At 40.7% G+C, this 144179-nt stretch overlaps 2 protein-coding genes across 3 annotated transcripts in view; both read right to left on the reverse strand.

Annotated features, from left to right (window-relative positions):
- Window positions 1-25163: 25163 nt before the first annotated feature.
- CDH17 (cadherin 17) lies at window positions 25164-88002 on the reverse strand. Of its 2 annotated transcripts, none has more exons than XM_023648693.2 (18): window positions 87800-88002; window positions 80123-80193; window positions 74871-74969; window positions 63935-64069; window positions 62886-63024; window positions 60779-60937; window positions 60472-60671; window positions 58007-58138; window positions 57516-57666; window positions 53009-53224; window positions 49131-49207; window positions 47015-47206; window positions 37906-38150; window positions 34770-34900; window positions 32170-32409; window positions 28282-28398; window positions 28032-28145; window positions 25164-26054 (listed from the first exon to the last, which is right to left on the reverse strand). In XM_023648693.2, the coding sequence occupies exons 2-18, from the start codon at window positions 80165-80167 to the stop codon at window positions 25957-25959; spliced, it is 2490 nt and encodes an 829-aa protein (XP_023504461.1). In that variant the 5' UTR covers window positions 80168-80193; window positions 87800-88002; the 3' UTR covers window positions 25164-25956. The 2 variants fall into 2 exon arrangements, with proteins under 2 accessions (XP_023504461.1, XP_070078401.1); XM_070222300.1 differs by lacking the exon at window positions 87800-88002 and adding an exon at window positions 86892-87405.
- A 55455-nt stretch (window positions 88003-143457) lies between these two features.
- Window positions 143458-144179, reverse strand: part of GEM (GTP binding protein overexpressed in skeletal muscle) — a 12339-nt gene continuing 11617 nt past the window's right edge. The window contains exon 5 of the mRNA XM_001487880.6: window positions 143458-144179. This exon is cut by the window's right edge and continues 519 nt beyond it. The gene's annotated coding sequence lies outside the window, so the exon portion shown is untranslated.

The following is a 144179-nucleotide window of genomic DNA, read 5'->3' on the forward strand; positions in this document are numbered from 1 at the left end:
GAGTGAAGGAACCGAGTGTGGGTGGAGACATGGACCCTCATCAGGGAGTTATTACGTGACACTTTTTTCCTTTACCCCCAACTGGGAAACATGAGGAATATATCTTCTTAAGAGAAGCCATTTGATCCAGATAGCTTTGTTAAAAACTAACCCATTCCATGCTTTGGAATGTTCTAATGTGGAAACCCATATCCAAGAATGGACTATGAAAAACAGTATCTTTGCTATTTTTAGAAACAATCACCCTCTTTCTCTGAGTAATAAGCCTAATGCTCAGACTTATGACTCAAGCACTACAGGCGAATGAAAACTATATCAGATTATCATTTTCAAAATATTATCCCTTTTGCACTCACAGTTTTGTTTAGGACAGCTCTGCCCAAAGGATATTGAGGATCACCAGCACACGGTCTCATTTGCTGGAGAGCATTAGCAAATGAAGAGGAATGAGGGCCTTGGGGTCGTGATGAAGACAGAGAGCTTGGTGGCTGCTGGGGCAAGTTCTTACAGCTAGAGACTAACCTCGGAGGACTTGTGCCAGGCCCTCTGCTCCCCAAACACAGCCATCACAGCAAGAGGCCCACAGGGCTGCTCCAAGGACACCTGTGACCAATGTTGGTCTTAAGGAGAATTCTGCACAGTTAGGATTTGAAGGATTTTTTTGTCCCCTCTGCTTAAAAGACTTGTCCCCATCTTTCTCCTTGATACCAGAAACTGCCACATTTTTGGAATGTCTATATGATCACACATCTGGATCTTGAAGCAACCAGATCCAGGATAGAAAGAGTTTGACAGGAGAAGGAAGAAAGAGAACAATAATACTAATGGGTACCATTTATTAAACGCTCACTACCTGTAATATTGTGATATAATAAGAAATATATATTTGGTCTTTGTCTCCATTCCTGGCACAAAGCTCCTAACATCCTTTAATTTCCTAAGTTATAAGTGCTATAAAGGCTAAGGTAATGTCTTTTGTTATTCATAACAAGCTCCTTTTAACCACATCTGAGTTTACGTTAATGAGGTGACTTTTGGAAAGGCCCTATGGATGGGGGCTGGTTGCCAGGGAAACCAATCATGCAATTAGAGCGTTGAAACTTTCAGCCCCACACCCCCACTTTCTGGTAGGGGAAGGAGGGTGGAGATTGAGTTCAATCACCAATGGGCAATGATTTCATCAAGCATGCCTGTGTAATGAAGCCTCCATAAAAATCTCTAAAGGACAGAGTTCCGAGAGCTTACAGGCTGCTAAGCAGATGAAGGGACTGGAAGGGTGGTAAGCCCTGAGAGGGCATGGAAGCTCCACACCCCTTCCCTCATACCTTAACCTAGGCATCTCTTCCATATGGCTATTCCTGAGTTGTATCCTTTTATAATAAGTCAAGAATTGAGTAAGTAAACTCTTTTTCCTGACTTCTGTGAACCACTCAGCAAACCCAAGGAGAAGCTCTGATTTATAGCCCATCAGTCAGTGGCATAGGTGGTAACCTGGACTTGAGATTGGCATCTGAAATGGGGTAGGGGCAGTCTTGTGGGACTGAGCCCTTAACCTGTTGGATCTGATTCTGTCTCCAGGTACGTAGTGTTGGAATTGAGTTAAATTTGTAGGGCCCCCTGTCAGTGTCTGCTGAGAACTGAAGAATTGCTTGATATGGGAAAACCACTCCCACACTCACCCCCATGGAGTACAGAAGTATTCGGTGAATACTGAGTAAAGGGAATAAGTGTTGTCCTTTTCATCACCTTATTTCCTTTAACCCTCTCATAAGCTTGATGGAGTCCTGGCAGAGGAAACTCTTGGTTGCCCACCCAGCATCCATTTTTCCCTTTCTTCTAACTGAATCACAGTTTTGTTCTTCCTCAGTGCAGCTTCAGGAAAACCAAATACACTCTCGCTCCAATGATGGGCCTGATTCATCTCAGGGTAGTCCCATCCCTTTCCCAGTGGTTGGTTCAGAAATGGCCAGGTGCACCTCTCATCTAGAAAGTGAGTTGTGATGAGAATGATCCTGGGGGACTTCTTGGAAAAGGCTCCTTAATCTTTGATGCTTAGATCAGCTGCAGCCATATAGCTAACAGTTTGGGCAGAGCCAGAATGAAGATGGCAGAGCCAGGAGAGAGAAAGACCAGACTCCTTGATGGCACAATTGAGCCACTGAATCAAACAGCCCTGAAACTTGAATTCTTCTGGACGTCCTGTTATGTAAGAAAATCAATGTCCTTACTGCTTAAGGCAACTTGAGTTGGATTGTTTTGCTACTTACAGTCAAAAGGATTCTAACTGATACACTGCTATTATTTTTCCCATACGGAGATCAAAAGTCAGACAGCTAAGTAACTCACTGAAGAGTTGGAGAGCAGAATTCAAAGCAAGGTCTCTCTGATCTGCAAACCAGTCTGAGAATGGACTGATGAGGATTTTAGGCTGGTTACTTTTAAAAACTGCACATGAGAAGGAGGCTCTGAGGAGTGGAATTTGCTTGCCCTTTAATGAGAGACATTTGCATTTGTGAAGGAAGTCTCCATGGCGGGGGGGGGGGGGGGGGGGGGGGGGGGGGGGGGGGGGGGGTCTCCCTCTCTGCACCAGGAGGAAGGAGGGATGGCCTTATCTCTGGAAACTCTTAATGGGGAAGGCAAGGACTTAAGTTGTTTACTGTCTGGCAACCTCATGTAACTGACCCCCCCAACATCCTCCTTTGTCTTTAGCTGAAGATAACATTTAAGCGGTGGCTTCTGCCATTTACTTAATCAGGTTTGATTCTTATCTAAAAGTTATAGGACCACCCAATAACCAGACCCTACAGGCACTGATACCATTTTAACAACTTTTTTAAAAACATTCTTTCTTTTGTCTTATAAAGAGATAACTCAAGTATCTATGCCTCAAATTTAGCCCTATCCTGAACCCATGTTTGCAGCAGTGGCAGCAGCAGCTTCTCCTGCCCATGGGTCCTGTCCCCATGCCAGTGGCAGCAGCAGCTCTGACTGCCCATGGTTCCTGTCTCCATGCAGCAGCAGCAGCTCCTCCTGCCCGTGGGTCCTGTCCCCATGCTATTCCATACTATTCTCTAAATAAAAGAGCACTACTGCCAGACCTTGAGAGTCCAAGAAATCTTTCTTTCGACTCCTCACCTCACCAACCCAGCATCATGGACCACACATAGCAGGGGGGAGAGCCACAGAAACAATGATCCAGACTCATGTGGGGGCTGCAACAACAGAAGGAAGCTAGTGTAATTTTGAATGTTCTTCCTCAGATGTGAGAGAGGTCTCCAAAGCAGCCAGGCCAGCACAATATCCTGGCCTTTGGATGAGGGGCAAGGAGTGTGCATAGAAAAGGCCCCAGGAGGTCCCTTTGGATGCACTAAAAGCAACTTGACCAATTTCACAATAGTAAAAATAACATTTTCACAGAGTTTTTCCGTATCCAAGGTGCTTTTCTGATACATGGTTTTAGTTGATCTGATTTTTTAAGTATCCTGTTGAGGCATGCATTTACCTCCATTTTACAGATGGACATGAAAGAAACTGAGGCTCTGTGAAGTTACAGGACTTGCCCCAAGTCTCTCATTAAGTGGTGGAACTTAGGCTTGAACCAAAGTCTGTCTGATTCTAAATCCATGCTCTTCCCATGTCACTGTGTTTGTCAATATGACTCTTGTTCCTGCAGGTGACATGCTTGAGGCCACGTCTTTTAAAAACATTTGGCAACACTTTGGGGAATGGTAGCTTGCATGTGATGCAATGACTAAGTGATTTAGAGGGAGGTCTATACTCCCACCCTTCTAGACGGGAAGAAAGGAGCCAACTGCCTTGAGAGGTTCCAAGTAAAGTTCAGCCCTGGAGCCAGGAATTCTTATTGTCTGAAAACAGGAGAAGCCTTTTAGGGTAAGCTGGAAAGCCTCAGGCAAGGAGCCCCTTAGCCAAACCTCCCACAGGATTAGAATTCTGCAGTGCATGGACCTTTAAGTGAAAAGCTCTTTGCTCCCCACTAGTACCCTTAGGTCAAGAGGGAGGACGTTCCCAATATCTCTGTTTGTACCTGGCAAAGGAGCCACGCTGAGAAAAACTGTGCCATAAATCAGTGGAGAAATTCAAGCTGTTAGTCTCCTAATGTTACTTGCTGAGGTTTCTCTTTGGTTGTTTATAAAGAAGATTATAAATTGAGTTTCCTCAAGCAAGCACGCACTCACTCAGAATATTCTGCCGTCCTCACCAGCAGCTGTGTACACTGAGGGATTCTCTGTGGCACCCCTCCCTGACATTGCCTTGGGATGGTCTGCTTGTGATTCTAGTTTCATAAAACACTTATTGAGCAGGGACTGAGTACCAGACACTAAATATAGCTTTAGTCCTTACAACCCTGTGACAGCAGGTATTATTATCCCCGCTGAGCAGATGAAGAGACTCAGGTCCACGTTGACTTGCTCAAAGATGCACAGCTAGAAAATGGTAGAAAAGACATCAATTCTGTGAGGGTCTGCTTCCTTTGCAGGTACACGCCCTAATTCTGTGACTAGCCCATAGTGATTACGGTGGCAAAAGCAGATTTCTAAGAAGTTCTAGTTTATGAGCCATCAACTCTGCATACATATTCTGCTAGTACTTGGTGGAATCAGGGTTGCCAAAGACCAGGTCTTCAATGAGTTTCAAGTCTAGTGGAGACTGCTGTTGTAGAAGAGACTTCTGGTTGAAATCCAATATTCATTCTCCTTTTCCTCTGGAGAGAGACAATTTTTCAGTGGGTGCATGATTACCAAGCCAAACAATGTATTTCCCAGCCTCCTTTGTGGCTGGGGTGGCCCTACAACAAAGTTCTGGCAGATGTGATAGAAGAAGAAGTGATCTGTGCAACTTCTCTCTTGGGCCTTTAAAGAGTAGCAATGTCCTTACCCTTTCTCCTTCTTTTCTTTCCTGCCGCTTGGAACGCAGACATGATGGCAGGAGCAGGAGGCACCATCTAGAACCATCAAGTGGAAGCCACATATTAAGTATGGCAGAGCAGCAACATAGGAAGAGTGGGGGCCCTGATGATTATAGAGCTGACATGGCAGCCCTGGACCATCTCCCTGGATTTTTACCTGAGAGAGAAATCAACTTTTCATTTAAATAACTGTTATTTATGTCTCTTTGTTAAAGGGGCCAATTTTACATCCCAATAAATAGAAATGTGAACATAAATACCTATAAATCAATGTCTAATAACTTGGCAGCTCCTGTCTGTGTAATGGTAGCACCCAAGCAAGATGTCCCCCATTTACTCCTGGGAGCCCCCAGAAGGACCTTCCCGAGTGAACAAGTGCTTCACAGTTTGTTAACATATGTGCATACTTGCTCCATTCCTCCTTTTCTGCTCCCGGCCATCCACAACACCTTCACTATGACAAGCCTTGCCATAGTCATGGCCCATCATGAGAAGGCCACCACCCAAGCCAAGTACCATCTCCCCCTCTTCCAAACTTCTAGGTTTCTGGTGAAGGGAGGTGCAGAAGTTCTTTGGAAAGACTAGAATTGACTCTCTTGCAACTCTGGTCACTCTCTGTCTCCTGGAGCATCTGGGCAGCTCTACACCGGTGTCAGCTTTAGGCTCTCCCTCTTCACCATGGGCACACTCAGTCCATAAGGCCACCACTAGGGGAGCAGACACCAAATCATCCCTTCCAACCTCCTCCTCCTCCTCTTCTCCCTGCCCCCACCAAGGCTTCTCCTCCTTCACTGCTCACCAACCAAAAGCTCACACACATATGAATAAAGGCATTGAGGGTGTGTGTAGGGGGATCACTGACAGGAGACAACCAAAGTTAAACTATATATATAGCCCAAGGTGACTAGTGTGTGTTGGGGTTGGGGGTCCTGTATTAGAGGAGCAACCACAGAAGGCTTCATGGAGGAAGCATTATCTCCAGATCCAGGCCAGTTACCAAGAGCTTGGAGAGACTTCTAATTTTCCATTCCTCCAAATTCTTAACAGGTAGCTAGATGACAGAGCTGACAGGAAAGCTGGTAGACAAACTGAAGAGTCCATCCTTCCTTAATCCAATTGTTTTGGTTCATTTATCAAGGTTCGTAAACAAAAGTACTTAGCGGGACCATAAGGGAAATGTCAATGATTGAAGCGGAAAACTGGGGACACAAAACTCACCCCGGGGACAGTAGATGTTCAGATCCTGCTAACTGTTGCCATGTAGGAATAAGGACCCAGAGCAGATTAAATCAGATTTGTCAAAGAAAATGACCAAGACATCTGAATTTTTTATGTGAAATATCCCAATTTTTAAATGCTGATCATTAACTCAAATCTTTTTAAATCACTAAGTGAGCCAAATTAAATTCATCTTCAGGCCACATTCTGCCATTTTGAGCTTATGTTTATATCTGTACTCAATGTTTGCTAAATACTTGCTTTGAGCACGGCACTATATTTACCCCAGGTTGTACATATATATATGTGTGTGTGGAGAGGTGTAAAAATAAGGTCACTGCCCTCAAGGAATTTATAATGTAGGAGGACAGCTATGACATAGACATGTGCAACTGCAGGGAGGAGGAAGTCACATCTTATTTGGGGGAAATCAGAGATAGCTGCCTGGAGGAAGCACCTCTTCCAGGAAGAGGAGCCAGAGGAGAGAAATTTCAGGAAGGGTGAGATGGCTCAACAGCACCAAATGCTACCCAGACAGTACGGAGGACAAAACCAGGGAAAGGTTATTGACTTTGACAAATAGGAGGTCATAGGTCACTGAGGAGAGGGTATTTTTAGAGGGTAATATGACTGAGGCAGTGGCAAAGCTGAAACTACAAGAAACAGCACTTGTTGGAGAGAATTGACCACTGTGGGAAGGAAATAGGAAGACAGTTGGAGGGACTAGCAAACTAGAAGAGACAGAGAGTCAGTGAGACTGTAGGAAAAAGGGACGTAAGAGAGGGAGAGGTGGATGACGGTGGAAAAGAAAACTCAAGGGGGAAGAAGGAGAGGATGGAGCCAGCGATATGAGTAGGGGGTTAACCTTGGTCAGAGGAGGAAAGGTGCTGTGAAAGGAAGGAGTCGTCTCTCTGAGGATGTCAAAACTCATAAGGCAATCCCCACAGGTCCGATTTCTAAACAACATCAGAGAGAAAGCTGTGCTGGAGAGTTGTAAAAAAAAAAAAAAAAACCTTAAAATTATTTCCATGGAGGTTCAATCAAAGAATAAATCTTTTTGATTGTAGGAAACATCTTTGAGAAAATAGGAACTCAATGAAAAGTTTCAAACAGAGTTGGAGGCAATACAAGTAAAGATGCATAAAATTCAGCTTGGCTAAAGATGAAATCAAGAATGGGATTAGCATTAAGTATATCATGGAGAATGGAAAAAATGTTCCAAGAGTCTATATTAATAGAGTGGGGTTATCTGTGGAGCAGAAAGATAGCCAATGACTCCCTTGTTATGAAACAGAAAACAAGAGGATTAGACTGCTGTAGGTTGTTTTGGAAAGGAGTGGGAAAGTGTCTGTTGCAGGGCCACTGCCTTTCCATTCTCTCATAACTGCCTCTGCCATTGCGAGAAGTCAGCATTGTTCCTCTCCTGAGCTTGATTTTAGTTCTCCATTGACACTAGCTCCATATCTGACTTGTGCCAGCTACCTCTCCTCAATGGCTTCCCAGAAAACGCCTATAACTGCCTTGCCCTGGCATGTTACTATCCCGCTAGTTTGATTTTCGATAGAAAGATTCAGTGTTTTTATTTGTGCTGCTTGCCCAACTCGTGACCTCCAATAGATTTCTGTAATTGTTACTAAGGTGACATCATGGGCAGAAGATGACCTAGAAATAACAACTAGCATTTATTATGGAACATACCTACTATGTGCCAGGTAGGGTTTTAGATACATACATTATGGCATTCAATCCTAGCAGTCAGCCTCTATATAATCTCTGCCATTTATCAGCTGTGTAACCTCAGGAAAGGCTCTTACTCTTTCTTCAATTTCTGCATCTTAAAATGCAATCATAATAATAGAATCTATGTCATAAAGTTGTGAGAGTTAAATGAGTTTAACATATTTAATGTGCTTAAAATAGTGTTCCGTATGCAGTAAGGTCTCAATAAATGTTTACTATTGTTATTATTATTATTAAGGAGGAGCCATTATTATCTTTATTTTACATATGAGGAAATTGAGGCACTCTTGTTTAAGTTATTTCCCCAATGTCAACACAGCCAGCTGGTAAGTGGTGGAACTGGGTGATGCCAAAGCCCTTCTTTGTATACAAGAAACCAGTTAGAATAGTGAGCTAATAGAGCTCCATTTTTCTAGAAAGAAAGGAAAGCCATCATGGTTGTGTGGGTTCTAACCTCAATGCCCCTCTTTTTCAACTGGAAGTGGCATATGACTCTGTCTTACTTCATTTGCATACATGCCCAGCTGGTTTGCATGGTTTTGCCTGGGCTTCAGTTGTCTTGTGAAATTCTGTGAGCTCCCTTTCTTCCAAATGGTTAGAGCACAAGCCATTTATGGGAAAAAATTTCTCTGAACCTTGACCACAAATATCTGCTAAACAAGGAGTTCTTCTGGGGAACTCTGGTGGTTTGTCATGTGGAAAGAAACACGGGTCATGGGAATTTCAAAGTAAATCACAGAAGCAAAGATTCCTTCATGTGAAATACTGCCACAGTCTTCTGTTGGAGAAATATTGAATGTGCTTAATTTACTTTTCCTTGTCCTCTTAGGAGTTGACACCTTCTCAGTCTATATAACTCTAAAATGTTTCAAGACTCCTTAATTCGTGCTAAAACTGGTGCTTAACAAAGTTTTATTATGACGCATGGAGAATCACAGCCTAGATTTAACCATCCTGATGTGTAAGAATTCCTGTATTGGCATGCTGTCTTTCTTTCCAGTGGCCAAAATGGATTCTGAAGCCTGTTATTTGTTCCTCCTCTGAGTCTTCACTAGATAGCTATTATTGTTATTATTATTATTAATCTATTGATGTCAAAACTCAGGTTCACTGATGCTGAGGAATGGTTCTAGGATTTTATAGCCAGTGGAGGGAAGAGCTGAATCAACATCTCTCTTTTTGTCTTTTTTTTTTTCTGCTTTTTCTCTCCAAATCCCCCCAGTATACAGTTGTGTATTTTAGTTGTGGGTCCTCCGAGTTGTGGCATGTGGGATGCCACCTCAGCATGGCCTGACGAGTGGTGCCATGTCTGCACCCAGGGCCCGAACCGGGGAAACCCTGGGACGCCGAACTTAACCACTCGGCCTGTGGGCTGGCCCCTCTCTTTTTGTCTTAGTTGCTGCCTTGGTTATGGAAGTATATAAATGTGTCCTAGACTTCTTCTGTTACGATCACGTTTGCTCAAAAGTAAATAAAAACTCAACCTCAAATGTTTAAATAAATAGGAATTTTTCTCACATAACAATCAACAGAGGGCATTACTGATTCAACAGTTCAATAATGCTAGGACTACTGTCTCATTTGCAGAATGGCTGCTGAACATTTGTCTCCTTTTATCAAGGTGTTTCCCCCACCCTTAGCAGACATCTGCTTATAAATCGTTTACCGGAATGGTGGCCTATGGCCACCCTAATCTAGCTGCAAGGGAGGCTTAGAAAATAAGCAAGAGAGAAGGGCACTGGGAATGGATGTTGGGTGTTGGGTAAGCCAACCCACAGTGCCTTCACATCTGAGTCTTGAAGGCTATGTTTATAAAACTCTTATATAACTGACTCAAGTCGTTTAATCAAGTCAATGAAAAAATATTTGGAGATTTGCTTGGTGATGTAGCCATCAACTGCAATTGTATATTTTATTGTTCAGTGGGTTGTTTGGCTTTATTTGGACAGTCTAATCCAGCTCAAATCTTCTGTAATTTTGGTCCACTGATATATTTAGGTAAAATCTGATCCAAATCAATGGTTTTCAATAGGACACAGTGGCTCAGCTATGTTGACTGCATATGAATCACCTGTTTATTCCTGAGACAGTTTTGGTAATTTGAGACTTTCAAAGAGGTTTTCCATTTCATCTAAATTTTTTAATTTGTTAGTATAAAGTTGTCCGTCATATTACCTTATTGTCATTTTAATGTCTGTAAGCTCTGTAGTGATATCCCTTCTTTCATTTCTGATACTGGAAATTTGTGTCTTCTCTCTCTTTTTTTTCCATTTACTTTGGGTTTAATTTACTCTTCTTGTTTTTTAAGGTTAAAGTTTAGATCATTGATTTTAGGCCCTGCTCTTGTCTAATATAAACATGTAAAATTATAAAATGTCCTGTAAGAACTGCCTTGGCTACATCTCACACATTTTAATATGTTGTATTTTAATTTCCATTTAATTCAAAACATTTTGTTTCTTTTTTGTAGTAGTGTCTCATTGCTGTTTTAATTTGGAATTTGCTGATGACATATGGTGTTAAGCACGTTTTCATATGCTTATTTGTCTTCCATATATCTTCTTTGGTGGGGTGTCTGTTCAGATCTTTTCCTGTTTTTTAATCAGTTTGTCATTTTCTTATTGTTAAATTTTATGAATTCTTTATGTATTTTGTAAAACAATCCCTTATCAGTTATATCTTTTGTAAATATTTTTTCCTAGTCTGTGACTTGTCTTTTTATTTTCTTGAGCTGCTCATTTTTTGAAGTTTTTTTCTCTGTGCTTCAGTTTTGATAAATTCTATTGTTATGTCTTCAAGTTCACTCATCTTTTCTTCTATAATGGCTAATTGGCTATTAATACTGTCCAATGAACTTTTAAAAATTTCACATATTATGTTTTCATCTCTAGAGTTTCTGCTTGGGTTCTTATTTATATTTTCTATTGATCTCCTCACTATATTTTTTCCTTTAAATACTTGAATATAGTTATAATAGCTGTTTTAACATCCTTGTCTGCTAGTTTCTTTATCAATGTCATTTCCAGATCTGTTTCTATTGACTCCTACTCATGCACCACATTTTTCTCCTTCTTATTACGTCTAGTAAATTTTTATTGGATGTTGGATATTTGTGAATGTTACTTTGTTGAGTGCCTGGATTTTATTGTATTTTTTTAAAGAGTGTTAGGTTTTACATTGCAACCAGTTAACTTATTTGTTTACCTCTTCAAAGCCAGTTTTTAAGCTTTGCTAGGGTGGGCCTAGAGTATTTTTCACTCCAAAAATGGTAGGGCCCTATTATTATGATGTGACTCCTCTGGGTTCTCCACTGAATGTCGTGGGTGATCAAAGGGGATTCACCAATCTGGTTGGTCGGAGCTCAAATCTCTCCCTTCCCTGTGTAAGCTTTGGGAATTATTCAGCTTATAACTCTGTGGTCCTTCAGTGCCCAGCCTTGTGGAATTTCAGACTCTGTGCACACACACCATAGTACTCAGCAAAGACTCGAGGGAAGAGCTACACAATTTTTTCTAGTTCTTTTTCTCTGTTACTCTCTCCTTTCTGGAACTCTTTCTCACAAGTTCAGCTGCCTCAGCCTCCCCAAACTCTTATCTTCACCCTTCAATTCAGGAAGTCTGCCACACTCTCTTTGGATTCCCCCTTGCTGTGTCAGTGGTCCATAAATTGCCTTTGGGCAGAAGCCTGGGGCATTCACAAGATTCACAGGGCTCACTTTGTCTCTTTCCCTTCTCTCAAGAATCACAGTCATGTGCTGCCTGTTCTCCAATGCACAAAAACAATTATTTCATCTACTTTGTCCAATTTTCCAGATGTTTACAGTCTGAAGTTAAGTCCAGACATCTTGCTCCATCTTCACAGGAAGGTGAAGTTTCTCCAGATGATTTTTAATATGTAGCCATGGTTGGGAACCACTGATATTAATAAATCTGACATAATTCTTATCTATATTTTATCAACATTATGATGTTATTAACAGAATCACTAGGTCCAATTTAAAAATATCTATTTCTGATAACATTACTAACAATACATAATATACTGTACCAAGCAGCCTGCTAAGGGTTTCATTTACATCAATTCATTTAATCTATATAAATACTATTATTAAACCCATTCTCCAAAAGAAAAGCCTGACATTCAAAGATATTAATAGTTTTCCCTGTGTTATATTGCTAGTCAATGGTACAGTAGTCTCCCCTTATCCACAGTTTCACTTTCCACAGTTTCAGTTACCCCCAGTCAACCCCAGTCAAAAAATATTAAATGGAAAATTACAGAAATAAATAATTCATAAGTTTTAAATTGTGCACCATTCTGAATAGTGTGATGAAATCTTGTGCTGTCCCACTCCATCCTGCCCAGGATGTGAATCACCCCTTTATCCAGTGTATCCATGTTGCATACACTACCTGCTACCCACCCCCCCTTAGTCATTTAGTAGCTATGAGATCTACTATTGTGGTATCACAGTGCTTGTGTTCAAGTAACCCTTATTTTACTGGCCCTAAAGCACAAGAGTAGTGATGCTGCTGTGGGTGCCTGGAATTGGCCACTCCCAGATATGTCTCTTTGGCATGAGGATTGTTTGGGGCTGGTTGCTTTTAAGAAACTGCAGACAGGAAGGCAACTCTGAGGGGTGGAATTTGCTTGCCCTTTATTGGGAGACATTTACATTGTAAGGGAAATCTCGATCTGTAAAGGTGTCTCCCTCTCTGTACCAGGAAGAAGGGGGGATGACCTTCTCTCTAGCAACTCTTATCAATGCCAAAGGCAAGGACTTAAATCTGCATCTTTTTTTCTGTACTTGTCTGATAACCTCCTGTAACTGACTTCCCCCACCGCCAACATCCTCCTTTGTCTTTAGCTGAAGAGGATATTTAAGGTGGTGGCTTCAGACATTTTGGTGAGTTGCTCAGCTTGCCTGAGCCTCTCCCATGTATACATGTTATAAAGCCTTGTTTAATTTTCTCCTGTTATTCTGTCTCATGTGAATTTAATTCGTTCTCCAGCCAGAAGAACACACAGTGGGTAGAGGAAATGTCTTCCTCCCCTACACTGGCAATTTGGATATACCAAAGAGGAGCTGTAAAGTGCTTCCTTTAAATGAAAAGGTGAAAGTTCTTGACTTAAGAAAAAAAAGAAAAAATCATAAGCTGAGATTGTTAACATCTACAGTAAGCTTTATTACTATATATATATACATATATATATATATATATATATATGTTTTTTTTTTAAAGATTGGCACCTGGGCTAACAACTGCTGCCAATCTTCTTTTTTTTTTTTTCTGCTTTTTTATCTCCCCAAACCCACCCCCCGCATACATAGTTGTATATCTTAGTTGCAGGTCCTTCTAGTTGTGGGATTATTACTATATATTGTTATAAATGTTCTATTTTATTGTTAGTTATTGTTAATTTCTTACTATGCCTAACTTATAAAATAAACTTTATCATAGGTACTTATTATAAGAAAAAACGTTATATATAGGATTTGGTACTACGCACAATTTCAGGAAAGACAGTGGGAGTCTTGGAACATACCCACCATGGAGAAGGGGGGACTATTGCATTCTAAACCAGGTCTTGTACTCTTAAACACTATAATATAATGCATTCCAGGGAGCTCATTTGATGGCACATAGATTACAGAACCACTGCCCATCCACATTTAAAGCTGGAAAACCACATTTGAGTAGAGGTATGTTAGTGGACACTGCTCATTTAGTAATGATCACAAAGACAAAAGGATATTAGGAAAAATAGTATGCCTTGATATTTTGAAATGGCCATATTGATAATCAGATTATTTTAACGGCCCCCCCAAAATTATCCCACTAAAATTTTTAAACATCATTCTGCAATACAGTGAAGTTGTCATCCTTACCCCATCCTGAAATTTCATTCCATCATCAACTCCTACCTGAAAATTAAGATCCACAGGGTCTAGGATAGTAGAGGATCAGAAAAGAGAGATCCACTAATCTGTTGGGTACATCATTTGGTAATTTAAAAAAAGAAACAGAAATTTTTCATTTTGATGAAGCATCAGAACACTGAGGTCAAAATGGTTACCTCAAAATATTTCCTATATCAAAAACCACATCCAAGTGGCTGTGTTAGTCAATCTTGTTGAACGTTTTTCTTCAGGTATCTTTCGTTAAAAGAGAAAGTGACTTTAAAATAATTCTCGGGGCCAGCCTTGTGGCGCAGTGGTTAAGCGCACATGTTCCACTTCAGCGACCTAGGGTTCACTGTTTCGGATCCCCAGTGCGGACATGGCACTGGTTGACAAGCCATGCTTGGTAGGCATCCCACATATAAAGTAGAGGAAGATGGGCACAGATGTTAGCTCAGGGCTAATCTTCCTCAAAAACAAAGAAAACAATTCCCATTTTAAAAGATCACAATTTCTGGAATATTTTGTTTTGGCTCTTAGTCATCTATTTCACACCTTTAGTCAAATCAGATTGAAATTTTCTAAATAGATCTTGAAGCAATAGAAGTCATGAATTAGGAGACCAAAGAGTAAATGGAGTGTGAGAAAACATCCACCTTCTCAGCCTAGTCATTTAGGAAGGATGTCTTCTGTGTCCATCCATAAGTCCATAGGGCCAACACTCTTTTCTGCTAGGTGAGAAAATGACTACAATGCGATCTTGAGCAATGACATAGCAGTATTTCCTGAGGTAAATGAAAGAAATCTCTATGTAGTAATACATATTCCTAACACAGCAAATGATTGCAGGAATGTGCTTGTATACGCATGACTGCTGGAGGCCTCGGGTCCATGCTGGCTATTGGCAAGAAATGTCAGGGTTTTTTGTCATGTGACTCTGTCCTTAGGGCAGCTCACAACGTGGCAGCTGGCTTCCTCCAAAAAAAAGTAAATGAGAGAGCCAGAGTGAGCCAGAGCCCAAGAGAGAAGCCACAGACTTTTTGTTACCTCATATCAGAAGTGATGTCCATCACTTATGCCAGATACTCAATGCAGCCCGTACTCATGGTAGGGAATTATATAAGGGTGTGAATGCCAGGAGTTGGGGGCAATTTTAAAGGCTGCCTACTGAATTAATCTCGTATGCATATTGCAACTATTATCATCCAGCTTACCACTTTGTTGTTAAATCCACTTGACACTTATCAGTCCTGTTTTCCACGCATCTTATTTCATTTGACCTTGTCAGCCACTCGCTCTTTTTTTACAACTTTCTTCTCTAATTTTTGTCAACATTTTAGTCTGAAGTTTTTGTCTTACTTTTTTTGGCCACTGTTTTTATTCTCTCTTTTAGGGCCATCTTACTCTGCCAAACTTTAAGAGTTTTCACCTTATTCTTGTCATCAAATGTCATTTATCCATGTATTTATGTATCAATGAAAGGAACATTTAGTGAGCATCTGCCATGTATTAGGTGTCCTGACATTAACTACCAATTGGCAGAACCATTTAAATATTAAACTCCTTTGAATCAATCAGTGGTCCAAGGTTTCTATATTCACCTGATTGGCTCTGAGGGCAGACGTACTGGAGATTTCTTTTAACTCCACTTTCCTTGTGTTAAATCTGAAATCACCTGCACAAGCAGCATGGTAAGAACAGACCATCCTTCTTTATTGTTTTCCATTTTGCTTTGGAACATACTACGTGGCTTAAAAAGTTGGCGATGTTTGTCCTGAATTCGCTCATCTGAAAGTGATTTCTGTTGAGTAATTTAATGACTGGAACATTTCAGAGCCTTCGCCAGGGTGCCAAAACTTTTAGCATAGTTTGTGAATCCTGCATCACTCTCTGGCTGACTGTCCCCAGCTGTTGGGGAGCCTTTACCAAGTCTCTTTGTGACTCCACGGTTCTGGTCTCACAAAAAGGTTTTCATACCTTTCGTTTCCTTAAAATATTTTCCAGTTGATCTTAGGATCAGGCTCTAATCGTGGTGAAATACCAGAGACAAAATGATCCAAGGTGGGTAAAAAGCATTGTAAACTTTTACTTAATAATCTTTTGGTGGAAGAGTCCCTGAAGCTGGAGTCTGGGAAAATTCAAAATTCCTTCTGAAGACCTGACAGGGTTCTGTTGAGTGAGACAATTAATCTGCATGAAAAAGGAAAGGAATTTGGATGAACAAAGTGGTTGTTACCACTACTTTCTGCCTGCTTCTTAGGAATAAAAAAGCAATAAATAGTAATTTGTGGATTAAGTAAATAAAGCATGAATCCAAAGAAGATGACCTTAGCTAAATTCAGTGTCCTGATCCAGGGAGCAGATATCAAGTCAGCTATTGAGCTGACTCCAGATAAGGCTCTCACTGACAGAGCAGGCCTCGCCCTACACCTTCAGGGTGAATACTCCTCACCCTCAACAAATGCTTTATTCCTTACTTCTCTCTCCTTTCCTTCACTGTGAGCATTTTTCCATGCTTTCTTTATATTCTAAAGATGATTTAATAAAAAGGCAGTGAGCATTACTAATGTTAAGCTGTATTAAAGAGCTGGGCATATGTCAAGAAAACTATTCAGGGCAGGATTCCAGAAAACACATACCCAAATGATTTCATTCCTAACTCCATTGCATGGTGTTGTCCTTGGCTGAAATGTGGCAATTAATATTCCCTTCAAATTTTGAAATAGCCAGAAACTTCTTAAAGGATTGAGGTTTGTGGCAAAGACATTTGCTTAGATTTTTGAATTGTTGTTCCATTATAGCAGAGAATTATTTTTAGTTCATTCTTCCATATTCTTGTTCAACAATGTCTAATCTAGGGTAAGGAGAGGCTTCCCAAATTAAGTCACAGATCAGTTAAGGCTAAAACGAGATTTCTGCTCTTTAATAGTCTTTGACAAGGAGGACTTGGATTTCGGTTTATATGATTAACAGGCAACAAATTTGGGCTCAGGTGAATTGAGGCAACTTGCTCTGCTAAAAAGAGCAGAGAACTGAACTTGTAGAAAGTCTTGGAATGCTTCAATTTAATTCAACATTTACCAAGAAGCTGTTTTATTGAAGATTCTTTGCTGGCGACAGATTTACAATAATAATAAGACATGGTTTCCTGCCCTCAAGGAGCTCGTTGTGTGTTCTTGATGGGGATGGGGTGGGAGGAGGCAAACACATGAATAAATAACAAAAACAAGACTTGATACTCTATAGAGAGATGTCCTTCTAGACAAGTAAAATAGATAAATGCATATTGAATATCAGGCAGAACACATATAAAATGGTAACAAGTCTTGACTTTCAAAATGTATAGTATGGAAATTTATGAAATTCAAAGTTGTGCAAGTACATAATTCAGTGAGTGAATCAAATGATCTGTTCTATTATATTTCTGTGTGGTTAAAAAAAGAAAGGGGGCCGACCCGGTGGCATAGCAGTTAAGTTCGCGCACTTTCTGCTTTGGCAGCCCAGGGTTCACTGGTTCGGATCCCGGGTGTGAACCTCTGCACTGCCTGTCAAGCCATCCTGGGGCAGGCATCCCACATATAAAGTAGAGGAAGATGGGCATGGATGTTCACTCAGGGCCAGTCTTCCTCAGCAAAACGAGGAGGATTTGGGGCAGATGTTAGCTCAGGACTAATCGTCCTAAAAAAACCAAACAAAAAAAGGAACAGCTGACTGAAGACACTATAACTGGTGAGATCTATGTCTACTTCTAAAATCTTTGAGGGGATTCTAAAATTTGGCCATCTGAGGTCCTTTCTGGACATTGGGAATTGCTTTGTCCATGACACCCAGTGAAAATGAGGACAGCATCCATAATGGTTTCCCCAAAACATCCTCATTCCTAGGCTGAGGAGCTGTATGAGAGTTCAGTCTCATTATTGTGTCCAGTCCCCCAAGCGAGCCCACCAAAGCACCTTAGGAAAAGAAGGCTGGACAACTGGCCATCATGGCCTTAGGCCATTGTCCAATAAGTACAAGGGGAACTCTGGAGGTGAGGAAAACTGGGATGATTCCAGATACTGAAAAGGAAGATGCTTCAAACCTGCATGGAAGAGAAAGCTATTTTTTGTCCTCTCACAGACTGCATTTTCTTCCCCAGCTGGTTTTTCCTCCCTGTCCATCCCTAAGTCTCTGAATTCTGCCCACCTGGTTCAATGCTTACGTCTCCTTGACAGTTTCTGCACACATCAACCTCACCATTCTTTGAGCAGTTCAGCAGCTAAGTATTTTCTGTGTCACAGATGTACATCTTGGCTCCATAATTAGATTCTAAGATAAGCCATTTGTCCGTTCAAATATGGAACATCTGCTATATGCTGGGCACCATGCTCAGTGTTGGGACACAATGGTGAACAAGTTCTCTCCCCTAAAGATACAAACTAACAAAGGACAGAATTACACACTATGAAAAGTGCTAGCAAGGAAATTAATAGGCCCTGTGTTGTAAAATAACAGGCAGGGCATCTCAGAGGAGGTAACTTTTATATTGGGACATAAAGCAAGAGAAAAGGACAGCCACACGACAGGGGCTGGGGTAGAAGAATGTTCCAGGCAGAGGCACGTGTAAAGGAAGAGAAGTGGAAGGGGTTCGACCTCCTCAAGGAAGTGGCAGATGGTCAGTGTGACTAAAGCATGGTGAGCAATGGGCAGGAGGCAGGAGATGGTGTCAGCAGTGGGCATTCATTCATTCATTCAACATTTGGTGCTCAGCTCAGGACTTCCTTCAATTGTCCCCTCGATGCACAGCACAGACCTTTGCTCAGACTCTGAGCAAATACTCAACAGTTGAAATAGCTGAGAGGTCCTAGTTTTGCACCAACACTTCCAGAATCTCCTGCCCATCAATCATCATCTGCCCAATGTCAGTCTGGACTCCCAAAGGTCTCTCTTCGGTCCTTGTGTTTGACAATGTCCAACCCTAATTCATGCTTCCCTAAGGAAATGGAGAGCTCAGTGAATAAGAATGACTTTCGTGAGTGCATCTCATCACTAATTTGCTTCTCTTTTTTTCAACTTTATTGAGGTATAATTGACAAGTAAAACGGCAAGATATTTAAAGCATAGTATGTGATGATTTGATATACGTAGACACTGTGAAAGGACTCTCCCTATGGAGTTAATTAACCCATCCATCACCTCACGTATTTACTTTTTTTTTTGGTGAGAACATTTAAGTTTTACTCCCCCAGCAAATTTCAATTATATACTACAGTGTTATCAAATTAACTCACTTCTGAGAGGTGGTCCAGCAATGTGGTTAAAACTGAAATTTGGGAGCTGGGCTGCCAGAGATTCTTATCCTGCCTCTGTCCACTAGCTGTGCACTGCAGGGTAAATCAGTTCACCTCCTGAGCCTCAGGTTCCTTTCCTGTAAAATGGGCCTAATAAGAATGCTTTCTCATAGGGTTTCCGTGAGGATTAAATGGGATGATGCATGAAAAGCCTTTAACATAGCACTTGACACATGGCGAGCATTTAATAAATGATTAGCTATTGTTACAATATTATTAGTATTATCAGCCATGGCCCTTAAATATCCAAAATTTCCCAATTCCACCCTTCCTTCTTCTATTTGGAGAATCCCTAAGGCGCACTGGGTGCCGCCCATTCTATGAGGGGTTCACAGAGGACCTCAGGCCGAAATGATGAGTGCTCCTCTCTCTGCCACTGTAGCAATTCGAGTGCTCCATCTGGTGATGCTTGCTACTCTCTGCTTTGCATGACAATTGTTTAGGTCTGTCTTCCTTGTGCAATTGTGAAGTCCTAGAGAACAGAGACAGTGCCTTTGTGTAACAACTCTTGACTCTAGAATTCACATTTTAACATCTCTGAAAGTAAGGATGCACCTTACTAACAATGGCATGGCAAAGTTAATTGACAGTGCTATGTTCTTTCTTAGCATCACATAAGATTACAATGCATCTTACAATTGATGGCACCTTAGATTAGATGAAATATTGTAGATTTGGGCCTGGGCCTTAAAGTAAGGTTGCTGGGGTCACTTATTCCGTATGTGACCTTGAGCAAGTTACTTAACCTTTATCACAGTTTCTGATCTGTAAAATAGGCATAATAATTGCATCTCCCTCATACAGTTGTTGCAAGGAGTCAATGACAATATGTTGTAAGGCATTTAGAATAATGCCTGACACATTGTAAACCTTGTAGAATTGATTACTGTGATCTGTATTCCCAGTGACCAACTCAGTATCTGGCCATAGTGGGAGTCGATAAATGTTTGACAAATAAGTAAAACAGCAAAAGAGCAACTGACAGCCATGAGAGCACAGGCTCAGATCTTCCTTCAAGGGCCCTGCTGCAGGAACTAGCTGATCGCCACTCCCACCCTCAGGATCACACCACCAATCAGCGACTGGGCACCATAGGGGTATTAAGCTGGCGGGTTTCATCCAAATCTCTGTTTGGGCCCTTGGCATCTTCCCAGACCAGATTTTCTCAGAGTTGTGTGATGGCCTGAGACTGTTCTAACAATCTGCCTTCCTTGCTTCTTTGACAGCTATCAAATTTCCATCATGGTTCGGGGCTCCCTTTGCCTTCTCCTGTTCCTCCTCTTTATCCCTTACAGGCCTTTCCTCCCATAAATCTTTTCCTTGTCTAATTCTATCTTGGCCTCAGCTTATTGGAGGCCCCTCCTTGAGAACACACTGGTACCTACCTGGACCCAAGCAAGTTCCCTGCCTGGACAAGTGTGGTACTGCCAGGAGAAGCTAAGTTGAGAGGATGGAGAATAGCCCAGGAAGAACTCAAACCCTGTGGAAGTCTTACCCCAATGCCAACATTTGGCACAAACTATGGCAGGACTTCGGCAAGCATGCACCAGGCCACATTTGCTTACAAAGGGAAATCACTCCCCCTTGTAGGCCCCAGGAAGGCTGTCTGAGATCCCACTTTGAAAGGCAAAACTCAGCAGGAAACCTCAGCCAGGGTCTCTCCTGTCCTGCCCCAAAGCCAACCTGGCAACTTTAAGAAACTTTCCCTGGTTGTTTGTGTCTGCTACCAACCATGGCCATGCCTGGCTTTGATTAAGCCTGAACAGAACCACAGGAAATTCTGCCTTTGGGATCTTTTCTTGGCCAGGAGTCAAAGAGGCCCAGTTTTATCTTCTGTTTTCAAAAAGACATTCATTTCCTCCCAGTCCTGTGCTTAATTCAAGAAAGTAACTAAAATTGCTAGGTAAACACATGTGCTATTTTTATTCCCACCTCCCATGTGCACACCCTCTTCTCTTCCAAATGTAGCCTTTCAAATCCTGGACTTACACAACAGCCCAACTGTTGCAATGGGAAAAATGAAAATAGTTTCTCTCAATCAGATGATCGCTTGTTTCTTATACCTGCCCCTTCTCCGCCTGTCCTTCCTGTCTCACTGCCCACTCAGCTGGCTCTCCCAGGGTCAGGATCACATGAGAAAGGGGGGCTTTGGTTTCTGTCCAAAGAAACCATTGACTATTGGAGACAAATAGTTCATGGAGGCCTCAAGTGTGACTTGAGGTTTAGCCATCAGCATTATTAGACCTGGATTCCAGGCAGCCCCTTACCTTTTAGAGTTATCTACCATCTCAGGAAACTATCCTCCTTGTCTTAAGGGTCCAGATGGCTTACAAATGACTAACACATAGCACATACTCAGGAAATCATTTTGAAATGTCAAATGGAGTATCACGCTAGTATGTAAAAATGGAAAGCCAATAAAATGGGAAGTAATTGTGTTATAAAAAAGTAGGCTTTGTTTTTTACATTGTCCATAATATTTCTTTAAACAGCTAACTCTCCAAGCACAAGTGAGTCACCTTATACAAACCCGTACTTTTAGAATAATTTTTGAGAGATGCATCTATGGTGAAGAGGGAAGCATTGCTGCTCATTGCTCAGCTCTGACCTACAAAGGGGCTGCTCTCCTGCAGGTGAAACCAGCTGCTTTCTTCTTGGCTTCATAGTTGGAGCTCGCAGGTTCCAACGTGACGGCAGAGAGACCTGGGTCTGGCCCCACCAGGCTGCTGTCTGAAGGATCTCTGTATGGCCTCTTGCCAGTAGCCCCTGCTACCTTCCCTGAGGTCTGGATCACTCATGGTCCGTGTTTGCTTCTGGGCAAGGGTCTGGGAAGGACTGGTTTGGGTTAAGGGTGCCCAGAAAGTTGAGAGAATTAGGGAGCTGATGTTGTTCTGAAGAAGGACACTGATTCAGAACCTGAAAAGAATCGTATTCCACACCAGCCTGGTACTAACTTGATCCTACAGGGATTGTTTGGGATGAGGGTTCTCAGCTGTGGTTGCACATTAGAATCACTTGGGGAGCTTTTTTAAAATGCTAAAGTGAGGGCCCCCTGCCCAGAGATGCTAATTCAGTTTGGGATGACACCCTGGAATGAGTATTTTTGAAACACTCCCCCAGGTGATTCCAACATGCATCCATTGGGAACCCCTGTAGTAGACAGCTGGTCATCCAACGGCTGATCGCACTTCTTGGGACTCAGCCAGAATGAGACAGGCTTTTGTCAGGAGAAAAGTGGGAGCAATGCAAGTGTCTTGGTTTCCTCACCACAGGAAACTCATATGCATTGTGTATACGTTGTGTAGTTATCTTTGCATGTGTGTAAAAATGTACATTTATGTGTGTGACTCACATGAATTCAGACAAAATAAAGAATAGCATTAGCCTTGAGATAGTCTCCTCATGAGGTAACTTCTAGGTTTGAATGCTACTTTCTGTTTTTCTCTCAGTTATTATTTTAAAACTTGTTTTAAAACATTGATATTATGGACAAATATCGGATGATTCCATTTATAGGAGATACCTAGAATAGTCAAATTTCTAGAGACAGAAAAATTAGAATAGTGGCTGCCAGGGACTGGGGAAAGGATTGGTAAGGGGAGTTGTTGTTTAGTGGTCAGAGTTCCGTTTAGGAAGATGAGAAAGTTCTGGAAATGGATAGTGGTGATGATTGTACAACAACGCGAACGTATTTAAATCCACTGACCTATACACTTAAAATGATTTTTTTTAAGTTGAATTGTAAGATATTGTATCTTTTCGGGTAACTTTTAAGGTTAACAAGCTCCCATGGTGCACATAGCATTGTACAGAATCCTGGAAGCAAATCGTTTCCTTCTTGCATTAGGTACTTCCAAGGTAATCTCAGCTTCTCGCCTGAGGGTTAGCTAGACCATAGACTGACACCCTGAGACCTCCACTCAATTTACCGCTCCCAGAAACCCCTGAGACTTGCTACATAGCCATCCACAAGAGTTGCCACCTATACCTCCCACACCCACCCCTGAGACCTTCTCAGTCTCACAGTTGTTTCTTAACCAGTCAGAAATTCTTAGGGATCTTTGTCACTCACATGCCTCATTTACCACTATAGCCAGCTCTGAAGATGTTTGAGTGGAGTATCAGGTTTTGTATGTAGGAGAAAGGAATGTGGTGAAGTGGGAGTTTAAGGAGTCTTTGAGGATACTTTAAGTGAACATAAAGAATGAGTTAGTACTAATTTTGTCAAACAGGTGGCACTTAAATGACAACAGCATAAATAGCCAAAACAAATTCACTATTTCATTTATTCATTCTTCAAAAAATTATTAGGGAGCCACTATGAGCCAAAACTTGTCATAGTGGCGTGGAGAGGATTCTGAGAAGTCCCAGACTAATTGGGGAGATAAACGGGCACTAATTGTAGAGCATGAGAAAGGCCGTAAGCGAGGTGCAAATATCCACTCTTTTGGTTGCAAGGAGCAGAAATCCATTGAGCTTTAAGTGAAAAAGCAATGACCTGGCTCACAGGATGGAAAAGTTCAGGGCAAATTTGGCTTCAGACACAGCTGGATCCAGGTACTCAATATTCCCCCAATTTTCTCCTCTCATCTCTTGACTCTGTGGTCCTTATTCTGGGGCAGGCTCACCTCTTGTGGTGACTGGAATGCTCTAAAATTACTTCCTACTGCTTTAGCAAATTCATATAAAGAGAGCTCTTTTCCTAAAGTTTCTGTAAAATTCTAGAAATGAGTCTCACTGAGATAAAGTGCCCATCTCTAGAGCTGGGGTATGGGGATAAACAAACTATATAGACTGATTGGGGTTGAGGGAGATGTTTCCCATGGGAAATGGAGCTGCTCTTACCAGAAGAGGGAATGGATCCTGGCCAGACAATTTTTCTCATTGCAGTGTAGAAGTTTAGATGAGGCAGCGGCCTGGTCTTCTGTAGGAAATCAGAGAAGACTTCCCAGAGGCAACAGTATTTAAACTGATCTTTAAGCCCTTAAGAAAGGGTGAGATCTGGTCGTGGAAGATAGAGAAGGTTGAGAGGGAGGGCCCACCCAGGGAAAAATCAACACAAGAAGTATGAATACGAATCAATGATCTCAGATGAGAAGAATTGCTGTATAATCTGCCTACTATTAGGTGATACAAGTTGGTCCAAAGAGGATAACACCGAATTGAGACAAGAGAGACGCCTGCGCTCACCTCAGCAGACCTGTTTCGGGACTGCCTCAGTCTTCAGTAACGATAAGATTTTTTGAAAATAAGGAGGTCAAGCAATAATAAAATTTTAAATAACTTAAATGTCGTGTTGCAAACTCTCAAAAATACGCAAGTAAAGTACCTAAACAAGCTGCTGAGAAATTTAGACTCTTCCTTAGGTTGGGGGATAATTTGTAAAGTAAATTTGCTTTTGCCACTCTTGGATTTTTGTTTTCTTTTGATGTATCTTTTAAAGTGTGGTGAGACAGGAGAGAACCTTACTCATTAGGAGACTTCCAATGAACCGTGTGTGAAGAAAGAGGTAAAAAGAGTTTGAAGCACAGGATAATATAAGAGAAAGCAATTCTGAGGTCTTAGAAACAGTTTGGATTTTTTTTGTTTTACTTTTTTGACTTTAAAAAATATAATAGAAGCCCACAAAGAGGATTATTTATGAAAAGCACAACTCTGTGGCCTGCTTTAGCCATCATTGTAAGAGCACCTTTTTGGACTTGAGTTATTTTCCAGAAAATTCTTGAAAATTCGAAGAGGTTGTGTAATGTTGAATGCTTTCAAAGCTCAAATCAGGAGCCAAACAACAACCATGGGCCTAGAAATGCTTTCAAATCTCTAAAGTTCTCTTGTTTAAATTTTTAAAATTCCTGGCGTATCTGCCTTGAACCCCTCAAGCCACAGTCATGAGAGGAGTGAATTTTTATTTCATTGTAGACACCTCCTTTCCAGCTAATTCTACATGGGAGACAATTTTGATAGATGATAGGTAACCATTGTTATCCAGTCCTTCCCTCAACAAATGCAAAGAACCAGGAAGCGGCACCAAAGAGATTTGGAAAACAAAAACAACCACAGCCAACGTTTATTCTTGATCTTTGACACTACTTCTTTCATGCTTCCTTATTTTCCTCCACATGTTAAATATACAATAACCAAAACTTTATTAATATACACATGCGCAGCATGTAAGCGTGGTAGGTCGTGAGTAAACCCGGTCCACGGTTGGTTTCTGCACCAAGGTTTATGAAGTAGGCCTCTGTGTGGCCTGTGGCCTTGTGCCATTCCAAAGTGGAAAAACCTTAAATGAAGAGCAACATAAGCCACACGGGACTAAAGAAGGCTCATAACACTGAAGAGTTTCTGTTCAAACTAAGGGACAAGTCTGCTTTTATTTTTTCCTTGAGACTTCACTTTGTTCGTTTCTCCAGCAAATGTTTTAAAATTAGTAAAATACCAAAGGAGACATGAGCAAAGAGACATGGAATGGAATCAGATAAAGCATAAATGGAATCCAGGAAGTGCTGTGTTGGACAACTGATAAAGTTCCTTGATGAAGAAAAAGGAGCAGAATATTTCATCAGCCCATATTTCCCTAGAGGGGCAAAACACTTACATTTTGTTTTTGGATAAATAGCTAAGGCTTTTACAGAGGGGAAAAGAGTCATGGGAAAATGGAAAATATCTCTAATGTCTATAGCACACAAAATAACTAAGAGTAATAAAATATTAAAGAGCAAAAGGGTATCTGTAAAAAAAATTACAGTGCACATGTTGGATGAAATGTAAAATTATGGGATTAAATGGTTGTGTTACTGAAACAGCACTTGGTACATAAACTCAAACATTCCTTTTCAAATTCACTTTCTCAGAGGTTTGACTTCAGATGCCTGAGCACTTTCGACATTGTCTTTGCCTTTATTCTTCATTCGGATAAACACCACTGCTAAAATTATACCTAAAAGAGAAAACCCAGGGTCAAATGGATGGAATCTTAAAATGAACTGTCACATTCATTTAGAAAGTAGGATCCTGGTAGGAAAAAATGACTCATGTAACTTCATTTTTGTTTGTGGGTCAACAAAGTTTCATTGTCCTAGTGAATAAGGGATTCTAGACACTGGCTTTCTTGGATAAGTAAGTTTATCGCTTATCTTGTTGTTAATAAGTATGAATCAAGTCCCAAATCATTTCTGAGCTGGTGCCTATTGCTGGGTCTCTATCAAGGAATATAGGACCTAATGCCTGCACTGCTCTGAAAACTAAGTGAATAAGCATCTGATAGAGTTCCTGAGCTTTGCATATATTCAATAAATGCTGATGCTAGTCCTTCTTCCCCTTCCCTAGGGGAAAAAGTCCAATCAGAACAACCAGAAAGCTGTTCTTTGACCTGCTCACCTACCTAAAGCTTACTTTCACTGTGTCCATGCCAAATATCGCATTTTCTTTGGCTTTTTCCACATGGCTCCAGCTTGAGTAGACTACCTAATCTTTCTGGTTTCTCCCATCTCTGAACTCCTACAAAATTACGTTGTGCATTCTAACACTAAACATGTACTATTCATCAGAGACCAATATGGGAAAGGGAGTTGTTTAAGGAAATTAACCTGGCAGTAAGTTTACAGGAGGAATCATCACAGAAAGACTGGATGTTCAGAGACCCATTAAGAATCTTGCAATAATCTCAACCTTATTTTGAAAAATGTAAGAATATGAAACTGTAAGATCCTATTACTTCTATCTCTAGATATCCCCAAACTCATCCAATCCCTAAATTGTGGTAAAATTATGCGATTAAATGGTCATGTTAGAAAATTGATATTTGATGCATAAACTCAAAAATCCTTACAAGATGGGAGGGCACATAGAATAAGAAAAGGCATAGAGGTAGTGGGGATCTTGGTGAGTGGACCTCAAAAAGCCAGCTTAATTAATATGAAAGGTGTGCACCAGACTGCAGTCCTCAGGTAGAAATGATGGTCACCATGCATATGTTAGGATGGGTAATGGCCACATCATAAAGGCCCTTGCATGTCATAATAATGATCAATTTGGACGGAAGGGTATAAGGAAATGAAATCCCTTTTAGAGCTGTGAATTAGAGTCCAATGTGACAGATTGGGTCATGGCAGAAAAGACCAGATGCTGAGAGAACAATTAAGAATACTTAGAATAATCCCAGTCCTTCTTTTGAAAGAGAAAGGATGTGAAATGTGTAAACGCCTTCACTCAGGTGCACATGAATTGATGAAGAATCTATTTCTAACACTTAACTTGTGATGAGGACAAGAATTGAAAGAGGGTTATCGTATAGAGGCACTGAGCTGTTCACAAAAATGAAGACAGCTAGAATAGGGGACTCTGCTGTCCAGCCAGGCCACAGGCCAAGCCAGAGTGGAATTATTCTGGGGCAATAAAGAATCAGGGTCCACAGTCACACAAATATACAGAGGAAAGTTCTGCAAAATTTCAGGTATGTCAGCATCTCCACTGGAAGGCTAACTTCTACCTATTCCAATAATAGCAGACTAGACCATAAGGCTCCGGGAGTGCAGCATCTGTGTATGTCTTACCCATCACTGTATCCCCCACATCAAACACAGAGCCTAGGGCACAGAAATGCTCTTGCATTTCTTTCTCTTTCATTATAAAAGTTTGGTAAACAGCGCAAAATATAACAATTTGTGCTTTAAAACCTCTCATGTTATATTTCCCAAAATAACCAACAAGGCAATGACAGGTAGAGGGTGGTCCTAAGGCAGTGTCTCCCAACCAGGAAAGTTTGATATAGTTGACAGGTGATCCATATTCTTGGGTGTTGTCTAGGTTGCCATCTGAGCAGCCACCAGACTAGCCCATGAAGACAGACCTTGAGGTGAGCTCATATTTCTGAGGCCCAGGACAGAAACCCTTGGATCTGAGAAATCATACTCACCAATGACCAAAATGGTAGTCAGGAGTACACCAACTGCCATGCCCACAGTGGGTATCCCAGCCTGCTGACCTGCTGGCCGGAAACACCTTCCTTCCACACACGTGCAGAAAGTAACTGAAAAGCAGAACAGTATTTGGTGGGACAAATTTTCAAGCGAACAGTTGCAGAATCCCAAATCAAAGACAAGAATTCCCTCAAACTACCCATGGTGACAGACATTACCCTAAGTTTCCTGCAGCAAAATACACACCTGGTAAAGAGACAGCCCCTTCCAAGGGTGGCCGACCACCATCATTGATGAGGATTGGGATGTTGTAAATTTCCTCCTCAAAGTCCGTGTGCTTGGTGGAGAGTCTGGCATGCGTTCCTGTCAGAATAGGGAAAAAAATGAATGACATGAAAACACAACTTCAGACCCCTGGGTCAGCAACAATAAGGCTCATCTTTGTGGACTGGGAAATGGCTCGATGTAAGTATGGGTCAAACTACCAAAATATCACCACTCCACATGCGCCTACCATAATGTCAAAAAGGCTAAAGTGTCCTTTAAGTTCTCAATCCATGATTTCTCTGTAGAAATGAATACTAAATCCAGTCAGTTATCATCATTCCCTGTAGTTATATTCTATCAAGTTGCCGCACACACTGAATTAGAAAGAGAAAAAATACTTGAAGAAATAATTGGTAATTTTTTTTCCAAATTTGATGAAAACTAAATCCTCAGATCCAAGAAGGTCAGCAAATCTCAGGAAAAAGAAAAAGAAACAAAACTATGGCACATAATAATCAAATTACTTAAAACTAGTGATCAAGAGAAAATTTTAAAAGCATCCACAGAAAAAAGGACACATTACATTCAAGGGAACAAAGAGACAAAGCAATCCAGAACACAGTGGAGAAATATCCTCAAAGGACTGAAAGAAAAGTCTCAATACATTTAAAAGTATTCCAGTCAAATTTCTCTGGGTGACTATGGAATTAAGTTCAAAATCAGTAATCAGAAAGATGCAGGAAATTCTCAAACATTTGGAAATGAAATAACATGCTTCTAAATAACCCATGAGCCACAGAAGAAATATAAAGAGAAATTAGAAAATATTTTGAACTAAATGAATATGAAAACACAATACATCATCCTGTGTGGAAGGCAGCTAAAGTGACACAAAGATAAATTTATAACACCAAACACCTATATTAACAAAGAAAAAAGTTCTCAAGAATTGCCTCAGCTTCTGCAGTAATAAAAATAGAACAAGAACAACAAATTAAATACAACATAAGAAGAAGAAAACAAATAATAAAGATCTGAGCAATGAAATACACAACAGAAAAAAAGAGAAAAATCAATGAAACCAAAAGCTGGTTTTTTGAGAATATGAATAAAATTAACAACCTCTAGCCAGATTAATCAGCAAAAAAAGAGACATAATTTTCCAACATCAGAATAAGGTGATATCACTACATGGTCGGCAGATATGAAGAGAATAATAAAATAATATCATGAATAACTTTGTGCCAATAAATTAGACAAATCAAATGAAATCAACAGATTACTTGAAAGATACAAAATAACAAGGTCAACCAAGAAGAGTGTAATTTGCATAGCCCTATATCTGTTAAAGAAATTTAATTTGTAGTTAAAACTTCCTACAAAGAAAACTCCGGACACAGATGGCTTCACTGGTGAATTCTGTTAAATTTTAATGAAGAAATAAAAAACAATTTTACACAAACTCTTCCAGATAATTGAAAAAGTAGAACATTTCCTATCTTGTTCTATGAGGCCAGCATTACTCTAATACCAAAACCAGACAAAAACCCTACAATAAAAGAAAAATACCACCAATATCCTTCATGAATATAGATGGAAAAATCCTTAAAATTTTAGCAAATCATATGCAACAATATATAAAAATGCTAATATCTCACTACCAAGTAGGCTTTATCCCAGGAACAGAAGACTGGTTTTAGGTCCAAAAGTTGATCAATAACCAATTAACATACCAAAAAAAATCGACCATTTAGGCATCTCAGTAGATACAGAAAAAGCACTTGAAAATTCTAGTATCCATTCTTAAAAAAAAAAACCAACTCTCAGAAAGTTAGGAACAAAAGATAAAGTCCTTAATCTGCTAAAGGCATCTATATAAAAACTAAAACTACCATCACATTTAATGGTGAAAGACTGAATGCTTTCTCCCTAGGATCAAGAACAAGCCAAGTGCTTTCTTCTCTTACTGCTTTCATTCACCATTGTCCTGAAGGCTTTAGCCAGAGATAAAGCAAGATAAAGAAATAAAAGGCATCCAGATTGGAAAGGAAATAAAACTCTTATTATTCACAGACAATATGATTGTCTATGTAGAAAATCTATGGAATCTCAGGAAAAAAGAGAGAGGGAACCAATAAGCGAGGTCAACAATGTTACAGGATATAAGAGCAAGACATAAAAATTAATTATATTCCCCTATCCTGGAATTACTTAAAAATTAAAAATTTTTAAATAGCACCAAAAATATGAAATGCTTAGGGGAAATTTTGCAAGAATTATACCCTGAAAATTAAAACACACAGCTCAGAGAAATTAAGGAAGACCTAAATGAATGGAGACGTATATCGTGTTCATGAATTTGTTCCATCCCCCAATTTCAGCTATAGAGTCACACGATCCCAATCATAATCTCCAGAGACGTTTTTGGTAGAAATGTACAAGCTAAATTCTAAAATGTATATTGAAATGCAAAAGACCTAGAATAGACAAAATAACCTCGAAAAAGAACAAAGTTGGAAAACTTATACTACCTGACTTCAAGTCTTATCATAGAACTACAGTAGCCAAAACAGTATAGCTTTGGTGTAAAACATACACAAACAGATCAAGAACACAGAAAAGAAAGTCCAGAAATAGGTCCATATACATGTGGTCACTTGATTTTTGACAAAGCTGCCAAGACAATTCAATGTGAAAAGGATATTTTCAACAAATAGAGTTAGAACAATTAGACAGATACATTAAAAGCAATGAACCTTGACCTTTACCATGCACCATATACAAAAATTAACTTGAAATGGACTGAGTTAAACATAAAAGCTAAAACTATAAAACTTTTGGGAAAAAAATAGACAATTTTAGTGACCTTGGGTTTGGCAAAAATTTCTTAAACATCATCCCCTAAAAAGTCACACAAATTATACAAGAAAAAAGATCAATAAGTCAGACATCATCAAAAACTTTAAATTTGCCCTTCAAAAGACACTGTTACAAAATGAAAATGCAAGCCACAGCCTGGGAGAAGATATTTGTAAACATACACCTGACAAAGAACTTGTATCTAGACTATGTAAAGAATGCTATGACTCAACGAGAGAAGCCACACAGCCAAATAGCCAAATTTTTTAAATGGGCACAATATTTGACCAGACACTTCACTAATGAACATAAATGGATGGCAAAAAAAGCACATGAAAAGATGCCCAACACCATTAGTCATTAGGGAAATACAATTTAAAACCATAATGAAATACTATCACATTCCCACTAGAATAGCTAAAATTAAAAAGACCAAGCATAGCAACTATTGAGGAGAATGTTGAGCAACTAGAACTCTCTTATACTGGTGGGAATGTAAAATGGTACAAACTATTGAGAAACAATTTGACGTTTTCTTAAAAACTCAACCATACAGCTACCACATGACTCAGCCATTCCACTTCTGGGTATTTAACTAAGAAAATGAAAGCATCTGCTCCTACAAAATACTTGTTCACAAATTTTCATAGCAGCTTTATTTGTAATATCAAAAGTTGGAAGCAACCTAAATGACAATCAATAAGTGAATGAATAACACATTGTGAATATCGCTCTACAATGAAAAGGAATGAAGTACAGTCAGCCCTTAGTGTCTGCAGGGGATTGGTTCCAGAGCCCCCGGGGACACCAAAACCTGTGGATGCTCAAGTCCCTTCTATAAAATGATTCCCCTCTGGAGAGCTTCCCTGAGCAAGTTTCCAAAGCGTGAACTTCCTTCCTGGAGCATGGAAGAAAGCTCTGTGTTGAGTGCTGTGCGCATACCAAGGCAAACAAAAACCAACTTCGTCACCCATTGGTGTTTTTCTCAATGTACTTTTGACAACTCACCGTTGATTTTGGAAACTTCCCAGTCATTTTGTAAGCTTTCACTGCCAAGGGAAAATGTAAACTGTGGACCTCGAAATGACTGCTGATCATCATCAGTAGCCTCAAAAATGAGACTTCCAGGGGCTTTGAGGGGATAGCAGAAGAATAAGCCTGTGTATTCCTTGACCAGCCGCGGAGGGTTGTCATTCACATCCGTAAGGGTCAGGTGGAAATTCGCTGTGGAGCTCAAGGAGGATCCACCTAAAGAGTGAGTGGTTGAAACATGGTATCAACTCTCTCATTTTCCTCTTAATAAAAAGGGGTATTTCCTTTTCTTTCAAAAATGAAGCAATTACAGTTGAAACAATTGGTAGTAGAAAGGAAGGTAATAGAAAGGCAGTAGAGGTAGTGGAAAGAAAACAGGTTTTTAGAATCAGACCTGGTTTCACTCTGGTTAAAAAGTCTTAATGATAATAACAATAACTAAGATTTACATACTAATAGTTTATATACATTACTTCAAAACAGCTCTGCTGTACATTTACAGATGAGAAGACTGAGGCTCAGAGAAGTTGTGTGACTTGCCCAAGGTTGCACAGCAGTAGAGAGGCTTCCAACCCAGCCAGTCTTACTGAAGAGCCCACACCCTCAACTGCTGCTCAGCACTGAGTTGGACGTGTTCTTTAAGTTTTCTAAGCCTCATTTCTTGAGCTGTAAAACATGTGGCTTTGTGAGGATCCCACAGTAGTGTTGTCAGAAAATAGTACAGGGGTGCACAAACATTATTCACTACAGTGTAGGAGTGAAAAATTTGGACTCTGGAGCCTGCTGGTTGGTAGCTGTGTGATGATTGGCAAGATACTTAACTTACCAGTGCCTTGGTTTCCTCAGCCATAAACTGTGGTCAATAATAGTAGCTACCCCATAGTGTCACATGAGGAGTAAGTTATTACACTGAGTGCTTAAAACAGGGCTGTCAGCACCACGTCAACACTGACTGTTCTCATTCTCCCTGACATCAACCGCAGGTCCTGCTTCCACAGGTTCTCACTCTGACCTGCCCGGACTCCAGTAAACTCATTTTCTTCTCACTTTCTTCTATTCCCCTGACTACACTTAACCCAAGGAGGAAAAGCCACTGTGCTCTTGAAGTCATTTCATGTATCTGCGTCATTTCAGGGCCAACAACTGCAAATGGAGCCAGGCTTTGGACACTGGTTTTGATCCGTGAAGTTTCTAAAACGTGAGAGGCCTTGAGGACACAACCAAAGTGAAGCGTTGATCCCCACGGTATGTCGCAGGAGAGTGCACAGCACAAAGCTCAGGCAGAAACTTTCTGCTGATTCCTCAGGAGCTTTCAAATCAACAGTTAAATGGATACAATATGATAGCAGAGTGTGCTTAACTAACAGCAAGCAAGGCAGACAGAGCTGGACCCTGACCGGCGCCAGCACGGCCCGGCCCTCAAGCAACCATTCCACATTGAGCACACATTTCTGCGTTTCTACCCCCGTTGGTTTAACTTGACTGCAGTACTTTTGTTTTTCTTCATCTTTTCACATGCAGGGACCATTTTTATGATTCCTATCTACTGGAATGTTCCCCATTCCAACTTCCAACCCTGGGCCTCACATTTTGAAAGTTTATTTTTGGTCTAAAATGAGATTTATTTAGTCGTAATTTGTTCAATTCTCTCTTTTGCTAATCCAGGCAGATATACTTACCATCGAATTAGAGGCTCTGATCAGTATAAGATCTACAGAATTTCTACTCTAAGTTGGAAAATTCCATTTACACAAAGAAACTGACTGTTTTAATTGCCAGCTTTATCACTGGTAAGCATACTATTCCTGTGAGTTTATTTTTATTTTTATTTTTTTAATTCCCTGGAATTCCACATTCAGAACCAGTGGGCAATATATAGCACCATAACCGAATTAAATGGGATGCAAAGATTATATAAGGACGACTCAAACCTCCTTGGCTTATCTATATAATAAGTCTTTCCTTTCAAAAGTTCACACTATTTCATCAAAACACAGATACCCAGGGCCACCCAAACCTGCTGACTCAGAAACTCCGGGAGTGAACTCCCAGTATCTATATTGAACAAGCTTCCTGGTGATCTGGCACATACCAAAGTTAACAGCATTGCATGAAACATTTTCTGTCTCAAAAAGGATATGACCTGAGTCACTGGAATTTAAGGCTGAAAAAGCAAGTAATGGTCTAGGCCAACAGGGCAGTGGTCTGCCCTTGCTCCCAGGAGAAACCCACAACCACTCTAGAGGAACAGGGGTAGTTCAGCAGGGACACAGGAAACTTCCTAGAAGCTGGAGCCCCTGCAGGAAACCACAGAGTGAGCAGCACCCCTGAAGCCGAGCCAGCATCCAGGTACAACCCTGCCTGCAAGAGCCCTGCTCAGGGTCGCAGGTGGTTCTCATCTTGAACAAGTCCAGGAAGACATGAGCATTTTCATGCACTTTGGTATCCTTCTCGTCCTTCCACTGTGAGATATTCTCACAATTTGACCCAGTAGAGTTCCCCATCTACCTCACCTTCTCTCCAATTTCCATTCATGTATCCTCTAATAATTTGTTACTTTTTTTCTTTTTGCTCACCTACTTCAGTTGCCAACACTTGTACCCGATACAGACTTGCAGCTTCCCTGTCCAGCCGAGCCGCACTAAAGATCTCACCAGTGACGTGGTTAATTTTCAGCCAACCTCTCGTGTCGCCTCTCAGTGAATAACTTCATAAAGTGAAAGAGCAAAAGAAAGCCCACATCACTGTGTGTGAAAATGTGAGGATAGATTATGCATCAGTATGCTACCATAACAGCACTATCCCTTGCGTATTATTTACAACATATTTAAAGAATCATTATCTAATATTATTAGTGCTTTATTTGTATACCATCTATCTTCAAAAGGAAGATTTACTCATCCTTACAAAGTGGTAGTTGTACTTGTTTTATTAGAAAAGGTATAGTCACAAACTCTAGCGGAAAAAAATTTAAACTTTTCTGACAATCAAAGAATTCCAGTTAAATGGGTGGATACTCAGGCTGCTGGTGGCACAGTGAATTCCCTCATTCAACAAACATCCATTGAGTGCTTAGCAAATATCAGGCAGTGGACCAAGAGAGGAGATTACAAAAAGGGGCTCTTAGGCCAGTGGAGGAGATAGATGCAGAAATAAAGAATTCTAATAAAGTGAGGTAAATACAATGGAAGGGGCCCTATGGAATCCCAGAGGAGTTCGTGGGAATCACAGAAGTCTTTCTGAAGGAGTAGATGTTAATTTAACTAAGGCAAGAAAAAGGAGGATGCTTCAAGTAGAAGGGATTGCATGAGCTAACACAAAGAAGCCAAGGAATAGCTTGGTGGGTGTGGGGGAGTCAGACATTCCAGCAGTGTTGGGATAAAAATGGGAAGCAGTGGATTGCAAAAGATGAAGCCAGGGAGACTAGAAAGAGCCAGATCCTGGGAAGCAATGGGCAGCCTTGGAATGGTGTTAAGCAGGAAGGTGACCTAGTCATATTTATGTTTTCAATGGAACTCATTGGTAGCTGTGTGAAAGATGAATTTGAGAGAGAAAAGACTGGAACCACAGGAAAATCAACTAGCACAACCCTTTGAGAAGCAGCACATCATACTCATAAGGATGTCCAAATCTTTAGACCAAAGAATCCCACTTCCGGAAATTTTCCCCAAGTAAAAAACAGTTTAATAGAAGTTAAAAAAGAATTATATGCATATATATAAATTCGAAAAATTTTCTACAGTAAAAAAATACTGGAAACAACCTCCACGTCCAAGAATAAAAGGGTGATTGAAAAGTTATGATGTGTTAGTTCATCAAATTAATTTGTTTCCCAATGTTAATATATTCTATATGCTAAGCACTGTGTTAGGCTGTGTGTAAAGGTGATGAGCAAGAAATCCTATGTCCTCAGGATTTCATCCTGAGGGAGATGGGAACCCTTTGGAGGGTTTGCAGAAGAGTCACATGACCTAATTTACTTTTTCAAAGAACCACTCTGATTGCAGCGCATAGACTCAGGATAGGGTGGAGGAGTGGCAGGGGCAAGGATAGAGCCAGAAAAGAGACGATGGTGACCTGAACTGTGGTGGAAGTGGTGGGAAGCAATTAGATTCTGGATATATTTCATTGAAAAGAATCTCTAATATTTGTTGGTGGATTGGATTAGGATTCCTTGGGTGCTGATGGATTCTAAGTTTGTGGAGCTGAGAGAAAGAGAAGAATTAACTTGCTCAGGCCAAAAACTTTGGAGTCATCCTTAAATTCTTAACTGGCTCATTACTAGCATCTGAACTATTGATTATTCCTCATTCTTGAAAGACTTCATTTGTCTTCCAGGCCTGTCTCTTAAAGGGCACTCTCCTTCTCAGTCTTCTTCCTCATCTTTCTGATCTCAACTTAATAGCATATAGACTATATCTTTCTTTGATCCATTGAGACATTTTCTTAAATGACTTTGTTATCTCCACTCATAAACTGAAATTTTTATTCACTTGTCTTTAATGATTTTTAGCATTCTCATGAAGGAAGCAGACGGATTTGTTAAACAATAAATGGTTGTAAAATGGTAAACCTTTTGTGCCCCATCATAATCTGTGGCTCTGATGTATAGAGTACTACCTACACTAAGCCATACAGTATGACCCGCACTGTTTGCTCCTCTGTTATGTGTGTCTTTGTGAATCTAGAGAAGGGGGTGGAGCGTAAACAGTGGGTAGGACCTTTACTCCTTGACAGACAATCAGAAAAAGGTCTTAGAAGTGATTCCAAGTGCCTAAATGACAGCTTACAGAGAGGCAAGACTCCACCCAAATGTTTAGAGAAACTTAAGGAATTGTCATTCATAACCACATGTATTGGTTTAAGTCATGCTGAAATATTTGTCATGCCCTAGACAGCAGAACTAATGTTATACAATAGAAGCAAAAGGGTTCAAGTCCTATCTATGTGCTTATTAACTACATGATCTTAAAATGGCTATAGATATTGATACAGATATGGATACATACACATACATATATATCTTGGGCAAATTAGCATTGTACATTTTTAAGGCAAATCTGTGTGCCTTAAAAATGCATACTGAAAAATTAATTGCTAGGGTGGTAAGATTTACACGTTTTGTTTAACCGCCTCAGCCTGAGCACTAGCCTTTCCAGGGTGAGCTCTGGAATGAATCTTGTTGCCCCAGACCTCCTCTCTGGAGAGCCAAGGAACCTATGCACTCTCCATCCAGAAGATTCCCTTAACCCTGTCAGGTGGCTGAGTCTGTCCAGTTGGGATTTGCTCCATTCTTTTGGTCTAGAACTCCAGTACACCTTAGGGGCTGGGCTAGAACTCTTCCCCAAACCCTGGCCCCCATGACTGGTTCAGACACAGGGCCCAGCTTTGGGCAGCCCAGTCTCTGGATTCCCATTTCTTGAACTCACCGGCTGTTAGCTGGGACCTGTGGCGCATGGGCTGGGATGGAACCTGACATGCTTCACACTTGCCTGAGCCTAGATTTTCATTGATGACCCCAAGGGAACTGATGCCTGCTGGAACTAAGGTTAAGGTGAACACATGCACTGGGATATGGCTTCAGATTGCTGGCTGCTCCCTTAGAGGAGAAGCTGGAGTCAGGCCAGCTTCTCTGCCCCTCCCAGCCTTTCCTCCTCCCCACTGGTCTTGGTCACAGCACAGCCAAGCTTGCCAAGCACTGCTCTCCTCTACCTTATGTCCAGACCTTCCGGATCCTTGGCAGTCACATTGCCCACTTTAGTGCCTATAGCCACATCTTCACTGACTTTTGCTTGGAATACTTGTTGGGAAAATTGGGGTGCTTCATTCACATCTGTCACAATAAGTGTGAATTTGGCAGAAGAGCTAGAGTTGCATTTTACACCAGGAACCAAAGGCTCAGGATTTTCCGCGTGGAACACAATGTTGTGAACAGCTGCTGTTTCAAAATCAAGAGGCTGTATAGGGAAAAAAGAAGGAAAATTAATTTTGGATGATGAGCTCTCTTAAAAGATTCATTCTCTACACTCCTTTAAAAACTCTCTTACAGACAGCAGCTCTGAATTGAAGTCAGCAAAAACTTACTTCTCAGAATAATAATAGAGCCATGAAACAGTCTTTCCTGCAGGACTTATCAGACCTTATAATATGCTAATATGCATTGTGACTTTCCTAGAAGAGGAAATCAAGGCAGTACTCCTCAAGTTTATTTAACCCTGAGATACTTCATTCATAACAGAAACTTACTGATTCTCTCAAGAGAGTTCGCAGAAGACATCTTGGAAAATGTTATATAGCAATTTCCACATTGTATGGAGATGACTTCCCAGGCATCTCAGGAGCCGAACCTCAAAAAAAAGGACTTTAAACTCATGGAGGGTGGGAGAGGTTCGTAGAGATGATTGAAAGAGAGATATCACCTCTTGTTCTAGGCTATGTGGACAAGACCAGGAATGAATAACAAAGAAACCAATTTTGCTTTAGTGGAAGATTTAACAATTAGGGCTACCTAAGACAGAAAGAACTGCTTCAAAAAACAGTTAAGTTCCCATCTCTGGAAGCTTCCAAGAGTAGGCTTAAATAACATGTGAGAGGTTAGCATAGAAAGGACTTAAATATCATCATTTAAGCAATTAGTTGTATGTGACTTTTAAGTTCCCTCTCAAGGCATAGATGAAACTGGCTCAACACAAGGTTGACATAAAGGAAGCCATATTGTACAAAAGAGACCATGTCGTGACTTTGAATGACTTCTGACTAACAACCCAGCTGGATTTGCACCCTCTAGGAGATCCACCCATTCTGTAGATTTTATGACCCCTGCTAGTGCATATCCCAGCTGCGATAAGATGATAACTTCATTATTTTGAGTTCCTTAGGAATGTGATGACCCCTGCCGCCCCAAACAGAGAGTCTGTGCTGATAGCCATCATCAGTGGAAACTGAAAGATCTGGTGTGGTGACTCCCAGTCTGTAACACCAGAGGGTCGACATTCCTAACCTCCTCCCTATAACCCACTGGCCTATATAACTGCTTCAAGATTCTGTGCCCCCTTAAGATAGTTCTTTTGGACATTAGTCAGCCATCTTCCCTCTTGCTAGCAAGCTGTAATAAAATGCCCTTTCTCTGCCGCCATCTTGCCTCTTGATGATTGGCTTTGTTTCACAGAGCTGATCGTGCTTTTGTGCAGTAACATAGAGTCCATGATTCTACAGGGAAAAATTTTCTAAACATAGAGACCTGCTGAAGAGTGGAACAGCCCTAAAGTCAGGCTTCTTGACTGGGATTAAAAGGCTTCCAGAGATCTGTGAATACCTAGAAACCAAAATCTGAATATTATATATATGTGCACGTGTGAATTTTTTTCTAGGAAGAAAATGTATAGCTTTTGTCAGAGTCTCAATGGTACCCAGGACCTCAAAAAGTTGAAGGAACCAAAGCAAAACCCACAAGATACCTTATGGATTATGGAAACTGCACTATTTTATTCACTCTTCCAGGTCTGGAGGACACAGGACCTGATGGTGAGCTGTCAGTCCTTTCACTTTAGTTTATATCAGTTTCTCATTGGTTACACAGAAAAGCTAATATCTGTTGTGAAGAGACAACCTCAAGGAGGGTTTGACGTATGGTTGTACTAGCTCATCCTGCCCTTCTCTAACATCTGAAAAAATGCCCTCCCTTGTCAACAATTGGCTCAGTGCTGTCCTTTCCATATTTTCTTCCCTGATCACCACTCTCTATTCCCAAATGGACGAGCTGCATATCCTCTATAATCTCATTGTACCTGACCCAGGATGCTAACTCTTTGGTTATTTATTTTAGATATTTATTTTAGATCTTTACTGACCATAACATCTCTGAGAGGAAAAATTGTGTTATATTCACTTTTGCTTCTCATCTCTTCCTTGACACACAGAACTTATAGTGTATCAGTCAGGAAATATAAAGATGAGAAAGCCTTGGTCCTTCTTGAGTCCTTGAGGGCTCCAGTGGCAAAGAGGTTCCAAAGAAAATCTCCACTCTCTAGAAACTCCTCTCCTCCATGCATACACAACATCATAACCCATTTTTTAATTCTACAGAGAGTACAACAGAAAGATTGCTCATATGGAAGAGAAAGAATTACATGTGAAGACTCAAGATCATTTGAGATAGAAAATAAGAAGAAACTGACAGGATACAATATACAGGATATAAAATTTTATAAGCCAGCTAAGAAGTAAAAAGAGAGGTTGTCCACAGAGATAAGTACCCACTGTCTGCAGGACATGGCCCCAGTGATCGAGATGATCTCTTGATCACTACTATGTAGTCTGATAGTGCTCCTCACCTGGGGCAGGATGGGGCGGGTGCAAGCTGGAGCTCCTGACTCCAGGGACCCACTCCTCATCTCAGGAGATGAAGGTGAGGGCGTCAACTGAGACAGGCTGGTAGATGGAGCAGAAAGACAGCAGCCCCCAGAGCAAGTCTGCAAGGTGGACAAAGGCCTCAGTCTCTGTTCCTTGCTGGTCTAACCAAGCCCAGGCTCAGGCAGGTAGCACAGCCGTCTGTGTGCTCAGGCAGAGGAGGCACATCCCATCCTCACCACCAAACAGGTCCTAAGTCCCCTCCTTTGCTTTCCCATCTCTTTATGTGGCCCCCAGAGGTGAGGGGTAAAGAAATGAGATGGTATGTCTGCAAATGAGAAACAGCCTGTGTTACCAGAACAGAACCTATGAATCTAGGAGGAGAGATGGCAGAGAAGACTGTGTATGTCAAGCTAAGGAGCTGGAACTTTATCCTTGAGGAGCAGAAAGAGGTGTTAAGCACAAGACTGACAAGGTAGGATTTGTGTTGTAGAAAGGTAACTCTGGGAGCAGCCACATGTGGGATGGAGCTGAGTTGATCCAGATCCGGACAGGCAGACCAGTTAGGAGAGGATGTCAGTGCTTCTTAAACATTACTAAATGGAAGAACAATGAGAAAAGGAGCAGTCTGCTTAACCTTGACATCAGAAAAACACTGAACCAAATCCAGAAAAAAATAGAAATAAAAGATACTAAATTAGCAAATGATAATCAGTGGAGCTTAATCAAAGCCAAGCCTTGTTAAATCATTTGTATCACCTTTCATAACAGGGGGATGTGCCTGCAAAGCCACGTCAAGAGACCCATCCTGGCCTCTTGGGCTGGCCTCAGTTCCAGTCTAGGGAGACGCCTTCATCAAGACAGCTGAGAAAATATGTTCATGCCACAGTTCCTCTTCTGCACACAACTGCTTAAAGGGTCAAACCCAGTGATTTAGATTGAACCTGGAGGCAGAGATAAAAGTGCTGAGGGAGAGGGGTTGTTATTTAACATTTTCACCAAGGATCAGGGATGAGCAAAAAGTGTGTGCATTCATCTTCCAGATGACACTTGGGCTGGTTAAAAATAGGTCATGTACCAAGAATTTGAAAGGACCAGTCATAATGGAGAAGCGATAAAATTTGCATTTTTAGAAAATTAAAGCTAAAACAAAACTCTGATCCTCAAGAAAGGGGGTCCCAAGAGAGTTATTGATGAATCAGGCAGGGCTCAAAAGAATAACCTTCCCGCTCCTGACACTCGCTTGGCCCCAAGATTATCATGATCTACAACACGACAGGCCAGAGCTTTGGGTGGCAGTAAATATTGCGTAGGACAGTATTTCTAAAACTTGTTTAATCCTAAGCAGGACTTGGGGCATGTGAAATAATAGAAAATATATATATTGGTCTCTGCCCCTGGTTCCTGACACAGTGCTCCTGAAACCTTGTAATTTCCTGGGAGATAAGACTGTCTTTTGTTCTTTTGTTTGTTTGTTTTTTAAGATCTATAGTAACGTTAATTATAGTATATTGTTTTATTATAGCATATTCTTATAGTTGTTCTATTTTATTGTTGGTTATGGTGTGCCTTTAGTTCTAATGAGGCAACTCTGGGTGATCTACTGGATTGCTTCAGGATGGGGACTGGTCACCAGAAAGACCAAAGCATGATAAGAAGTTTGGAACTTTCAGTGCCTCCCTCCACCCCCTCAACTCTGTCTTCCCCACTCCTCCCTAGGAAGGGGAGAGAAGCTGGAGATTGAGTTAATGATCAACCTTGCCTGTGTGATGAAGCCTCCGTAAAAATCCCACAAGAACAGAGTTGGGAAAGCTTCTGGGTTGGTGAACACATCCATGTGCTAGGAGAGTAGGGCACCCCAGTTCCATGGGGACAGAAGCTCCTGAACTCAGGACCCTTCCGGACCTCACCCCATGTATCTCTTCATCTGGCTGTTCTCCTGTATCCTTCATCCTATCCTTATATAATAAACTAGCAAATGTAAGTGTTTCTCTGAGTTCTGTGAGCTGTCTAGCAAGTGATCTGAGGAAGGAATCATGGGAACCTCCAATTTATAGCCAGTCGGTCAGAAGCACAGGTGACAACCTGGACTTGCCATTGGCATCTGAAGTTTGGGGGGCAGTCTTGTGGGACTGAGTCCTTAACCTGTGGGATCTGATGCTGTGTTCAGGTAGATAGTGTCAGAATTGAGCTAAATTGTAGGACATCAGGCTGGTGTTGGAGAATTGCTTTATGTGTGGACAACCACATCTCTGGTGTCAGAAGTGAAGTGTGGTAGGAGTATGAGAGCAAAGCCGAAAAATAGGAGTGTTCCTCCCCTTCACAGGGCACTTGTTAAAATTACTGGCTTCTCCCCTGGAGAGACAGAGTCAGCAGTCCCCCGTATGCACCATTTGACTCTTGGATTAGGCAAGTTTGACTCTCTTGGCAAGAGATGAAAGCACATCTGCCCACAGGCAGAATCCTGGCTTCCGCCCTAGCTCTAAATAATCAGAATTAAGATAATGCCAGACATTTATTAAGTTTACTATCTGCTGGGTGCTACGTTAAGAGCTATATATGTATTCTCGCGTTTAATCCTCCAATATCCTTATAATGAACGTGCTATCATTTTACCCATTTTTACAGATCAGGAAACTGAAGCATGAGAGGTCAAGGTCACGGAGCTAGTAAGTAACAGCAACAGAAATCATTTTCTGAGAGGAGCCAGAAGCCTGGGGTCACATTCCCAGCTCTGCCGTCAGTGGAGGACCTGAGCAAATCTTGCTGTTGGCCTGAATCTCATGTGTACAGTGGGGCTTCTTTCCTCTCCCTTAGAGTCAGGGTAAGAAGCAAAGGAGAGTGTACGTGGCAGTGCTTCAGAAAGTGAAACAGACTACCGTGAGTTGTAGAGGATGGGCTCCTCGGTGAATTTTACCTGCAATTAGCACATTTTGTGATTCAGACAAACAGTTGCTGACAGAATGGTAATTAAGAAACAATTTCTGGATGTGATACGAAAAGCACAGGCAACAAAATCAAAAATACACCAGCAGGACTACCTCAAACTAAAAAGCTTCTGCACAGCAAAGGAAATAATCAGCAGTGTAAAAAGGCAACCTACAGAATGGGAGAAAATATTTTCAAACCATCTATCTAGTAAGGGGTTTATATGCAAAATATATTAAAAATTCCTACAATTCAATAGCAAAAAAAACCCCAAATAATCTGATTTTAAAATGGGCAAAGGGTTTGAATAGACATTTCTCCAAAGAAGACATACAGCTAGCCAACAGGCATATTAAAAGATGCTCAACATCACTAATCACCAGGAAAATGCAAATCAAAACCATACCTGTTAGGGTAGCTATTATAAATTTTTTTTAAAAAAGGAAAATAACAAGTGTTGGTGAGGACAGGGAGAAATTGGAACTCTTGTGCTCTGTTGATGGGAATGTAAGATGGTGCAACTGGAAAACAGCATGGAGGTTCTTCAAAAAGTAAAACTAGAACTACCATATGATCCAGCAATCTCACTGCTGGGTATCCATCCAAAAGAATTGAAAACAGAATATTTTCATTCCCATGTTCATTGCAGCATTATTGACAACAGCCAAGAGGTGGACACAACTAAAATGTCCATTGAGAGATATATGGATAAAGAAAATGTGGTATATACATACAATGGAAAATAATGCAGCCTTTAAAAAAAAGGAATGAAATCCTGTCATATGCTACGGCATGGAAGAACCTTGAGGATATTATGCAAAGTGAAATATGCCAGTCACAGAGGACAAATGTTGTATGATTCCACTTACACAAGCACCTAGAGTAGTAAAAGGTAGAAACGAAAAATAGAACGGTGGTTGCCAGGGGCTGGAGGGAGGCGGCACTGAGGAGTTGTTGTTCAAAGGGTATAAAGTTTCACTCGTGCAAGATAAAAACATTCTAGAGATCAGCTGTACAGCAATGTGCATACGGTTAACGGTGCTGCACTGCACACTATAAATTTAAGAGGGTAGGTTTCATGTTATGCGTTTTTTACCATAGCTTTTTTAAAAATTTAGTTTAAAGACTTAAAATGATTAACACAATCTGAAGCAATCATTGTCCCCTGATGGCTTAATGGGTAAGCAATTAGAAGTAAGACTAAGCCATACACAGAAAATCACATTATAGAGTCTAATTTACTTACAATACTAATAAGAGTAGAAACACATATATCTGTCATTGTAAATAAATACATTCGAGGGCAGTTGGCTAACATGTGCTGTATCTTAATCAAGAATCTACACCTCAGGTTGGTTGTTGCTTAGCATTTGAGAGATCCTAATCGGAGATCCACACTCCAGAGGCAGTTGCTAAAGGCCTTGAGCTAGCGCTATCTCAAGCAGCACTAGGTTTGTTAATTAGCAAAGAGATCTTACAAAGAGATTTTGTGACATTAGTGGTATTTAAGACATGCAGTTTGATTAAAATATATCTCTCAGTCATCACATGGACAAGAGTGTAAGCATCTGGCTAGTCCAGCAGCTTATACTCTTCCAAGTTCCAGAACTCCAGTTCCATTCTGTTTAGGATCACCTTTCCATGGACTGTCAGATGAATCTTTTCACTAGAGTACTGTTATCACAGTGCCTGAGGGAGAGACAGCTGGGAATTCACAGACCTAAAGCACAAGTTAGATGAGCATTTATTGTACCTAGTCGTTAATAACTGAATATGGGACAGAATTCAATTATTTATTCAGTCAATCAATATTTATCAAACCTCTACTATGTGCCAGGCAATATTCTCGACACTTGGAATGCAACCACAAACAAAATAAGGATGTGAAAAAGCTTTTGGTCAGAGGCCTGCTCTGTTGCAACCTATCTCCTCCTGTCAACATTGTGTGGCGGATACTTACAACTCTCACCTACCTCTAGTTATCAGGGTTACCAACATCTCCATAAAGGTGCCCATTAGCCACAAATTGTCAAATTAACTTAAGTTGGTTCACAATAAGCCACCACAAAAAAGTGTTGACATGTGAGAATCATTCATACTGAGATGGACAGGTGTCTCTCTTCCCTTAGATCCCTAGAGATTCTGGTCCTGGGGAAGGATGGGAGATGCCTGCCCCCACCTCCTGCAAAAGGATCAAGGATGCTGCCTGGACCATCCACTGGGAACTCTGAAAACTGCCCTTTCCTTCATCGTTTCCTTCTGGGGTTCTTTCTCTCCGTGTAGACAGTTACAAACAGGAGGAAGTTGTAAGGGCACCTTTTCCAAATGTCAGATCACACAGCATGCTGATAGTTTAAGTTGGTCCACACACAAACCTCGGTGCTAAAACCAGGTGAGGACATTTGTCAGAGGTGGAGTATATGGTAATAATGGGATCGGAATTCCCACACTCTGCCCCAGGGCTTGCTTCAGCACCAGCACTTTTCTTCCTGTCCTTCTATCCATTTTCTGCGAAGTTATTCTATTTTATCTTCATTTTTAGCCTCTACTTCAGCTTCCCTTTATTCAGGTTCAAAGCTCTCCTCCACAACCTTCTTTTGCAGCCTCCAGCACACTGTACTGCAAACCTTCAGCATTCAATCACACTTGCAGAGTCTCTATTGCTGTAAGTCTGACCTTTTAATTTTAAATATATTGGATGCTAAATATATTGAGTGCTGCTTCTTATTGAGGCATCTGGTAAACCATTTACAAGCTCTAAAGCATGGATGAGACAGCCACATAGAAAAGGGTCAAGATTTAGGTGGACACAGTAGGGGATGAGAGTAGATTGATGGAGGGATGGGAAGATCCTGTACAAAGAAACGGGTACTACAGTAATGGAGACTTTGGCTCCAGACTACCCAGTCCTTACAGAGGGAGAGACAAAGCAAGGGCCAGTGGGCTTAGCAATACCATAAAAGATGAAAGTAAGAGGTGGGAAGGGAGGAAGGGATGAAAGGATAAACTTGTCTATTAAACCTTGAAAAGAGATCTACCAAGATACCAGTCATTATTAAAGATAAGTCTGTGGCTGGCGTATTAGAATAAAGGGTCTATAGCCTAAAGCTCGTACCACTCAACCAGTCCACCAACCCCATATTCACAAAGGGAGAAGTAAAGCCCTGAGTACCACCTTCCCCTATTTATCAAATAAAAATATAGAACACCTAAATTTGAATTTCAGATAAACAACAAACAATTTTTTAGTTTGAGTATATCCCAAATATTGCATGGGACATACTTATACAAAAAATTGTTTATCTTGTATTTTATATGGCAACCCTACCTCCCTCCCCAAAAGTTACTTGGTCAGTTAGTTACAGACCCAGAACTAGAAACCTGGCTTTTTATCTTTCAGGACAGGAATGACTGAGAGTGCCCAGGAGTCCATCGCCATGCCTGAGAGGTCACTACTAACACATCACGTCTGCCTATAGGTCCTCATGTGGTCATAAGTAAATCAAGCTATGAGAAAGACAAATTCCGTAAAGGGACGATTTACCTTTTTAACCATGACATATCCAGCATTAGTTTGGGGATCTGTGTCAATCCCCAGTCGTCCCTCACTGTCTCCCTCTGTAATACGATACAGGATTTTAGAACTGCCAGTAAATGGCTCATCAGCATCTGTGGCCTGGATGGTTAAGATGATGGACCCAACAGCTATGTCTTCAGCGAGAGTTAGGTTTCCATACTAAGAAGGAAACAGGAAAAGGAAACAATGAGAATGTCCATTGTCATAAGCATAATTGTCAAAGGGCAAACTGGTCTCTTTGGTTTCAGAATGGACACAAATCGCGGTTTGCATCAATACTTACCAAGCATGTTTATCTTATTGACGAATATGCTGCAGTTGATTTTGACATCAGTCATTCTCATAGACTGATATCCATTGTACAAAGAAACACAACTTCTCAGAGAGCTACTGGTAGGATTCTAAAACAGATTCCCCCTCCCACACGCAATATGTTTAATAACTATAATTATTATTATAGTAGTAATGATATAAATAAACAGCTACTATGTATTGAGTACCTACAATGTGGCAGGTACTTTATATACATTATTTTAATTAATTCTTAAACCAAGGAATGGTAGTTAACTATCTGAACTTTGGAGGCAAACAGCCTGTGTCTGAATCCTAGGCTTGCCACTTATTAGCCAGGAGACTTGAAGTTATATACTTGATTTCTTTAAGTCTCACTTTTTCATCATCTGTCTAGTGGAGATAATAATAATAGAACCTTCTTCATGTCTGCTGTGGGAATTAAGAAAAAGAATGCATATAAAGCCCCTGAATACCTAGAGATAGTAAGTGCTCAGAAAAGACAAGCAACAAGACACCCTACTGAGTAGCTATATTATCGTCTCCACTTGACAGAGGACAAAGGATTGGAGAGGCAAAACTCACCCAAGACCACACAGTTAGTAAGTCTCAGAATTGGGATTCAAAGTCCTGCTTGTCCAACTCCAAAGCCAGTGCTCTTCATCACTGGCCTAGACCGTCTCCTACTCCTCCACTCAAAATCCCCCAGATCATGTCTCTTAGTATCATGATCTTAAAGATGGTAACAGGCAGGGTCCAGGAGAGGGCCACACCAATGAAAAAAGCAGACTCGCTCTCTCTAGAGCTTAGACTTGCTTTTCCAAGTCTGAGACTCCCAAAGTGGAGTCCTCGTCCTTAATCTAGAACCACTGTCTAGATATAACCCAAGGAAATCGCTACACAAGCAAAGCATCACGAGGCTGAGAAGAAACAGGCTCTTTATCTCACACTTGCTTAGCCTCAGTGCCTGTTACACAAGTCACTTCAGTCACACCTCTTACTGCCCCAAACCCTCATAAATGAATTCCCTTTCTTTGTCACAGCCTGTCAATATTTTGATTTAATATCATCACAGGGCTCTGGGCTGCCTCATAACTGACTTCAAACATAACACGACAATCTAGTCAAATGGACTTCTCTCTGCTCCAGAATAACTAGAGACATCCTTTTAAGGGAAGCAGTGATAAAAACCACCCCCAAGTCTAAAGCCCACACCAACAGTAAGTAAACATTTTTCTTGATATTCTCAATTGATCTTTTTTCTCCTGCTCTTTCTGCTGAATTCTCCTAATTCTTGCAAATGTCTTGAGCGTGTTTTTCTTTGGCGTAAGCCAAAGGTTAGTTTTTTTCTTTTCCTTTTCTCTTACCCAATTACTGCAAAATGAGTTTAAATTACCAATATTCCAAATTTTAATTTTTGACTAAAAATGCTTGTTTGAGACCTAGCAGTAATCTTTTTATTGTCCTACTACACACAACATATATAATGATGAACTACAAGTAGCCATTCAACTTCTCCAATTTGACAAAGATTGCGGTTGTAGCTTTTAAGCGGCCCTGGGAATAAATGTCACTGGCAGAAGTTTATAAACAGATGTTCCCAGATACTGTAACAGTGGATGTTATTGTTCCCTGAAGATTTCCACTGAAGACGACGTCTGGGTTTGTTACCAGTGCACTGACTGAGACATTAAGTCTGGCATTCTTCCTAACTACCATTTGTGTCTTTATTTCAGGAGTAGAAGTCAAGTGATATGAACAAACTAGAGGCAAAACAGTGACATCTACTCACATCTGATTTTTCAAAGATGGGGATCTGGTCATTGATATCAACAACGTTGATTTGCACATGACAGAGAGTCTTGAAATCTGAAAATCAAAGTCATATCACAAAAATTTTTACTGAAAATCATGCATTAAAATCGGCAATCTGCAAGAAAAAAAATTGGCAAGTGAAGTAACAGCCATGGTCACAATTTCCCTATTGATATGCAATTTATATGGCAAGGGGACTCTCTGCCCCCACCTGCACCCACAAGCAGGACACAAAGTGGAGGCTGAAAAAGGCCCTGAGAGAAGCTGCCCTGGGCTTCCTGCTGCCCTCCACCTACCCCGTCTGAGGTAAGGCTTGTCCCTGAGCAAGATAGTTCCTTTTCTGGAAAGCAGCCTCTCTTTTCTGACTAGTGAAACTTAGGGAGAGACATCAAAGCCCAGGGTAAAGCTATCCTTCCAGAAAGCCTTCCTTGAGCATCCCGAACAGCTGTCTTTCCTTCTCCGAACACTTCCAGCACTTACCGTTCTACATCTCCTCTGCCCTCTATGGTGGGAAGGTGCAGGGGCACCTGCGCCCTCGCTTCCAAGTGAGGGAGGACGTGGTACAATTAGCCCCCTTCAAAGGACCTGGCTGCCCAGCCTACATGGGAAGAGGTAGCTCATGGAACCCTAGGGAAATGGCACAGGTTGATGGGTGGGTTTGACTGTTCAGAGACCTTGTCAGAGACAGCATGTTCCACCCAGGTCCAAGATAAGCATGGAGTGTGGGTGGGGCAGGGTGTCTGGAGAGATACCCTGAATGAGAAACAAAATGGCAGGTTCTTTGTTGCGGTTGCCATTATTCTAACCATGGCTTATTGTATTGTATAATGGTTAAGATTGTGGGCTCTAGAATCCCATTGTTCCAATTTTGGCTCTGTCTCTTAGCAGATGTGTGAGAGCTTGGTGCATCACTCAAGGTCTCTGTGTCTCAGTCAGTTTATCTACAAAATGTAGATAACATCAGGACCAGATTCTCATCATGATACAAGTTGTTAGTTATCTCTGCATACCAGGCACCGTATTAAGTGCTTTACCTGCAATACTCATTCTATCTTCATGACATAGGTACTATTATCATTCTCATTTCGTTCACAAATGAGGAAGCCAAGGGATAGAAAAGTTAGGTAACCTGACCAAAGTCACACAACCACTAGTGGTTGAGCCAGAATTCAAGTCCATGTGCTCCTTTGCCCTCTCTGTCCACTCTCCACCCTTCACCCTGCTTTGTGTCCCAGGAGGCTGACTTCATGAACTGCATCAGTAGGCCCTGGCCCTGTGGGTATCAACTGGGTTCTACCAGTGGGAGGAAGGGCAGGAGGAAAGAGGTCAGGGCATAGTCCCCCATGGCCAGCAGCCTCTTCTATAGCCACAGGCATAGGTCTTGCTCCCTTCCTTCACCCCTTCACATCGTAGGGTAGGAAAGGCTGCCTACTGCGTTTCATATCTTCTGTTGGTTTCTCCTAACCCTGCACACAACCTGTATAAATAATCCCTTCTTAACTCTTTTTGGTTATCCCTTAGAGGGTGCCATCTGTTGCCTGCTGGAACCCTGACAAATAGAATCAGGCAGTCTAACTCCAGAGCTTGTGCTCAATGTACTGGACACAAGGCAAGGCATATCATCTAATAATAATCAAATTATAAATTAAGTGGATGTTAATTAAAGCTGGTGCCAGTCCCCAGAACATTGTAGGCAACAAAAATGGCTGAAGATTGGAGGGTCCTGGGGCCTGAACTCACTGGCTTCCTGTTCTGCACAAACCTCAATTGGGACAGCGATGGGCCTCCTGGCTAACAGGCCCTCCCTGATTTATGTAAAACTATATTAGTTATAGCCTTGTCTCTAATTTTCTGTAGTGTACAATTGAATGTTTAATTCCATCAACACATATACATACATATATTTATGGATAAATATATTTTATAATCGGGTCCATATTTTCTATACAGGTACACATGCACATAGACAATTTGTAGTCTGATTTTCACTTTATGCTCTTACAGATTCAAACTACTTCAGGTCCCTGTGCATTTGCACATGGGATTTCTTCTCCTCCATAAGCCCTTCACTATTTTGTAATTTGTCCTATTCATCCTTCAAAACTCAGATCAATGACACCTCTTCCAGAAAACCTTACCTACTCTCTCTCTCCACTGAGTCATCCATTGCCTTCGTGGGCTACCTTGTACATGTTTCTTGTAATTTATTTATTTACATGTCCATCTCCTCTACCAGGAGCACTCCTTGAAGACAGACACTGGGTCTTACTCATTTGTGTATCCCTAATTCCTTGAATGGTGCCTCAAACAAGATAAATGCTCAATACCTGCTGATAGAATGGATGGCTGTTGAGCGAAATTGTTAATTCATCATGGATGGGGATGATTTATTATACTCATTTCTGTTGTACCTCTTAACATAATGCTGAACATTAGGCCCTCAATATTTGCCAAATTACTAGGTTTCAAACATTTTGCATTGGGGACCTGCAAACCCCAGTTCTCTTTAGTATGTCAACATCTGTGTAAAGGAAAAAACTGTGAAGCACAGTATGAAATGATGCTCTTCTCTTCTCCACACCTATATACAGTCATGTGTCGCTTAACGACAGAAATGGATCCTGAGAAATGCATTGTCAGGTGATTTCGTCGTTGTATGAACATCATGGAGAATACTTACACGAACCCACATCGTATAGCCTACCACACACCTAGGCTCTATGATGCTAATCTTATGGGACCACTGTCATATATGTGGTCTCTCATTGACTGAAATGTCATTATGTGGCACATGACTATAATCTGTGCCTCCTAGCATAAGAATTACTGAACTTTTTGGTAATCTAGGATTCAGTACCAATTAACTCAAAGAAATATTCTTAACTTAGGAGTGTGCATTCCCCTAAAATAAGTCTGTCTCTGAGTACATGTATGTTTGCGTGTCCGTGCACACTTGTGTGAAAACGTGTGCAATTTAGGAAATCACAGTTTTCATCAGATTCTCAAAGGGTCTTGTGACTCAACTAAGATTAAGAACCACTTGCTTTGAAATTGTATAAGGAGCAGAGAAGAATATCTCCTGATACTGTCAAATGGACAACTAGAAGCTGATAGGAGATGATAAAACTTCCCAAAAGGTGCATTTTTCTTCTATTTTCATACAGTAGAATCCTTTGAGTCTGAAAGGGAGAATTGAGAAATACAATTAAGTTTCTTGTTTGTGATCACGGTGGCTGCAAGCATGTGCCTTGCCGACCTTCACCAACAGGGATCTTCATTGACGATGTGCTGTTGTGCTCTGAAATCCATCACCACATTTGCACCAGGGCCTTGCTTCCCATGGCTGCCCCCAGCCAGTAAACGAGCAAGGCAGGCAGGCTATTGCAGGCCCATTCTTAGAGATCACAGACTCCATCAACAGCCAACTTTGGACTCCCCAATGACCTTGCTGAATCTTCCTTTGCCTGCTCAGTGGTCTCTCCAGCCTTCCTTCCCTCTCTCCTTTGCTCAGAGTGAGGCTTTATTGAAGTCTGATTGCTCTGCCAGCCTTCTCTGTACCCCTTCTCATTTTTTCCTCACAGCCATTTCCTCTATTAAAACCCTTGTATGTTTAATCCTCTCTTGGCATTTGCTTCTCAGAAGACTGGAACCAGCACAGTAATTTCACCTGAGCTGTAACTCCGGCCTTTACGATGTTGGAGCAGCTGCCTCCGTGCTGCATGTGTGTTTTACATAGGAAGCAAGAACTCTTAACGGCATCCTTCTATAAAACACTCAGGCATTAGAGCAACCTAACAAATCGCAACTAGAAGGAAAGCAAGTATTTTCATTCTTGACAGCAAATGTGATACTGACCTTTGTCAGATACCTCTACTGTCAAGTGGTACTGAGGAGCATCTTGCTTTTTCAATGACTGCTTAGCTAACTGGAACATTCCTGTGTACCTTTCAACCAGAAAGAGTCCTTCTGTGGGAGACTTGGGAGACTGGTCCACAATTCTGTATACCAAAACACTGTTCATAGTATTTTCTTCATCCATATCACGGGCAACAAGAGTCCCAATACTGCTCCCTGTGGAGAAGGAAAGAAGAAAATCCATCTATTACAGGTTCCATTTAATCTATTAAAAAATTGTTTCACTGGATAAGCGGTTCTTAGAAAGCACTATAAATAACTCTGAGTAGCAGACTAAAGTTCTTAGATGTTTTGTGGTTCTTCTAACCCTTTCCACAGTGTAGTGTGTCAAATAGTGTATTTGTTGGGGCCACCATAACAAAGTACCATAGACTGGGCAGCTTTAACAATAGACATTTATTTTCTCACAGTTTCTGGAGGCTTGAGGTCTGAGATCAAGGTGTTGGCAGGGTTGGTTTCTTCTGAGACCCTTCTCCTTGGGTTGTAGATGGCTGTCTTCTCCATGTGTCTTCACATGGTCATTCCTCTGTACAGGTCTGTGTCCAGATTTCCTATTCTTAGAAGGACACCAGTCATATTGGATTAAGACCCACACTAATGACATCATTTTAATTTAATTACTTCTTTAAAGACCCTATCTCTAAATAATGGTCACCTTTGAGGTACCAGGGATTAGGACTTCACCATATGAATTTGGGGAGGACACATTATAGCCCAAAACAATTTAGCCCAAAACAAATAGTGTCCCACAAAAACTCAAGCCCACCAGCAACCCCAAATGTGACCTTGTTTGGAAGTAGGGTCTTTGCAGATGTAATCAGTTAAGGAACTTGAGATGACATCATCCTGGATTTAGAGTGGGCCCTAAATCCAGTGACTGGTGCTCTTATAAGAAAAAGAGAAGACACAGAGACACACACAGAGAAGGAGGCCATGTGAAGTAGGAGGCAGAGACTGGAGAGATGCTGCCACATGCAGCCAAGGAATGCCAGGAGCCACCAGAAGTCAGAAGAGGCAAGGAAGAATTCTCCTCTAGCTGGCACCTTGGTTTTAGACTTCTGGCCTCCAGAACTGTGAGAGAATACATTTCTGTTGTTTTAAGCCACTAAGTTTGTGGTAATTTGTTATGACCATCCTCAGACACTAATACACAAGGCTTATGGTATAAGTAATAAGGATAAGACAACTGTAGTTTGCTTCTAAGCAACTTTGTAGAACAATTGCAGAGACTGACTCACCCCAAAAAGAACACAGGGCAAAGAACAGGCATGTATTCTTTCTGCCTTGCTGTGGCTTATGCCCCTAAGTGTTTGATTCCTGTGAATGTTTCAGTCCAGGGAGTTCCAGAAGTCAGAGGCTATCACTCAGTGCTCCACTCAGGTCTGGGTGAGTTCTGATAGGTTCTGGATCCTCTTGCTCTGTGAAATGGGAACTGTGGGTTTCTCTACATGCAGCAAGAATCCCATCTTGAGGCTACAACTTGAATACACCCATTTGTGGAGTTAGATGTCACCCCTCCCCCAAATCAACTTGCATCTGCTGACTTACATGGGAATTTGGAAGGTTTTTTCTAGGGGTGGAAGGGAAGTACCTACGTTATGTCTATACTGAAGTTGGATATGTCTCATGGGTTGGGGGGGTGGGGTGCATCACGAGCAATAAGGCAGAGGAGAGTATGTATCTAGTATAGTAGGAGCTATTTCTTAATCCATCACAACCAAGTCACCTTTGTGGCACTATGTGTCTTTGTAAGAAAAGTACTTGTGTGCTGGAATGAAAGAGTGTGTTCCTAAATTCTGTGATCCTTCGGTGTCTAAGCAGCCCTACTTTGGACCTTTCCCATTAGCAAGTGAGCATAACAAAGAAGACACTTCTTCTCTCATTCCATAGGAAACGTTAGCTGTCAGAGGCACCATAAGAATGGTTAACATCAATGACCAGGGGATTTCCAGTAGAGGATGTCGCTCAGTGGGAGCAGAGAACTTTGTGGATGAGCCACAAGTGAAAGGAATGCCATGTTCCCGAGTGACGGAGGCTAGGAACAAGTGGCAGCCCAAATTGATTCAGGGGTATATACGTGAACTCTAGGGGCACTCAGAAATACTTTAGGGCTGTGGGAGTTTTATGAGAGGGTAAACTTCCTGTATGAACTTGTAGGACTTGGTAGAAAGTGGGATTTCAAAGTTAATGTTGACATTGCTAAGACTTGGGGACAAGTCCCACAAGGTTCTGGTTAATACAAGACACAAAATAGGAGAATATAAACATACTTAGAAATAATTTAGCATTTTACTGAGCTGGATAATAAGCTCCCAAAGGTTAGAGGCATTGTTTTGCACCTCTTTTAGGCTGCCTTTATGGACCAGACTCAATTAACCTGTGTTGATTTATAACAATTCCTGGTCCATTCCTGCTCCATGAAGCCCACCATTCAAGACTTTGCAAAATATAGTTAGAAAATAAATTCTCACTTTTAGAGAGGCAAATAGCATACTAAGCCCCTGAACAATTTATCCTATCAAAAATGACTTCCTAACCAGTCTCAGAAAACTAGTACTGTCCTCTTCCCAAATGATGTAAGCAGCCTCTAAAATGGCTCCCACAATCCCCCACCTCCTGATAGTGATGCCTTGGTGTAACCCCATCCTTTGGAGTGTGGGCTGAGCCTAGTGACTTGCTTCCGACAGAATACGGCAAAAGTGATGAGATGTCAGTTCCAAGATTATGTTGTAGAAAGACTCACTTCCATCGTGCTCACCATTTTTCAATCTCTCTCTCTCTCTGAATCAAAGGTACCCAGCTGAGCTGCACTCAGATTCCTGACTCACAGAAACTGCGAGATAATAAATGTTTGTTGCTTTAAGCTGCTAAGTTTAGAGGCAGTTTGTTATGTAGCAATAGATAACTAACACATTAAATGTTAGGCCCTATACAAAGAGACTTGAGGTAGCATCTAGAAATGTCTTCAAAGTTTTTTGCCTTCATTTCCATCACAGACCATCCCAGATTTTCAAAAACGATGATGCCACAAGTGTTGCTTGGCTATTGTCACACATTCCATTGTTAGGCAACTGTCACTGTTAAAAGATTCTTCCTTATAATTAACTAAAATCCTTCAAGTTGTCATTTAACACTTCTTGCTGCAGCAAGAATTGGAATAAATGAAAAAGAGAGGACCTACGCAGAACACACTGACAGTGGGCAGCCTGCATATGACTCCTGACAGCAAGAAATTAAAAAAAGAGCATTGAACAAGCAAGCCAGGCAGGCAGTGTCCACCAAGCCTCCAGGAGAGCACCCACTGTGTCAAAAGTGTGGCAAGGGGCTGGCCCCATGGCATAGTGGTTAAGTTCGGCATGCTTGCTTCGGCAGCCCAGATTTGCAGGTTCAGATCCCAGGCACAGGCCTACACCACTAGTCAGCCATGCTGTGCTGGCAACTCACACATAAAGTAGATGAAGATTGGCACAGATGTTAGCTCAGGGCTAATCTTCCTCAGGAAAAAAAAAAAAAGTGTGGCAGGAAGAGTAGAGAGATCAAAAGAAAATGAAGAGAATGCCCACAACTCACGTGAAGATCTGCCTTTGTGGGCAGCAAAGCCTTAGGAATGGCCGTCATAAAAGGTTGCTCACCTTGTAAGCCTCTGAAACTTACATAATACTACAGACAAAAGCATTTCAAGAAATGCCAGCCCACTCAGCCAATGGGCTCAACATCAAGGAGTAATAGACAAGAGTTGTCCCAAATCCAGGGAAGTCATAAAACTCCCAGAATTCATAATGTTCTCATAGTAGTTGTCCCTATACAAAACTAAAGCTATTATGAGACACAGTGAAAGGAAACAAAGCAAGTCAAGAACAAATGGGCAAAAACAGGTAGGACTTGAACTTCAACTACCAGTCCCCTGAACTATTGTCAGCTTCCTAGGGAGAGAGGATCAAAGATCAAAAGTCTTCTAATTGTAGTGCTTGCTTACTGCAGGGTATCTGACATTGGGTATAAATGTTTATTTAAATTATTCAGCAAATTTGATGAGATTTTATCTATTGCTGAGTTTATTAGAGGGCAAATAATCTATGGGAAAACCTTTCAAATGAGACAACCTTATATCTGTATACAGAATGCTGATGTACGTGGTTATGGTGTTAGTGGTAGTGGTAAGGATGGTTGTAGTAACAGTAATGGTAGTAACAGTAATAGTAGTGGTAGTGGCAGTGGTAGTCATAAAAGCTCCAGTTTAAGAACACTACCAGATATTGTCTGAGCTGAAATACTGTACCTATGTGAGTCCCGAGGTGCCTTCCAGCTCTATGCCAAACTAGACCTGAATAACTGATTCCCGATCAAGTCTACTTGCCCACCTTTTACTAGACAGAGAAGAGAAAGGGATTACAGAGCTAACATAGGAAGGACAGTTACAAGGCTTTGAACAGGTCTTATTTCTTACCTATTTTTTCATTCTCCTGGACCTCAAACACAGTCACTGGAGATGGACACATAGGTGGATTATCATTAATGTCTTTAACTTTCACATCAATTTGCAGTGGGTATGAAAGGGGTTTTCCATGTTCATCCTTTGCAACCGCATAAAAAACATACTACAACAGGAAGATCAGAGTTAAGATGCGATCCCTCATCATCCCTTTTGTCAGATACGACTCTCATCATCCCCTTCAAAAGGCAAACAAAACAGCTGTTTCATTTGCCCTCTTATTTTCAATTCACTTAGAACTGAGAAATGAGAAAAAATCAAGTGGGATGATTTGTGGGGAAATTATCACGTCTTTGAGAGCAATAATTTGCTAGGGTGCAGAACACAGTTTCAGGGTACTTGGTTGTGGTCGTCGTTGTTTAAGTAAAATCAATTCTGCTCTTAGCTGTCCATGGGCATTTGGACTTTGTCCTGTCATCTGTGAAACTTCTCCCAGTTTTACTCACTGAATCCTTTTCTTCTCGGTCCAATGGGTGAGTCACATAAATATCTCCTTCCTGGTCAATTGAAAATGGGAATCTTGGCAGCTTCTCCTTGTCAGCTAAGGAGTATTGTGCACCTGGCTCATTCCACCGCACCTACAGGGCCCAAAGTGAGTTGTGAGGAAAGATAAATCTAGACTAAGAACTGGAAAGGAAATAAACAATTTTCTCGTTCTCCATTTGAAATTTCTGACAACCTTGTTTGCACATCTGTGGTTTCTTACAACTGCTAAATTATGTTTCATTTTCAACTTAAAATAAGTTTTTTTTCTTTTTTACCAAGTTTTACTGTTCAATAAAAGCACATAGGGGTATTTTTCTTCTCCAAAGCAATTCTTTGTAAACTCTCTAAAGAGTTTGTGGGTTGTTCTTTTGGAAGTCTGATTGTGAAGGCATCATATCCATGAAACATTAACTTAAGAAACAAATGTACTTTGTAGCTGGCATTACCTGAGGACTAAGCCATGATGTCTGATGAGCTCCTAAAACTCACCAATGAAGGTGATAACAGCAATAGGAGAGACTTCAAACTTTTCTTCATGCCCTTATTAAGCAAGACAAATGATACACAAATAAGGCACATTCCTCCCTTTAGCCTTAAAGACTTCAGGTATAAGAATAATTGCCAACTCCTAGCATTGTTTTTTAAACAACTTGTCAAAAAATAAATAAATAAACTCAATAGTAAGACCAGTCTACTTGCTACAGAGAGACCCTGGCCTCTCTGACATTCCAATACTAATAATAACACTTATTGGAGGTTACCATACTCCAGATAAAATTCTAAACACTTTTAAGTATCATCTCATTATATCCTCAAACAGCCCCATGAGGTAGAGACTATGCTATCCCCACTTTATAAATGAGGAAACTAAGACACAGAAAGTTTAAAGGACTTGCCCAAGGTCCTCAGGCTATTTGAAACTTCCACACTAACCTACTCTCTCAGACCAGCCTGGGAAGGGTCTCAAGTACACCACTTAGTTATTTTAGCACCACCACACTCTGTCCGAGCCAAAGATCACGCTCTGGGTTGTAAGCAAGCTCCCCTTGTGCCCTAAAAATTCAGTCCAAGTTCTCCTCTCTTGAGCCAACCCTCTCCACTCTTTTTCCTGGGTTTCAAGACACCCAAAGCACTTTCCCTAGGCCTGGATATTGGGTGTCGCACCCCAAAATTCCTTTTCTTTGACAGCCCTGAGAGCCAACAAGCATATGCATTCTTTTTAGCATTTACAAGTCCCTTTTGGGATAACTTAAATAATAAATAAGACTTCAGTAAAGGCCCCAAGTCTGAAATTCTCACAGTAGTAAGCCCTAACACACTTTCTTAGCAGGTACAGCAGAATACCTCTTGCTTTTATTCTTTTTTTTCCTGAAAGTGACATTCATTAACTCAGCATTCAATAAATAAAAATCCTTTTAGGTTAGACAATAGATATGATGGGATGGTCCACTCCACGGCCCCTTAACAACAGCAGTGTCATTTAAAAAAAATCTTAGGGGAACTACTGAGACTTTCTCATAATAGAACTACCTTTTATCTACTTTCACAGACATTACCTCTCAGTTAATCTTCACAACTCAAAGAAGTATTATTATCTCCATTTTATTGATGATAAGTTGGGGCTCAGAATAGTTAAATGACATATTCGTGATCAGTCATTAAAGTAGTAGAACAAGGGTGTTTGGGTTATCTGCTTCCAAATCCAGTGCTCTCTCACTAACCCACAGATTTCATGTCAAGGAGCCTCCTGATCTTTCAGAATAGATCAGACCTGTGTGGAGTCCAGAGCGGATTTCCAGGAGCTAAGAAGGAAGGGACCCAGGGTGAGAACACCAGCCATGGGGGTGGGAAGGTGGGAGCATTTGAATGGAGAGGAGAAGTACACACAGGAGATGGAGTTGGGGGAAGGGTGGTCTCCGAGGGCCAAGGTTGCCTACTCGACTCTCACTTTTGCCAGTCCTGTCTCTGTCCCTAGCTGTGATAGGATGAATCTATTGAAGAGAGATTTTTCCCAGGAAAATAAGAAGCAGCCTTTTAAAAATGTTTACAACAACATATTCAAATCATGTCCATGTACATGATGCATGCACCATATACAACCCACTCTTCTGCAACCACATCGCAGACTCCTGACGGGGAACAACAAACGTCAGTGGTATCTACTTGGACGGTGAAGGTGAGCGAAGTTCTGTTTTAAAGATCAAATATACATATGAATCCAAGTTGGTAAAGTCCAGAGTTTAGCCATAATGGTAAACTCCAGAGACAGGGCCAGAGACTTTGTCTATTTAGTTTGCTTTATAATTATGCTATGCAAAAACAGACCTAAGAAATTTATCAGTGAAGACCATGAGGGTGGGCCTCTACAAAGTGAGGCCACTTATCTTTAGTAGTAGGCTCTAAACATTCGCTCCTTGGACACTACCTGAGTGATTTTGATGGGGTGAGGATCAGTTGAGTTTTCTACAATCTCCACAGTCTCTGGCGCTTTCCAAATATTCTCCTTCACCATAATATCCACAGATGTGCTGTCACTGAAGGAATTCTCAATCTGACCTCCCATGTCCTTCACTGAGACCACCAAATTGTAGGAAGGATTCTTAACAGGATCCAATTCCCGAGATCCTATGGGAAGTAGGAGAAAAGAGAAAAGGAAATGTCTCTGAAGGTGACACAGATCTAGGTCCCTTTTTCTGACTCAGACAGTCCTACGAATGCATCACTTGACTTACCTTCTACGGTAAGTGAAATCCCCCCTGTTTTGTTGTTGATCTGAAAGTACATGACATTGTTGATCTTGGGAAGCTGAAGGACAATTTGATAAATCAGCTGGCCATTGGGAGTGGCTGGATCATCCAGGTCTGTAGCATTGACATACATAAAGGGCTTTCCTGTTTAACAAAACATACCCAGAAAAAATGAAAAAGATATTAATTGAAACCCAAATCAACTATAGCCATTTTTGCCTTCTAAAAGGCAGAGATAGAATGGGGGAAGGTGCCATAATTCACACCACTGGGGAAATAAATCTTTATCATGCTCCCTTCCCCAAGGATGGGGTTTCTCAAAGTATGGTTCAGGGACCTCTAGCGGTCTTTGAGACTGTTTTTAGGGTTGATGCTGTCAAAATTCATATGTGTGTAAAAGAGTCACTCAAAGCACAAGATAATTCAATGGATTTTAGCATGAAGGAGTATCAAAGAAAGCATTGATGTGGTTTCAGATTCACATTGCAACCAGCCTTTAAGAAACCACTACTTGTTGAGTTTTGGTATACTACCAAAGCATATCCACAGTTATCTGAAAATGCTATCACAACACTTTCCCTTACCAACTACATATCTGTGTGAGGCGAGTTTTTCTTTATACGCTTCAACCAAAAGAGCACATGACAACAGAACAAATGCAGAAACAGACATGAGAATCCAACTGTTTTCAATTAATCCAAACATTAAAGACATTTGCAAAGATTAAAACAATGCCGTTCTTTTTAATAACTCTTTTTGTCTTTGAAAATACAGCTATTTTTCATTAAAATATATTTATTATTATGTAAAGTGAAATAATAAATATTTTAATGTCTCAGTTTTAATTTCTAATATGATAAATATTGATGGATATAACCTGTGATGTACAAGGGCCGACTCATGAGAGCCAATTGCTAAATTTCAAGAAATTTTGTAAGCCAATTATTAACACCACTGGTAGCTTAAAATAGGCCATGGAAGGAGCATTTATACCACAGAAATTGGCAAATACTACAAATCAGGGCTTTTTCCTCTGGAGAGACAGCTGTTAAACATTCACCAGCACACCACTGGATATAATCCACAAATCCAAAAGTTTTTTGGAGTCTTTAAAATTTTTAAGAGAATATAGCCCTGAGACCAAAAACTTTGAGAAGCACTGGTCTAGAAGATCCTATTGGTGAAGAGAGAAAAAGTAAGACCTGGAATATTCTTATTTAGCAGAGTTTATTAGTGACAGAGTTGGTGAAATCGCTCCACGTAATAAAGCAAAAGAAATATTTTTCCTGAGTTACTGGAAGTTGGCATTGAAGAATGAGAGGTAGAGAAGATCAAGTAACATAGAGGGAAACTTAACAGTGCATTAATGGAAATGGCCAAGAGTCTTTCTGAGAACTTGGAAGTCTAATAGTCATGTTTATTTTGTGCACTGTTATGACGTGATGCTCCTTCATCTCCCCAAATCTCCAGCAAAGTTTGCAGCACACCCCTATGTCTTGATGAGAGGCTTGTGTAGAAATGAAAGGTAGAAGAATAGTGCAGTGATGAGCCACAGCTAGGAGATAGAAGAGAAGAAAACAAACTAGGAGCCAGCAGTGACCACGAGAATGTAGATTTCTGGGAGAACGTACGAGAATGAGCTCACCTTTCCAGCCTATTCTAGAGAGTTCTAGAGCTCTAAGGTATTCTAAAGCTCATCCTAGAATAGTGGCTCTCAACCGGGAGTGATTTTTCCCCCAGGTGACATTTAGCAGTGTCTGAAGACATCTTTTTTGTCACAACTTGGGGGGGAGGTATTGCTACTGGCATCTAGTGAGATGTCATGGATGCTGCTAAACATCCTATGATGCACAGAACAGACCCTGACAAAGAAAGAGTTATCATGTCCCAGATGCCAACAGTGCCAAGGTTGAGAAACCATGCCCTAGAGCAATGGGGATAATAAAACAACTCCTAGAGATTGCTGTGAAATTTAAGGAAGATAGTAAGTCCTTAATGAGTGATAGCTGCAGCAGTTAGCCACACAAATCTGCCCCTTCTGCCTGATACTCCGCCATCTTTCCGAAAATATCTCCAGGCTCCTGCCTATTACCTGGGCGAGAATTCTGCCTTACAGAGCCTTCATACTTTGACTGGAGAAACATGGGTCGATTGTCATTGATGTCCTTCACTTCTACGGTGATGTGGACGGGGCCATCCACTGTAGCTCCATGAGCATCCAAGGCTGAAACCTGATGGCAAAAGGAAAGGGAAACTACCTTGGTGAGTCTGGAATTCATACCACACACCCAAAAGTCACTTGAAAGAAATTAGAGTTCAAAAGAACCAATAAGCTAGTGACTGTAGGGGAGAAAAACACTCATAAATGCCCAGATTTGGAGCTGCTAAAACAGGGGCCCTATCAGCTAAATCTGGTTAATCATGACTTCATTTTTCTAGCAGTGGGGTATGCTGGACACTGGACATGCTTCTTTTCTAAACAGTGGAAGTCAGTGAAATAAGAACACTTTGATCCTTGAGGTTATGGAAGTGCCATGTCCTCTTACAGAGCCACTTTAGTGATCAACCTGCAGAGCCAATAGCAGAAGGTACTAGACAGAAAGCATCTGGCTTGCCCTTTTCTTCCCACAATTAGCTCTCGTCCATTCCTGGGTATTCAGATACCAATCACGAAAACTAAGAGAAGAGAGGCAGAAGGATATCTTTAGTCTGCCTCTGACTGCTGGTTACTTCTGCTTCTTGAAGGCCCAAAGGAGTTCCATTCCAGCACTTATGCTGCCTTCTTTGTTGGTCCAGAGCCTGAACACTAGCCATTGGGAGATAATAGTAAAATATCAGAGAAGTGTTGGCTTGGCGTTGATCCAGTTGCCTGAGTATAACCATACTTGATGAGTAATGCCATCTGAAAGCCTGGCAATGTAAATTGGGTTACTCTGGTCAAAAATCCTAAGGAAGAAGGCATCTTTGCCGTACCCCTCTGTAGTTGGTGAAAATGGACAAATGAGGTTTGGAAAGCATGTCATTAATGTCAGGAGAGCTTTTACAGGATTCTACGCAAAGGATGAACATGTCAGTCATAATTCCAGGACAAGGGTGCTCAGAGAGGTTTGAGTTAGAACCCTTTGTCTGGTCTCAATTCACCTCAAGCTTGTGAACAGCTCTTGTTTCCCTGTCCAGGGTTCCGTTGTGATATAGAAGTCCATCTGGTTGTATATGAAATATGCCATCTGTCTCCCCAGTTAGTTTGAAAGTCACAGCAGGAGGATTGGCCTTAAACTAGAAAAAGCAAAAATCAGATTAGGTTGTAAAGAAAAACAATGTTGTGGGATTTATAGAAAGTTACCAATTTCAGGCAACATTTTCTTTTGTACAACCACTAAATAAATTCTTAGCTTTTAAAGTAATATATTCTAAAAGTTTGCTTGCACATTAACTAGTTAACATTCAAAATACATTTCCCTCAAGAAACAATATATGATATAATTCAATACATTGACAAAAGCCAATTGATTATTTAAATTGCAGCTGGAGTTAGATTAGATTTTTCTGGGAATATCTAAAAGCTATAACATTACTAGCTTCTAAGAAACATTAAAAAGGGTAGCTTTATTGCTAAGATAAAAAAGATGTAATTTAGTACTTCCAAAATGGTGACAAAAATTGCAACATTTTAATATTAAGGGAAAAAGTTTTAAAGTGGCCTTAACTTGATAAGGTTCTATATGACAACCTCTTAATCATTTTTTCAGAAGTGAAGAAAATATCAATGATTGTTCATGGAATAGCTACAGCACTTTTAAGACTACAAGTATAAAAAATTCACAAAAAGTTAAGTAGACATAAAAGTTATTCCAGCTCATTAATCATTTTTAATATATTTTTGTTAACAAATTAAAAATCAATCAATGTTGTAAAGGATGTAAAGAAACACAAATATTATTGCTGGAAATGTAAATCAGTAAAATTCTTTTGGAAATAACTTGAGGCATAAAATGTTTGTAGCCTTTGATAGCAGCTATTACTACACAGAATTTATCCCAAGGAAATATTTTTTAAATAGTAAGCTACATGCTTGTAGTATAAACAGCCTTACTTATAAAACTGGTAAAGTTGAAAATTCCTAAATGGTCAAAAAAGAAAGATGATGAAATTATTATAGCACATAAACTTGATAGAATTTTAATCATTAAAATGTTCATTCTAGGGGGCCAGCCCCACAGCCGAGTGGTTAAGTTCGTATGCTCTGCTTCGGTGGCCCAGGGTTTCACCAGTTCAGATTCTGGGCACAGACCTAGCACCACTCATCAAGCCATGCTGTGGCGGTGTCCCACATAGCACAACCAGAAGGACCTACAGCTAGAATATACAACTATGTAATTGGGGGGCTTTTGGGGAGATGAAAAAGAAAAAAAAGATTGGCAACAGATGTTAGCTCAGGTGACATCTTCAAAAAAAAACTTCATTCTATAAAATATGAAGTAGCATTAAAAAAATGATATGATGCAAAGTCACAAAAGGAGAATATGGGAGTATATAAGAATGTAAAAGAATACAAGAGTGAATCCAGACTATGATTGTAACAGTACCAAAGGTATTCACATCAGTGGGCAAGAAATAGAATTTTTTAAAAAGTTGATACGTTAAGTAGGTAGGACTGTAGGTGGATAATTTTTTATGAGTGTTTTCTTGTTGATATTGTGTTGTTTATAGAATAAAGTGTCATCATTTTGTGTTTTACTTTAAAGTCCTGGACATCAGTGGGAAAGGGGGAGTAAACATCTGCAAAAAACTTTCCCTCCATAAAAGCAATGAGAAACTGGAAAAATTGCAAATATCAACTTTTTCAGGACCTTGGAAATTAGGCAAATGCTTGCAAAATCCAAGGAGTGTTTACTTAAGAAAACTACTGACTATCAGTAAGAACAAAGCTTTGTGGTTACTTTGACTTGCCCTAATTCCATTGTCCTTTCTCAAGAAATTCAATAGCTTTAAAACCAACAACCTCACAATCACAGTACTATGGAGGGGGCAGAAGGGGTTTGCAGTGTCCCAAAGGCCCCATCCCAAGAGAACTGTTATTATCTGACCTATCTGGAAGTTCCCTGGAAATACCTACTCACAGGGCTTGTCCGTATTTGACCTAACTCAGAGCTCACTCACTGCAAACAATTTTTCTCCTGGGGAATTTGTTGAAAATAATCATCAGAAATCGGTTAACATTGCAGCTGCCTGAGGCAGCGATAACAGTTGATGCAAACAAGAAGATGATAAAAAAACTTAAAAGGTAAATCTTGGGAACGAGATGTCCCCAGGAGGAACTGAAAATCTCTAATATGGAGATTTTCCTGGAAGTATAGAAGGCCACATTCATGAGTAGTGCTGTGCACATGCCCAGGAAAGATATGAAAAGGCCCTAATCTCTCGCCTCTGGCTGACCTTGAGGCTCTGCACAGGCAGGAAATGATGGCTAAGGCAGAGTTGTAGACTGCCTACCATATTCTTGAAGGTGTGCCCCAATATGCACACAGAGCCCCTTGGCAAATGCTGGAATACTTATTGGTTCAAGACTTTTAAGGAAATCTCAGTTCAGTCATTAGCCAACTGGGCAGAGACTTCAATGGCCACACATGACAAAGAATACAGGCTTTATAGAATTAGTTTGGGAAAATCTTCGAACAAACAAACAGCAACAACAACAAACCCTGGGAAGAGGAAGGGATATCATTTCTAGAGTTGCCACATCACATTATTTAAAATGCCCAGCTTTCAAGAAATGATTATGAGACATGCAAATGAAAAGAAAGTAAGGTCCATATACGGGAAAAAAAGCAATCAATAGAAATTGTCCTCAAGGAAGCCCAGAAGTTAGACTTAATAGATAAGGACTTTATCTATTTTAAATGGGTTTAAAAACTACAGAAACCATCTCTAAAGAACTAATGCAAACTATGAGAATAATGTCTCACCAAATAAAGAATATCCATAAAGACACAGAAATTGTTTTTTTTAAAAAACAAATAAGAATTCTGGAGTTGATAAATATAACTGAAATGAAAAATTCATTAGAAAGGGCTCAACGGTAGATCTGAGCTAACAGAAGAAAGAATCAATGAACATGATAATAGATCAATTGAGAATATCCACTCTGAAGAACAGAAAGAAAAAAGAATGAAGAAAGATTAACAGAACCCTAGAGACCAATGGAACACCATCAAGCAAACACATCCATAATGGGAGTCATAGAAGGAAAGGAAAGGAAAGAAAAGGGCAGAAAGATTATTTGAAGAAAGAATGACTAAAAACTTTCCATATTTGAGAAAAACATTAATCTACACATCAAAGTTCAATGAACTCCAAATATGGTAAACTTAAAGAGACCCAAACTTAGACACAACATAATCATAATCTTTGTCTTTCAAAGAGAGAATCTTGAAAGTGCAGACACTCATCACATACAAGGGATCCTCAATAAAATGAACAGCTGGTTTCTCACAGAGGCCTGAAGGCAATGGAATGATGTCTTCACTGTGCTGGGGAAAAAAAGACTGACAACTAAGAATTGTATATCTAACAAAACTATCCTTCAAAATGAGGGTGAAATTAAACTATACTACTATTTTAAGTACGCTTCTTTTTTTGGTGAGGAAAATTGGCCCTGAGCTAACATCTGTTGCCTATTTTCCTCTATTTCCTTTCTCCCCAAAGCCCCAGCACACAGTTGTACATCCTACTTGTAAGTCATTCTAGTTCTGCCATGTGGGATGCCACCACAGCATGGCTTGGTGAGAGGTGTGTAGGTCCACACCCAGGATCTGAACCAGTGAACCCCAGGCCACTGAAGTGGAGCACATGAACTTAACCACTTAGCCACAGGGCCAGCCCTGACTATATACTACTATTTTAAAACACAGACTTTAAGACAAATTGTTACTAGAGACAAAAAAGGACATTGTATAATGATACAAGGGTCAATCCATCAAGAGACTATAGCAATTATAAACATATATGCACCTAACAACAGATCCCAAGATACATGAAGTAAAAAATGACAAAGGAAAAATAGACAATTCAACAAGAATAGTTGGTGACTTCAAAACTTCATTTCAATAATAGATGTAACAAATAGAAAATCAAAAAGGGAACAGAAGACTTGAATAACACTATAAACCAACTAGAAGCTAACAGACATTTAAAGAACACTCCATCCAACAAAAGCCTAATTCTTCTCAAATGTAGGTGGAACATTTTCCAGGATACATCATATTAGGCCATAAAACAAGTCTCAATAAATTTTAAAGAACTGGAATCATACAAAATATGTTCTCTTTTCACAATGCAATGAAATTAGAAACCAATAACAGCAGGAAATTTGGGAAAATCAAGTATGAGGAAATAGCAAGACACTCTAATAACCAACAGGTTAAAGAGGAAATTAAAAGAGAAATTAGAAAATAATTTTTGATGAGTGAAAATGAAAACACAGGATACCAAACCTTATGGGATGCACATTAAACAGTACTTAGAAGGAAATCTATAGCTGTAAATTCCTTTAAAAGAAAAGTCTCAAATCAATAATCTTCCACCTTTAGAAACTATAAAAAGGTGAATAAACTAACTCCAAAGCAAGTAGAAAGAAGTAAAGGTTAGAGAGGAATTTAATGAAATAGAGAATACAAAAGCAATGGAGAAAATTAACAAAACCAAAAGTGGGTTTTTTGAAAAGATCAACAAAATTAACAAATCTTCAGCTGGACTTACCAAGAGAAAAAAAGAGACAGGATTCAGGTAGCTATAATCAGGAAGGTACAAGGGGACATCACTACCAACCTTACAGAGGTTAAAAAGGATTAAAGAGAATACTATAAGAAATTGTTTTTCCACAAATTAGACAACCTAGATGAAATGGATGAATTCTTAGACATACAAAAACTGCCAAACTTGACCAAAGAATAAACAGAAAATATGAATAGAACTATAACAACTAAAGAGATTTAGTCAGTAATCAAAAGTTTCCTGCTAAGGAAAGCCCAAGACCAGATGACTTCACTGGTAAATTCTACCTAACATGTAAAGAAGAATTAACACCAAACCTTCACAAATCCTTCCAAAGAATAGAAGAGCAAGGAACACTTTCCAACTCATTCTATGAGGCCAACATCATCCTCACATGCAAACCAGAAAACACAGCACAATAAAAATACAGCCCAATATCTCTTATGAATATAGACACAAAAGTCTTCAACAAAATACTAGCAACCTGAATCCAGCAACACATGGAAAGGATTATATACCATGACCAAGTGGAATTTATCCCAGAATACAAGGCTGGTTCAACATATAAAAATCAATTAATTTAATACCCAATATCTCAATAGAGCCAGAAAATCATTTGACATAATCCAACATCCTTTCATGATAAAAAAAAAAAAAAATACTCCACAAACTAGGAATAGAAGCTAACTTCCTCAAGCTGATAAAGGGCATCTAAGAAAACCCCACAGCTAACGTTATACTTAAAGGTGAAAAACTGAAAGCTTTCCCCTTAAAATCGGGAATAAGAAAAGGAAGTCCAATCTTGCCACTTCCATATAACATTGCACTGATTGTCCTATAAAGAACAATTAGTCAAGAAAAAGAAATAAAAGGCATCCAGATCAGAAAGAAAGAAGTAAAATTCTCTCAGATGACGTGAACTTATATATGGAAAATCCTAAGGAATCTAAAAGAAACTTTTATTACAGTTAATAAATGAGTCCACTAAGGTTGTAGGATAAAAGATCAATATACAAAATCAATTATATTTCTATACACTAACAAAGAACAATCTGAAAATGATATTAAGAAAACAATTCCATTTATAATAGGATCGAAAAGAATAACATACTTCAGAGTAAATTTAACCAAAGAAATAAAAGATATGTAAACTGAAAACTATAAAACATTGTTGAAAGAAATTAAAGAAAATCTAAATAAATGGAAAAATATCCCATGTTCAAGGACTGAAAAATTTAATATTGTTGAGATGATAATATTTCCCAAGTTAAAATACTGATTCAACAAAATTCCTATCAAAATTACAGTTGTCCTGTTCGTAGGATTGACAGGCTGATCCTAAAATTCACGTGGAAATGTAAGAGACCCAGAACAGCCAAAACAATCTCGAAGAAGAAGAACAAAATCGGAGGACTTAACACTGCAGGATTTCAAAACTTACTACAAAGCTGCAGTATTCAAGAGAGCACGGCACTGGCAGAAGAACAGACATTTAGATCAACGGAATCAAATCAGGAGTCAGAAAACAAACTTTTACATTCATAGTCGATTAATTTCTGACGAAATGCTAAGATAATTCAATGGGGAAAGAATAATGTTTTCAACAATTGGTGCTGAAGCCACTGGATGTCCACATACAAAGAAATGAAGTTAGACGCCTCTCTCACGCCACACACAAAAATTAACTAAAAATAGATTAAAGGTCTAAGTGTAAGAGCTAAAACTATAAAACTCTAAGAAAAAACACAGGTATAAATCTTCATGACTCTGGTTAGGCAATAGCTTCTTAGATGTGACTTCAAAAGCACACTCAACAAAAAGTAATAATTTGGACTTCATCAACATTAAAAGCTTTTGCGCTTCAAATGGCACTATCAAGAAAGTGAAAAGATAACTTATAGAGTGTGAGAAAATATTTGCAAATTATCTATCCAATAAGGAACTGTATGCAGAAAATATAAAGAACTCTTACAATAAAGACAAATAACCCAATTTAAAAATAGGCAAAAGATTTGAATAGACATTTCTCCGAAGAAGATATACCAATAACCAATAGGCACATGAAAAGATACTCAACATCATTAGCCATTAGGGAAAGGCAAGCCCAAACCACAAAGAAATAGCACTTCAAACCTACTAGGATAGTTATAACAAAAAACACAGATAATAACAAGCATTGGCAAGGAGGTGGAGAAATTGGAACTCTTAAACAATGCTAGCAGGAATATAAAATGGTTCAGTCACCTTGGAGAACAGTTTCACAGTCCCTAAAAGGTTAAACATTGGATTAACTATGACCCAGCAATTCCACTCCTAGGTATATATCCAAGAGAATTGAAAACATATGTCCTCAAAAAAAGCTGTACATGAATGTCCATAATAGATTATTCGTAACAGCCATAAACATCCATCAATTGATAAATGGATATTCAAAATATGGCATATCCATATAATAGAATATTATTCAGCCATAAAAAAGGAGTGAAGTACTAATATATGCTACAACATGGGTGAACCTTGAAAATATTATGCTAAGTAAAAGAAACCATACAAAAATGGCCACACATTGCACGATTCCATTTATATGAAATGTCTAAATAGGCAAATCTATAGAGACTTAAAGTAGATTAGTGCTTGCCAGGGGCTGGGAGGAGAGGAGAATGGGGAGTGACTGCTAATGGGAATAAGATTTCTTTTGAGGCTGATGAAAATGTTCTGGAATTAGATAGTGGTGTTGATTGCGCATCTTCCTGATACATTAAAAATCACTGAATTATACATTTTTAAAGTGTGGACTTTACAGTATATGAGTTATAGCTTATTACAAAGAAAAAAGATGAAAACGACCTATGTCAGATTTGTATCACACTATCTTATGACCTGGAAGCCCCTGAGCTGGGGCTAGTTGAAAATCCTCAGTGAAAGAAGTTTGTGGTGGTTTAGTTCTCTTGTTTTTTCCTTTTTTTTTTTTTTTTTTTTTTGGAGGATATGTTAATAACCCAAGGATCAACCTCATGGAGCAATGAGCTCACTTTGTGCCTCCCTCACTCCAGGTAAGAATATTTCAAGTGGTACGGATGAGGGGATTGGTACAACTCCTCCCCACCATTGTAATAAGAGCTCCAAGCACATCTTATCAAGGCTGGGTTTGCTGCATCAGCTCCACACACACAGACAGGGAGAGTATGGTCTGCTCCACTAGAATTCTGGAGACCTGTGTTCTAGTCTCAGTTCTGCCATTAACTTAAGCCTCAGTTTCCCTATCTGTAAAACAAGAAGTTAGTATCAAAGTTCTCTAAGATCTTTTCTAGCACAAAGATTCTGTGATGCTAGGGAGGAAATCTCCTTTCTCTCCTACTCCTCCACCCCAACACACACAAACACCCATAAAAAAGAAACATTCATCCGTGACAACTGGGCTATCATTTCCTGCCAAGAAGAGATAAGTTTTGTAGTGTGGCTAGTGGACAAAGGACACAAAAAGTTAAACAGCCCAAGAAATGGTTTTACTGTCTGGGATCCTCAGAGACTGTGGAATGATCCTATCAAGGAGTTCCTAGGTCTGTTTGTTTTTAAGTTGGCGAGCTTGTAAATGGGGGATTGTCTCAATGTACAGTCCTAATTCCACTCAGTGGAACGTGGGCCTGTACTCACAGAACACCTACTCTATTCTGCGCTTGACTTTCCTCATACAGAGGTTGCAGAAATAACCACAGACTCTCTAGCCCACAAATATGTTTTTTTTTAGCTTATGTGATGATTTTTTTTAAAACTGTGCCAATATTCTTGTCAGGAAATTTTACACAAGTCTCTCCCCTTTTGACACAGTCCCCTGTACTCCGTAGTGTCCCATATGCTGAAGTCAAGTTTCAGAAGTCTTTTGATTTCACATTTTCACAGTTGGGTTTTTTTCTTTCATCTGTTTTTTGCTATTGTTTTTCTTATACTCAGATAGCTTCCTTAATCACTTGCCTGGCCCTTGTGGGCAGTCGAGATAACTAGCTACAGCTGGGCATTCACGTCACACCCAAGCACTGAATCAGCACCTGTATAACGAAGACTCCCAAGTCGGTGTCTCTTTTGTCCTCTCACCACACTCATCCAGTAACCAATTCCAGGAAGTGTGACTTCCTCACACCGCTCCTCATCTCCCTCCCTTCATTTCCCCTTTGTACTTCCTTAAACCAGGTCTCCATCACTTCCCGCTGGTCTATGGCAAACAGTCTCCCAAGAGCCTTCCCACGTCTAGCCTCACCCCCTCAACCCACACTAACAGTGACCACAGAGCAGATCTGTAGAAGCACAAATCTAATTCCTGCACTCCTTGCTTAACCCCTCTAAAGGCACCCTGCGGCCTACCGCAGGTTAAAGGGCCAGTCCAGCTCCCACTGACCTCGGCAGCCTCACCTTTGACTACACATGGTCTGCCACGCTAAACCCCAGACCACCTGCCATCTTTCATTTTCTTACCAAATGCACACCCTCCTGCTTTTTCCTGTGCTGTACTCAGGGCCTGCTTTCTATTTGTGAGGGCCTGCTCATCTCTGAATATTCAATTTAGGGGTCAATGAAACTGTTTCTGTTCACACACTACCATCCTCATTTAAAATCTTCACCTGCCCTTTGACCCCTCTGCATCCCGCCAGACTCCAATCAGAACCCTTCATTGCATGTGTTTACTTGCTTGTTAATTTCCCTCCACTGCCCTGTGAGCTCACCAGGGGCAGGGGTGGTGATGAGGCCATCTCATATCCCCGGTACCCAGCATAGCACCTGTACACAGTAGGCGCTTCATACATGGTTAATAAAAGAAAATGAATGTGTGCCTGGCCCACGAAGTTCTCACTAGCTTGTAAAGCATAAAAACACATAGATGAAAGGAATAAAAAAATTCAAGAGAGGATCTACAGCTAAGTGCTCCCTGGCAAGGCAGAAAAAGTAAGTAAACAAGAAGATCATCTCTTGTGTGAGCCGCTGCCATAGATTCCTAACAGTTCCCTGCATCCTCCTTTTCCCCCTCCAGTTTGTAGCCAGAGCAATCTTTCCTGAATGCAAACTTGATTCACGCCCATTGCTTTTAGGAGAAAACATAAGAGTCCTAGGAGTGAGGGCTCTTCCTGTCTCTGCATCCTCCTCTCCCACCTTCCACTCCAGGCTCTGCTTCCCAGATGCACTGGCCTTCTGCCAGTCCTTGGTACACGCGCTGCCCTCCCCCAGCACAGGGCAGATGTCCATGCTGTGCCTTTGCTAGAAAACTCTTCTCTCCTTTCCTTACCAAGGGAATTCCTATCAGCCTCCAGCTCGAAAGCATTTGCTGCTCCCTCAGTGCCTGACTTCCCCAATGAGAGGTCAAGGAGATGTCAAGGCCTCTATAACACCCTATTTGGCAGGGGGGACAGAGATACATGTGCGCCCCCACCATCTCATCCTCTTGGGCCCCTTTGCACTAATCTGGTATCAAATGAAAGAAGGGGGGGTGAGGCAGCTTTCAGTCTCTTCCCTGTGGACAGGAACTGTCCAATAAAACAATTGCTCAGCAGTTAATGGAAGGCATCCACCTTAGAAGGTAATTTAGCAACCCTCCATTGCTCCCCCAGTGCATTGCATGGGGGATCATGGGCATCCCCCCACCCCAGAGACTCATCAAAGAATCCCCAACCCCTCCAAGGACAAGCAGGCTTCCCCAGGGAATTTCTGGTGAATTCAGTAGTATGCTTTTCTCCCTCTCCGTTACATTTCCAGGATAATTTCAGTGCCCTTTATAGCTGAAATCTCTTACCCCCACCAGCACGATATCCTGCAATTAAATGCTTTTCTCAGCTCTCTAACTAAAGGAGATGACTGCCTCCCAGCGTGCCTTGGCTGACCCAGAGGTGAGGGCCCAGAGATGGGCTCAGAGAAGGCGGTGAGGAAAAGCAGGCTATTCCAGCACTACTCCAAAGAACCTGCATCTTCAAATGCTTCACTCAGCAGGCTCATGGAACAGACAGATGGTCAGATGGCCATCCCACCCCAGAGACTGTTTCCCTTCCCACCCTCGAGGAGAGGCAGAGCCTATAGGCCCCAAGTTCCCCACCCCAGGGTGGGAGCGCTGGCCCCAGACACAGTTGAAGAAGTCTGAATTAGGATGTCAGGTACAACGCCCTACATTACTGAGGCCACCCATCTCTCTGTTTAACATAGCTTTGATAAAGAGACTTGACATGCCTCTATTTTGTTTCCTGCTATACAGCTGATAAGGGAGTAAAAGTCCACTTAGAGAGCCTGTGAAATCAAGATGACAATGATCAAGAGTACCCATTACCTGGAATATGATTTGACTTGGTTCTTGACCTTCAAAAACAGAAAATTTCATGGGTTTCAGGGGTCCACTAAACATTCCCTCTTGGCCATATCCAGTTGTCTATTAAAAGAAAGAAAGAAAAAGAGAAAATTAGCATCACTATCTATTATGAATGTATATGTGTCAGCTGTTGATTTTATTATGGTTTTCAGGACTGATACAGAAAACATAAGGTTCTAACTGGGCTCAAAACAACATGAAATCTAGTCAAAACAGTCAGAAAAGATCTAATATTTGTTGAGGCTCTCCTATATCGAGACAGTGTACTATGGGCCTTGCACTGCTTTTCTCATTTACCCATTTAAGCAATCGCCCTGTGGCAAGAATATTAACATTCCCCTGTTATAAATGAGGCCCACAGCAGTTAAGTTACTTGCCCAGAGTAAAATCCACAAGTGGCTGACACAGCACACGCACTGGCATCTGACTGAACAAAGCTCATGATCGTCCCGCAATGCCACTCGGCCTTCTAAACTCTGCATGGCTTCACACCAGCTTCTCAAACACCTCCCTCCCCCCCATTACTTCGTAAGGAAATTCACAGCAGATTCCTAGCACTCCAGAATTCACAGTCACCTCAAGGACAATTGAATTTATAAAGGGAAAAAAATATGTAGATATGTTTAGTACAATGCTTGCTTGATACATAGTTACCTGGTAAATTTTAGTCAAATTTTAATCTGAACTACAACTTTAAGAAAAGCTTAATATTTTAACATTTGATTAGCAATCTATACTCATTTAGAAAAATATAAAAGCACAAAATGTCTACTTCAGGCAATGTTTCTAAAATCCAAAGACCCTGAACTTGACAGGCAAGCAGCCTCTGTGGATGCCCAAATCCAGGCTGGAATAACAGCAAGTGGCGACTGGGAAAGGAAGAAGAGCTTGCACTTGCTAAACGAGTATGTGCTGAGCTCTGTCCGAAGCACAGTTAATGCTGACAACAACCCTATGGGAGTAAATTATCATTGTTAGCTCCATTTTACAGGTGATAGGACTGAGACGCAAAGAGTTTCAGTAATTTGCCCAGGTAGTGGCAGGAAGCAGGATTCAAACCTGTGACTGTGGAACCAGCCCTTTCAGCACTACGCCCACCAGAGGGAGCAAAAGCAGCTGAGGCAATGTGGCAGGAGAGCAGGCAGTGTCTGGGAGGCGCAGGAACGCAAGACTCCCATCATTCCAACACAGGAGGACAGGGAGCATTCAGCAGCAGCCCCTGCCATGCCTTCGTCTCCCACCACCAGTGCACCTCTGAAGGGAAACACAAGGCAGAGTGCAGCAGGTGGCATGCAGGAAGGGACAGCCAGCCGTAAACCCACCCACGGAGGGGTGCCCCCTGGAACAAGGGATTTAGCATGCCTACAAGACGCTGGTCTCCCCTCCTTCCTGAGTAGTTCTTCAGGTCTCCTCCTTGTGGTGGAAATCAGGAGTGGGATAGGTTAAATCAGAAGTATGCCATGGAAAGTTAATGATTTTTGGAGCTGAACAGGTAATACCAAAAAAGTAAGAACTGGGGGGAAGAGAATTTGTTTTCCACTTCTTTATGGAGAACAAGTGCACCGTTGGTGTGGAAATGCTGGGAATAACCCAAAAACGATTAGGATGAAACTGACAGGAAAAAAGGTCTTACACTATATACCTTGGTTCATTGATTCTTAAGTTGATGCAAGTTGTCCGGCAAAAAAAAACAAGAACACGGAGGGCTTTGGAATTTGGTTTCCTCTCCCTCAGAGTTGTGGTAGGCCCTTGGATTAGCTGCTCCCAGCCACTGCTGACCTCTCTCCCTTGGAAAGCCAAATGGTCTCTTTCCCAGATTCCCTTGCAGCTAGGAAGGTGGCCAGGTGACCCAGCTCTGGTTCATGAAACAAAAGTTGAAGTCTGCTAGGGGTGGTTCTGGGGAAGCTTTTGTTTTCCTGATGAAAAAGGACAGATGTGGCTGGCATTGCCCTTCCCCCTTCCCTGTTGTTCTTGCTCAGACAATGGACCTGTGGCTGTACCTGTGCCAGCCGCTATGAAACCATGAGAGGACAAACCAAATTAAATAATGGTGGAGCAAAGAGAAAGAAGTCCAAGTCTCTGATAACATCATGGAACTGCTAACCCTGCCCTGCACTGCTCACTTCGAGCTTATTTTTACCTGAGGAAAACAAACACCTATTTACTGGAGACACTCCAAAGTTGAATTTCCTGTTGCTTATAGCTAAAAGAATTCTTAACTGGCAATAATTTTTTATAGACTTCTAGCTCAACAATTCCTTTCAAGGTTTATCTTCTGCTGGGGCTCTTCCTCCTTTCCACTCCTTTTCTACATCTCCTGAAGCTCCATTAGCTCCCCTAGAAGATGGGGCACAAGAACGGGATGCAGAGGTCCAGGTACCACCATGCTTAGTACAAGACAAGGGCCGTGCTTTCTGTGAGGCTCCTAATTAACAGCAAGCTGCCTTGGTCAACTTACTGCTCACATCAGCAATGATGTCTTTCAGTTGATCACACCAGTGATGGCATCCAGAGAAAACTACATTAGTCAGGCAAACGTCACAAACAAGGCTGCATTTTTCCTACATAGACAAGCTGGCTCACTTATCAGGAAAGGAGGATATGTCCCAGTTACAAGGTTCAAAGTTGGGTTCTTATATCAGAACAATAAATCTCTCTCCCTGCCCATTAAGATGACTGTCTGGGCTATAAAGATTTCAAAATGCATGTGCACACTATGAGTCATCAAGCCAGACTGCCAGAACTGGAAAGAATGGCGTAGTAGAAACTCGTGAAAGGACAAGAGGGTTTATGCAGGAGTTGAAGGGAATAACACCCACCACCTTGCACAAGAGATAAAAGGACAGGAAGAGAACGGAAGTGACATTGTTGAGTGTTTCCTGTGTGGCAGCTATGGAATTAGACCCTCCACACACATCACTACTTCTGATCCTCAACAATATCAGGAAAGTATCTCCAGAGAAGTCTCAAAGCAGAGACACAGATGGAGCTGTTGGACCACCAAGCCCCAACTCGGAACCATGCTGCTACACTGCCTTCCAGGCCAGCAAAAGACACATGCAATTGCCAGACTCACCTGCCTAGTAGCTGTCCTCATTGTACTTTCCAGCGAGAGTTCTCTGCATTGATTATATTGTATTTGTGCCCAACTCTTCTTCCTTCTGGAAGAAGCATAGTCCCAGGCAAAACTCTAAAATAGGTGACTTCTTGATTTCCCTGCCTCTCTATTCAGCACTCTTTCCCAAACCCTGGATTGCTTACTTGCTCTCTTTTAAGTGCCCTTGCAATACACTTATGCAGTGTTTCTAACCCCTTTATGAAAACCAGCACTTGGAAAAGAATAAGAAAGTGACTTGCACTATGGAATAAACGACTGGCAATCATTTTAAATTGTTACCTCTGTTGAATAGTCTTATGCGGAGGGAAAGAAGCTCCAACTAAATTTCTAGTCTTCATAGGAGAAAGTTTGGGAGTAGGGGTGGCTGGAGGCAGGAGAGAGAAGTAGCTCCATCCCAATGCCCCTGAAATCCCACCGCACAGACAGCAACCCTCCTTCATCCACAGACAGCTGTGCATGTGGCTGTCTCCTGGGCAAGGCTCTTGCTGCCTGGAGTGGTTTAGGCAGGATTTCTTGCTCTATGTAGAAATCCCAGTGGTATGAGAGTAGAGAGAAGAAAAACTTGTTTTCACCTTTTACCTAGGAAGAAAACTGCATGTCCCCTTCTCAGACAAGAAGCACATGGGCCCAATAATATCAAATTATCATGATAGAATCTTCTCTCTCTTAGATCTCATTGCTGGTTCCCAATATAATTCCATAATTGTGTACTTAATTTCTATCCTGCTCCTGGCACTGTGCTGTGTGCTGAGGCCACAAAGAGGACTAAAACACAGTCTTCCCCATGGAGGTCAGAGTCCATATGAGTGTAGACACTGACTATTTAAATTGCTGTAGTAATAATAACAGCCAGTATTTACCAAGAGCTTAGATTGTGCCAGTTGCTGATCCAAGGGCTTATAAATGCCTTATCTCATTTAATTGCCACAACATCCCATAAGGCAAGTACTCTTATTAGACCCATTTCACAAGGCAGAAAACTGAGGTTCAGAGCTTAAGTAACTCACTCAAGTTTCTATCATTGGTAAGTGGCAGTGCCAAGTTTGACCTAGGTCTGACTTCACTACCACCCTATGATAACATAGGTAGCAAAGGACATATGAGAGAGTAGGAAGAGGAGAGGAGTCAGGCGGGGATGTTTGACCCAGTCCTTAGTCAGTCCTACTGACAACTTTTGAGCCTCTGGTCTGTGAGGATGCACATTGCTCATAAAGTTTGAACTGAAGCTTTTCCCCCCAGGAGGAAGGTTCTGGTAGATTTAGGAGTTTAGATCTATTTCACTCTGTAAATATTTTGAACTGTGTGGGCTCTAGGGGGCTCTCTGGAACTTGAAATTCCATATGTTATTTTTGGGTTCCAGAAGAAATGAACCACAATTTGAAGTGTGAGGATCTAGTAGCTTCCTTTTAAGGAGAAAGCAAATGCTTCAAATACAACAAGTTGTTTGACAAGTGTATGACCTTTATGAGCCTCGTAAGTAAAAAGAAGATGGCAATCCACTGTCTACCGTAGGTCAAGAGCTGGGGTCTCCAGGTTCCATCCAGCTCCAACCTCTAGAAGTCTGTCAGTTGATAGGGTTAGCTCAAAAAACAGCTAAAGACAAATTTGACCAGAAAATTCCAAACCATATATGGGGAGAAAAGTACAGAGCAAAGCAGTTTTGAAAATAGAGAAAATGCTTTTCATAATGTTTCAGTGGTAATTTTTCATGGTTAAAGTAAGAAAAAAAAAGTGTCAAGATTAAGGGACATAGACTAATACATGTATCAGTATACTTTTCTTTCCGGATTCCCTGAACTATACATGAAGGTCTAAACCTGAGTAGACAGATTTATTTTAAACCTTGTCCATTAAGCAGTACTGGCTGTTAAAAACTGGGGAGAAAGTACCTCCCTGGTTAAAGGAAAGACATATGACTTGTCGCCATTTCATCAAAAATATCACATCAGGGCAAACTACATGTCCTTTATATACAATGATTTAGTTTGATAGACTTTTTTTTTCAAGTGATGCTAACCATTGTTTCCCTTGTATGGGGTAGAAGGATGGCAAAAAATATTCTAGTAAATAAATAAAGAACATCCTCTTCTCTTACCAAATAAAGTGTGAGGAGATAGAAGCAGTGCAGCTGGGCTTGCATGATTGTGGTTTTCTTTATTCAAACTCCTGTGAATAAACCAGAGATAAAAGTGATTAGTTACCAGTCTGCTAAAATCATATCTTTCCAACTAGGAAGGATCATTGGATGATTTCCAGTTATAAAACTAGTAGAAAGGGATCCCTAAAGGCCAGCCTCTCCTCCCTATGCAACAGCCCAGTTTCCAGAAGCTTCATGACACCTCATCCATAGCAACACACAAGTCAACATCCTGAAACAAGCTCATGGTAACTCCATTTCTTTAACTGCTTCACTGTATTATAATCTTCTTCATTTAAGGGTCTTAAATGATAGGCAATAAGTATAATTTTCACTCATTATATGGTTGGGGAAGATATGTTTTGGCAAATGCCAGGATAACTAGACACGAAAATTTTTGTGGTTCTAATTCGAAGCTGTGAGTATATGAGATTCCTTAAGCAGAAAGAACCCAACAATGTTCACAATCCTTCATTCAAAGACCTTGCCAGCCATTTCTTTGGTCTTTAAACATAGCTGTTAACCATGCAATATACCTAAGGAAAAAATGTACTTTTTGTTACTCCAAAAGCAACCAAATGAGAATCCAAACTCTGCCCTTATTCTCTTCTCTTCAATATTATTTTCCCTTTCTTCCTTGTGGCTTCACGTTTCACAGAAATTAAACTTTTCCCCTGAGACACAGATTCAAGGCAAACTACACCAATGCTAGGATTACGCCAGAGGAGGTCTTTAGTCTCACGAACAAGTCTTGCCTACGTTTCCTCTTTGCATGAACACAATTCCACTAGTGAATATCACATCCTGGATCATGATATTGCTGGAGGGAAAACATAGTGCACAACTAAAATTGCCTAAAACCACCAAGCCATACACACTTGACAGATTTCCTCACAAATACTACTTGGAAAAGGATTGGAGTAGATTTCTAGATAATTGAGTGACATTTTATCTGAACTACCTAAAATATTTGATCCAACAATCTGCATGGAAATTCTGCTAATTGTCAGGATTTCCCTCAGGTACAAAGACTAAATTCAGACAGTTTCTATGGCCACTATCTGAGAGGCCAAGCATATCCTTAGCAACACAGGTCAAAGGTTTTGGGGGGGGGGGAATAAAGGAGTTTTGAAAAACCACTACCGCTTGCTTTAACCATGGACCACTTACAAATATGGATTCAAGGCTGCTGGCCTTACTGCTTAGGGCCGATGCCTTCATTTAATTCACCACAGCCCACAAAACACTGAATTCCCTCTGTGTCCTGCAGCTGTGTCCAGCCAGGAAAACACAAAGGGAGCTAACACTTACGAGAAGAATTTGCCACACACATGCTAAGACTTCTGTATGAATTATCTTCTTGCTTTCTCATAAGAACCCTATCAAGTAGGGACTATTAAAATTACCTCTTAAAGATCAAAAATCAAAAGGTGAGAGTCAAAGAATTCAAGAGTTTTGCCCAAGATCATACTGCCTGGCTAATTCCACATCTATACCCTTATTCATATATTATTCTCCTTCTGAAAGCTCACATGTCCTCATAATAACATCTAGTATCACTTCACCCATTATATATCTTTCCAAAAATTAAAAAAAGTTGTTTTTTTTCACTCCATGGCTGCTCCTCCTCTTCAGATACTGACATGACCCCCCCTTTGATACATATACTATCACACATATACTAATGTGTTGTACTGCGTCTCCTTTTCATTTCCCCTCTCACCTTGCCCTCAGCAGTCTCCTATTTTTTAATCCAGCCAAGTGCTATGGATTGATTATAGTTTCCCACCAAAAATTCATCTGTTGGAATCCCAACTCCCCAGTACCTCAGAATGTGATTCTATATGGAGAGAGGGTCTTTACAGAGGTAATGAAGTTAAAATGAGGTCATTAGGGTGGGTCCTTATCCAATATGACTGGTATCCTCATAAAAAGGGGAAATTTGGGCAGAGAGACACGTATAGAGGGAAGACTACGTGAAGAAACAGAGGGGGAAGACAGCCACCTACAAGCCGAGGGGAGAGTCCTGAAACAGATTCTTATTGGCCTCAGGAGTCACCCCGTGACACCTTGATTTTGGACTTCCAGCCTCCAAAACTGTGAGATGCTACATTTCTATTGTTGAAGCCACCCATCTGTGCTACTCCGTTATGGCAGCTCCAGCATACTAACACACCCAGGAACTCTGGTTTTGACTGAGAAGGGCACTGCCAGTTCAGGGTAGAGGTGGCCTCAGACAGGATTTTATTAAGGTATTATACATGCAGTGCCCACGGCATCCCAGGGGGTCCACTCACAGCTTCATTGATTCTCCTGCTGGGCTCTAATGCCTCCAAGAGGCATTTTTAGACTCCTGTTGTTTCTGCGTTTATTGAGTAAAGTCAGGGAATTTCTAGGTCCTAGGTCCTAAAACCTGCAAGTAACTCAATACAGAAGCATTGATTTCCCCTTACAAAAAGCTAACGGCAGGCAAACCTTAAATACAGTCAATCACCTCTCATCCTTTTTGTGTAAAAAGAAAAGCATGAAGTGCTTTGAATTAAAATAATTCACCCTGTTCTAGGGTTGAACCATACATTTCCAAAGAACAAAGAAGGTGCAGAAGGAGAGGACTACAAAATTTGTTTTCAAACATCATAGGCAATGTGGGCAGGAAAGGTTGTGATTGGAATTCATAACACCACTAGGACCAAACAGTGCCAAATATTCTGTGCCATTTATTTCATCTCTGCATTGCATATTGCTAAGAGCAGCAGAAATTTTAAAGCAAGGCCAGATATGAATAAAGATCAGATTGAAAGCTCACTCACACCATTGTTCGTCAAGTAATGTTCAGATCAATCATGCCCATCTTTTTGGTCCCACTCAGGAATCTCTGACACCAATTACATCACTTAAGGTTTAGAAAAATCACAGGAGTATCTGACCAATTGCACTCTTGACGAAGTAGGGACCCAATTAAAGTGGCCATTAGTAAGCTAGACATAAACAGGCAGACAAAAAATCAGGGCCGCTGCCTTGTACTTCAGGCTGATTAGGAGAAAGGAAGGAAGGAAGAAGAGAAAGGATGGATGCCCCATCACACACATATATACATATAGATTTTTCTCTCACTAAACCTTGCAATATAGATATGCCAATCTTTCAATATACGAAAATCTGGATTTACACGTATGCAAAATTGGGGGTGATTACTTACATTAGCAATAGATTCATGGTCAGGCAAATGGGCTCATGGGAGGATAGATGGTTCCCCTAGAGGACTTAAAGTGTTTTAAATTTATCTGACTGATTTAAATACAAATTAGTCCCATAATTATTCTTATTAAAGGAAAGACTAATGACTTCTGAGGCATATTTTGAGAAGCGTGCTCATGCTTTTTCCTGGCCAGCTTTCTTTCCACCTGGCACTCCCCCATAGTGAGCAGGGAGGGGTGGCTGGGGTGAGGAGCCCTCTCCTCCAAGCCCCACAGGATGCCCCAGCCCTGAAAGGAAGGGTTGTCTAGCCCAGGGCAAAGGGAAGGGAGGTGCCACACGGGAACAGACAGCTATTCCACCCTGGTGCTCCCCTGATGTCTTAGGCAGGTTGGCAGTGAGGATGTCAGGGTTGAATTCCCTGAGGTGTGCAGATTTACACCTCAGAAACCTAGGAGGGAGGCAGAGGCAGGACTTTCTTTCCTCCATAGCCAGCAGAGCGTCACAAAGGTCTTCCTTGGCCTACAGAGAATAGGAATCACTATTTCTCATAAAAGCTGGCTTAATTATTTTTGACAAAATGTTTCTTCGTGTATTATACAACATTTCCTTGTGTATTATAAAATGTACATTTTGTCAAGCATTTTGCTGAGCATTTTGTCAAGATAAGAAAACCACTCATTCTGCTCTTAGAAATTCAGTATGAGGTAAGTCTAAATTAGATCCCATTCCATAGGATTTAAACACTGAGATTTAAAAACAAATAAACAAACAAAAACACTTTCACTAATACTAGTTCATTTATAAGGAGACACTGAGGCAAGGATTCTAATGACAAACATGTGCCGTCATGCTCAAGTATAGCAGGTTAATTTTTTTATTTCTGTAATTAAATCATAACTGACAACTGGGATGGGCAAGAGAGTAAGGGAAAGTGAATTTAATTCTAGCTTAGTAAAGGGTAACATACCACTATGAAATCTCACTTGAGAGCTAGTGTTTTATAATTGAAACTTGAAAAAATAAAAAGAGCTAGCATTTTGTGAGCATTTACTAAGTTAAGCACTTTGGTCAACTTCTTTCATTTAAATATCACAACAGTCCTATAAGATGGGTCCTGTCGTTATTCTACAAGGCAGGAAGCTAAGCTCAGAGAGGCTGAGGAAGGGGTGTGGATCTGACCCCAGAGACCGAGCACAGAACCCTCCACGTGAGGAAGGGTTCTACTTTAGTTTAAACATTCTTTAAAAGCATAAATCTACGATTTTGATTTCTCTTTGTCTCTAATGAATGCAAGTCCTAATGTTTTAAAATAGTTAAAATATGTTAAGAAATTACTGATCCAGTATATCATAGATGAGAGAATTCAACATGTCAGTCTTACAAAATATTTTAAGAGAAATTAGATTTTGTTTGTGCCACATACACAATAACCAAGGATAGGTTGGTCTGTAACATATGCTTAAGTGAAAAGTCAACTTTAGCGTAATTAATATCTCAACCACAGGGTTAATACCTGCTTTTATTAGGTTAATATTTCTTGTACCTAAGTAAACATTCCTGTTTGTCTTCACAAGTAACAAATAGGTAGGTAGATAGATATTCCCCTAACAAACTTAGGTACCTCTTTCCCTGTTTAATCGATGAGTAGGCCACCAAACAACTAGCTCCATGGTAAATTTGGCACCATGGACTTCTGAATTAATAGAATTTTATGCCAATGAATAAATCTACATGTTTCTACTCATGTGAACTAACACCCATTAAGGCACTTATTTGTGGGCCTTTGGGGAAAAAGCATGACAATGCTCAGCTTTCCTTCTCAGAGTCACCTCTCTTGACATGGTAGAAAAGTAGGGGCACACTCTCCTTTCCAGAGAGTTCCTTTGACAATCAAACAGGAAGCTGAGTTGCTGCCAGGATACATTTTGCCTTTTATAAATAAAGGGAGGAGGTACTGGAAATGCAACCTTCACCTTGAACAAAATGGCTTTTCCCAGGGGACATGTTAGCAAGTTTCAAAGAATGCCACCCCCACACCTCACTGTAAGGCTTATGTTTGAAACATCAGAGGGGCTTTTAAATGCCTCATAAAAAAAAGCAAAACTCAATTATTTTATCATGCTTTTTCTTTGTCGGACCACATTTCTTAGCATAGAATTTATTGCTTTCTTGCACAATGGAAGGTGTAATCCTTGCAGCATTACTGGGTTTTCTTCCTGGAGAGTGAAATGGCAACTCCTCAGTTCGACCTGAGTCATCTACTTGAAATTTCTCACGGAAAGGAGAGCTAACTGTTCATTGAACGTCTACCATGTGCCAAGCAATATACCGAGTTCCTTACATACTTATCTAATTTACTCACAACTACTCGGTTAGGCAAGTATTTTCATTTTATAGATGAGAAAATTAAGGTTTGAGGAGCTTAAGCAATCTGCTCAGTGCCCGCTGGCTGGTAAATGATGAAACTGGCCTAACCAATCTGCCCAACCCTGAAGACTCATAAACTATATACCCTGTAATCCACAATAAATCCACACTCAGTACACTCAGTAAAAGATTCATTTCGTTTCCTCATGAGAGCTGAATGTCGTCCATTTTCCTTGTCATCTAAGCATGTGCTTTCTTTTTCTTTCGAACAATTCCTTATTTGCTATCTATATTTTGAAGAAAATAAAGACAAGAAAATACCAGAGAATGCACTGCCCTTCCAATCTCCTGCTTGGCATGCCCCATCACAGAGGACATCCCTCCCCAGAAAGTCATGCATAATAAAGGAATAACCAAGACAGAAGCAGGCACTGGATCTTTGAAGACACCAGTAAGCTATTCATGACTTGACACGTCAGAATAATTACTCATTAGCAGAGGGTCCATCCATTTGAAAGAAGCACCAGGAGCTGACCAACATGCACATCAGGCTTTGCTTTCCCGATTATGAAGGCAAATCTGTCTCTCTGTTTTCAATTCTTATTCTAGTACTTTTAAGAAAGGGCTTCTTTTCTCCCATGCATTTCCTCTCCCTTGCTGTGTCCCAGACAGTCTTAAGAATCCTAACTTGAATCTTGTTCTCTGAGAAGTAGATAGAATGCTCAGTTTTGAAGACCACATCTGCGAGAGGACATGTTGTGAGAATGAGATTCTAATCCCAATTTCTAAAATACGAGAGCTCCAGAGCATCTTAAGGCTAGGCACTTTTATATTTTAATCACAAAGAATATGTGTAATACTCATTTAAACATCCGAAAACTCAATCTTTCCTTAATTCCACTAACAAGCTTGATTCAACTGAAGCCACTTCATCAAATGAATTTAGAAAAGATAGACTGATGAAAGGAAATCGCTTAAGAAATTATGCACTGTAAGCCAAACTTTTCACACCAGGAATAAACTTCCCTTCCCAGCAATGCTGCAGAGCAGCCCTCAGGGAATAAATTTGTCCAACAACCTCTCAGGTACCCCCCTCCATCACCTATTTCATCAGTCTTGAAGAAAAACATTATCGACATAGTTAAGACATATCAACCCTTACCTTTTCGTAAGTAAATAACAAAACGGTTGTCAAAAGTTATTTTCTTCCATCCAGCTGTTGAGACTCGTTCTGAGACTTGAGTGTCTCCCAGGAGGACACTCCCTCTGCACCGCTCTGCTTCCCCAGCCTCTCCCTTCACCTTCAGTCAAACGTTAACCATTGACTGGTTTTATTGATTTTCAGGAACCAACAGATGTCATAAAAGGTATTATTGTATTCACTCCAGGAAAGAAATGGGTTTGTACCAAAAGAAGTTGATTCACATCTAATACATCTCAAAACAGGTTTCTGAATTTTTGAATGCAGATAAGTAAATTAGAAAACAAAGAGAAGCCAAAGAGAAAAAACTTTCCATGTATTCAACTATCTCTGGAGTGTGAGCTCCCTGACATCAAAGGCAGTTTCATCCATATTCTATACCCCCAACACTTAGCGTAGCATCTGTACAGAAGACTCGACTAACGAATATTTGTGTAAATTTCATGTCTAACACAAAAGACAGAACACAGTCACCAGGTTTGAGCAATGACACAGTTCATCGATAACCAGCCACAAGAGACAGGAAATGACTCAGAAGGTGCCACCAGAGATACAATCTGGCTGCGCCTGCTCCTGAAATTCAACGTTCTCTTCCAAGTCTACACGAAACAACCAGCAGTAAATAGCTTCCCCCCAAACACAAGCCAAGTCCTTTTTTCCCCCCACAATTCTGAGAATGGATTTACTTAAGTTATCTTTTCCAGTCAAAATGAGATTTCCAATTAAACAATAAAAGCCAATAGACCCAGATTTCTTAAGTCAAGACCTGTTGGCAACTGATTCCTGATTCCCACACCTCAGTCACTCTGGGAACCCACCCTGAAAATGAGAATCAGTGTCATTTTTGTGTCAAATATGTCACACTTTACCCTGTTTCTGCTGACCTCCTGACATTCCTTTCTGTGCTTCCCCTGAGCTGTGTCGTGTTTTCCATTCGTCTCTAGGTGTGCATCTAGCACGGTCAAAACAGAAGAACACAGCCTACTGTCTAGATGGGCTTCCTCCTTCCCAGATCCCTTGAGAAGATTTCATGATTGCTGTAAGCCTCATTTATCTTGGAGGCCCTGAAAGTGAAACCGTCTAGTCGCATGCCAGTTCTTAGCATACTTGTTGGACCAGCAGGTCCAGGAAAGGTCTTGTTCCTTTGTCTCACAGCCAACATAACTATGTTTAGGGAAAAGAAATCAGTAAGGCTAAGCAATTCTCAAATTCTTAACACCTCTGCCCTCCCATTAGCTGAATAAAACGATCTTGTTCTACAAAATCAAATAGCTTCTGCTTGTGTGTTTCACTTCCTGGACTCAATGACAAACATCTCACAGCATTCCTCTGAAAGAAGTTTACTTCTTCACTGGGAACTTTTTAATAATGTAGGTAAAAAGTGCTTTTAAATCTAGAAATATTTTTTAAAAGGAAGTATTTACATATATCACTTTTAGTCAATATTATTTTTCAGTAATATTATATAACTATGTTCTTGGCATATTGGATGTGCCAGTTAAAAAATATGTCTTCTCCTTTAAGCTTTACAACATATTTATGAAGTAGATTCCATCTTATAGACAGAAAATGGAGGCACAGAGAGGTTTACCTCTTGCCTGAGTCACATAGCCTGTAATTACAGAATCAGGACTCCAACTCTGGTTGTCTCATTCGAAGTCCAGCTTATTCATCATAACTACAGAATCTGCTGGATTATTTTCCTTTCAGCTCCATGTGAATAACAAAAAGTCCATAGGAAGAAGTCCGTCTATATAAGCCCATTCCTAATGGGAGATGGCCAAGTACCTAAATTGGGCTTCCCTGTACATTTTACGCTACTTCTAGCCTCTAGCTTTCGAGTCAGAGAATGAGATTAATTCAGCCCTAAAAAGGCCAAAACCACCCATCAGAGAAATCAACAGGTGATTGCATCTCTGAATTATAAAGGCGTTTCCTGTGGTCTGCAGAATAACAGGTTACCATGGCTCTGAGAGCTGTCTATTTCATCATTTGCACATTCCTCCAGATTTAAATCCAAAGACTGAGAGCATGTATGTTCTGCCCTGTGTTTCAGAGTGAACACCACTGCATTTTAAGAGTCAATTTTCATGCAAAAATAAGACTGGTAGTTCAATAGTTTAATACTGACTCAGTAATAATAGGAATAATAAGGAAAATTTCATTGATAAAGATTACTGATTCCCTTTATCAGAGCAAAGGAGATATAAATGATTTACATGATGGAAACAAGTGAACAATTGAAAGGATTTGGGCAAATACTTCTGACTAGCAGCTCTACAGTGTTAAACGCATTTTGGTGCTTTTTTCCATAATAATGTTTTAACCATTCCTCCTACATTAGCCCTAGAAAATATATTTGTATTGTTTAATTTATGGACAATGCTAGTTAGCAAGGAATAAAGTTTGGATAGCCTCCCATGCAAAAACTTTATGAAAATTTAGAATTATTCTTAAAATTCAAAATATGTTCCATTTCTAATATTTTTATTCTTTAAAATTCAAAGTAAATAAAGTCTATGAATGCTAAGCTTTTGCACCTGCATTTTAATATGCACTTTGTTACATATCATGTATTTTGAGGACATTTTATCATGAATCTATCAACACACAAGCCTCACCTAACAGAAGTTTATAATAATATTTTTGAATTACTTATTTTAATATCTGTCTTGCACTCGTTAACTTAATGATGGCAGAAATGTCATCTTCCATTGGCACTTAGTAAATACTTTTAGAACAGAGCTCTTTGCAGTTAGTAAATTCAATAATTCCATTAGTCAGGATCACATGCAGACTCAATCAGGACTGATGGGAGCCCAGACAACTGAATGATTTTTGCACCCTCTCAAACCGATATTTTACATCTTTTGTTGCGCATGTATTTAGTGGAATGAGGTGAAACTAATTTTCTACTAATGAATGTTTTAGGCTGAAGCAGAACTTTCCCTAATTTTTTTCACTGCCAGGACAGTGTTCATTTTCTGATAAGTCTAAGCAGAACAGCTTCCACTTTTATGGAGCTCTTTTATTTGTCTCTGGATTTATTTGAGTTTCGGTTTTTTTGTTGTTTTGGGTCTTTTGGGGGCAATTTTCCAAACCAGAACACTTTAAGGAATCAATAAATAATTTAAGACTTAGAACAAAATTAATCACTCGTTCCAATAAGAAAGACTGAACCATATATAATACTGTTGCAAAATCTTAGCTGCCAGCCACCTTGTGCTCTTCCTAAAACTATTCAAAAAAGACAGTTTGAGGCTAATAAAGGTGGGGGTTTTTTTCTTACTATCTATTTTGACAGAAGTAGACCCAGTTTGCAGTTGTTTCTTCCAGAAATATTTTAACTCCATCTATACAAGTTGCTCCAGGCAACTGCACAGTAGGCAAGGTCCTTAATCTGGTTCTTGTTACCTGTTTCATGAAACTGCTGGAGAATACTATGAACAGAATGATTAGTAAATATCTACATCATCAGCCGTACATTGGACAAATTCCCTCTAGAGCTTTCTAAACCTGGAGAGTTTGTTAAACCTGGGCCTTACACCATGAGATCCTGGTTCAGTAGATCTGGGATGAATCCCTGGGATCGACATTTCTAAAGCACTCTGTGTTTCTGATCCAGGTGATCACATGGACCCTTCTATGAGAAACACTAGCTTAGGGATTCTGTGCTTTATCTGCCAGGAACTCTTCTTTAGCAAGGCCTTTACTTGAGATTAATTTTCCCCCACACTATTTGGAACCCATTTCTTCAGGCATGTCTCAGCAACAATGCAGTTGTACATGTAGCCTGGAACTGGCAGACACAAACATGATCATCTTCCTTTAGACATTTTTCTCACAGTCTATTGAACTTTTTATTTGACCTCAGATTTTCTTTAAATTCCAAGAAATTATAATAAACTTGTTGGTTCTCTGAGACCTATTTCTGTCTCTCTTATCAGATTTCACCAAGATGAGTCTTTGCTCACATCCAGTTCACTGCTCAGACCACAGCATCCAGCTTCCACCTCCGCTATCCCACTAAAGGTGCATTTGCCAAGGTGCCTGACAACTTCCTCGTGATAATCAGAGACTCTCCAGTCTGCACTTTACCCGACTTCTCACAACGTTTGATACTGTCAATAGCTCTTGCTGAATCTCCCTTTACCCTTGGTTTCCTCACCAATACTCTCTCCTGGTTTGTCTTCTACATCTCAAGGAAGTCCTTTGCAGATCCTTTTGTAGGCTCATCAGACTCCTTGGGTCAATTCTAGGTTTTCTTGCCTTGTCACTCACTCTAGGAAGTCAGATCTGCTCCTATGTACGTGCCAAAGTCTCAATTCTCTCTTTCCAGCCCAGGTCTCTCCCTTGGTTTGGGCTCCACTCTTTTAAACCAACCACCCATTGCCACAGCTATGTGTCCCATAACAAACTCAGTATATCTACAATTAACCTTACTGTTTTAATTCCTCCCAAATTGATCCTCCTGGATCACCACCCCTGCATGTTAGCCCCAGCAGTCATCAAAACTTAGCCAGAAAGTGTGCTGTGATTGATTAGTTATTCCTGTCATGGGAACAGAGAGAAGAGTAGCAATACATATGTCTGGGATTCTTCCATCTTGCCTAGAACCATGACTTGAACACCAGGGGCTCAATAAACATCAGTTTCCCTTCTCTGCTTGTGGGTCTGTCACTAGACACCAAAACTTTAGGTTTGCCTCTGAAATTTTTGTCCTTAAGCAGTATTTTCTGGGGAAAAAAATAGTCTTTTCAACAAATAGTGATGAAACAACTGGATGCCCATGTGCAAAAGAATGACGTTGGACTCCTACCTCATTCCATTCAGAAAAATTAACTTAAAATGGATCAAAGACCTAAATTTAAGAGCTAAACCTGAAAAACTCAGAAACAGTAAATCTTCATGACCTTGGATTTGGAAACGGTTTCTCAGATTCAACATCAAAAGTACAAACAACAATAGACAATAAACAAATTGGACTTACACAAAATTAAGAACTTCTGGACTTCAGAGAACACTATTAAGAAGGTGAAAAGACAACCCACAGAATGGAAGAAAATATAGTAAATCGCATATCTGAGAAGAGAATTATATCTAGACTATATAAAGAACTCTTACAATTCAATAATAAATAGACAAAAATCCAATAAAAAATGGAAAAAGGATCTGAATAGGTATTTTTTTAAAGAAGGCATATAAGTAACCAAGAAGTACATGAAAAGGTACTCAATATCATTAGGCATAGCAAAATGCAAACAAAACCACAATAAGATACTACTTCACACCCATTAGAATAGCTATAATTTAGGGCCAGCCCAGTGGCACAGCAGTTAAGCACGCATGTTCCACTTTGGTGGCCCGGGGTTCACCAGTTCAGATCCCGGGTGTGGACATGGCACCGCTTGGCAAACCATGCTATGGTAGGCATCCCACGTATAAAGTAGAGGAAGATGGGCACGGACGTTAACTCAGGGCCAGTCTTCCTCAGCAAAAAGAGGAGGATTGGCAGCAGTTAGCTCAGGGCTAATCTTCCTTAGAAAAAAGAAAAAAAGAATAGCTATAATTTCAAAAGACAGAGTATAGCAAGTATTGGACAGAATGTAGAGAAATCAGAATCCTCATACACTTCTAGAGGGAACATAAAGTGATGAAGCTACTTTGGAAAACAGTCGGGAAGTTTCCTTAAAAACTTAACATAGAGTTACCCAGCAGTTTCACTCCTAAGTATATATCCAAGAGAAATGAAAACATATGTCCACACAAAAAACTTGTACATAAGTGTTTATGGCAGCATTATTCATAATAGCCAAAAAGTGAAAAGAATCCAAATGTCCATCAACTGATGAATGGGTAAAATATAGCATCCATATGATGGCATATTATTAAGCCATAAAAAGGAATGAAGTACTGACATATGCTACAACATGGATGAACATTCAAAACATTATGCTAAGTAAAAGAAACCAGACACAAAAGGCCAAATACTATATGCTATTCATATGAAATATCCAGAATAGGCAAATTCATAGAGAAAGAAAGTAGATAATGGCTACCTGAGGTCAGCAAGTGGGGTTGGGGGATGATGGCTAAAGGATATGGGTTTTCTTTTTGGGGTAATGAAAATGTTCTAAAGTTGATTGCAGTGATGATTGCACAACTCTGTGAATATACTAAAAACTATTGAATTCATTTTAAATGGGTGAAATTTATGGTATGTGAATTTTATCACAAAAAAAGAAAAGCTGTTACCAAAAAAGAAAAAATATTCCCAGTAACCAAACCTACCCTGATAAGAATATACAAACAGGCTAAACATTTTCAGTTACCTCAATCCATCACTTCAGAATAGATCATTTGTGTTCTATCATAGATGTTTCAGGAGTTTTTAATAATTATATTTTCACTTAAAATCTTTGTTTTTTACTTATTTTACTTATTATTTGATCTCCCCTTTCGTTTTACTTTTTAAATTGTGAATAAGGACATTTCATTTCAAATGCGAAAAAGAATATTACATTTAAAATGTGAGTAAGTACATAAAGATTATTTTTTCCCTGAGCAAAGAAGGAAGGAGAAAATGACAATGTGAGCACAAGGCCCTTCAGTCTCTCTCTGAGTGCTTCAGCACCTCTCTGAGTGCTTCAGCACGGGCAGTTCAACACTAGATGAACCCTTTGACCTCACTGCCCGCCTCAAAGGGAAGACTATTTTCTTTCTATGTGACTAAACCTAGGAACTCGAGACAGAGGCCAAATTTTTCTCCCTTAGGTCTTCCAACTCAGGATAATATTAAGTCTAGTCCCAGTAACAACCCAGGAGAATTTCTGGAAGACAGAAATTTCTGGAGAAGAGAATTTCTGGATAATTCCTGTTATCTTAAGCCTGGAATTTTCCGGTTGCTATATGAAAAAACACAGGAACTGAAATCTCACAACTGATCCACTTAATACCCCTGCCTACGCTGGTCCACAGCAGCAGAGCACAGAGCACAGGAGGAGGGAGGGATGGAATCTACTCAGGGAGAGTCTCTGGGCTTATCAATAGCGCTCAGGCAATGCCAGATCTCCCTCAGAACACGGCTGGAGGACGCCCAGCAAAGCATCCTTAATTAAACTGCTGGGCTCTCCCTCACCCCACCTGTCGCTGGTTTGAACCTGATTAGACTGACCAGTGTCTCACAAAGGCAGGGCTCCACAGGGACTCATTTTTACTCTCAGATTTTCCCAGTTCCACTCTCTAAGCAGGAGAAACAAAGAGAATTGCCCAGAACCAGGATTATATCCAAGCAGATTTACAAGACAAAGGTGGCTGTACCTTCTCTAAGTTACCATTTTATGTAAAAGAAAACCAATAGCAGTTAACAACAGAGGACTTGACTAAAAGTTAACCAAAATCCACTGGTCTTTTCTATCCCGTGAAAGAATTTTCTGAATGCAAATAATAAATATTTCATACAGGGCTTCTCAACCCTAGCTGCATAGAATCATAGGGATTCGGATTTGCTTGGTCTTTGTTGAAACCTGACAGCAGTTGTCTTTAAAGTTCTCCTCAGTGCCAATGCACAGCTGAGGTTGAGAACTACCAGTTTAATGTCGCCCCTTCACCAGGCACTTTTCTAACTGCTCTCTATATTATCTCATTTAACCTTCACAATAACTCTGTGAGGTAGTTGTTATTATTACTTTACAAATAAGGAAACTGAGGAACAAAGAAGATAAAAATAGATTCTCCAGGGTTTGAATCCAGGTCTGAATTTAAAAAAAAAAAAATCAAAACACTTATCTACCCTCAGGCAAGCTCCAGTAACTGTCCACCAAACACACTTCTGCAGCACTCTACTCACCTGCAGGGAACAGCAATGAGACAGGGGTGGCTCAGTTCTGCTAAGCAGATTGATCAGCTCACAGATTCACGGCCAAAACATCAATACTTCCACCCCAATAATGTTCCCACCAGCTGGCCCTCCCACTCCACCTTGTCTGAGAGTTACATCTCGGGGAATCCTGTCCCACCTGAGAAATCCACTCAGATGTCATTTCCGTTAACTGATAACCCCCACCATTTCTTCCCCCAGAGCGTTTTCTAGCCAAACCTCTTCTCCAGCTGATAGCTTACCTTTCCTCCTGACCTCCCTTGTCATGAAACAATAGCATCACCTGGCTGACTTGCATCTACTCGCTCTCTTGCAGCTGGTCTGGAGGAAGATCACCCTCTACCAGAGCTAATAAGGAAGTGGTTAGCTTTACTGGAGCTCAGCTCAGACAAGCCAGGCCTAGTGACCAATATTGCTCAAAGAGTTATGCATAATGCCAGCTGTAACTTGCCCCCAGCAGTAACTGAATTATCCGACTCAGTGGGCTTTCAAAAATATACCCTCCCTTCAATGACTGGACATTCTCACCATTACTGGGATATCATATGGGTCCCAATGCAACAATGCTGACTTGCTGGCCTTCGTTATGGAATTTAACTTGAGTCTACATGGACCATGGGCTTTGAAAATTAATTTTCTTCTATCTCTGGAATATAGGGGTCTTTGGTTCTTTTCTTTTTTAGTCATGATGCAAAGGAATGTAGGGAGAATGTAGAGAGAAGGGATCCAGTCTCAGGGGTCTCAGTGTCAGTGGCACATTTCATGAGCCTGATACAGACAAGTAAGAACTCATTTCCCCCATCATCATTCAACTCCCTAATAAATTCATCTACTATTCTTTAAGGACGAATATTTAAGACCACAGACTTCAGAGGTTGGCAAATTGGGATCTGAATCCCAATTCCAACACCATTCTTCAACTTTTTCTCTATCTTTCACCAACATGGATTTGGAAATCTTAGACTAGACCTTGAATATCACACCCCCTACTCTTCATGCTCATAACTGCAATGGCCCAATCACAGGGGTAAAAAACAGGTGGAAAACATCTTTGTTAGGGAGCTCTGAACTCTGTCTACAAATGGTACCAAGATGTTTAAGTATATATTGAAGGTAGAAAGAGGAGATCCCAACATTTTCCATTAATTACTTTTCTAAAGAGATTTTCAATTCTCTCTACCTGCCTTAAGAGTATTTTCCCATCTGCCTCCCAACCACACTCAGACCAGAAACCAACAGCAATTAGCCTCAGCTATCACAAGCCTCAGCAACTAGGAAGCTGATCATCCTATCTATTACAGAGGCTGCAAGAAAACTAAAATTAAAACCTGGTGTCATTAACACACCAAACCAAATACAAAGGGAACCACAGAAAGTTAAGTTCAAATCCTCATATAGGTTTCTATTTAAAAGGCTAAGATATAGCAAATATCAGCAAGAAAGCCTGAGATGAACCATTATACATCATAGTCAACACAATTTGGACATATCATTTCTCACCAAATGACTTCTGGAATTGTAGTGGGAACTCTGATATCTACTGGTAGCTGACTAGATAGTTGCCCTGACTTTACAGCCCTGTAGTGATATTGTCATATTTTGTTGTACCTACACCTCTTCCTAGCAGGAAACTTGTGCAATTTTCAAGTGTAGCCTATCTGATTGCTCCAGAAGCTATTTTGCTCCCTGAAGTGTTTATCTACTGGATTTAGGAATGGGTCCCAATTCTTGCTTAACTGTTTACTCTGATAATTAAATAGTTATTTTGATGATCTCTATTTAGCAAATGTCTATTCTTGCCAGGCACTGGGAAAAGTGCTCATCTTATGTTATCTCTAATGTGCACAAGTCTGAAAGGTAGGTCACACTCTCCAAGCCCCATTTACAATTGTGGAAACTGAGGCTTAGAAAAGTCAAATATCTTGCTCAAGGTCACATAGCTGATGGGTTATAGAGCAATGATTTTAATTCAAATATGCTGCTTTGAGATCTCTGTCACTATGTACACTGCTCCTGATTTATAGGAATGACCTAGTCACAGCTTCCTCCCTGGACACCATGGCCACACCCTTTCTCTCATCACTTGGCCTTGCAGTGGCTTTACTGCCACCAACCAGAAAAGACCTTAGCCTGAGGGCTTGCTGTTGGGTAGGGCCAGTGTCTGTGTCACAGAACCGGTGGACACCATTGAGGTTCTTCCCTTGGCCTGTTAGCCCAGGAGTCTGCCATACCCACTAGAGCACAGATTTAATCCAGTTCAGCCAGGGTAGGCAGCCCACCATAGACACTGGCCCCACCCAACAGCAAGCCCTCAGGCTACTTTTCAGCCTGCATTGATTGGATCCCTTCATCCTCTACTGGCAGGCGAGTGTGTCCACCTCTGTGGGGCAGTGCCTGTGTGAGGATCAGATGAACTGTGGGGGGACATTGCTGGAGAGGTGGGGACCTCTGCAGTGTGGTGTCGGGGTATGTTCCAGGGGGTTGAGAAGTGTGCACAGACCAGGACTGTGTTGACAGTGTGTGTGGTCCTTTGGGGGGTAGGGCTTATCATCGGCAAAAGACCTGCACTTCACAAATAGCCATGAAGAGGATCAGCCCCACCTTCCAAAGCCTGAAACAATTGACTGTTCACATGCCTAAGGTCAGCCCCACTCAGCTGCACACTTAAGAGAACTGACAACAGCCTTGTAGGCCTGAGGCCTATAGCAATTGTAAGCCCCTGAGCCTAGCAACCAGCTACACTGGGTACCTACCCAACTAACAGGAAAATTGCAATAGGAGTGTGCTGTTAGACCTTGTAGCCAACGGTGCTAAGGCTCCCCAAAATGGATTTAAAAACTGCTGGCCAGGGAAGGAAAGACTAGACTCCCTGAGTACCTGCATTAAGAGCAACCCTGCCACAGCAGAAGGACACAAGGAGCCCACAAAGGGGTCACTCCTGGATCACTTGGACTAGTGACAAGAGGGAAGCACACTGCTGGGCCTCATAAGCCATCTCTTACATAAGGCCACTTCTCCAAGATCAGGAGACATAGCCGACTCACCTAATACATAGAAATAAGCACAGAGAAAGGGGTATAATGAGGAGACAAAGGAATACTTTCCAAGCAAGGGAACAAGACAAAACCCCAGAGAAAGGACTAAATGAAACAAAAATAAGTGACCTACCTGACAAAGAGTTCAAACAAAATCTCATAAGGAAGCTCACAGATATTGGGAGAAGACTGGATGTACACAGTGAACTCATCAGCAAAGAACTGGAAAATATAAAAAAGAACCAATCATAAATGAAGAATACAATACTGGAAATGAAAAGTGCACTAGAGGGACTCAATAGCAGAGTAGAGGATACAGAAGAATGGATCAGCAAGCTAGATGAAAGACTAGAGGAAATCACCCAAGCTGAACAGAAAAAGGAAAAAAGAATTAGACAGAATGAGAACAGTCTAAGGGAACTCTGGGACAATATCAAGCACACTAACATTCATATTATAGGTGTCCCAGAAGGAAAAGAGAGAGACAAAGGGGCAGAAAATTTATTTGAAGAAATAATAGATGAAAATTTTCCTAATCTAAGGAAGGAAACAAACATTCAAGTACAGGAAGCACAGAGAGCTCCAAACAAGATAAGCCCAAAGAGTCCCACACCAAGACACATTATAATTAAAATGTCCAAAATTAAAGACAAAGAGAGAATCCTAAAAGCAACAAGAGAAAGGCAACAAGTGACATACAAAGGAAAGAGGTTAAAGCTATCAGTGGACTTCTCAGCTAAAACCCTACAGGTGAGAAGAGAATGGCATGACGTATTTAAAGAGCTAAAAAGGAAAAAACTTGCAGCCAAGAATACTCTATCCATCCAGGCTGTCATTTAGAATGGAAGGAGAGATAAAAAGCTTCCCAGACAAGCAAAAATTAAAGGAGTTTATCACCAAGAAACCAGTTCTATAAGAAATGCTGAAGGGACTTATTTAAGCGGGAAAGTCATGATGACAAACAGGGATAAAAAAATTATCAGAAAAAAAAACCAAAAAACAGGCAATAAAATCACTGGTAAAGGTAAAAATATAGTAAAGGTAGCAGATCAACTACCTGTGAAGATAATATGAAGGTTAAAAGACAAATGTAATAAAATTACCTATTTCAATGATAAGATGGTAATGGATTGACACACACTAAGCAAGAGATTATATATGATTTCAAAAACATAAAATGTGGGAGGAAGGGAGTGAAAAAGTACAGCTTTTAGAAAGAGGTCAAGCTAAAGAGTCTATCAACTCAATATAGACTGTTATATACATTGAATATTATATAAGATCCTCAGGGTAATCACAAATCAGAACCCTGTAATAAGTAAGCAAATAAGTAAGACAAAAGAAATCTAACAGACTACTAAAGAAAGCCATCAAACCACAAGGGAAGACAGCAAGAGAAAAAGAAAGGAACAGAGAACAACTACTAAATCACCCAGAAAAAAAAGTAACAAAATGACAATAAATACATATTTATCAATAGCTACTTTAAATGTCAATGGACTAAATGCTCCAATCAAAAGGCATAGGGTGGCCAATTGGATGAAAAAACAAGACCCATGTATATGCTGCATACAAGAGACACACTTCAGACCTAAAGACACTCACAAACTGAAAGTGAAAGGATGGAAAAAGATATTCCATGCCAATGGTAAATAAAAGAAAGTGGGGGTAGCAATACTTATATCAGACAAAATAGACTTTAAAACAAAAACTGTATGGCCGGCCTGGTGGCGCAGCGGTTCAGTGCACACGTTCCGCTTTGGCAGCCCAGGGTTTGCCGGTTTGGATCCCAGGTGCGGACATGGCACTGCTTGGCAAGCCATGCTGTGGTAGGCATCCCACATATAAAATACAGGAACATGGGCACAAATGTTAGCTCAGGGCCAGTCTTCCTCAGAAAAAAGGGGAAGATTGGCAGATGTTAGCTCAGGTCTAATCTTCTTTGGGGAAAAAAAAAATTATAACAAGAGACAAAGACGGGCACTACCTAATGATAAAGGGAACAGTCCAACAAGAAAATATAACACTTGTAAATATCTATGCACCCAACATAGGACCACCTAAATATATAAAGCAGTTATTAACAGTCATAAGAGGAGAAATAGACAGTAACACAATAATAGTAGGGGACTTTAACTCTCCACTTACACCAGTGGATAGATATCCAAACAGAAGATCAATAAGGAAACTCTCGCCTTAAAGGACACATTAGACCAGATGGACTTAGTAGATATATATAGAACATTCCACCCAAAGACCACAGAATACACGTTCTTTTTAAATGCACATGGAATATTCTCCGGGACTGATCACATATTAGGCCACAAAACAAGTCTCAATAAATTTAAGATCGAAATAACACAATGCATCTTTTCTGACCGCAAAGGTATGAAACTAGAAATCAAGTACAGAAAGAAAACCAGAAAAGCCACAAAAATGTGGAGATTAAACAAAATGCTACTGAACAATGATTGAGTCAATGAAGACATCGAAAGAGAAATCAAAAAGTTCCTGGAGACAAACGAAGATGAAAATACGACATGCCAAAATGTGTGCAATTCAGCAAAAGCGGTTCTAAAAGGGAAGTTTATAGCAATTCAGGCCTACCTCAACAAACAAGAAAAATCCCAAATAGACAATCTAAAAGTGCACCTACAGGTACTGGAAAAAGAACAACAAACAAAGCTCAAACTCAGCAGAAGGAAGGAAATAATAAAAATCAGAGCAGAAATAAACGAAATAGAGACTAAAAAAACAATAGAAAAAGTTAATGAAACCAAGGGCTGGTTCTTTGAAAAGATAAACAAAATTTACAAACTCTTAGCTAGACTCACCAAGAAAAAGAGAGAGAAGGCTCAAATAAATAAAATCAGAAATGAAAGAGGAGAAATTACAACAGACACCTCACAAATACAAAAGATAATAAGAGAATACTATGAAAGGCTATACACCAACAAATTGAATAATCTAGAAAAAATGGATAAATTCTTAGTAACATACAACCTTCCAAAACTGGACCAAGAAGAAGTAGAGAATTTAAATAGACCCATCACCAATAAGGAGATTGAAACAGCAATCAAAAACCTCCCGAAAAATAAAAGTCCAGGACCAGATTGCTTCCCTGGTGAATTCTACCAAACATTCAAAGAAGACTTAATACCTATCCTTCTCAAACTCTTCCAAAAAATTGAAGAGGAGGGGAGGCTTCCTAACTCATTCTACGAAGCCAACTTTATCCTGATACCAAAACCAGTCAAGGACAACACAAAAAAAGGAAATTACAGGCCAACATCACTGATGAACATTGATGCAAAAATCCTCAACAAAATACTAGCAAAAGGAATACAAAAATACATTGAAAAGATCATACATCATGATCAAGTGAGTTCCACTCCGGGGATGCAGGGATGGTTCAACATCCACAAATCTATCAACGTGATACAGCACATTAACAAAATGAAGAATGAAAATCACACGATCATCTCAATAGATGCAGAGAAAGCATTTGACAAGATACAGCATCCATTTATGATAAAAACTCTAAATAAAATGGGCATAGAAGGAAAATACCTCAACATAATATCAAGATCATATATGACAAACCCACAGCAAATATCATACTCAATGGAGAAAAACTGAAAGCTATCCCTCTAAGAACAGGAACCAGACAAGGTTGCCCACTATCACCTCTCTTATTTAACATAGTATTGGAAGTCCTAGCCAGAGCAATCAGGCAAGAAAAAGAAATAAAAGGGATCCACGTTGGAAAAGAAGAAGTGAAACTGTCACTCTTTGCCAATGACATGATTTTATATATAGAAAACCCTAATGAATCCACTAGAAAACTTTGAGAAATAATAAATGAATACAGTCAAGTCACGGGATACAAAATCAACATTAAAAAATCAGTTGCATTTCTATACACTAACAATGAAGTGGCAGAAAGAGAAATTAAGAATACAATCCCATTTACAATTGCAACAAAAAGAATAAAATACCTAGGAATAAACTTAGCCAATGAGGTAAAAGATCTGTACACTGAAAATTATAAAACATTGTTGAAAGAAATTGAAGAAGACACAAAGAAATGGAAAGATATTCCATGCTCTTGGATTGGAAGAATTAACATCGTTAAAATGTCCATACTTCCTAAAGCAATCTACAGATTCAACGCAATCCCTATCAAAGTTCCAAGAACATTTTTCACAGAAATAGAACAAAGAATCCTAAAATTTATATGGAACAACAAAAGACCCTGAATAGCCAAAGGATTCCTGAGACAAAAGAACAAAGCTGGAGGTATCACACTCCCTGATTTCAAAATATACTTCAAAGCCATAGTAAAATCAGCGCAGTAATGGCACAAAAACAGACACACAGATCAATGGAACAGAATCGAGAGCCCAGAAATAAACCCACAAATATATGGACAGCAAATGTTCGACAAGGGAGCCAAGAGCACATGATGGAGAAAGGAGAGTCTCTTCAGTAAATGGTGTTGGGAAAACTGGACAGCCACATGCAAGAATGAAAGTAGACCATTACCCTATACCATTCACAAAAATCAACTCAAAATGGATTAAAGACTTGAATGTAAGACCCGAAACCATGAGAATTCTAGAAGAAAACATAGGCAGTATGCTCTTTGACATTGGTCTTAGCAGCATATTTTCAAGTACTGTGTCTGACCAGGCAAGGGAAACAAAAGAAAAAATGAACAAATGGGACTACATCAAACTAAAAAGCTTTTGCCCAGCAAAGGAAACCATCAACAAAATGAAAAGACAACCTAACAATTGGGAGAAGATATTTGCAAACCATGTATCAGACAAGGGTTAATATCCAAAATATACAAAGAACTCATACATCTCAACAACAAAAAAACGAACAACCCAATTAAAAAATGGGCAAAAGATCTGAACAGAGATTTCACCAAAGAAGATATACAGATGGCCAACAGGCATATGAAAAGATGCTCAACATATTAGCTATCAGGAAAATGCAAATCAAAACTACAATGAGGTATCACCTCACTCCGGTCAGAATGGCTATAATCAACAAGATAGGAAACAAAAGTTGGAGAGGATGTGGAGGAAGGGAACCCTTGTACCCTGCTGGTGGGAGTGCAAACTGGTGCAGCCATTATGGAAAGCAGTATGGAGTTTACTCAGAAAATTCAGGATAGACCTACCATATGATCCAGCTGTCCCACTGCTGGGTGTTTATCCAAAGAACTTGAAAACGCAAAGCCATAAAGATACTTGCACCCCTATGTTCATTGCAGCATTATACACAATAGCCAAGACTTGGAAGCTACGTAGGTGCCCATCAAGGGACAAATGGATAAAGAAGATGTGGTATATATACATAATGGAATACTATTCAGCCATAAGAAATGATGAAATCCGGCCATTTGTGACAACATGGATGGTCCTTGAGGGTATTATGCTGGGTGAAATAAGTCGGAGGGAGAAAGTCAAATACCATGTGATCTCACTCATAAGTAGAAGATAAAAACAACGACAAACAAACACATAGCAAGGGAGATTGGATTGGTGGTTACCATAGTGGAAGGGATGGGGAGGGTAAAAGGGGTGATTAAGCTCACATGTGAGGTGATGGACTATAACTAGTTTTTGGGTGGGGAATATGATGTAATCTACACAGAACTCGAAATATATTATGATGTACATCTGGAAAAAAAAGAAAATTTCAAACACAAACAGAAGTAGAGTGAATAATATAATGTACAATCACCCAGCTTCAGCAATTATCAACTCATGTCCAATCTTGTTTCATCTATGCTTCACTTGAGCTGCATTCCCTTGAATATTGTCTCCCACCCCAGAGCTTCTTAGGGAAAAAAATGGTGGTCTTGTCCAGAAGCAACCCTCTGGTCAATTCTGCCAGAGATAGAATGGTCCTCCCTCCCCTGGAACGCAGGCCAGGCTTGTCCATTCATAAAATCATGTCAGCTTTGCTCTCTGCCTGACTGGTATCCAAAGTCCAGAAGCTCTTCTACTTATGAAGAGGTTGGGTTCTTGGAGGCTAGGTCCAAGTCTATTTGTGCTCAAGTCTGAAGAGGCGCCATGCAGGTTACTTTTAACATCACCTGTTTGTGGTAGACAACATTGAGGCACTTTTGCTCTCTTAACCACAGAAGTTGGGGAGTTTTGACTCAATCCAGAGGTTCATGAGTTTTGAGTGTGAACCACAAAAGTTCATGGGTTGAGAAGACTGCTGACACCTTCAATCAACAACTCAGAATAACCACCTTCCAGTCTCTAACCAAATGGCTGAGACTTTGCCTGGCTGCTGCTACCCAATTCTGGTCCAAAACCTGAATGAATAAGAGAGGGATCCATTTCTCACACCACACACCTGGATAAATTTCAAGTAGATCAGAAATCTAAATGTGTATGTGTCTGTGTTTTAAAGGAAACATATAGTATTAGAAGAAAACATGGGTGAATTCCTTTACAACCGGGAAGTGGAAAAACTTCCCTACCTCAAAATCCAGAAGCAACAGTGAAAAGACTGATAAACTTAATAATATGAATTTTTTTTTAATTTTGCCTGGAAACGAACACCAAGAGCAAAGTAAAAAGAAATGATAAACTAGGAAAAAATAAATACAACGTATAACAGTGAAAGGGTTGACATATTTAGTGTATAAGAGCTTCTAAACACTTTTCACAAATAATGAATAATCCACCCAGGTTGGAATGCCCTGAATGACCTCAGAAGTCGCTAATTTCAATAACTGAATTGCCACACTATTTACCAAGGACAAGAGGGGGGTGGGCGATATGTGCAGTTTTCCTATTTTTGATCAGACCATTTACAGTTGCTTTTCATATGAACTGGCTAATAATCTTTCACAAAATTAGCTTCTGGTTTAGGCTGCTGGATATAGTTTCGTTAACCCAGAGCATAGCTAAGTTGGAGCTGTTGATGGTGTTCTAGAATTCACACAGTGGCACCCAGATAGAGAGCCTTCTAGACTGTGACCGTGTGTGGCCGTGCCCAGATCAGGGGAGGAAGCCAAGGCTCTGGCGCCGTGGAGTTTAGTGCCAGCACTTGCTCTGCAGGCTGCTATCCAGCCTCCTCACCTGTCCTGCCGTCATCATCATAGTCTTAGGGGCTCCGGGAGAGTGAGTTAGGGATGCTGCTGCACACTGATGGTCAGGTGTTGGGTCCAGGAGGGAGCATCAATGTGAATGAGACCCCAGTTCTGCCCTCTGAGGTGCAGGCATGTGAGTTTCTTCAGGACTGGGATTCAGTTCTGTCCAGTGTTACATTCCCAGACCACAACACAGAGCCTGGCACATAGAAGGCTCTAGAAACATGAATCCATAAAGAAAGTACTTCTAGTCTCTCAAAATCTGTTAAAAAGTCACTAATACTGTCCATCAGAAAGAATAGTAACCATGTAAGTCACTGAGGAATTAGGCTGAAATCAGCAATGACACAACTGTTCTATGACTCCAAATTTGCGTTAGTCAAGACCAGGGAAATATGCCCATGTTGTGGTCTGGCAAACGTTTCAGCTCTTCCTTCTAAGGTTTATAGAATTTTGTTTTCAACTGTAAAACTTAGATTGAAGTAAATAAGTATCTTTTTTTTTTTTTCAGATGTACATCGTATTTCGATTTCTGTATACATTACATCATGTTCGCCACCCGAACACTAATTATAGTCCATCCCCTCACATGTGAGCCTAATCACCCCTTTTGCCCTCCCCACTCCCCTCTTCCCCAATGGTAACCACCAGTCCAATCTCCCTTGCTATGTGTGTTTTTTTGTGTGTCGTTTTTATCTTCTACTTATGAGTGAGATCATATGGTATTTGACTTTCTCCCTCCGACTTACTTCACTCAGCATAATACCCTCAAGTTCCATCCATGTTGTCATAAATGGCCAGATTTTGTCATTTCTTATGGCTGAGTAGTAGTCCATCGTGTATAAATACCACACCTTCTTTACCCATTCATCCCTTGATGGGCACCTAGGTTGCTTCCATGTCTTGGCTATTGTGTATAATGCTGCAATGAACATAGGGGTGCAAGTATCTTTATGCCTTTGCGTTTTCAAGTTCTTTGGATAAATACCCAGCAGTGGAATAGCTGGATCATATGGTAGATCTATCCTTAATTTTCTGAGTAAACTCCATACTGCTTTCCATAGTGGCTGCACCAGTCTGCACTGCCACCAGCAGTGAACAAGGGTTCCCTTCTCTCCACACCCTCTCCAACATTTGTTGTTTCCCGTCGTGTTAATTATAGCCATTCTGACCGGACTGAGGTGATACCTCATTGTAGTTTTGATTTGCATTTCCCTGATAGCTAATGATGTTGACCATCTTTTCATATGCCTGTTGGCTATCTGTATATCTTCTCTGGAGAAATCTCTGTTCAGATCTTTTGCCCATTTTCTGATTGGATTGTTGGTTTTTCTGTTGTTGAGCTGTATGAGTTCTCTGTATATTTTGGATATTAACCCCTTATCTGATACATGGTTTGCAAATATCTTCTCCCAATTGTTAGGTTGTCTTTTCGTTTTGTTGATGGTTTCCTTTGCTGGGCAGAAGCTTTTTAGTTTGATGTAGTCCCATTTGTTCATTTTTTCTTTTGTTTCCCTTGCCTGGTCAGACACAGTACTTGAAAATATGCTGCTAAGACCAATGTCAAAGAGCATACTGCCTATGTTTTCTTCTAGAATTCTCATGGTTTCGGGTCTTACATTCAAGTCTTTAATCCATTTTGAGTTTGTTTTTGTGCATGGTGTAAGGGAATGGTCTACTTTCATTCTTTTGCATGTGGCTGTCCAGTTTTCCCAACACCGTTTATTGAAGAGGCTCTCTTTTCTCCATCGTATGCTCTTGGCTCCCTTGTCGAATATTAGCTGTCCATAAACGTGTGGGTTTAGTTCTGGGCTCTCAATTTTGTTCCATTGATCTGTGTGTCTGTTTTTGTGCCAGTACCATGCTGTTTTGGTTACTACGGCTTTATAGTATAATTTGAAATCAGGGAGTGTGATACCTCCAGCTTTGCTCTTTTGTCTCAGGAATCCCTTGGCTATTCGGGGTCTTTTGTTGTTCCATATAAATTTTAGGATTCTTTGTTCTATTTCTGTAAAAAATGTTGTTGGAACTTTGATAGGGATTGCGTTGAATCTGTAGATTGCTTTAGGAAGTATGGACATTTTAACAATGTTAATTCTTCCAATCCAAGAGCACAGAATATCGTTCCATTTCTTTGTGTCTTCTTCAATTTCTTTCAACAATGTTTTATAGTTTTTGGTGTACAGATCTTTCACCTCTTTGGGTAAGTTTATTCCTAGGTATTTTATTCTTTTTCTTGCAATTGTAAATGAGATTGTATTCTTAATTTCTCTTTCTGCTACTTCATTGTTAGTGTATAGAAATGCAACCGATTTTTTACAGTGATTTTGTATCCTGCAACTTGACTGTATTCCTTTATTATTTCTAAAAGTTTTTTAGTGGACTCTTTAGGGTTTTCTATATATAAAATCATGTCATCTGTAAAGAGTGACAGTTTCACTTCTTCTTTTCCAATGTGGATCCCTATATTTCTTTAACTTGCCTGATTGCTCTGGCTAGGACTTCCAATACTATGTTAAATAAGAGTGGTGACGGTGAGCATCCTTGTCTGGTTCCTGTTCTAAGGGGGATAGCTTTCAGTTTTTCTCCATTGAGTATGATATTTGCTGTGGGTGTGTCTCATATGGCCTTTATTATGTTGAGGTATTTTCCTTCTATGTCCATTTTATTTAGAGTTTTTATCATAAATGGATGCTGTATCTTGTCAAATGCTTTCTCTGCATCTATTGAGATGATCGTGTGATTTTCATTCTTCATTTTGTTAATGTGCTGTATCACGTTGATAGATTTGTGGATGTTGAACCATCCCTGCATCCCCGGAGTGAAACTCACTTGATCATGATGTATGATCTTTTTAATGTATTGTTGTATTCAATTTGCTAGTATTTTGTTGAGAATTTTTGCATCAATGTTCACCAGTGATATTGACCTCTAATTTTCTTTTTTTTCTTTTATCCTTGTCTGGTTTTGGTATCAGGATAATGTTTGCTTCGTAGAAGGAGATAGGAAGCCTCCCCTCCTCTTCAATTTTTTGGAGAGTTTGAGAAGGATAGGTGTTGTCTTCTTTGAATGTTTGGTAGAATTCACCAGGGAAGCAATCTGGTCCTGGACTTTTATTTTTCGGGAGGTTTTTGATCGCTGTTTCAATCTCCTTACTGGTGATGGGTCTATTCAAATTTTCTACATCTTCTTGGTCCAGTTTTGGAAGGTTGTATGTTTCTAAGAATTTATCCATTTCTTCTAGATTATTCAATTTGTTGGCGTATAGCTTTTCATAGTATTCTCTTATTATCTTTTGTATTTCTGAGGTGTCCGTTGTAATCTCTCTTCTTTCATTTCTGATTTTATTTATTTGAGCCTTCTCTCTCTTTTTCTTGGTGAGTCTAGCTAAGGGTTTGTCAATTTTGTTTATCTTTTCAAAGAACCAGCTCTTGGTTTCATTAATTTTTTCTATTGTTTTTTTAGTCTCTATTTCGTTTATTTCTGCTCTGATTTTTATTATTTCCTTCCTTCTGCTGAGTTTGGGCTTTGTTTGTTGTTCTTTTTCCAGTACCTGTAGGTGCACTTTTAGATTGTCTATTTGGGATTTTTCTTGTTTGTTGAGGTAGGCCTGAATTGCTATAAACTTCCCTTGTAAAACCACTTTTGCTGTATCCCACAAATTTTGGCATGTCGTGTTTTCATTTTCATTTGTCTCCAGGAATTTTTTGATTTCTTCATTGATTTCTTCATTGACCCAATCATTGTTCAGTAGCATTTTGTTCAATCTCCACATTTTTGTGGCTTTTCTGGTTTTCTTTCTGTGTTTGATTTCCAGTTTCATACCTCTGTGGTCAGAAAAGATGCATGATGTTATTTCAATCTTCTTAAATTTATTCAGACTTGTTTTGTGGCCTAATATGTGATCAATCCTGGAGAATGTTCCATCGGCATTTGAAAAGAATGTGTATTCTGTGGTTTTTGGATGGAATGTTCTGTATATATCTACTAAGTCCATCTGGTCTAATGTGTCCTTTAAGGCGAGAGTTTCCTTATTGATCTTCTGTTTGGATATCTATCCACTGGTGTAAGTGGAGAGTTAAAGTCCCCTACTATTATTGTGTTACTGTCTATTTCTCCTCTTATGACTGTTAATAACTGCTTTATATATTTAGGTGGTCCTATGTTGGGTGCATAGATATTTACAAGTGTTATATTTTCTTGTTGGACTGTTCCCTTTATCATTATGTAGCGCCCATCCTTGTCTCTTATTACAGTTTTTGATTTAAAGTCTATTTTGTCTGATATAAGTATTGCTACCCCCGCTTTCTTTTCTTTGCCATTTGCATGGAATATCTTTTTCCATCCTTTCACTTTCAGTTTGTGAGCATCTTTAGGTCTGAAGTGTGTCTCTTATATGCAGCATACACATGGATCTTGTTTTTTTATCCAGTTGGCCACCCTATGGCATTTGATTGGAGCATTTAGTCCATTGACATTTAAAGTAACTATTGATAAATATGTATTTATTGCCATTTTGTCACTTTTTCTTTTTTTGGGGGTGTTTTAATAGTTCTTCTCAGTTCCTTTCTTTTTCTCTTGCTCTCTTCCCTTGTGGTTTGACAGCTATCTCTAGTAATATGTTTGATTTCTTTTGTCTTACTTTTTTCCTGCTTGTTATAGGTTTCTGGTTTGTGGTTACCATGAGCCTCCTATTTAATATACTATGCATATAACAGACTATATTGAGTAGATAGACTCTTTAGCTTGACCTCTTTCTAAAAGCTCTACTTTTTCTCTCTCCCCTCCTCCCACATTATATGTTTTTCACATCATATGTAGTCTTTTGTTTATTGTGTGCCTATCCATTACCCCTTTATCATTGAAATAGGTGATTTTAGTACATTTGTCTTTTAACCTTCATATTATCTTCACAGGTAGTTGATCTGGCTGCCTTTACTATACTTTTACCTTACAAGTGATTTTATTGCCTGTTTTTTCGTTGTTGTTGTTGTTTTGGATTTTTTTGCTAATTTTTTTTTCTCTCTATTTATGGTCATTGCTTTCCCACTTAAATAAGTCCCTTCAGCATTTCTTGCAGAACTAGTTTCTTGGTGATAAACTCCTTTAATTTTTGCTTGTCTGGGAAGCTCTTTATCTCTCCTTCCATTCTGAATGACAACCTTGATGGATAGAGTATTCTTGGTTGTAGGTTTTTTCCTTTCAGCACTTTAAATATGTCGTGCCATTCTCTTCTTGCCTGTAGGGTCTTGACTGAGAGGTCCACTGATAGCCTGATGGGCTTCCCTTTATACGTCACTTGTGGCCTTTCTCTTGCTGCTTTTAGGATTCTCTCTTTGTCTCTAATTTTAGCCATTTTGATTATAATATGTCTTGGTGTGGGCCGCTTTGGGCTTCTGTTGTTTGGAGCTCTCTGTGCTTCCTGAACTTGGATGTCTGTTTCCTTCCTCAGGTGAGGAAAATTTTCCTCTATTATTTCGAGAAATAAATTTTCTGCCCCTTTGTCTCTCTCTTCTCCTTCTGGGACCCCTATAATCCAAATGTTAGCACACTTGATATTGTCCCAGAGTTCCCTTAGACTGTTCTCATTCTGTGTAATTCTTTTTTCTCTTTTTTGTTCTGCTTGGGTGATTTCCACTAGTCTTTCATCTAGCTCGCTGATCCGTTCTTCTGCTTCCTCTACTCTGCTATTGAGTCCCTCTAGTGAATTTCTCATTTCAAGTATTGTATTCTTCATTTCTGATTTTTTTTTTATATCTTCCAGTTCTTTGCTGATGTGCTCACTGTGTTCATCCATTCTTCTCCGCATATCTTTGAGCATCCTCATTATATTTGAATTCTTTGTCAAGTAGGTCGCTAGTTTTTGTTTCACTTAGTTCTCTTTCTGGGGTTTTGTACTGTTCCCTTGCTTGGAAAGTATTCCTTTGCCTCCTCATTATGCCTCTTTCTCTGTGCTATTTTCTTTGTACTAGGTGAGTCGGCTATGTCTCCTGATCTTGGAGAAGTGGCCTTATGTATGAGATGGCTTATGAGGCCCAACAGTGTGCTTCCCTCTTGTCACCAGCCCGTAAGAACCAGGAGTGACCCCTTTGTGGGCTACTTGTGTTCTTCTGCTGTGGCAGGGTTGGTCCCACTGCAGGTACCCAGAGAGTCTGATCTTTCCTTCCCTGGCCAGCTGTTTGTAAATCCGGTTTAGGGGGGGCCTCAGCACTGTTGGCTACAAAGTCTATCAGCACACTCTTATTGCAATTGTCCTCTTAATTGAGTTGGTACCCAGTGCAGCTGGTTGCCAGGCTCAGGGCCATACAGTTGTGATAGGCCTGAGGGCAACAAGGCTGTTGTCAGATCTCTTAGGAGTGCAGCTGAGTGGGGCTAGCCCTTGGCATGGGGGCACTCAATTGTTTCAGGCTTTGGAAGGTAGGGCTGATCCTTTCTATGGCTATTTGTAAAGCACAAGTCTTCTGCCACTGATAAGCCTCACTCCCTACTGGAACACATGCACTGTCAACACAGTCCTGGTCCGTGCACACTTCTCAAACCCCTGGAGCGTACCCCAATGCCACACTGCAGAGGCCCCCATCTCTCCACCAATGCCCCCCACATTTCACCTGGTCCTCACCCAGGCCCTGCCCCACAGAGGCAGACACCCTTGCCTGCCTGTAGAGGATCAAGGCACTCAGTCAATGCAGGCTGAAGAGTAGCCTGAGGGCTTACTGTTAGGTGAGGCCAGTCCCTAGGGCAGGTTGCCTGCCCTGGCTGAACTGAATTAAATCTGTGCTCTAGTGGGTGTGGCAGACCCCTGGGCTAACAGCCTAAGGGATGCACCTCAATGGCCCCCACAGGTGTCCATATCAGCACACCTGGACCAGCTCAGAACAATGGCCCCCACCAATGTCTCAGTCTCTGGAGAGGACCCTCCTCTCACCAAGATGCCCCCAGAGCCCACCAGGTAAGTCTCGTTTCACCAAAGTTCAACCAGCCTTCTCTCTGCTGATTTTAGGTTGCTGCGATGAGTGAGTTTGTGCGTGGGCCCTTTAAGACTTGGGTCTTTTAGGCTTTTGGCCAATAGCTTTTCCGGGGGTGTCCTCCCTGCAGTTAATAGCCAGCAAAGCCAGACAGTAAGACCCCCATCTCAGTTGGGCTGAGTCTGAAGGATGCTTATAGCAGTATTGCCACTGCTCCGGACCTCGCTTCTCCAGGGAGGGCTGGTACCTTTGGGTGGCTCCTGCCTGGCCAGCTGAGAAGCTCCACTGCTCCCAAAGGTGGCTCTTTTCCTCTCTGGCCGGAGTTACTGCTTCTTCTGCCTTCGTCAGGACTGTCCCTTGTTGGGGGGATTCTTTTTATCCAGTTTTCAGTTTTCAATCCAGGGTGATTCTTCCCAAAATTGTTGCACCTGGTTGTGTTCATGGGAGGAGGTGAGTTCAACATCTGCTCACAGTGCCATCTTGACGAGAACCTCGCAGCACTAGTTATTACCAGAAAAAAAAACAAAAAACAAAAAACAAAAAAATTGGAAGTAACGAAAATATCCAGCAATAAGGTTCTGATTGAATAAAATGTGGTACATCCACTCAAAGAACAGTTTGCAGCTGTTAAAAGGAATGAAAATGATTTCTATATGCCATTATGGAGCATTCTCTAGGATGTAGTGTTAAGTGAAAAAAGCAAGATAGAAAAAAGTGTATATAGTATGCTACAATTTATCTAATACCTAAGAAGGGGAAGATACAAATATACATATTTGTATGTATATAAAATTATGTGCATGTGTAAACACATATATGCATGCATTTGCTTATACTTTAGAAAATAGAAGGATAAACTACGTTTGTTTAATAGTTACCATAGGGAAAGAGAGGGATCAAAGTAGAGAGAAGAACTTCTCTGAATGTAACTGATTATATAGATTTGACATTGGAATCATGTAAATTCTTTACATAATTATAAAACAACATTAAATCAAAATGAAAAAACAGCAGTTCCTAAAAATTGAAAGTAAATGAAACAAATGAACATCACTGTGTATTGAGTTGGCAGCATAACCACTGAGAGATATTAATCCAAGTAATTTTAAAACAGTAATTTGTGTGTCTCTAGTGGGATATATCCTAAGGGCAAAAATAACTTTAAAAAATCTTAAACTGTTTTCAGAAATCATACTCTTAGCAATAATATTGATATCAATATTCTGAAACATAAATAGCAAAGCAAAAAGTAATTGTTAATATTGTTTGGGACCAAGATTCTAGGCAGAAGACAGAAAAATTGCAAATACAAAATCAAGGGAGTTAAATAAAAAACCCTGCAATACTAAATTCCAGTTCAAAATATTAGCAGGAACACATGATGTATTTTCTCCTGAATATTTTTTATCCTTCTGTCCACCGAAACAGTCTAGAAATAATGATCAACTTGTAAGCAATGGGTAGCCCTAAAGCCAGCTTGTGATCTTTAAATATCATTTTTCACTGAAGGAACTAATTCTCCTTGGAGAAATTGCTGATTCTAGGTCTGGAGCAGGAAATGTACAAAATGTGCCTAGAATATTTGTCAATCAGGACAGCAATGAAATTGTCAAAACTACTGGGGTTGTATCAAAGGATTCAGAAGCCAACAGGAAGAGGCTCTCACAAGCCAAAGACGGAAAATTTTGAGAACAAATAAGAATTATGACTGCAATGAACTGAAGCACATCAAATATGTTAAAATCCATGAGGTCATAGTTATACTCAACAACAAAAACTCATTGATAATCTTTGGAGGATGCTAGGGAACCACTTTATAATTCCAAGAATATGTAAATACCAGATAAGAACCTCCCCTTGCTATGCAAACTGTATCTGAGGGTAACGAAATCATTTGTTTGTTTTTTGTGAGGAAGATTGGCCCTGAGCTAATATCTGTTGCCAATCTTCCTCCTTTTGCTTGAGGAAGATTTTGCCCAGTTAACATCTGTGCCAATCTTCCTCTATTTTATGTGGGATTCCACCACGGTGTGGCTTGATGAATGGTGCTAGGTTGGCACCAAGGATCAGTATCTGTGAACTCTGGGCTGCTGGAGTGTGAGAACTTAAACACTATGCCACCAGGATGGCCCCACCAAATCGTTTTTAAGGAAGAGTTTCTCTTTATAGAAGTCTTCTAGCTAATAAATGGAGGACTGATAGAATATTACCATTTTGTGGGGCCAGCCCAGTGGTGAAGTGGTTAATTTCAGGTGCTCCACTTTGGCAGCCCTTGAGTCACAGATTTGGATCCTGGGTGGACCTATACACTGCTTATCAAGCCATGCTGTGGAGGCATCCCACGTACAAAGCAGAGGAAGATTGGCAACAGATGTTAGCTCAGGGCCAATCTTCCTCACCAAAAAAAAAAAGCAAACAGAGGAGGCACATATTTTCAAGCATCTGTGCTAATCAGAGACCCCTGACACATAAAAATAAAGCAACTCTATCACCAAATATATATTTTGCAACCCCTACTGAAATAATGGATCTAGGTAAAGATGATGAACTGTAACAAATAGACAACTGATCACCATGTGCCTCCTTAGAGAAGTATGCAATACCATTTATGAAGGATTCTTGATGAAAAAATTGTACCTGAATCAGATCAAACCTCCAATTCTAGAGCATACGTCTAACAACTGGTTTACAGGAAATGCTGGTCAGAAGATCAGGCTATGGATGAAGTGATGTCTCAGAGTTTCAAATTACAAAATATGAGAAATTAGAGGACACATGTCTCTTCCATCTATAAATTGAAAAGGAGAGAAAAAGAGAGAGACTAAAATTAAAACAAATTTATGAGACTGTTTGGACCTTATTCAGACCTGATTTAAACCAATTCTTTAAAAAATAGAAAGAAAAAATGATACATCTAGGGAAATTCCAGTGTTTTCCAATTTTAGGTGTGATAGCGGTTACATGGTTTCAGTGTTTAAAGAATCCTTCTCATTTAAAGATACATACAGAAGGAGTTATGGAAGAAGTGGTTTGCTGTCTTGGATTTGCTTCAAAAGAATCCATTTGGGCTTTTGAGGTGGGTAGTGTGGCACGGGAGGAGCGTAGATGACACAAGACTGGGCTGGGTCATGGTACATGGGAATTCATTATGTTATTCTCTCAACTTTTGTTTACATTTGAAATTTTCTATTAGAAAATGTTCAAAGGAGAACATTCAAGTCACACACACACATATACACACACATCCTGACTTTCCCTACCTTCTTGTTTTGTTTCTGAACAGAGGATCTGGGTCAATAACAGGTGTGTGGTGATTTTGTTGTTGTTGTTTAAACAATCAAGACATTTGCTTCTTTAAAGACAGAAACATGAGCACATTCTAATTGGAAAGCTGCCTGAGAAGAGACTACTCAATCATAATACCATGTGCTGAATCCTTATTTCACATTCTGGATCTGGCCTTTCAGAAAATATAAATGAAGAGAATTAGGGAGTAAATTTGAAGGTCAAAGTACCAAAATATGGGAGTGACGTCAGCAACATGGTGGGGTGAGCAGTTCTCTTTGTCTCTCCCCCTTTGAACTACAACTAGATGGACATTCATCGGTCAATGGAGGATACTCACACAGCACCTCAGGACATCTGAGAGACCTGTACTACTATACATCAGAAGGTGGATGGACTACCCCCAGGGAGGAGGTGGAGATAGGTGAAAAGTCTCTGGCCCTCAGACAGCCCAGTACCTGTGAGCGACTCTCTCCCAGCTGACGTGCTTATAGCACTGCTGTGGCCCCATGGGTCAGCGTGCACATCAACATGACTGTGGAAACAGGTGACTACAGCCCTAAGCCCCCCAATTGCTTGTTGGACCAGGAGGAAAATCCACAGTCCCATTGAGGCCCCAGGGTATGACTCAGGCTCAGACTCAGTAGGGAGGCCCTGCCTGCCTAGCACAAAGGCTGGTGCAACCTAAGAGGAGATGCAGCATGGCTGGGCAAGCAAACCACCAGCTGCCTTAAACACCCATAGCTCTGCTTCAGCCCCAACGGGTCAAGTGAGACCCAGTGAGACCAGACAGTGGCAGAGCTGCAAGTCTTGGCAAATAAGCTCCTGGCTGCCTGAAAAGCCCATAACACCACTGCAGTCCCTAAGAAGGAAGCATGTCTAGGCAGGTCTAGGCGGCCACTGCACTCCCAAGGAGTGGCCCACACTTGGTCAGGAACAGCTGATGGGGATCCTGGTGAGCTCAGATTACACAGCTCCTGCACCCTTTCCCCAGTGGCAGCAAGTAGAAGCAGTAACCATACTCTATCTCTCTGCAGAGGCACAAATCCATGCCATCAAGCAGTATGAAAAATATATTAAATCTCCAGAACTGAAGGAAAATGACAAGTACCCAGAAAACAATCCTGAAGACATAGAAATCCATAACCTAAATAACAAGGAATTCAAAATAATTATCATTAAAAAAGAGAATACAGATAGACAACTCAAAGAATTCAGGGGCTACATCACAAAAGAGCTTGAAACTATAAAGAAGAATGAATCAGAAATGTTGGAGATGAAAAATGGAATGGGCGAGATTAAGAAAAATCTGGACTCCCTGAACAGTAGGGCTGATAATATGGAGGACAGAATTAGCAGTCTGGAGGACAGGAACATAGAAATGCTTCAGATAGAGGTGGAGAGAAAACTAAGACTAAAAAGAAATAAAGAAACTCTCTGGGAAACATCCGACTCAATTAGGAAATGCAGCATAAGGATTATAGGTATCCTAGAGGGAGAACAGAAGGAGAATGTAACAAAAGCTTGTTCAAACAAATAATAGCTGAGAACTTCTCAAACCTGGGAAGGGAGAATAAGTGACAGAAGCCAATAGATCTCCAACATTTATCAATGTAAAAAGACCAACTCCAAGGCATATAGTAGTAAAGCTGGTGTGAGGGACTGGAATTGGCCACCCCAAGATATGTCTCTTTGGCATGAGGATTATTTCGGGCTGGTTACTTTTAAAAAACTGAAGACAGGAAAGAAACTCTGAAAAGTAGAATTTACTTACCCTTTGTTAAGAGACATTTACATTGTAAAGGAAATCTCCACCTGTAAAGGTGTCCCCCTCTCTGCACCAGGAAGGAAGGATGACCTTATCTCTAGAAACTCTTATCAATGTGGAAGGCAAGGATTTAAATCTGCATAGTAACCTTACCCCTGTTTACTGTACTTGTCTGGTAATCTCCCATAACTGACTCTTCCCACCCCCAACATCCTCCTTTGCCTTTAGCTGAAGATGATATTTAAGGTGGTGGCTTCAGCCATTTTGGTGAGTTGCTCAGGTTGCCTGAGCCTCTCCCACGTATATGTGTTATAAAGCTTTGTTTAATTTTCTCCTGTTATTCTGTCTCATGTGAATTTAACTCATTATCTGGCCAGAAGAACACAGAGCACATAGAGGAAATGTCTTCCTCTCCTACACTGGCAAAAATAAATGACAAACGGAAAATATTAAGGGCAGCAAGGCAGAAGAAAATAACCTACAAAGGAGCCCCTATAAATCTGTCAGCAGATTTCTCAACAGAAAGCTTACAGGCTGGGAGAGAGTGAAATGATACATTCAGAATACTGAAAGGCAAAAGCTTTCAGCCAAGAATACTCTATCCAGCGAAAATATCCTTTAAGTATGATAGAGAAATAAAAACTTTCCCAGATAAACAAAAGTTAGGAGTTCATCGCCACAACAAGCTCCCCCCAACAAGAAATCCACGGGAAGGCCCTCATACCTGAAAAAAAAAAAAAAAAAAAAAAAGGAAAAGTGTTGCAAAACCCTGAGCAAGGAGATAAGTAGACAGACAAAATCAGAAAATTACAGCTCTCCATCAGAACAGGTTAGCAAATGTTCAATTATAACATTAAAGATAAAGGGAAGGAAAACACCAAAAATAAATAAAAGCTTGTCATTTTAACCACAAACTCACAACACAAGAAGAAAAAAGATGTGACAATAACAACTTAGAAGGGGAAGTGGAAAGGGATGGAACTGGCTTAGTCTAAGGAAATAAAAGGCTATCAGAAAATGGACTATCTCATCTATGAGATGTTTTATACAAACCACATGGTAACCACTAAACAAATAATTAGACACAGACACAAATTACAAGTAAGGAGAAAACTAAGAAAACCAGCATAGAAAACTATCTAACTGAATTGGTAGTCCAAAATACATGGGACAAGAAACAAAGGAAATGCAGGAGAACCAGAAAATGAGCAATAAAATGGCAGCATTAGGCCCCCACATTTCAATAATCACTCTAAATGTAAACGAATTGAATTCTCCAGTCAAAAGACACAGAGTGGCAGGATGGATTAAAAAAAAAGACCCAACAATATGCTGCCTCCAGGAAACACACCTCAGCCCCAAACAAACACAGACTCAGAGTGAAGGGATGGAAGATAATACTCCAAGCTAATAGCAAACATAAGAAAGCAGGTGTCACCAATACTAATATCAGACAAAGTAGACTTCAAGACAAAACAGGTAAAGAGAGACAAGGAGGGGCAGTATATAATGATCAAAGGGACAGTCCACCAAGAAGACATAACTCTTATAAATATATATGCACCCAACACAGGAGCACCAAAGTACATAAAGTAACTATTAACAAAACTAAAAGGAGATATCAACAACAATACAATAATAGTAGAGGACCTTAACACCCCACTTACATCAACAGATAGATCATCAAGACAGAAAGTCAACAAGGAAATTGCAGAATTTAACGAAAAACTAGACCAGACAGACTTAACAGATATATACAGAACACTCCATCCAAAAACAGCAGGTTACACATTCTTCTCAAGTACGCGTGGAACATTCACAAGGACAGACCATATGTCGGGAAAAAAAGCAAGCCTCAATAAATTTAGGAGGCTTGAAATAATATCAGACATCTTTTCCAACCATAATGCTGTGAAACTAGAAATAAGCTACAAGAAAAAAACTGGGAAAGGGGCAAAGATGTAGAGATTAAACAACATGCTACTGAACGAGCAATGGACTATTGAAGAAATCAAAGAGGAAATCAAATATTATCTGGAGACAAATGAAAATGAAAACACACCATACCAACTCATTTGGTATGCAGCAAAAGCAGTCCTAAGAGGGAAATTCATTGCAATACAGGCTCACCTCAATAAACAAGAAAAATCTCAAATAAGCAATCCCAAACTACACCTAACAGAATTTAGGAAAAGAAGAACAAACAAAGCCCAAAGTCAGTAGAAGGAGGGAAATAATAAAAATTAGAGCACAAATAAATGATATTGAAACAAAAAAGACAGTAGAAAGAATCAGTGAAACAAAGAGCTGGTTCTTTGAGAAAATAAACACAACTGACAAACCCTTAGACAGGCTCACTAATAAAAAAAGAGAGAAGACTCAAATAAATAAAATTAGAAATGAAAGAGGAGAAATTAAAACAGATACCACAGAAATACAAAAAATGATAAGAGAATACTATGACAAACTATCTGCCAACAAATTGGGCAACCTGGAAGAAATGGATAAATTCTTAGACTCTTACAATCCCCCAAAACTAAATAAAGAAGAAATAGAGAATCTGAACAGACCAATCACAAGGAAAGAGATTGAAATAGTAATCAAAAATCTCCCCAAAAATAAAAGTCCAGGACCAGATGGCTTCTCTGGAGAATTCTACCAAACATTCAAAGATTCAATACCTACTCTTCTCAAACTATTCCAGAAAATTGAGGAAAATGGAGCACTTCCTAACACATTCTATGAGGCCAACGTCACCCTGACACCAAAACCTAACTAGGACAACACAAAGAAGGAAAATTACAGGCCAATATCACCGAGGAACATAGATGCAAATATCCTCAACAAAATATTGGCAAACTGAATACAGCGATACATTACAAAGATCATACACCCTGATCAAGTGGGGTTTATACCAGGGACAGAAGGATGGTTCAACATCTTCAAGTCAATCAATGTGATACACCACAGTAACAAAATGAGGAACAAAAACCACATGATCATCTCAGTAGACACAGAGAAAGCATTTGACAAGATCTAACATCCATTTATATAAAAACACTCAACAAAATGGGTATTGAAGGAAAGGGTCTCAACATAATAAAGACCATATATGACAAACCCACAGGCAACATCATACTCAATGGGGAAAAACTGAACGCCATCCTTCTGAGAAGAGGAATAAGGCAAGGGGGCCCACTATCACCACTCTTATTCAACATAGTACTGGAGGTTTTGGCCAGAGCAATTGGGCAAGAAAAAGAAAAAGAAATAAGAGGAATCTAAACACCCAGTGAAGAAGTGAAGAAGTGAAACTCTTGCTGTTTGCAAACCCTAAAAACTCCACCAGAAAGCTACTAGAAATAATCAACAATTACACAAAGTTGCAGGGTACAAAATCAACTTACATAAATCAGTTGCATTTCTGTACTCTAATAATGAACTAACAGAAAGAGAACTTAAGAACACAATCCCATTCACAATCGCAACAAAAAGAATAAAATATCTAGGAATAAATTTAACCAAGGAATTGAAAGACCTATACAATGAAAACTGCAAGACTTTCCTGAAAGAAATTGATGATGACATAAAGAGATGGAAAGACATTCCATGCACATGGATTGGAAGAATAAACATAGTTAAAATGTCCATATTACCTAAAGCAGTCTACAGATTCAATGTAATCCCAATCAGAATCCCAATGACATTCCTCATAGAAATAGAACAAAGAATCCTAAAATTCATATGGGGCAACCAAAGACCCCGAATTGCTAAAGCAATCCTGAGAAAAAAGAACAAAGCTGGAGGCATCATAATCCCTGACTTCAAAATATACTACAAAGCTATAGCAATCAAAAGAGCATGGTACTGGTATAAAAACAGACACACAGATCAATGGAACAGAACTGAAAGCCCAGAAATAAAACCACACATCTATGGACAGCTAATCTTCAACAAAGGAGCTAAGAACATACAATGGCTAAAGGAAAGTCTCTTCAACAAAAGGTGTTGGGAAACCTGGACAGCCACGCGTAAAAGAATGAAAGTAGACCATTCTCTTATGCCATTCACAAAAATAAACTCAAAATGGATCAAAGACTTGAAGGTAAGACCTGCAACTGTAAGCCTTCTAGAAGGAATCTAGGCAGTACACTCTTTGACATGGGTCTTAAAAGGATCTTTTCAGACATTGTGTCTTCTCAGACAAGGAAAACAATAGAAAGAACAAACAAGTGGGACTTCATCAGACTAAAGAGCTTCTACAAGCCAAGGGAAAACAGGTTTGAAATGAAAAGACAACCCAACTGGGAAAACAATATGTGCAAATCATATATCCGACAAAGGGTTAATTTCCATAATATATAAAGAATGTCATCTGTGAATGACCACTCCAGACAATGTACTAAGCATTTTATATTAATTACTTCATTGAATCTTCACAACCTTCCCCCTCCCGCATGACACAGGTAGTATCGTCGCAATTTGACAGAGAAGAAAAAGGAAGTTCAGAGAGATCGAGTAACTTTCTCAGAGTCATGCAGCTGATAAATGAGTTTGTCCTCTAACCTAGAGCAGTCTGCCTACAAAACCCTTTCTCCCCTGTCTGAGTTTGACAGGCCACAGGGCAGCACTTTGTGGACACCAATGGTTGATGTCACTGCAGGCGTCGTACACAGAGTATTTCCTGGGTGAAAATGCTAACCCTTGAAGTAAAGGCAATAGCACCATCCAAGAAAGGACAAATACCTTGTTACAAAAGCAAGTGAGTTCTGAAGACAACTCATGCCTCAGTCATTTATCTGGGCAGGGCAGCAAATCTAGGACAGAAGCATTCAGAAAGCCTGGCAGGTGTTGGTGGCAATGTGTAAGGATAAAGTGTATTTCACAGCTCCTTTTTCCCTTAAATATCACTTAAATAGATCATGAATGATGTTTTTATAAACAAATGCAGCCCCTTTTCCCCTGTGGCAAGTAATGCAATAAGAGCTCATTTATTTATCATCATATTGATTAGAAAGCAAAGATACGATACGGTAAGTATTGATGGCTGTAAAGACCCAAAGGCAACAAGATACCCTAAAGAGGTTTATGACTCATCAAAATGCAACTGGAGTCCAGAGAGGCAGAGCATTAAGTATATCTTATTGAATTAAATTTACCTAACAACTCTTCAGCTACTTACGGTTATGTGAAATCCACATAATCAGAACAATTGATTACCCAGAATAACACATTCTCTGGCCACGCTGGCTTTTCTGCCATTGGATCTAGATAAACGTGACCTCCGTCACACATATTTACTCTATCACATCAAGATTTTGGAGAAGGTAGACTTATAACTGAACTGGAAAGAATATGGTAGAAAATGACATGGAGACAGTTCTTTCAAAATGTAATATTTCTAGGAAGAAATTAAGCACTACAATGTACGGTGATTCCCCGGTACATTTGGGGAGGCCTCTTAAATCTATTGTTCTATTTAAGGAAATAATATATGTAAAGGGCCTATATGTGCCCAATACTTGGCAGGGGCTCCTAAGTGGCAGCTATTGTTGTTCTTATTGTCATAGTTATTAACTTCATGATCCTTGCCTTGTAGGCCTTTATAATAGAACTATTTTGGTGGAAATTGGCTTATGTTGTCTTTGATTTTGTCTTCAGAAGAGGAGTGGGTGAGTTTCTTTGATCTTAGGTTGAGTTAAGATTCACTTAAACATAGTGCAATCTAATAAGCACCATCCTACTCCCTTTTATGCTTTTAATTTATCCCAAATAAGCAAATAAATGAGAAGCATGAAACAAAAAAAGACTATTTCTAAAATGCAAAATCTTCGTGGATAAAGTGCTGTGAGCAGAGTTGTCAAGTGAAGTCCCTCAGCTGATACAAGGCAGCAGAGAATTCTGATGGGCTCATTGTCTCTCAATCCCTGTATTAGTCAGGGTTCTCCAGAGAATCAGAACCAATAGGGCATGTATCTATACAGAAAAGGATTTCTTTTAAGGAATTGGCTCACACAATTATGGAAGCTGGCAAGTTCAAAATCTGCAGGATGGGCTGCAGACTGGAGAGCCAGGAAGAGGCAATGTTGTAGTTCAAATCCAAAGGCCAACTGCTGGCAGAATTCACTCTTGATCTGGAGAAGTCAGTCTTTTGTTCTGTTCAGGCCTTCAGATGACTGAATGCAGCTTATCCACATTAGGGAGGGCAATCTACTTTACTCAAGTCCATCAATTTAAATGTTAATATCATCCAAAAACACTCTCACAGAAACATCCAGAATAATGTTTGACCACATATCTGGGCACCATGGCCCAGCCAAGTTGACACATAAAATTAAACGTCACAATCTCTCTCTCTTATACATCCACTCTTGAGCAAAGTTCATCACAAAGTGAGGAAGGAATCCCCTAGGTGGTGATGCCAAGCACAAGGGCTATCATGGACCCCTCCAAAGAGGCCACATGCCTGATGAGAGCATCACTGCATCAATTCCAAGGTACGATTTTATTTCTTCTTCTTTAAGGAGAAAAATAATCTGTTGATTCAGAAAACACGCATTATTTATCTAAGATGATATTTTTTGAAACATCTGAGTTAAATATTGTTATACCTCCATTTTAAAGAGGAAGAAATTCTTTTTGGTTAAGTGACTTGCCCCAGCATCCATCAGCTAATAGATAGAAGAATCTAAATTTGAACACAGGTACTTGAATTCCATATCACTTGGGATTTCTCTTCATGCTGCCCCAGAGGTAAGGGAAACAAGAAGCTCAGAAAAACGCCTATAACCAAAGAAATCTGTGATGGTAAGTGCATAGTATTACGTGCTGTTCCATGATTTCATGCACCTCCTCTTCTAAAGATATTTCAGGATGCTTTTGGTAGTAAGACATGCCCATGTTTCCCAATCTATCTCACCCCCTTAACAACCATCACTTATCGCAGATTCTTCATGAGGCCTTGGAAAGGCTCTCACCTGGGCTATCTGCCTGGTCTCTTATCTCTGCTACACCCAAACATAGACTAACGGTGTTTCACAGTTTGTGGCACAACTGTTCCAAAGAGCACTGAGAGGCAGGCAGCCAGTGGCAATGCTGCTCTTTAATCTCTAGCTAGGCTCTTCTATCACCCTGGTGAACATTCCAGGGCTCCCCTTGGGAAACCACGTCTTTGGCTCATGCTCAGAACCAGCCTTGTTTATGGCTGGGTGTTCTGGAGGTAGAAACGCTGAGTTGGAGATACATAAGAAGGTGATTGCAAGAGAATCACTTGTGCTGTCTGCTTTTAAAATTTGTATTGGTATTTGGGCTGGAAAAGCAATCTATCTGTTTCTCCTCCCCAGGCCCACAGAGAGCCCTGTTCCTGCTTTAGTTCAGTGCCTGATCTCCAGGAGGACAAGGGGCCTGGGGAGTGAGTAAGAAGAGGAGTGCTTGGCAGAGCCACAGGCATGCTGGATGCAGGCATGAAAATCACACACCAGGCCATGGGGTGTTACCCAATGGGCACATCCAGAACAAGCTGGATCTGCCATGGCTCTCCTCTGGCGAGAGTGACACAGGAGGACCTGGGTTCGCCTCCATAGTGCCTCTTGCTGCAAACAGTGAACCAGTGCACATTTATCAAAGCTCTGAAAATCATGGCTAATGTGAAAAACAATGCAAGAGCAGCCCATCTAAACTAAGGCAGCCACGTACAAGTAGTACATTTTAGTCTACGAGAGGTTTCTCAAGGCAGTCCAATGCAAAGACAATGACCAGAAACCAGGAAAGTGATTGCCTTAATTCAAAAAACATATTACTAGCAATAAGACAATATCCTGGAGAGGATTCCTGTAAAGAGAATCCTGCACCAGGAAGAAGATAATATATTAACTCACTCAGATCTCAAAATGACGCTATGTGGCCCGTAACATTCTATCGCTATTTTCTACCAAAGGAAACAGGCCCAGAAAACTTAAGCAAACTTGTACAAAGCAGCACAACTATTAAAGTGGTACTACCAAGATCTGAAATCAGGAAGTTTGACTCTCAAATCTAAAACCTCCACCACTCTACTACATTGCATTCTAATTGTGTAATTTTTTTATGCTCATGAGACGTTATTAGGGCAGTTGAGATTTACCATTTTTATATGCCTGTCTTATTTTGCATAACAATATCACATACATTGGTTTATAATAGAGACCATAATAAAACTGTTTTCTAAATATTTTATAATTTAGATTTTTTTTCCTACCAATAAGATCTCATCCATGCTCTTCCTCCATAATTTTCTAAATATTTGACTTTTACTGGGCTGGCCAAGTTTTAACCCAAACTGGTTATTTAAACTAAGGCTACACAGCAGATTCTTACTCAGTGCTCATTCCCCTGTACTATGTTGTTTCTGTCGAGTCACATTTTCAGCCTCTTTCAAGAATGATTCCATTTTATCAGAAATCAAAACCTTAAATTAAGCTCTAATTTATTTTCACATATCAATATGAGTAAGGTGAGAGTGAGATTTGGGTTTTCTGATTTTCATTTTTTGGAAAAGTTTTTTGTTATGGTTTTTTTGGTTTCTTTTACTCGAGGCCTTCCTAAAATCATACCCTGGGGGTAATCTCGTTTGGCATGTGCAGGTAGGTGAGCAATCTGTTTCGAGGTGAGGAGAAATTTTATAGAAGTTTTTTCTAATGTCATTCCAATGCCTTAAACAGTCTCATGGTGTCAGGGACTGTGCTGTCACCTAACTCTTCACTTAGTTGCTGTGACGTCATAATTTCTTGAAGCCTCAGTTCTCTCAACTGCAAAATGAAGCCAATAATTTCTACTTCTTGGAGTTGTGCAATATAAGTAAGGTAGTAAAGATAAAGACCTCGCACAAGCCTGGCACAAGGAAGGATGCAATGGCAGTTAAAATCCCCATGATTCCCCCTGGTCTGAGCTCTACCAATCACCAGATCAGTGACTTTGGATATGCTTCATTCTTCCAGGATTCTGTTTCCTTGTTTGTGGGTCCAGATGTCAAAGGATCCTGCTGACGACTCTGACTCTCTGTGATTCCAAGACGCCCTCTGTACCTGCCAGGCCCCCTCAGTGTGCTGCTGACTGCTGCATAGGCTGGCACTTGGACTGGCCCAGACTCCTGCCAGCAGGTTTTTGCATCCTCACTCACATCTATTACCTCCAGGACATCTGAACTGGGCTAAATGTCCCAATTATTCACTACTCACGTAATTGCACAAGTTTGAGGCTGCCTCCATTAAAATGAATGTTTGGGCTGAAGAAATCTCAACTTGGAAAAGAAAGAAGATACTCAAGTTTGCCAGAGAATTTTCTTAATAATGTACAGTGAGTAGAGCCAAGGGCTCCCCTAAGCAATAGAAATGTCGTTCTTCTGCATTCTTCCAACGCCAGCGTGCCCCAGGGTAACTGCACCACTGCCTCTCTCCAGCCACTGTTATCATATTTGCTTTGGAAACTGGACCAAAGAGAAAGCAAACTGAGGTGAGCTTAGGAAACTATGGGGTGCTGAAGGAATAAAACAATAATTACATACTATCTCCCACTTATTGAACGGTTACTTTGTGTCTAAGTACAATCGTTTAGATATTTAATCCCCACAACAATCCTATGAGGTAGGTTGATATTTATGAAGTAAGAATTTTAATTATCCTCATTTTACAGATGGAGAAACTGATGCAGAGAGAGGTAAAGTGGTCTGACTTCAGAGCCCATGTTCCTCCCCACTGCACTGTCTTGCCCATGACAGCAATAGCAACAGTGACAATAGCTTATATTTAGTGAGTACCTGCAATGCACTGAACACTTGACAGATGTAATATGAAGAGCAAATTTGCTCATTAAAAACAAACAGCTTCTAAGACATCCATATTTTAAAGAAGAAGACAATTCAGCTCAGCACATGGTGCTTTTGTTTATTCCAGTGGTTTTCAACCCTAACTACCCTTTAGGATCACCTGGGGAGCTTTTAAAAAATACCAATATGCAAAACCTACCCAGACCTGGGGCCGGGACCCAGGCATAAGTAAGTTTTTGAAGGTTTGCAGGTGACCCTGAGGCCAAGGCAAGTTGAGAACCACCAGTTTCCTTTAGCCAGAATACTGAGGGACATTTTCGGTATGAACATAATTGGAAGGGGAAAAAATGTCAATAAAGGAAAACAAACATTCTACATAATAAAGTTAAAAGAATTTGGAGTCTTCTTCATCAAATAGGAAGAAGAGTTGGGGGCCCTATAACAGGGAGAAGAGAATATTTGGAAAGAGATCTAGACAGTCCAGGAGGAGAGACTAAAGTTCCAACAACAGGACAAGAGGTGGGACCCTGACATGGTAGGTTGCAAAACGTGGATACAACATGGATCCCTGGATCCAAACCCTTTGCACTATGACTTTGCAGCTCCTCCCATCCAAAAATAGAGTCTTTTTCCCTTCCTCTTGAATCTGGGCTAATCCTGCCACTTGCTTTGACCAACAGAATGCAGTAGAAGTGATGGAGGTCCAGTTGGAAGCCTAGGTCTCAGAGACCTTTCATGCTGCCACTCACCTGCCATGTAAACAAGCCTGGGCTAATCTACTGCAAGTTGAGAGACCACATGAAACAGAGCCTACAGGTCCCAGCCAAGCCCCCAGATGTGTGAGAGCTCAGCCCAGTTCAGCAAATTGACCCACAGCTAACTGAAGAGCCATATGAGAGTCCAGCTAAAACCAGAAGGACATAGCTGATCCTCAACTGCTAATGCAAAGAATTGTGACTACCAACTTTTCGGGTGATTTTTTTATGTAGCAATAGGTAACTGATACAGATGACCAGTGAGATGGCCAGCGGAATGGCTGAGAGACGTTAGAAGGGTAATTCCTAACATTCAGTTTCAGGTTGCTGTCTGGTCTGTACTGTAAACCCCCTTGAACCACCCTCAACTAGGCCCAGATTTTCAGCAAACACAATCACCTTGGTTATTGATGCATTTCCTAGTGAATAAAGGGGATGGGGGACGGGAGCAACAGGAGGGCGGTCATAGTAGGAGAGCAGCAGAGGGGGCTTGAAAATTCTGCAGAGGCAGGAAATCAGAGTGAGAAATCTTCAGGAAAGAAACAAAACCCCACCAAGAGTTCTGAGAGCCGCAGTGTGTGGAATGGCCTCGGGTAAATCTTTTGGGATATCAAAGGAGAAAGTGAGTCTATTAGGCTGGAGGGCTTAGGGACACATGTGCAGCAGACCCTTGAGAATGCTGGTATTATTCCATTTGTTCCTCACAGGGAGATATTTATCGCTGTCATGTTATAAATGGGAAACCCAAGGATTAGAAATTTAAATAACCTCCCCAAGATGACTCAATAGGTAAGAGGTGGAACTGGGTCTGTCTGACTGGAGCTGAGTAAATCTAATTAGGTGGTCAGTGCTCTGAACACTTCTTCCTAAAACTCCAAACTCCCAGGCCTCCCAGGACACCGTGTTGCACTGCACTCTGGCCTAATCTGGAGGCTGAATAAAGTGACCCCCAACCCAAACCTTCCCATCTCATCCGAATCCAATCCCAACCAGGGCCTGGGACTTTCCACTCCAGAGAACAATCCCATTGGCTTCCCCACCGTGTCCACCCTGTTTTCAACAAGAGCCGGTGCTTCAGGGTTCCTGTGACCACCCTGCCCTTCCCCACCTGGTGGGACTGGGCCCTCAGATCAGGAGCTGGGAGAGCCTGGGATCAATCCAGTGATCAAATTCTGCCTCAAGATGTGGCGCTTCTCCCCAGAGCCTGTGCTCGGCTGTGAAGCTCAGAGCTAGTCTCATACACTTCATGACTTCGCTGACCCTCAGCCTTGCACAGGAGAGGAAAAGCAAGACACACAGGCAAAACCAGGGTCACGGGGAATATCAGGAACCGAGACGGGCCCAACCCACGGCGTGTGTTCCTGCCTCTCTCCCTCTCACTCTGCCAATGCAGAGTCAAAATCGTCTGTGTACGCTGAAAGTTTCTCCCTTAAAAAAATCATACTTTCTTGAGAAAAACTGTGCCACCTGATTTCTCTTTCAAGTTCTAAAAGAACAGGCTTGATTTTACCACCCCAGGTCTCCAAGGGGTGAGGACAATTAAGCTCATTAGTCCCCTATCTGCTGGGATTTGCCATCTATATTTTGCACATCTCACAAATACACTCTCCGGCCTGGAAGGATGCTGAGTCGCAGTTCCCTCTGGCGCTGGCAGAGAATTTAATCCTTCCAGCATCAGCAGAGCCTTGCCTTAGGAGATTAGGCAGGTCAGATAAAAATTAATCGAACGTGAAGCACTTTCTCCTCATGTTAATTGCAAACCTGGTTTGGAGCCTCACATTTGCAAGAAGCTTTTGTGATAATTAATCATGTACTTTACGGGAGGGCAGCTGTGGAGACAGCTTGGTCCACGTCCCTGGCTTCAGGGCATGCCCGTGAGTCTCTCCTGAGGTGACTCACAGATGCCTACCTCACGCCCATCTCCGTGGAGCCTGTGACCTTTGTCCATTAGCATCTGTCACCTGAGATGACTTCACTAACCATCAGAGCCACTTCTTCTGGGGCCCTACAGCTTGCAGATTCAACTCCAGGCTGCTCTGCTTACGCCACCCGTAACTGTTCCCAAGCTGCTGGCTACCTTAAAAGGTCACTTCGGAGCCTCTGCACATCCCACACACTTCCTGCTGCTAACAAATGAACCTAAGCTTATCATGGCCACTTGGAAGATAATTAAAAACTGGGGCCTGGAGGGGCCTCAGCGGGCGATTAGGTTCCCGGTTACCAGCCCCCCTCCGTAAGGAACCATCTGGACTTCGTTCACATCCGCTGAACTGTCAACCTTACTTTGAACCCTACAAGTCTGGAAAATCACAGGGTGGGAGCAGGGGCAGAGGGGACAGTGGGACCCAGTGGAGGGAGCCCTGGCTTTGGATCCAGAAGGTCTTGAGTTTGAATCCTGCTCTGTGACCCTCTAGCTGAGTGGCCTTGGGTAAGTTATTTAACCTCTCCAGGCTTGAGGGTCCTCATTTGTACAGTGGAGACACTGCTACCTGCCTCACAGGGTGGTAGTAGACGAGATAAAGTGCCTAAAAACAAATGACAGGGGTGAACTACGGTTATCCCATGTTGCTGAGCCAGCTCTGCACCCTGCCCTTCAGAACTAAAGTCAGGCTTCAAGCCCAGCTCCCTCTGTCGGTGTTAGTGAGGTGAGCTAGGTCTACCCCCTTTAAAACCTACACTCCCTGTCTGCATACTAGGGGCGCACCCCACTATTTTTCAGCCTTTCTGCAATGGAAGAGGCTAAGCGGAAGTCCCAAGGTTCTGCTTGGCCAGAGGTTAATTTTCCTCAGAGCCTACAAGTGCTGGGTAGGGAGCCCCACAGGAAGACCCGAGGAAAAGGAAAGGCTTTGGGAGCCTGAGAGTGGATGTAGGGGACCCAGGATGGCAGGGACAGAGGGAAAGGGAGCTCCTCAACCCCCAGAAGCAGCTTTCTTGACCAGTCTATACCGTCCCTTCTGGAAAATGACAGAGTGCTCCTGCCTTTCAGCTGGTTCTTATTGGGACCTCTGGGTCTATGGCACCTGGGATGTCTCTGGGGCCTTGGAAATCTGTTGTATTTCCTCATGAAGGCCCCAACCTTGGGATCTTCAACTCAGGAGCAGACCCTGGCCAAGGCCTCTTCACAGCCAGTTCCCAGGAGTCCTCTGCCTCTCTCCCCTTCCTCCAGCAGGAGCCCAGAAAGGACCCTTCCAAAGGCAAAACCTTCAGCTCCAAAGGAGAGAACAGAGTTCATTGTCCTCCCAGTCATCTCTCTCCACGATTCCAGAAGGCAGCGCAGCAAAGCAGCCCCAGAGACCTGCAATCAAATGACACTTCCAAACTGTGTGACTCTGTGCGAGGCACTCAGCCCCTCTGAGCCCCAGTTTCCTCCTTTGCAAAATGACAAGAATAGTAGTACATAATGAGATTGCCATGATATGTCCATGAGATAATGCATATAGCAGGGCCCAAGGTAAGTATTTGGCTATTATTTCACTGGGTGGGAAAATCTGAGAGGAGGGAGCAGAGTCATAGATAGCAAGCTACAGAGCAGGGAGCACAGGACTGAGAACCAGAAAATCTGGATTCAAATTCAGTTCTGCTGCTTATTAGCCATGTGTCTTTAGACAAGTCACTTGATGCCCACCTAGCGGGAAGGACAATACATCTCCCAGAGCAGTCGTGATCACACATGTGAAAGCACAAAATGGTCAAGGGCTGCCATACGTTAAGCATTATTTTATAGACTCAGAATGTTAGAGAGGCAAGAGACCTTGGAAATCATCTTCACAAGGGCATGCACCATGCTTTATGTAATGTCACATCCCTCCAGCACAGAGCTTGGTGCATAATCTAAGCTCAGTACATGTTTATTTTTGAATTAATAGATTTAGCCCAATGCTTTTCACTGTATAGAGGAAAAACTCCTGAAGCATAGAGGTGACAAGACACTAGTGGAAGAGGTGAAGCTGGTCCCAGGTCTCCAGTTTCCTGCCTCCTACTTCACATTCCAGAAAATACCACCCTCAGTACCAGAAGCACTCCCACTGCCCATTCTCATCCATCCCAGCTTATAGCGCTTAGCGTATGGGTCATTCATCCCCAAACCCAACCCTCTGGAAAGCAAGGCTAGTTAGAGCCTTGAGAGGCTCCCAGCAAAGTCCTGATTGCGCCATCTCAAAATCCATTTTCAGAGAGCCCCAAGGCACCCTGCCAATTTTGTTGGCACTAAGTTTGGGAGTTAAAAAAACAGTCATTCCCACCTTACCTGGAGCTGGTGGAGTTGCTGCAGTCCTGGTGGACAGCCATTCATTTCTCGAACACCAGGCTTTGTGAAACAATAGAAATATGAATGCTTACGTGGGATTTGGAGAAACAGGAAGAGGGCTGCAGGCAACAGAAAATAAAAAGATGCCCATTCAGAAAGTCACAAAAGATCCTCAAACCAGTGATGGAGTCACACTATGCCCTGGGGAAACAAGTCATTCCCATGAACACAGGCCACAGCCCAACTCGCATGTTTTTCTGCCTCCGATCACCTCCTGCCAGGAACCTGTCAGACACCAAGAGTTAGCAAACCAGTCACCTGGCCGAGGTCACGCCAATACCCGCCAGGCCACCAAAGCCAGACTCTCTGCTCTGTGTTTACAGAGACTTTCAAAGCACAACTCCATGGGCTTGAGTCATGGCAAATTTAATCAGGATATGAAAATTGAACCATATTGGTTGCATGTTGTTGCTACTTTAGAATAAGTATGCTGTGCATTTGGGGAAGCTAGGAGACCTAGGCTATGGCATTTTGAAAGATAGAGCTTTTTCTACCCAGGGTCTTATCAATGCCTTATCAGGCCTCTGTCCCAAGGTCTGGGCCAATGCTCATCAAAGTGTGGTCAGAAGACCTATTGTATCAGACTCTCCCAGGGAGCTGGTTCTGGGCCTCACTCTGGTACCTAATCAGAAACTCTGTGGACAGGGACCTGGGATATTCAAAACCCCAGGGGATTGAAATTTGATTACTGGTCTGCACTTCACTTACCCTAAGAGTTGGTGCTGTCTCACTAAGTGCCCGAGGAGGAGGAGATGGCACTTCTGCAGGGCGATCCCAGGCTCCCACTGTACCACCCCACAGGCAAGAGGACTTCAATTTGGGTTCGGCTTCATGAGTGACTGCAGAAGTGGGATGCTAAGAGATTTGGGGAGCCACACTAAGAGCCCCATTCGGAGCATGAAGTCAGGGGAGACAAACAGTGTGGGGGTGTATCTCAGGAACCTCCCCACCAGAGTGTCGGTGCCCAATACATGGTGGGGACAGGACCCATGGGGTACTTTGTATATCAGAAAGAACAATGGTGATGAGAGTAACCATTCCCTAGAGACCAACTGTTTTGGCCTTGAATAAATCCCATGGTTTCATGAATAATCCAATGAAGTAGAGGTCTCCCAAAAAGACCACCCTGCTGAGGAAGGGCTGGGCTAAATTTAATTTTATTAAAAAAAATAAAGAAATGTGTCAGTTCTTGCACCTCAATGTCACAGAGAAATTTGTACCCATTACATAGATAATATGCACATCAAAAAAAAATCATAAACTATATTTCTGCTTGGCTTACGTGAAGTCGTCACTAAGGCTGTGAGATTATAAAAGGGATAACTTGACTCTGACTCCCAGCTTCCCAGCATGAACTTGGCAAGTCCAGACCCACTTCAGCTCAGCACTTATATGTATGTGACGTGCGTCATTGCCCTTTGTCTAAGATGGCTCTAATTTACACACTAAAGAAAAGAGAACCAGGATTGAGCTTGCTATTGTACAAGTACATAGCTCTTTTTATTAACATATGAGTGCATTTCCCAGCACATGTTCTGTGGAATATTAATCTTCTAAGATGTTCCCAAGAGTTTCTTGGCCAAATGGGTATGGGAAACATTGCATATTTTATTCCTTTCTACCCAAGATTCACAAAGCAATATCAACAGCTCTGAGAAAGTTTTCAGTGAAGAAAAGTAGTGGGCACCAACCTGCTGGTACCTCTTCCCCCCTAGTTTTCTAACAGCATTCTGGTTTTCCTTTGGAGAAACAGTCCCTCCCTCCCACTCACCTCAACCCTGAATTTCATGTGGTCTTGTTTGTTGAGACCATTCAGTGACAATGCAGTCTCATCCTCAACACACGCACAGATACATATACACGTACTCCTACCTACAGGCCCCCAGCCCAATATGATATCCAGCACAGAAGTACAAACACACAGATTGTTGGAGGTGAGTCTCTCAGATCACAGCACCATTAAAAACAGTCCTTGAGTTCCTGTTACTAAGATTCCTGAGTCTTTCCCATATTGTATACTTCCAGAGATTTCACCATTCAGATGTTCCCTTAATTCCTATGAGCTATGTAGAATTATTCCAATAATTGCCCTATCTCAATCTCTGTTGCTTGCAACCAATACACTCTAGATGATGTAAGAAAACTGTTTTCTACATGCAAAAAAGTGAAAATGGATCCTCATCTTACACCACATACAAAAATTAACTCAAAATAGATCAAAGACCTAAACATAAGAGTTAAGATTATAAAACCCTTAGAAGAAAACACAGAGGAAAGCTTCATAACATTGGATTTGGCAGTAATTTCTTAAATATGACACCAAAACACAGGCAAAAAAGAAAAAAATAGATAAATTGGACTTCATCAAAATTAAAAATGTTTATGCATCAAAGGACACTGTAAGCAGAGTGAAAAGGTAACCCACAGAATGGGACAAAATGTTTTCAAATCATGTCTAATAAGGGACTAATATCCAGAATATATAAAGAACTTCTACAGTTGAACAACAAAAACACATAACCCAATTAAAAAATGGGCAAAGGACTTGAATAGACATTTCTCCAAAGGAAATACACAAATAAGCACATCAAGAAATGCTCAACATGACTAATCATTAGGTAAATGCAAATCATAACCACAATGAGATACCACTTCTCACTAGTAGGATGGCTGTTATAAAACAAAAACCAGAAAATAGAAAGTGTTGGCAAGGGTATGGAGAAATCAGCATCCTTGTACATTGCTGGTGGGAATGTAAAATGGTGCAGCTGCTGTGGAACACGGTATGGAGATTCCTCAAAAAATTAAAAATAGAATTACCATATGATCCAGCAATTCCGCTTGTGGGTATATTTACAGAAGAATTGAAAGCAAGGACTCAAACAAATATTTGTACATTCATGTTCATAGCAGCACTTTTCATAATAATCAAAATGTGGAAGCAACCTGAGTGTCCTTTGATGGATAAATGGATAAAGAAAATTTTGGATACATTTATGGATACACCATTTTTCCTTTTGGAGAACCTCTCCCTCTCTCTCACTCACCTTAGAGAGGAAGTGGTTCCCCAAAGGAAACTGTATCAACATTATAAAGGAATGAAATTTTGACACATGCTACAATGTGGAAGGAACTTAAAGACTTTATGCTAAGTAAAATAAACTAGGCCCAGAAGAACAAATATTGTGTGATTCTACTTTTATGATGTACCTGGAGTAGTCAAATTCATAAAGATAGAATGTAGAATGGTGGTCACCAGGGGATGAATGGAAGGGGGATGGGGTATTATTGTTTAATGGGTACAGAGTTTCAGTTGGAGAAGACAAAAAAGTTCTGGAGATGGATAGTGGTGATGGTTGCACAACAATGTGAATGTACTTAGTGCCACAGAACTGAACACTTAACAATGGTTACAATGGTAAATTTTATTTTATGCATTTTGTACCACAATAAAAGAAAGAAACCTACTTCACTTTCTTTAACCTAATTTCCCCTGAATGTATTTGACCATGGAATTCACCCTTTTCATCAGAATTCACGTGAATACCATGGAGAGCAAAGGGACACACTTTGGGAAAGGTTGGCATGTGACATTGTGGCTGGACCTTCGAGGATAAAAATCCCATGGTGGGGGAGGGTGAAAGTCTCACCCAATGTGAGGAGAAACATTGGGCCAGTCATCTAGGGAAGGAAGATGTACACCTTTCTGAGACCTACATCTCAGTAAACTAGGATTAAGAAGGAAAGCACTAGAACTTCAGAGAACAGAGATGGCATCTGCTTCTCTGGGTCTTTATGGCAAGTTATCTAGGTAGTTCCTACTTGGGGAACTTAGGGGAACTCTACTGAAGGCAAGTTTGGAAGCTGGGAAACAAGCAATCCAGGCAAGAGGCCTGAGACGATAGGCATCCAACATACACCCCAGGGACTGGGGGCTAATTACCTCTGCCATTGTAGACGATACTGTTTACATGCAGAAGACGGTTTGCTTGGCAACCTCAGAATTCAGTAAAGTCTTTTTGAAACTTTTAGCCTGTTCTCAGCCACTAAGGGGAACTCCTTTGGCAGGGAGTTTGGCCCACCGTTTGGCCGGGGTTTTAAGGCTGGATTCCCCCAGAATGGTACTAAGACAGCCTGAGAGGAAGGTGACAAGTTAAAATGACAGAGTAGGACAGTCTCTCATTAGATAGGCCCTCTCTACTTCCAGACTTCCTCCTAGAACTAATCTCTGAAGGCTCTTGGTTTTTGTTTGAAAATAAATAAATAAATAAAACATAGCTAAAAGTTTATGAGCTAACATCATGTGCCACGGACTGTGTGTTGTATGCATTTTCCCATTATTCCCCGCAAAACTTAAGAAATAGATAACTTTTTAAATTCATTTATTCAATTTCTTCATTCAGATGAAAAAACTGAGCCTAATAAAGATTAAGTTACTTGCCCAAGTTACCCAGCTGGGAACCGGGGGAGCCGGGCGTCAAACCTGGACAACCGGACAGCAGAATCTACCCTCCTCTCGGCCGCTTCACCCCATCTTTTCAGCTATCCTCTCACATGGCTACACAGCCTGCATCTTCCTTCTCAGTCACAAAGGAGGCAGGTTCTTTGTGTCCACTCTGTCTTCTTTCTTCTATTCACAATTGTAACCAGAAGCACCTGTGAAACCCTAGCGTCCCATTTATCTTAAAAGCAGGGAAATGGACAAGGTCACTATCAATCTGATTTTTTATGAGTTAAATGTCTCATCTTCAGGGCCTAAAATAGCACGTCTTTGAGAGTCTCCATACAGTAATATATGTAAATAAAAAAGAAAAGAAATCAAATTAAGAATTCCCTTCTTTTGCTGCCAAAAGAGAGAGCGTTGGAAGTTTCCCAACCTCTAATGTTTTTTAACTGCCTTTATACATTCCAAGGGACAACAATCAAGGCCAGTCCAATATTGTCAGCAAAGTAGGTGAGTGTCTGCATTCTGGAATCCAAGGGGTAAGCTAGCGGTGGGCACTGAAAGATCCACCTACTCCAAAAGATCTGTTCCTCATGCCAGTCAGACACGCTTGTAATTCTCCCTCAAACATCGTTGCACCCATTGATGTGCAAACAAGCCCTAACACCGCCTCATCTGTGCTTAGCACTTTACTAACTGTAGAAATTTGAATACTCTTTAGAAATTATAAATCATGTTTACTTATTTCATTCTGTCATCTTAAAAACTCTGTGAGGTTGGTATCACTTTTCTTATTTTATATATGAGGATTTTAAAGCTCACTAACAATTAGCAAAGCCAGTTACGGTGTCTAAGGTTTTAACTCCAAGACCAGTGTTCTCTGGATGTAAGATATTTGCACTTATCAAAACCTCTCACACAACGCCTCCCTCTGCCGGAAGCCTGCACCTGGGACAAGTAAGTTTTGATAGACCTGCTAAGAAAAGCAAAGTCTGGTTTCAATTGCCTAATCCTGCCTTAGCCTGGGAACCCCAAAGCACGAATCCTAACAAAGTCATGTGCCCCTTCCCCCCTTTCTTTCTGCACTCTGCCTCGACCTCCCCATGTGGCCCCTCAAAGCCTGCTGTGCTGTGAACTGTGGCTCACCATCAGGCACACTGGGCTCCACTTAACAAATGTTAATTTATCGAAGTCATAACAATTAGCCACTACCATCCTTATGGATGCATATAATTATAATACACAATAATAATAACACACATATAATAATCTTGGCTGTGACTCAGATAATTCAGATGGCAGTGAACTGTGCCCCTCCCCCAGGGCTAAGGGAAGGTGTGGTGAGGGTTCCACTCAGGCCACCTGCCGGCTTCCTTGCCCTGCAGATTCATGGTGCAGCTGTCATCTGAAAGACATCTGGAGGCCCTGGTTTCACTCATTTTTTTTCCACCTCAGCTCAGAACTACTTTTGTCCAATCATTCCTCAAATAATCCAGGGTTCTCACACTGCTGTTTCCAAATATTGAAACACATTACGGCTGGCCACCAGCTCCATCTTATAATCAAATTGATGAATCACAAGGCAATTTCCTTTGGATCTTTTAATAGGATTTCCAATACCACCTCATTGCCTTGTCTGACCTGATGTTTACAAAAAAGAAATTACTGCTTTCAAGTATATCTGATTATGTTTTTTTAGTCAAATAAAAGTTGAGTGACTGCTTGTGTTGACTCCACACAGCTCTGTGCTTTGCCCATCTCCTGGCACACTTGCTCTTAATACCAGCCCTGATATTGGTTTCCCTACATTAAACCCAGCATATATGAGGTTAAAACCAAAACACTCATTCCCTGCTTACTCCCTGGCTTCCTGGCTCCAGAATCCACTGTTCTCCATGGAGACAGACACCGCCAAGCATAAGCACCTGGATTCACTATCTCCTCCCCGCAAAGAGATACAGGCTCGTGGGAAAGCTCCAATCAGCAAAGCCATATGCTCCCCTTCCTCTCCCTAAAACCCCAAATAAAAAACACTTCCTTTTAGCTTTTCAGGGGGTTTGGGATTTCAGCATTAGCTGCCCTCTCCCCTTGCTCAGCGCTGTGCAATAATAAAATTCCTACTTTCTTCCATTATACCCAGTGTCAGAGATTGGCTTGCTGTGCAACGGGTGAGCGAACTCACTTCAGGTTCGATATCACTCTTTCTTTGTGTCTATGGATACTCCTAATAAGGCACCTCTGCCAACATTCACGTGGGGGCCATAATTCTTTCATCTGATATTCATTTTAAAACATCTGCCATCTATGCTACTATTATTCCTAGCCTTTAAACAAAGCTGGAGTAAACATGTATATGTATGTATGTGTGTGCGTGTACACATACATATGCATATTTAGGTATGTACATATGCATATGTGTATGTATATGTATATAAAATTGCAAACACCTTTCAAGAAAGTGCCCTCCAAAACTGTTTCGAATTACTCACAAGGCAGCCGGATTTCTCCACGTCAAACAACCGCCCTGGGGCCTCTGGGTGACACCATTGTGAGTATCTCTTATTCTCTTGCATTTTGGTTTTTCTAATAACAGTAAATGGGTAGCTTCTCTACTTCTAATCAAGTGGTTAAAAACTTCAGCACAACAGAAGACCCAGGCATACTGACTTATTTGACCACAATGCCAGCAAACTTAAATTACAACTTGTTTTGAGTTTTAGAAAGGACAGGCACCTCTTGAATACTCAGTTTCCTTGGTAGACGCTGAAATAAATAAGACCACTGACAACATCGCCATTTTTGGAATATACTGAAAAATGGAGCAGGATGAGAGTCTAGTTGATATTTGAAGTTACTCTGATTGCAGTACTCTGCTTCTCCTTCAACTATGAGCCCTCTCCTTCTCACCTCTCCTCCCCTCCCCAAAACATGCACATATGCACATGTGCACTCATGTGCAAACATACATGTGTGCACATGCATGCACACACAGCCACCTGTGCAGACAATAGCATTCTTTTGCTAAAAACCTCTAAGCCCAGGTTTGCACACATTTTTCCCTAGACACATTAAAGAAAAGCAGGGTATAATATTAACTTCCTCATTTCCTCAGGAGTTAGACTGGACCTCTACTGATGGTTTAGGGTCTCTTGTTTTATGGCTTTCTAGGCAAAGTTGGAATCCACACCCTTACTCCAGTGTAATCTTATAACCAGGGCCTCGGCTGACACTTGGGTCTGCCCCACTCTGCTGCCTTTCTCTCACTCTCTGTCATTTGCAATGCTCTCTGGTTGTTGTAGGCATCAGGCTTCATTGTTTTGTGAGTATTCCTTGTACAGAACCTTGAACACTGCCAGTTATGTGCACCTTGTAAGTCCAATGAACACATCAATGGACATTCTGAGCAGAGGCTTCCCCCGATGATCGACTCCTTCCCTCTGCCAGGAGCACGTTAGTCAATACACCAGGCTAGGTGTTCTGGTGGCTTCTTCACTGGTCTCCTTTAGTGGGGCTCTCATGCCTTCCGGTTCCTGCCAGGTCAGCTCTCCTGAGTGGTGTCCTAAAGCAGCACCACTTGATTTGTCACACCCTATTTGGAAATATTCAAGCGCCTGCATTGCCTTCTGAAGCAAATCTCAACTTCTCAGCCTGGAAATCGACATATTCTCCACTTGCTTTCCAGCTGATCTTCCAGTTTGCTCACTCTCCACCTCTTGGATTGACAATAAATTAAATGCTCTTCATTTAATCCTCATGATAATCCTTTGAGATGAGTATTAGCCTTGTTTTTCACATGAAGAAATTGACACTCATAGAGGCTAAGTAACTTGCAAGGAAATGTATTTCATTTCCTTGCACTGCTGACATTACCATAAACTTGGTGCCTTAAAACAGCAAAAATTTATTCTCTTGCAGTTCTGGAGGCTAGAAATCTAAGATAGATGTCGGCAGGGCCTTACTCCCTCAGAAGGCGCTAGGGGAGAATCCTTCCTTCCATCTCCAGCTTCTGGGGGTCCCAGGCATTGCTTGGCTCGCAGCTGCATCTGCCTCCATCTTCACACAGCTTTCTTCCCTGGGTGTCTCTTTTGTGTCCAAATCGCTGTTTCTCCTCTCCCTTATAAAGGCACCACTCATTGGATTTAGGGCCCACCCTAAATACAGGGTGATTTCATCTCGAGATCCTGAACTAATTACATCTACAAAGACCCTATTTCCAAATAAGGCCACATTTTGAGGTGGACACGAATTGGGGGGGAACTCTATTCAATCCACTACACCTAACAACTAAGAATTTGAAACTATGTCTATCTGATTCCAAGCCTCAAGCATTTAACCACTTCACTTAACCACCTCTCAGAAAACTCCTGGCCAAACTGTACTTTTATCATTTTTCTAAACAGCTTTTTCTTTTTCCTGCCTTTCTGCCCTTGCTTATGCTATTTTCTTTACATAGCCCAACCTCTCCCTTTTTCTTTCCTTCCACCAACCTTACCTGTGGAAATCTTGAGTAGTCTTCAAGATCCAGCTCAATGCCACTTCCTCCAAGACGTCCATGATTGCAGCAGTCAAGCAAGGAACCCTTTCTCCCAGCCAAGCTCCAACTGCCTTACTTCACATGTCTCTGCTGGCCCCTTCTTATTGTCTACATTGTAGTCTAGGTTTTTGTGCAGTTGTCCTCATTCACCACCCCTCTCACATCCCACTGCTACATCATAAGCTAACTAGATGATACGCTTCCTAAAGGCAGACCTGCCCTCTCCCACTGAGGCTTCTCCACAGTGGGATTGTCTCCTTGCACAAGCAGGAGCTCCATCAATTTGGCCATGCGAATTCATAATCACCTGCCTCTTTCCCTGTATTGAAGAGGTCATGTATTAGCAAGCAAAAGTGCCAGATACTAAAAACCAAACTTTATCCAATGCTCTTACTTCCCCCAAATGGAATTTTAAAAAATAGCCCAATTTACTTTTCCACATTGAAGCCAATCATTTTAATAATCATTTTTTCCTTCATTTGAATTTTATGTAATGGCAGCAAACCCAGTCCCTCTCAAGTATAATCCTGTCACAGTTTTTTTCATTTCTTCCTATCCCCAATGCCATCTCCTTTGGCTATTCAGGACAAATTTACTACTCTCAAGGGCTCTGAGGACCAAGACAATGTCTTAGTCACCATATTTCCAGCCAGGTGCCCAACAGCATGTGAAGAATGTGTGAGTGACTGAAGGTGTGAAGACCGCATTAGAGTCAAAGGAGTCAGAGTTCTCCTGGGACAATAACTCACACTTTTGCAGGTCTCACATTATCCTCGCCACAACACTGGGAAGTAGGCATTATTGTTATCCCATGTCACAGATGGGAAAACTGGGGTCGAGAGGATAAGGAAGTTACTCCTGGTCACACATCTAGTAGGTGATAAAACCAGACTGAAACCCAGGTCTGTCTGACTCCAGAGCTGTACCTCTTAACCGAAAGCTTCTCAGATTGAAATGCATCCTGCCCTGTCCTGCCCTGGCTCAAGGTGAGGCAGCCCCAGTGGGACAATTTTGAACACGTCCTTAAGTGTGGAAGGCTTGGGAGCTGTTGGCCATTTGGCTGGCAAGAGCTAAAATAAGTGAGGAGAAAGGTTGAAAATTTGTGAGAACAGAGAATCGTGTGGATAAAGAACATGTGTGTGCATATGTGGTGGCACGTGGGGATGAAAAGAGCTGTGCTCATGGGAAACAGTTTTGATACAGAATATGCAAATGACTCAGAGTCACGTCTGAACTCCAGTCCCAGCCTAGACACTTAACATCTGATCAAACTTGAACAAGTCACTTATCCCCCTGAACTTGTTTGCTGTAAAATGGCCTGTCAACTTCACAGGGCCATTGGGAAGATCTATTAAATTCAGTAAGAAACACTATAAAAACCCCAACGTATGCAAGGCAATGCACTGAAGAGAGCAGAGGGATACAAAGGAAAAGAAGTATGGGTTCCTGATTTTAAGGAGTTTCCATTCCAACTGGGGGAGACAGACATATAAAACTAACTTTAATTTATGCAGAATGGAAGATATACGACAATAAAAACTGACATCTCTTGAGCTCTTTATGGTATGGAAGATTAAAAGACATTCATCTCACCACCTTACAAGATAGGTATTATTAGCAACCCCATTTTGCAGATGAGAAAACTGATGGTTAGAAAGGTTTAATCTTTACTAAAAAGACACACTGATGTGAAGCGGCACAGCCAAGATTCACCCTAGGGCTGAATCTTTACTCTTATCACTTCCCTGTATGGTTTCCTTGAGCAATTAAAAGATGCAGAGAGATGGGAAATTTGCTCTTGACATGGAAAAAGGAGGAGAGGCCCGAGAAAACTAAGAGATACCTTGTAAAACTGTAAAACAGTGTTGCTTTAGGCAATATGCAAGGTCCCACGATTGTCACTCAGACAGGGAGGTGAGAATGAAAGAGGGTGCATGCAGGGGCCAGAGGTGTGAAAGGGGAACACCAGGAAGTTTCATTCCAGTAAAAGGGTTACACACCGCCATTGGACAGATGCCACATGATTAACGTCAAATCGCATTGTCAAAGTGGAGAATTTGGTTAAAGTCTTGCCTTGGCCAGATCTCTAGATGAAAATCACCAGTTTCCTTTTTTTCCTCTTCCTAATCCTTTATAATTTCCTCTAATGCTTTGATCAAGCTTTGGACCACAAGCCTTCAGGGAGCAAAACAAGGTACATTTGCTCATCAGGAATTTGCAAGACCAAAGAAAGGATCAATCTGGCTTTTACTGTAACTTAGCATTTGGATGACCCCAAATACTTCCCAACTGTATCAGCCAAAAATAACTTGGCATGACTGAGAATCATGGCTCCAATAGAGAGATTTGGGGGATACTCTATAAAACAGTTAATGACTGGGTTATTGCTAATGAAAAGAAAAAATAAAATCACAGGTATGTTTCTTTAGAATGTGCCTGCTCTAAAAGGTTTATCAAAATAATCACAATCTTGTTTGGGGAGGAAAAACATTTAAGAATGTCTTTTTTTTCCAAAGATTTTATTTCTTTTATTATAAGACATATAGGTAAAAACTTGCATATTCTGAAAAAGATAGAAAATGGTAATAAAATGGACATTTTTCTTCTTAAGAAATATGTTCATAAATATGCTTTATCAAATGTTAAAATGGTTATTATTTTGCAAAATAATAATAAATAGAGCAGAGCTATGGCATACAAGGTTCAACCCAAAATACTAGAAGTATTTATTTTTTATGTTTTATAAAAATTCAGACCTTTGATTATATTTAAAAATTTGTCATTTTGCACTCCAGGTTACCAACAATTCAGATTTTAAAAATATTTTTATGATGGCCCTATGATTTAAAAAATAATGAAACATAAAAGGTAGCTTGACTAAGTAGAGTTTGATTAAAATAACTTCCCCCTAAATAAGAATTATAAGACACAGAAGTAAAGATATAATTTTTGAACCCATAAGTAGTACATGTATCAGTTCCCAATTCTATCCATTTCTGGATCCCCAACTGTGGGTACTGAACAAAAATTCTTTGCTAAGCTTTAGTTTCCAGCAAGGTCCATAATTTCTTTTCACAGCTTGACAGAGCAGTAACAATCATAACCATCATGAACCCAGTTCTATAATCCTAGCTCCACGAATATAAAGTACAGAGAAAGAAGTTCTCCCTCCTTTGAATAAACCCTTTGACAGCTTTCCTATATTTATGACCCATTGGCCTTAAATTCACATAGCAGAACACTAGGCAACATTTCAATAATGAAAAGTTCTTGTTCTAGGCATTCTTTTGTAGGCTTCATTTCCCTACTATTCAAAAGGAGAGGAAACACATGTGAACACCAAACACATCCTC

Source organism: Equus caballus, chromosome 9 (genome assembly GCF_041296265.1).
Source record: "Equus caballus isolate H_3958 breed thoroughbred chromosome 9, TB-T2T, whole genome shotgun sequence".
NCBI lineage: Eukaryota > Metazoa > Chordata > Mammalia > Perissodactyla > Equidae > Equus > Equus caballus.

What these genes read in the sequence shown, in the direction of transcription:
- CDH17 (XM_023648693.2), bottom strand. Translation starts at nt 80,167, where the DNA reads ATGCAAGCCCAGCTGCACTGCTTCTATCTCCTCACACTTTATTTG. An exon ending in ACCGAGAAGAAAAGGATTCA is followed by an intron (nt 57,667 to 58,006) that starts GTGAGTAAAACT and finishes TTCCTGTTGTAG; the next exon opens with TATGTTTTTTATGCGGTTGC. An exon ending in CCATCTTTGAAAAATCAGAT is followed by an intron (nt 47,207 to 49,130) that starts GTGAGTAGATGT and finishes TTTCCTTCTTAG; the next exon opens with TATGGAAACCTAACTCTCGC.